The sequence below is a fragment of the Rana temporaria genome, chromosome 2 (assembly GCF_905171775.1).
Source record: "Rana temporaria chromosome 2, aRanTem1.1, whole genome shotgun sequence".
NCBI classification, from domain to species: domain Eukaryota; kingdom Metazoa; phylum Chordata; class Amphibia; order Anura; family Ranidae; genus Rana; species Rana temporaria.
Window position 1 is genome coordinate 236769786 of NC_053490.1, and position 120940 is coordinate 236890725.

Below are 120940 nucleotides of genomic sequence, written 5' to 3' on the forward strand. Positions count from 1 at the left end.
TACTGCGGACTGCCATATAAGATCTGATGGCTATTGTTTGGCAGGGTATCTCCCTCCCCTCAAGGCTATTGCTCTGGGATGTCCCAGTAGGTAATGAATATTAGCCTAACTCTGTGTCCCATTATGTATGAAAAAGAAAATTGGGATTTTACTTACCTGTAAATCCTTTTCTTTGAGTACATCATGGGACACAGAGGTCCCTCCCCTCTTTGTTTGAGGATTCAGTGCTTGCTACAAAACTGATGTGCTTCCTGTATGGGTGGGGTTATATAGGGGATCACTTCCTATCTAAGACTGTCTACCAGTATGATGTATTCAAAGAAAAGGATTTTACAGGTAAGTATGACGAAAAAATTCTATTTGTTTCGCAAAAAATAAAAACCCCAATTGTCTTTCAAAGTGTGAAAGCGCTGAAAGCTGAATATTGGCCTGGGTAGGAAGGGGGTGTAAGTGCCTGGTATTGAAGTGGTTAAATTAAAAGTCAGCAGCTACAGTGTTTTGTAGCTGGTGAATTTTTATTTATAGGGAGGAGACTGGAGCTCCTCTTTAATGGTGATTGGCTTTTTACAGTATAATGAAGTATAGTTTTTGCTTCTTGAAGCGGAGGTCCCACTTAAAAAAAAGTTTGAGCTTGGTTATTACGCATTTATTACTTTACTACTGTTTGCATCAAATCGCATCTCATTTAAAGTCCCAACTTCTTTTCTTGTTCCAATTTCGGGGATGGAGGCATGTGCTGGTGCGGCAGTCTATATGCCTCATTCAAAGTCCCCAACCATTTCTATGTCATATTACAGGGATGGAGATGCGATTTTGATATTTTTTTTTTATATATATTTACCCTTATGCGTCTTTTCCAATGCCTCTCACTACCATACCATTCCTAGGTGGAGGCGGGGACACATACTCTGTCACCTGTCCTCTATCTACTCATTAGTATTTGTATGCCTCCTATTGAGGAAACTATATCAGTTTAGTTAGGACTACAGAAACGCAGAGAGCCGTGGAGTGGCCTGTAGCTTATCCATGCATTTGCAAATGTGTGCAACCAATCCTCTGCTTTTAACATACAGTTACACAGTTGAAGGTGGCTTGCTGTTTGGGTGGTAAGTTTGAGCTTGGTTATTACGCATTTATTACTTTACTACTGTTTGCATCAAATCGCATCTCATTTAAAGTCCCAACTTCTTTTCTTGTTCCAATTTCGGGGATGGAGGCATGTGCTGGTGCGGCAGTCTATATGCCTCATTCAAAGTCCCCAACCATTTCTATGTCATATTACAGGGATGGAGATGCGATTTTGATATTTTTTTTTTATATATATTTACCCTTATGCGTCTTTTCCAATGCCTCTCACTACCATACCATTCCTAGGTGGAGGCGGGGACACATACTCTGTCACCTGTCCTCTATCTACTCATTAGTATTTGTATGCCTCCTATTGAGGAAACTATATCAGTTTAGTTAGGACTACAGAAACGCAGAGAGCCGTGGAGTGGCCTGTAGCTTATCCATGCATTTGCAAATGTGTGCAACCAATCCTCTGCTTTTAACATACAGTTACACAGTTGAAGGTGGCTTGCTGTTTGGGTGGTAAGTTTGAGCTTGGTTATTACGCATTTATTACTTTACTACTGTTTGCATCAAATCGCATCTCATTTAAAGTCCCAACTTCTTTTCTTGTTCCAATTTCGGGGATGGAGGCATGTGCTGGTGCGGCAGTCTATATGCCTCATTCAAAGTCCCCAACCATTTCTATGTCACTTAAAAAAAATATATTAAAAGCCAGCAGCTACAAATACAGCAGCTGCTGACTTCAAATATATGGACACTTACCTGTCCATGGTGCCCGCGATGTCGGCAGCCGAAGCCGAGGAATCGCTCGGCTCTCGGCTGCCCCGCCGCCATCCTCGGTGAGGGAAATCAGGAAATTAAGCGTTGCGGCTTCAATTCCCGGTTCCCTACTGCGCATGTGCGAGCCGCGCTGAACGTTTTCACTGGTCTCTGCTGTGTTCTGGGAGCTGTGTGCCTCCCAGAAGACAGCGGGGGTACAGAGTAGGTGCCGGAAGTGGCGTAGATCATTGAGGGGATCTGTTCCAAGAAGTGGGAGCAAATGCCTGTATTAGACCGGTATCTGCTCCCCCTCTTAAAGGTGCCAAATGTAACACCGGAGGCGGGGGAGGGTTCCAAAAAGTAGAAGTTCCATTTTTGGGTGGAACTCCACTTTAATAAACCCTATAACATTTATTAGAGGTTCAGAGCTCACAAAATAAAAGGAAAGTGACGGATGCTGCTTTGTTCTGTGTAGAATGTAAAATAGTGACAGAGGATTTCAACAAATCATTGAGTCCCAAGCGTAAAATCAATGTTGCTAAAATGGATGATCCTAAAAAAGGAACTTGCCTCTCCTGCCACTTACTAACCCCTGCTGTTTAGAAGTTACTGTCAACTAAAGACTGTGACATGTTATCTGTTAGTGTGTGATTCTTGGTCACCCACTACTCTTGGTGGTTCAGTCCATTGAATCCTACATCAGCACTGTCCGGGAATGATGTAGGGGTTGGTAGCAGGACCCACTATGCGCAATAGGACACTAGGAAATCTACATTCCTGGAAGTGGTGGTTTTTCAGGGGTCTTCAGGAAATGGTTCTTTTTTATACAACAGTGATCAGTGGAGAGGATTGCTGGAGTGTATGTTGTCTTTGAAGCGGAACCTTTTATAGAGACTTTATTTTAGCAGCAGAGTGGATTTATTTGGGCCAAGGCCTATGAACAATTGTCTGTTATCTTCACCAATGGAGGTTCGTACATTTACCTAACTGTTCCTTAATGTAATACTGCAGTACTTTCTGTTGGAAAGTAGGGGGCAGAGTTGACACTTGTAATATGGTTAGTTGGTTTGAGAAACATATAATACAATGATCCGTTAATTCCCACCCGGGAAACCAACTGAAAAGCTTTACTAAACTGCTAAATTATAAAACAATACATTTAATGTCAGCATCCTGTCATAATCTTTCTGTACTTTTAAAAATGTTGCATGTTTTATGTTGGCATCAGCTGAAGTACCACACCTTGATCGCTGCTGCTTCTAAACTGCCAGGAATTTAAAGGGTTCTTTTTTTTATTCTTTAATTTAGACACGTGACATCTGGAAAAGTGTAACCATGCATACAGAATTGTATCCAGCAATCCAAGGCCGATGATCAACATCCACAACTTTACAAAAAGTATGTTAACCACTTGACCACTGGGCACTTAAACACCCTTAAAGTGGAGCTCCGGCCACAATATCACTTTTTAAATATAAATACCCCTGTAATACACAAGCTTAATGTATTCTAGTAAAGTTGGTCTGTAAACTAAGGTCCATTTTGTTAGGTTGTTACAGCATTTAGATTATATAATTAGATTATATAGTTTATAAAATAGAAATTGACTGGGGCCATCTTAAGTGTGGGCATCATGAAGCCAGACTGTATGACTTCCTGGATTTCAGCCTTGCAGATCTTGCACATGCTCAGTGCTGCACAAGCAATGTAATAGGTTTCAGTCAGGTTTCCATAGCAACGGGAGTGTCAGAGGAAGTTGCCGCCTCTTATCCATGCAAACCTCTCCTCCCTCCAGAAACCAGCAAATATACTAAATAATTTGTTTCTATGCAGATATATCTACAAAACAAGATTTTATATATATATATATATATATATATATATATATATATATATATATATATATATATATATATATATATATATATTTTATATATATATATAATCTCTTGTTATATATGTATCTTGTGGTGTGTGTATACATACTAAACATGTGCGCCGGAAATAAATTCATTTTGTTTAGTTTCGCATTAGCCGTTATTTCGTATTTCGTGCCCGAAACTCAATTTGTTAGATTCGTTCACTTTTCATAAAAAAATTACCAACATTCGTTATGATGAATTTAAAAAGCTGGGTGCTTAAAAAGGACTAATAGTATCTGCTGTGCTCATTATGAGGGGTTCCCACCATCCGTGTGCTGTGCTAAGTTCCTGGGTTTGTACACCTGCTGTGCTCATTATGAGGGGTTCTCACCATCCCTGTGCTGTGCTCATTATGAGGGGTTTTCACCATCCCTGTGCTGTGCTCATTATGAGGGGTTCTCACCATCCCTGTGCTGTGCTCATGAGGGGTTCTCACCATCCCTGTGCTGATGAGGGGTTCCCACCATCCCTGTGCTGTGCTCATTATGAGGGGTTCCCGCCATCCCTGTGCCGAGTTCCTGGGGCTGTACCCCTGCTGTGCTCATTATGAGGGGTTCCCACCATCCCTGTGCTGTGCTGACTTCCTGGGGCTGTAGGGATGGTGGGAACCCCCTCATAATGAGCACAGCAGAAGTACAAATCCAGGAAGTCAGCACAGGGACGGTGGGAACCCCTCATGAAGGGTTCCCACCATCCCTGTTCTGTGCTGAATTCCTGGGTTTGTACTTCTGCTGTGCTCATTATGAGGGGTTCCCACCATCCCTGTGCTGTGCTGACTTCCTCCTGCTTCCTCCTTCCCCCATCACAGCACATTGCCACCATAACATCGCGCATCGCCCCAGCACACCGCATCGGCCCCAGCACACCGCAGCGGCCCAAGCACACCGCATCGATCCCAAGACACCGCATCGGCCCCAGCACACCGCATCGGCCCCAGCACACTGCATCGGTCCCCCGCCAAATCGCATAGCCCCCAGCACATTGCATCGCTCCCACCAAATCGCATCACACCCAGCAGCTCATGGATGTGTTTTACGGGCACAGTGAGGCAGCGTTGGGCACAGTGGATGCATTTGATGGCCCAAGTTGAGACAGTGTTATATGGCCCAAGTGTGACAGTGTTTGATGGCACAGTGGAGCAGCCGTTTGATGGCACGGTGGCAGTGTATATAAAGGCAAGCTACGCTCTCCCACCAACCCCTCCCCCCCGCCGAGTACATAATTAGTGCGGTGGGCGGGGCTGTTTACCATCTCTCCACCTGACCTGCCCGCTTGAGATTTTCAACTGCGGCGATACTTCAGCCCAGCATAGCTTGGCAGCGCTGGATGACGCGGCGAGGCAAGAACAGTGAGTTTTTTTGTTTTTTTTAAACATGCCAAATATATTGAAGGGGGCAGTATTAAATAGAATCATATAAAGTTGATAAAGAGGGTGGAACTCCGCTTTAATAACCAGACCAATTTTCAGCTTTCGGTGCTCTCACAATTTGAATGACAATTACTCAGTCATACAACATTGTACCCAAATTAAATTTTTGTCTTTTTTTTTCACACAAATAGAGCTTTCTTTTGCTGGTATTTAATCACCGTTGTGTTTTTTTTTTTTACGCTATAAGAGGAAAAATAATTTTTCTTTGTTTCTGTTATAAAATTTAGCAAATTAGTATTTTTTCTTCATAAATTTTGGCCAAAATTTATACTGCTACATATCTTTTGTAAAAATAAGTACAAATTGGTGGATATTATTTGATCTTTGTGAAAGTTAAAGAGTCCACAAGCTATGGTGCCAATATCTGAAAATTGATCACACCTGAAGTACTGACGGCTTATCTCAATTCTTGAGACCCTAACATGCCAGAAAAGTACAAATACCCCCCAAATGACCCCTTTTTGGAAAGACGACATTCCAAGGTATTTAGAAAGAGGCATTGTGAGTTTTTTGAAGTTGTCATTTTTTTCCCACAGTTCTTTGCAAAATCAAGGATTTTTTTATTTTTTATTTTCACCAAATTTTCATATTAGCAAGTTTTTTCTCAAACACAGCATATGCATACCACAAATTACACCCCAAAACACATTCTGCTATTCCTCCTGAGTATGGCGATACCACATATGTGAGACTTTTACACAGCGTGGCCACATACAGAGGCCCAACATGCAGGGAGCACCTTCAGGCGTTCTGGAGCACCCAGGCCAATTCTGACATTTCTCTACTACATGTAAAAATCATAATTTATTTGCTAGAAAATTACATAGAACCCCAAAACATTATATATGTTTTTTTAGCAAAGACCTTAGAGAATACAATGGCGGTCATTGCAACTTTTTGTCTCGCACTGTATTTGCGCAGCAATGTTTCTAACGTGTTTTTAAAAAAAAACAGTTTTGTGCTTAACCGCTTAAGCCCCAGACCATTTTGCAGCTAAATGCCCAGGCCAGGTTTTGCGATTCGGGACTGCGTCGCTTTAACAGACAATTGCGCGGTCATGCGACGTGGCTCCCAAACAAAATTGGCGTCCTTTTTTCCCCACAAATAGAGCTTTCTTTTGGTGGTATTTGATCACCTCTGCGGTTTTTAGTTTTTGCGCTATAAACAAAAATAGAGCGACAATTTTGAAAAAAATTCAATATTTTTTACTTTTTGCTATAATAAAAAACCCCCAAAAACATATATAAAACATTTTTTTTTTCCTCAGTTTAGGCCGATACGTATTCTTTTACCTATTTTTGGTAAAAAAAAATCGCAATAAGCGTTTATCGATTGGTTTGCGCAAGATTTATAGTGTTTACAAAATAGGGGATAGTTTTATTGCATTTTTATTATTTTTTTTTTTTTTACTACTATTGGCGGCGATCAGCGATTTTTTTCGTGACTGCGACATTATGGCGGACACTTCGGACAATTCTGACACATTTTTGGGACCATTGTCATTTTCACAGCAAAAAATGCATTTAAATTGCATTGTTTGTTGTGAAAATGACAGTTGCAGTTTGGGAGTTAACCACAGGGGGCGCTGTAGGAGTTAAGGATCACTGTGTGTGTGTTTACAACTGTAGGGGGGTGTGGCTGTAGGATGGACGTCATCGATCGAGTCTCCCTATATAAGGGATCACTCGATCGATGCGCCGCCACAGTGAAGCACGGGGAAGCCGTGTTTACATACGGCTCTCCCCGTTCTTCAGCTCCGGGGAGCGATCGCGACGGAGCGGCTATAAACGAATAGCCGCGCCGTCGTCCCGGATCGCTCCCCGAGGGGACCCGACCGCCGCACGCAGCGGAGGGGGTCCCGATCGGACCCCCCACCCGCTAGAAGGCAAGGGCGTATATATACGCCCTTCTGCCTGTCCGTGCCATTGTGCGGACGTATATAGGCGTGCAGCGGTCGTTAAGTGGTTAAAGAAAAAAAACAAATCCGTAAAGTTAGCCCAATGTTTTTGCATAATGTGAAAGATGAAGTGACGTCTAGTAAATAGATACCTAACATGTCACCCTTCAAAATTGCACACGCTCGTGGAATGGCGCCAAACTTCACTACTTAAAAATCCCCATAGGCGATGCTTTAAATATTTTTACTGGTTATATGTTTTTAGTTACAGAGGAGGTCTAGGGCGAAAATGATTGCTCTCGCTCTAACGTTCGCAGCGATACCTCACATGTGTGTCTTGAACACCGTTTTCATATGTGGGAGGGACTTACGTGTGCGTTCGCTTTTGGATGCGGGGACAGGGGCGCTTTAAAAAAAAGATATATTTTATTGTTCACTTTACTTTACTTTATTTTAGTTTGACACGTTTTTATGCAAAATATTAATTTTGATTACTTTTATTCCTACTATAAGGAATGTAAACATCCCTTGTAATAGGAATATGGCATGACAGGTCCTCTTTATAGTGAGATATGGGGTCAATAAGACCCCATATCTCACCTCTAGGCTGGGAAACCTAAAAAAATCAATCCTGGCTTCGATCGTAGCGTTGAGTCGGTAGAAGCAGGGGGGGGGGGGTATTGCAGGGTATTGCGGGGTATTGCAGAGTATTGCAGAGTATTGCGGGGTATTGCAGAGTATTGCAGGGATTGCACAGTATGGGGCAGGGATGGCTGGATCTGTGACTACATTTGTCACAGATCCAGCCCACAGCACTGCTGCTGCATCTGCTCTCTCCCCTCTCCTCTCACACTGTACCGTTCGGTACAGAGAGGGGAGGGAGGAATCGGCGTCATCACATGACGCCGGTTTGTTTACAAGTGATCGCTCCGTCATTGGACGAAGCGATCACATGGTAAACCGCCGCTATCAGGACCCGGCGGGCACGGACACTCCTGTGTAAACACCCCAGGGGGCGCGCGGGACCACGACTCTGGGAGGACGTTAACGGCCTCCCAGGAGTTAAGCAACCGCCCTGTAGACGTACTTTGTCTATAGGGCGGTTGTCAAGTGGTTAATAACTACCAATGGTTTAATCATGACCATCTTGCTTGGGAGATCCCGAATAATGGGCTGTGCATGCCCAGGAACAAAACAGACAACAGAAAGTCATTTTAGCCAAAATGGGGAATAATAAAGAGGGGTGTGGGGTTTGGAAATGGAATATTAGGCTAAGTTAGGGAGGTTCAGGAGGTCAAACACAAGCAGGAAAAGGGGGTAGGATAAATATGACTACTGCACTAAAATTGGGGACATTCCCTACCCTCCACCCTCCCAGCTTGGGAAAAAGTTTTTTAAACGGTATACAGTAGGTTATTTGTGAATAATCTGTTCATCTCCAAACTATTCCTAGTAGAGTGTTTCAGTAGTTCATCCCCAGAAAGTACTCAGGACCTGTTGAATCCTTTTGATGAGCAGGGATAGGGCACCGTACCACTGTGTTAACATTTGATAGCCTTGCTCTTGAAATCTGTTAGCTATGGCTGACCTCTTGGCTAATGTGATGGCCTGCTGGATTTGGCTTCATGTAAATGAAGAAGTTCGGATTTCCACTTCGGTATGTAAGAGGGAATATAGTTTTCAGGCTGTATAGTGTTTGGGGGTTCTGAGTAATTTTCTAACAAAAAAATTATGATTTATGCATGTAGGAGAGAAGTGCCAAAATAGGTCCGGTATGGAAGTGGTTAAAGGGGTTGTAAAGGTAAAAAAAATTCCCCTAAATAGCTTCCTTTACCTTAGTGCAGTCCTCCTTCACTTACCTCATCCTTCCATTTTGCTTTTAAATGTCCTTATTTCTTCTGAGAAATCCTCACTTCCTGTTCTTCTGTCTGTAACTCCACACAGTAATGCAAGGCTTTTCCCTGGTGTGGAGTGCCGTCTTCGCCCCCTCCCTTGAGGGGGGAGGGGGCGAGCAGGAGAGTCAGGACGCGCACTAGCACACAGTTCCTTTCTCTATCTGCAGCGTAGTGAGCGTCCTGACTCTCCTGCTCTCCCCCTTTAAGGGAGGTGGCGAGCACGACACTCCACACCAGGGTGAAAGCCTTGCATTACTGTGTGGAGTTACAGACAGAAGAACAGGAAGTGAGGATTTCTCAGAAGAAATAAGGACATTTAAAAGCAAAATCGAAGGATGAGGTAAGTGAAGGAGGACTAAAAAGTAATATATACAAACGTATATATGATCACTGCGCTGCTCAATAAAGTGATAAATAGCAGCCAACACCACAAAAATAGATCAATTTTGTAAAGTAAAAACAGAGAAAATAAAGTGTAGCGCTAAAAAGAAAAAAAACATGTGAATGAGTCTTTAAAAAGTGGTACAATGAAAAACCTTTTTTCATTAAATACTGTCAAGTATTAATTATAGAATTGTGCTATGTGCACCTTTATTTCTTTTTTCCCATTCTGCACAATTTGAAACCTCTGTATATTTTAACATCATTGCATGGGAGCATTTATTGGTACCACTCAATTGGTCTCTGTGAATTCGCTTCATATCCAGTATTATACATAAGGATGTTCTAGGAGGCCCATTGGTTTTTCATCATTGGAGTTCGTTTGGATCCTTGTTATTACTCAAGCTTGATTGACCTGATAGGTATACACTTATTTGGGTCCCTCTGGTAAGCCTCATAATTATCATCAATTGGTGGCGGATCGTCTATTAATCACTGTGTATCACATAAGTCACTATTATCTGATGAATTGGAGTTTGTCACGGACTTAGATTCACTCACCTTATTGTTCACCTAAACATTTTTGGTATCATTGTACCACTTTTTAAAGACTCATTCACAGGGTTTTTTTCTTTTTAGCGCTACACTTTATTTTCTCTCAAGTGAAGGAGGACTGCACTAAGGTAAAGGAAGCTATTTAGGGGAATTTTTTTTTTACCTTTACAACCCCTTTAATCCATCATCCGAAAATGGAAAGCGTATGGCACAACTGAAAACCTACCAAGACATGGCCATCCACCTAAACTGACAGGCCGGGCAAGGAGAGCATTAATCAGAGAAGCTGCCAAGAGGCCCATGGTAACTCTGGAGGAGTTGCTGAGATCCACAACTCAGGTGAGAGAATCTGTCTACAGGACAATTATTAGTCGTGCACTCCAGAAATCTGACCATTATGGAAAAGTGGCAAGAAGAAAGCCATTATTGGAAGAAAGTCATAAGACGCCCCGTTTGCAAGAAGCCATGTGGGGGATTGATTGTAACATGACAAAATGTGGAATATTTCAAGGGGTATGAATACTTTTTCAAGGCACTGTAGCATATCTCTCAATGCTGAAGGCTGGCTGTTTCTTGGCAGAAGTATGCAATGTAACCTGTAGGAGGTTTCTCTAAGAGCATGTTGCATATAGCTTGGATTGTAGGTCTGCGGTCCAACCCTGTCATGGATTCCCTTCAATTGCAGTTGTTCCAGCGCCTGTTTCTAGCATCTTCTGTATGAAGGTATAGGGCTGTAAAGCTTTGTCGTACTGTTTATTGAAAGGTTTCTGGGGCTAAATTGCAGACATCCATTGTGTTGCTCGCTGTCTCTATATCTCTTACTTTGGTTTTCACCTTTGCTGTTTGGTAGAGCTGTGAGATTCTGGCAAAAACGAGAATCGCAATTTTTTTGCTTAGAATAAAGATCACGATTCTCGCTGCGTAACATCATAACTCATTGAAGAGTATTTTTTTTCCAAAAAAATGCATTTGAAAGACCGCTGCGCAAATACAGTGTCACATAACTTGCAGGAAAGTAGAAAGATGGAGGAGCAGGGGAAGGTTCAGGCTAGTACAGATCACTGGGGAAAACTTCCAAGTTCCAAAAAGTCACTCACCACTTCCTCTCGAGTGGGTATTGCCCACCAGGATAGGCCCCTCTCACCTGGCCTAGCAGCAGGAATGAAGCACGAACAATGATCAGTCAGTGTCTGCCACAGTCTGGTTGCAAGCTTCAGTGAACGATTCCGGAATCCTCTGCCACAAGATTTGGTACCCAGATATCCAGCCTTACAGTATTAGAGCCTTTAAGCCAACCCGGCACACTATAAGGTTTTCGTAGACTATGGTGCATCCAATAAGGTTACCAGGCCTCTCCCAAAGTACCAGCCTTCTGATAGGTCCTTTCCGGGACAGGTCCTCCCCTAGTTTCCTCCATTGAGTGGCTTCCTCCCGCAGGACAGACAGCACAGGATCACCTTCCGAGCGTAGGCCCCAGTCAGGACGACTGGGCCTACCTGGCAGGAACGCAGCCTCTGGCCAACATGGCCCAGAGACCAAAAATCATGCAGCACATACCTCGAGCCAGGAAAAGGGACCCCAAAACATGGCAACTGCCCCTTAAATATTCTTCCCCAGCATGCCCAGCGGGGAGACCACTCCCACTGGGCTGTTCCCGGAGCAAGACACCCAATACACCCTGGCCTGCTTGAGTTCCAACATTGGCCTATGGTGTTAGCCTCCTTCATGCATTGTAAATGCATTGCGTACCCCCAAAGAAATAAAACGGGACTAACCCGGGCAGGTATTTACAACAGCCTAATTTCCCCCACAGTATTCCTACTTTGTCATCCATCTCTCACCCAGTCATCACCCATGATTGCCATGAGACCTATAGGCATTGGAGCAACCTCATTTGAACAAGTTCTTTGGGATTCAGTCCCAGTGTATCAAGCCATGAGGCGCATAATTTGTCAGAAAATTATGATTTTTAACATGTACTGTCTGTGAAAAATTTCAAAATTGCCCCAGATGGCAAGTGGTTATTTCATTTTTTGATATTCAAAGCAATCTCTCTCGCATATCCATGTCTCCATGTTTTATTGTGTTGAGAAATCACTTTGAAAAACACCCCTTTAGCATTTCTAGCCACGACCATCTTGAGTAAGAGCAGATGATTCATGTAGCATTTACTTCCTGGAATCCATCTGCCCTTGGCTCAGGAATGCAGGCAGGGGGGTGTCCTTCGCTGAGAAAGCCCCTTCTCCCCTTCTCCAGATGAAAGAAAAAAACGCCCATGAAGACTCTTGGGATGTATGACATCATTTTGGCATACGCCAGAAACCAGGAAGCAACTGAAGAAATAATAAAAAAAAAATGTTTAAAGCAAGTAAATATAATATACATTCTTATTGATTTACTAAAGCTGTCCACATTTTTTTATTTATTTTTTTCGTTTAGCCAATGGGCTGCTGGGAAAAAAAACAATCATATTTTTCCATCCACACAAGCAGACAATCCCACTGGGATTTTTTATTCTGATGGCAGGGATTTTCCATTGTCAGAAAACATTGATCAGAGGCTGCAGGTGGCTGTTTGAGAAAAAAAAAATCCAAAAAGCCATTTGACAAAAATTGAACTAAGAAACTAGTTCTGTCAAACCGACACGGCCACACATAACAGACATGGCCACACATTGATCGAAATTCGCCCTGCAGAACTGGCCAAATTTTGATCCGTTTAGGTCTTGCAGCATAAGGATTTAAAAAAGTTAATGCTGATTAAGCGAGTAACGTTACACTTTAGGCTTGTTTCACACTGGTACCGGCTGCGGATCGCGCAAGAACGCTGTACGTCCCTGTACTCCGTTTCAGGGACGTATCAGGGCCAAATCTTTGCCTGAATTCAGCCCTAAAACGGAGCCAAAGACGCAAAGCTTTTCTGTGCGGTGCACTCCGCAGCCGCCCCGGAGATATGTGAACCGGCTCTATAGAGAGCCAGTCGCATTCTCCTGCTATGAAAATTGGATTCAGAGAAAACCACATCCAATTCGAAAAGGTGAGAAGCCAGCCTTAAAGTGATATTAAAGGTTCTGTTTTTTGCTTTTTAATAATAAACATGCTTACCTGCTCTGTGCAATGGAGCAGCCCTGATCCCCCTTTTCTGGGGTCCCCCACGTGCGCTCCTGGCTCCTCCCCCTTGACCACTGTTGCCTATAGTAAGTTGCTTGCTATGGGTCCACTGGTGCATGCTCACTCCCGAGCCTGAAACTATGCGTCTATATGACACATAGGGCCGTGGCTTCGCCCCACCCCACACAGACTGCATGAACATAAAAACCTTTGGTTTTACCAACCACTTTAAGCTACTGGACAAGCATGAATGCCAAGCTGCAATTTTAAGAAGAATTATTCAAGAAGAGTACCCTGCATATTTATTTTAGGCTTCCTATAGGGAGAAGTCAGTGGCTCATGTATGCATGTACCTTGTAATAACTGATGATATTATTTCTATTATCGGTTTAAAGGGGTTGTAAAGGTAAAAAAAAAAAAAATCCCCTAAATAGCTTCCTTTACCTTAGTGCAGTCCTCCTTCACTTACCTCATCCGTTGATTTTGCTTTTAAATGTCCTTATTTCTTCTGAGAAATCCTCACTTTCTGTTCTTCTGTCTGTAACTAAACACAGCAATGCAACACTTTCTCCCTGGTGTGGAGAAAGCCTCTTGAGGGGGGGGGGGGGCGAGCAGGAGTGTCAGGACACCCACTAACACACAGCTTCTTTCTCTATCTGCAAAGTAGAGAGCGTCCTGACCCTTCTGCTTGCCCCCTCAAGAGGCTTTCTCCACACCAGGAAGAAAGCCTCCCATTACTGTGGTGAGTTACAGACAGAAGAAGTGAGGATTTCTCAGAATAAATAAGGACATTTAAAAGCAAAATGGAAGGATGAGGTAAGTGGAGGACTGCACTAAGGTAAAGGAAGCTATTCAGGGAAAAATAATTTACCTTTACAACCCCTTTAATTTGCATTGATTGGAGGATATGTCAGCGGTATCTTCAGATAATAGATGTGAGTCACTAGGTACTACAACTAGACAAACCTGTTTAACAACTTGAGTGTTTGACAGACTTCAGACGCACAAAAGTTCTACTAAGGTAAGAGATAAGAATTCGTAAATATTCCTAATTTGAGAAAGAATGGGGTGCAAGGTGTGACCTAGAGGGAGCTAAGAAGTCTATTAATCAGTCTTTTTAAGTTTTTGTTAACTTTTCAAAGACTATTGGACATGCAACTAACTAGATAGCGTAGCATACTCGCTGGGTTTGTCAGTAACCAAGGTTAATGTTACAATGAACAAGTAAAACAAGTAAAATACTGCCAACATTTCTAACCATTATATGCATTATATATGTCCTAGCACAGAGCAGTGAAAGCTTCCCACGCTAGGGAGCCATCTGCTAGTGAGAAAAAAAAATTATCCAGAACTGCTCATTTGACCACTTCTCTCTGATCAGGAACAGCAGCATGAGTTTAAAAAGTAAAAGTGTATTATGGCAGCCATACACTAGATGAAAAACCATTTGAAAATCTGACATTTTGTTTGTTTATCGTCCAGTTAATGGTCACAGATCGAAAATGGGTTGTAATGTTTTTAAGCCGAAAAATCAAAGGAAAAGTTTGGAAAACTTCGGCCGAACGGGCGATAAAATAAAAGGTTAATGTGTTTCTCGCCCGAACAGTTTGCATTTTATCGATCAAAATTTGTTGATTACATGATGGCAAAATCGTTTGCTCTCACGAGCATGTGTTTGTTTTTTCGGAAACTCGTTCAAACGATTTTTCGACAGGTGTATGGCTAGCATTAGTCTGCTCTACAATGCCTTTGTATCACTTGCCAAAAACTGCCAAAAACTAGCTTCAACTATTGCATAATGTAATATAAAAGCATTATTTTTTTAAGGTTTTAGAAAAGAGCAAATTCAGTATTTCAACATACTATAAGATTAGTGGTATATTTCTGTTTGGTGTATTTTTGGTGTATGTATCTTTCGCGATTTGAAAGCGCTGATGTGTGAATGACAAATCGCGGAACTCGTATTTGACTTTTGACATTTAAAATCGTGGTGCGGGTCTGCCGCGATTGTCGCGCAATTATTCGCGGGAAGCATGTTGCCCAAAAAAGTTCAGGAGCTACTTTTGGGCAACATGCTTCCTGCGATGTGGGTTGCCACGAATCATCGCGCAACAATCGCACCGCGATTTTAGCTGTTATTCAAATGCGTGCAGAATCGTGGGAAATCTGCCCGTGATTCAAAACACTGAAGTGTTAATGCAGCCTCATACTCTGAATGATCTAAGGTTAATTGTGATGTGTCCCAAGGTTCAGTGTTGGAACCCTTATCTTTTAATATATTTATAAATACTGTATATAGAGTTTGGGAATAAAAGTACCATTTCAGTGTATGTAGATAATTTTTTTATTATTATTTTGCTGCAAATTCAAATAGGAAACAGTACACAATATAATAATATAAAAATGAACAAACATTAACTATCACCATAGTAAATCACTTTTCCCCCCTAATGACCATGCCATTTTTTGCGATACTGCATTGCGTCGATTTAACTGACAATTGTGCAACGTTGTACCCAAAACAAAATGTATGTCCTTTCTTCCCCACAAATAGAGCTTTATTTTGGTGGTATTTGATCACCTCTACAGTTTTAATTTGTTTTTAATCACTAGGAACAGCAGAACTCTCTCTACTCCCTGGTCAGAATGGGGATCTGACTGTTTACATTGACAGATCCCCTTTATGGCTCTCTGAGGAGCCGCCGGCCACACGCATCAGCTCAGGCGCCATGTCGGGGCGAGACCTTATTGCTCTTAAAGCGGCCGATGGCAATTTGCGCAGCTGTGCCAACCTGCTGCAGTATAACGGTGGCAAGCAGTGAGCTCGCAAAAATATTGTTTAGTTTAGGTATTCACACACACACACATATATATATATATATATATATATATATATATATATATATATATATATATATATATATATATATATATGCACTGATGGGCATTGATAGTTGGCACACTGATGACTGGCACTGATAGGTGGCACTGACTGATGGCTGGCAGTGGTACTGGCTGGATGGGCACTAATAGATGTCACTGATGAGCACTGATTGATGGCTGGCACTTATGGGCATGAGAGGATTTACTTCTCTATGCTGCCTCTGCGACGTTCATCTTGGTACACCCTGCACTCGGCCTCAATAAAGCAGCAGTGGACATCTTGTTACACCCAGCTCGAACTACATGGGCTGGGTATAACAAGACATCCGCTGCTGGCATACTGTGTCCGAATGCAGGGTGTACCAAGATGGGTGTCGGGATTTTCAAGCACTGACGGTGTAACGGCAACACGGAGCGTCACTTCCGTTACCGAATGTGACGGCTCCGGTCGCCGCTGGATGATGTGGCTGCACCCTGCAAGCTTACCCGCCTGAGGATTAGCTCTACGCTCCGCTCTCTGCTTGCTGACTCTGCCCGCTGACTTCTTGCTGAACATCGCCTCTCTCCCATCCCAGGTATCGGCAAAGGCATCGGGAGCATTTGTGCGAGTACAAGCACTCACGCACATGCTCGGTATCGGGACAACCCTAACATTTTATATATATATATATATATATATATAATATCTCTGGATATAGATATATATCTTAAATGTGCTTATAACATACATTATAATCTACATAAAGCACAAACTTTTCTCTTTTTCCTTCCCTTTCTCCTGAATAAAAAAGATAGGTGGGAAGGAATAACGGGAGGGGAAAAAGAATAAAAAAATAAATACCCTGCAACAAGCAAATAAAGAATAACAAGCGCCATATTTAGTTGGCAACCAGCATTCAAAATACTGATCCATTAGGGATAGAAACTCTTTCCTAAATGCACAAAATATAACTGGGTACTAACACTTCTAGGTAATAACACCAGGCAGTGGCAGCTGGTGGTCAATAATTTGATTCACTAGCGACAATCTATTCGCACCATTTTGCTGAAAGCTATTTTCCTAAAAAAAAAAAAAAAAAAAGGACAAATAATGCTGATAACACTTGACTATTGGTGGCAAAGTCACCTGTGCTTCTCTTCTTCAGGACTAGACTATAGCTTGTGCTGCTGGGTCTGTACATAGCACCTTTCTCATTATCAATTATACCCCAACAAGTGATTGAAACCCTGGGTCTAGTAAGGTTTGGGGGATCTCATTTGTAGCTTTATATTTATATTGTCATGGTGAGACAAATTTATATTTAGAACAAATGCCCTACCCATATGATTAATGCTAGTAGCGTTCCAAGGATTGTAGGAATGTTAGTGGTTAACAAAAAACGCCTCTTGGTTTGAATTGTCATAGTTGGTTTCAGTTTTGTTCTTGTGTAATATGAAAGGAGCAGCAACTATAGTAATGAATGTTTAATTATCAGCTGTTACTATGTACTCTACTAAATGAAAGGGTTACTTATGTATTTGTATCTTGACAACAAGTGTGGAGTACACATATCTTTGTCTAGAACCGGTAAACAAGTTTCCTTTTACAAGGTTCCCCCACTACTGCAGAACCCAAAATGCCTGCTCAAGGGCTATGCATGCTGCCTCTATCCATAAAAGCACTTCAGCCTAGTGCAGGGGTCTCCAAACTATGGCCCTCCAGTTGTTCAGGACCTACAATCCCCATCATGCTTAGTCATATCTGTGAATGTCAGAGTTTTACAATGCCTCGTGGGACGTGTAGTTCTGCAACAGCTGGAGGGTCATAATTTGGAGATCCCTGGCCTAGTGTTTCAGATTGTCCACTTACCACTTAGGTACTAAAGAAACCTAGGAGAATGTGTCTCTTCAAATTCACAAGTTCCGTTTTTTTTTTTAATAGCTCCAGCAATGAATCCAGGTGGCAAGATAAAGCAAGAAAGGTACAAATAAATGTAATTGTGGTGCATGCTGTGACACAGAGAGCTGGGTGTTGAAATGAAATTGACAAAGTGGTGGGGCCCTGAAATGTTTGTGTTACTCTCCACTTTGCCAGCATCTTCTGCACTACACTGAGGGTTTAGGAGTGTTTGTTTCCTGCACACTCATTTTTCTGCTGTAAAAAGTTATACGCCAGGCGGACCAGGCTTTCGCCACCCAGCTCTATGTGTCTTTGCTTCTTGCTTATGAGTAACCACTTCCTATGCCTAAGCTGTTTACTGCAGACTGTCATATTATTCCTTCTGTCTCCTATAAGCATACTTTGCCTGCTGAGCCTAATGCCCTGTACACACGATCGGTTTGTCTGATGAAAACGGTCCGATGGAGCGTTTTCATCGGACGAACCGATTGTGTGTGGGCCCCATCGTTTTTTTATCCATCGGTGAAAAAACTTAGAACCTGTTTTAAAATTTTCTGATGTTTAAAAAAAAACGATAGAAATAAATGATCGTCTGTGGGCAAGTCCATCGGTTAAAAATCCACGCATGCTGAGAATCAAGTCAACGCATGCTCGGAAGCATTGAACTTAATTTTTCTCAGCACGTCGTTGTGTTTTACATCACCGCGTTCTGACACAAACAGATTTTTAACTGATGGTGTGTAGGCAAGACTGATGAAAGTCAGCTTCATCGGATATCTGACGAAAAAATCCATTGGTCCGTTTTCATCGAATGAACCGATCGTGTGTACAGGGCATAAAGGAAATAAGCTGTTTCTGTGGAGTTTAAGCAACGTTTGGAGGATTCTTTTTTGAGGATTTGATCTGTCTCAATTATCTGCTTTGCATGACTTCCTGGTAATACAGGGGTCTATGCCAGAAGGTGAGAGTACCTAGAGAGACTTTTGGTGGAGGGATTGTCACTTTTTGTTGTGGATCTTCAACACTGGTGGATCAACTTTATGGACTTGTTCACTTGCTACATGCTTAATTTATATTTAATAATATCTTAAATATTATTTGTAAAATTTTATTTGCACATCACCTGATTTATGGACTTCACTTGCTACATGCTTAAAATAATATTATCATGATTTTGCACGTAATTTTTTTTATTTTATTAAGGTTTAAATTTATGCCCTGCACGTTTTCCTGTATAACATATATGCGGTGCACTGAAGTGCAGTAGCCCGAAAATTCCACATTGATGGGAATGACAAGGAATAAAAACACCTGACCAAGGTCATAAAAAATAAAAAGATAAAAACTGCCAACACACAAACCTACTCTGCCTTGTCTAGTGATCCAAATACCCAATACAAAGGTATTGTTGATTCTGTTTTCAATAATTGACATAAACAGGGCTGGATTCACTGGTAAAATATGATGGATATTAGTCGTATGCAAAAGTTTAGGAACCCCTGACAATTTCCATGATTATCATTTATAAATATTTGGGTGTTTGGATCAGCAATTTCATTTTGATCTATCAAATAACTGAAGGATACAGTAATATTTCAGTAGTGAAATGAGGTTTATTGGATTAGCAGAAAATGCGCAAATGTGCATCAAAACAAAATTAGACAGGTGCATAAATTTGGGCACCCCAACAGAAAAATCACATCAATATTTTTAGTAGAGCAGAAATAACGAATAACAGCCTCTAGACGCTTCCTATAGCCTGTAATGAGTGTCTGGATTCTGGATGAATGTATTTTGGACCATTCCTCCTTACAAAACATCTCCAGTTCAGTTAGGTTTGATGGTTGCCGAGCATGGACAGCCCACTTCAAATCACCCCACAGATGTTCAATGATATTCAGGTCTGGGGACTGAGATGGTCATTCCAGAACATTGTACTTGTTCCTCAGCATAAATGCCAGAGTAGATTTTGAGTCGTGTTTTGGGTCGTTGTCTTGTTGAAATATCCAGCCCCGGCGTAACTTCAACTTTGTGACTGATTCCTCAACATTATTCTCAAGAATCTGCTGATATTGAGTGGAATCCATGTGACCCTCAACTTAAACCAGATTCCCAGTACCGGCACTGGCCACACAGCCCCACAGCATAATGGAACCTCCACCAAATTTTACTGTGCGTAGCAAGTGTTTATCTTGGAATGCAGTGTTCTTTTGCCGCCATGCATAACGCCCCTTGTTATGACCAAATAACTCAATCTTTGTTTCATCAGTCCACAGCACCATATTCCATAATGAATCTGGCTTGTCCAAATGTGCGTTTTTATGCCTCAAGCAACTCCGTTTGTGGCGTGTGTGCAGAAAAGGCTTCTTTCGTATCACTCTCCCATACAGCTTCTCCCTGTGCAAAGTGCGCTGAATTGTTGAAGGATGCACAGTGACACCATCAGCATCAAGTTGGTGTTGTAGGTCTTTGGAGGTGGTCCGTGGGCTGTTTTTGACCATTCTCACCATCCTTCGCCTTTGCCTCTCCAATATTTTATGTGGCCTGCCACTTCTGGCCTTAACAAGAACTGTGCCTGTGGTCTTCCATTTCCTCACTATGTTCCTCACAGTGGATACTGACAGCTTATATCTCTGCGATAACTTTTTGTAGCCTTCCCCTAAACCATAATGTAGAACAATCTTTGTTTTCAGGTCATTTGAGAGTTGTTTTGAGGCCCCCATGTTGCCACTCTACATAGGAGAGCCAACGAGAACAACAACTTGCAATTGACCACCTTAAATACCTTTTCTCATGATTGGATGCACCCGTCTATGAAGTTCAAGGCTTAATGAGCTCACCAAACCAATTGCGTGTTCCAATTAATCAGGGCTAAGTAGTTACAGGTATTCAAACTAGGGTTGTCCCTAGGGTTGCCACCGGTACAGGATTCCCCCGGACAGTACGGGTTTTGAATCCTGTGTATGGGAATCAGTCCGCCTGAGCCCCGGACACAGTGCTGAGAAGTTTCCTATTATTACTGTGTAATGGGGTTCCCCTGCAGGTGTCTCCCTCCCTGCACTGCCCGACGCTCTGGCAGAGTATCTAGTGCTGTGAGGGGGGAGAGACGCACCAGTGCCTTCTTCATGCAGACACAGCCTCTGGCTCTTCAAGCCAAGAATGTGACCTGTCTGGACAGCGGGAGGAAGAAACACAGAGCCTGCTGTGCAAGATAAGGGGATACCGACAGCTGGGTGAGTGCAGAGCTGAGGGTCTTTACTTTTCTGCAGTTCGAGTTCAGTGCACAGGCTCTCTCCAGTGTGGGACTTGTCATGCTGCTCTTTCCAGGGACATGGCTGACGATTGGAGATCACACAGTGACACCGTCCACTGCCCCACTGACACCGTCCACTGCCCCACTGACACCGTCCACTGCCCCACTGACACCGTCCACTGCCCCACAGACACCATCCACTGCCCCACTGACGGCGTCCACTGCCCCACTGACAGCGTCCACTGCCCCACTGACAGCGTCCACTGCCCCACTGACAGCGTCCACTGCCCCACTGACAGCGTCCACTGCCCCACTGACAGCGTCCACTGCCCCACTGACAGCGTCCACTGCCCCACTGACAGCGTCCACTGCCCCACTGACACCGTCCTCTGTCCTACTGACAGCGTCCAGGCGTCCACTGCCCCACTGATTGACAGTGTTTACTTTTAAGGTAGGCTAGGTTCATATTTTAACTGACATTTATTTTATAAATCTAATCATATTTTATGGGCACACCATGCCCCTTTAAGTCCACCCCCCTCTCCACTGTTAACACAATTTGGCCACAGCCACTGTTCACTGCAGCGCGCTATGCGCGCCTCCTTACTACTCTCCTAGGGTAACTCAAACGTGTCCTAAGTCTCTTACAATCCTATAGCATGTACTACAAAAAAATTGCTGTGCGCCGCTAAAGTGTTCGGGTTTGGCTTGACGAAAAGGTGGCAACTCTAGTTGTCCCGATACCACTTTTTTGAGACTGAGTACAAGTACCGATACTTTTTTTCAAGTACTCGCCGATACCGAATACCGATTCTTTTTTTTTTAATGTCATGTGACAGGGGCAGTATTTATTTATTTATTTTTTTTTAAAAAAAAATCTTTTTGGGGGGGAGTGGATTGTCAGTGTTTTTTTTGTTTTATATTTATTGCAATTTTTTTTAATTAGCCCTGTTGGGGGTCCTTGGAGAGATATCAGAGGTCTTAACAGACCTCTGACATCTCCCCTTTAAGACAGAGAAAGGGACTAAGGACACATATTCCCCAGTCCCTTTCTCAGCAGCCTCAGCTGAAATGAATAGAGAAGCTTCTGTCCATTTATAAACTGAAGCATCGTAAACACAGGTTACAATGCTCAGTTATGTGAATGGACAGAGTCAGTGATCACTGACTCTGTTCTATCTGAAAAGGTATGAGCCGGGTTTAGTGGCTCCTACCTCCACTCTCCATCCTGAAAGATTGAGGGGGGAGAGCGGGACGGGGGGGAAAAGTCAGCACGGGGCACAGGGGACAAGGCGGCACGGGGGACAAGGCGGCACAGAGCACCGGGGACAAGGCAGCGCGGAGCACGGGGACAAGGTGGCACGGGGGACAAGGCAGCACAGGGGACAAGGCGGCACGGAGCACGGGGACAAGGTAGCACGGAGCACGACAAGGTTGCATGGAGCACGGGGGACAAAGGCAGCACGGAGCACGGGGGACAAGGTAGCACAGAGCACGACAAGGTTGCATGGAGCACGGGGGACAAGGCAGCACAGGGGACAAGGTGGCATGGAGCACGGGGACAAGGTAGCACGGAGCACGACAAGGTTGCATGGAGCACGGGGGACAAAAGCAGCACAGAGCACGGGGGGATGAAGGCAGCGCGGGGGGAGAAGACAGCACGGAGAAGACTTGCAACTCCCCTGCCGCACTGATCGCCCAGGTATCAGGTGAAGTATCGGAGCATTTCCCCCGAGTACAAGTACTCGGGAAAATGCTCTGTATCGGTACCGATACTAGTATCGGTATCGGGACATCCCTAATTCAAACTAACAAAATGACAAGGGTGCCCAAATTTATGCACCTGTCTAATTTCGTTTTGATGCATATTGTACATTTTCTGTTAATCCAATAAACCTCAAGTACCGATACTTTTTTTCAAGTACTCGCCGATACCGAATACCGATCCTTTTTTTTTTTTTTATGTCATGTGACAGTGGCAGTATTTTTTTTAAAAAAAATTTACAATTTTTTTTTCTTTTTTTTGGGGGGGGGGGGGGGGAGTGGATTGTCGGTGTGTTTTTTTTTATATTTATTGCAATTTTTTTTAATTAGCCCTGTTGGGGGTCCTTGGAGAGATATCAGAGGTCTTAACAGACCTCTGACATCTCCCCTTTAAGACAGAGAAAGGGACTAAGGACACAGATTCCCCAGTCCCTTTCTCAGCCGCCTCAGCTGAAATGAATAGAGAAGCTTCTCTCCATTTATAAACTGAAGCATCGTAAACACAGGTTACGATGCTCAGTTATGTGAATGGACAGAGTCAGTGATCACTGACTCTGTTCATTCTGAAAAGGTAAGAGCCGGGTTTAGTGGCTCCTACCTCCACTCTCTCCATCCTGACAGATTGAGGGGGGAGAGCGGGACGGGGGGGGGGAGAAGTCAGCACGGAGCACAGGGGACTAGGCGGCACGGGGGACAAGGCAGCGCGGGGACAAGGCGGCACGGGGGACAAAGCAGCACGGGGGACACGGGGGCACGGAGCACGGGGACAAGGTAGCACGGAGCACGACAAGGTTGCATGGAGCACGGGGGACAAAGGCAGCACGAAGCACGGGGACAAGGTAGCACGGAGCACGACAAGGTTGCATGGAGCACGGGGGACAAGGCAGTGTGGAGCACGGGGACAAGGCGGCACGGGGGACAAGGCGGCACGGAGCACGGGGACAAGGTAGCACGGAGCACGACAAGGTTGCATGGAGCACGGGGGACTAAGGCAGCACGGGGGACGAAGACAGCACGGAGAAGACTTGCAACTCCCCTGCCGCACTGACCGCCCAGGTATCGGGTGAAGTATCGGAGCATTTCCCCCGAGTACAAGTACTCGGGAAAATGCTCTGTATCGGTACCGATACTAGTATCGGTATCAGGACATCCCTAATTCAAACCAACAAAATGACAAGGGTGCCCAAATTTATGCACCTGTCTAATTTCGTTTTGATGCATATTGCACATTTTCTGTTAATCCAATAAACCTCATTTCACTACTGAAATATTACTGTGACCTTCAGTTATTTGGTTGATCAAAATGAAATTGCTGATTCAAACACCCAAATATTTATAAATAATATTCTTGGAAATTGTCAGGGGTTCCTAAACTTTTGCATAGGACTGTATTTGGCCATCAGGATTAATTACCACTCAAGGGGCAAAACCCTTTAAGTTTCTTTTGTCAAAAGCCTTCACCCCGCCTGTCAGTTTTTATGTACACTGAGCCACAGCTTTATGCACAGCTTAACTCATATATTTTTGGCACTGCTCTATGCTGTGATGACTTGACCTCCATGCGCTTTTGTGGGAGTGGCGCCCATGCTGGGCAGCCAATCAAGCATCTGAAGTGTCCAATCCCAATAGGCCAAGAGTTCAGACACTGCACTGCTGGAGGGGATTGCTTACTGCATAATATCATATTATGGCATAAAGGTCTTTGAGAGCAAAATTATAAAAATATATATGTGGATTGTAAACCTTATTTTTTAAATGTATTTAAAAAAATATGTTATTATTACTTGCTAGCGGTGGCTTACCTCCTCTTCTTCTGGAGTCTCTCGTGGCTCTGTCCACTTCTCATTTCCAAGTGCCCCCTCAGCAAACTGTGTGGTGAGGTAGCACCCTTGAGGGTATGCTCCCAAGGTGGACTATGTGCATCCATAGACAGACACAACATGGCTTGGCCCTCTCCCCCACAGGACTTAGCTGACAGCAGCAGGAGCTAATGCCTCCCTCTGCTCTCAGTGAAGCCTATGAACCCAGAAAAAGAGAGCAGACTCAGGTAAGTTTAACACTAAATCCACTGACCACTGGCCATAACACTTTTATATTGTTTTATTTTCTTGTGATCACACGCTAGCCGCTGCCTGAATTAATGGTGTTGTGATAGCGCGGTTTTTTGGTGTACATAACACTGAAGCCTCGTACACATGTACGGGATTCTCCGGCGGTAAAAAGTCCACCGGGAAAACCGAGAACCTGCTCTGTAACTTTTTCCCCTACACACGACCGGGTTTCCCAACAGGAAAACTGCCATGAGAGCATTGGTCGGGAATCCCGGCCATGTGTATGCGCCACCGCAGTGTTTCCCATAGGAAAACTGCCATGTTAAAAACCGCCGGGAATCCGGTGGGAAAAAAGAGAGCTGGTTCTCTTTTTTTTTTTTCGGCAGTTTTCCTGTCGGGAAAACTGCGATGGAGCATACACATGGCCGGTTTTCTCGGCCAAAAGCTCTCATGGCAGTTTTCCAAACTATACCCTACCACTAGGCTTACATTTTCAGCTAGAATACTTCTCTTGCTGAATACTCAAAGTTCCTTGCTGAAAAGTAACAGCAGAAAAACAAACATCTTCTCAAATTGTAGTCATCTTTATTGCGGTAGATTACACAACTTCCCACCCAAAAAATAAACATTTGTTTAAAAGTACCTCCCTTAAATATGTATTTAAACTCTTGGTTAAATTCATATCTAATCATATAAAATCTGATTGCCTCTCGGGGGATCAGGAAGGAATTTTTTCCCCTGCTGTAGCAAATTGGAGCATGATCTGCTGAGGTTTTTCGCCCTCCTCTGGATAAACTGCGGGTATAGGATTGGGTATATGGGATTGTATGATATATATTTTATTTATTTTTATGGTTGAACTTGATGGACTTGTGTCTTTTCTAGCTCTTCACTTCTTGCCCTCATAGGAGCCACAAATAGCAAAGTGGCCTGTTCATTACACACTCCTGAAGCCTGTATGGCTCATTCAGACAGGGGCTGAAACCCTTCCTCCATGCTGAGCCTGTTTTCGCTGCATCTGCATCATTGGAGGAGAGCAGGTTGAGTTCTCAGCACAGTTGGAAAACTGACCATGTTTGGCTCTCCTGCCCAGTGTGGTCAGTTTTTAATAGCAAAGCAGCGGGACTTGCAGGAACACCAGGGATTTCACACAAAGGAAGCAATACAAAGAGAACAGGATACTTTCTCATAAAAGTACAACAGGCACATATCAGGAATATGAAATGTTGGTGGCGGCCAGTGGTAATTTTTTTCGGGGGGGAGGGGGCGGCAAACAGTAACACCATCCCCTCACTCCCCCCCACCAGTCGGTCAGGTCTGGGGCACTTACCCCATCTATGGTGGGCAGCGCTTCTCCTGGGCTTCACCAGTGGCTTCCCCTGCTCGGCAGAGGCTGTAGATTCCCTTTCCCCTGCTCTCCACAAGCATTGTGGCGGCTTCCGTTTCTTCCCTCCTCGACGGCCAATTGAGTCTCTTCTTTTTTCGGCCAATCAGTTGACCGATTGGCCAAATTGAGGATCAGTGTTTCAATAGCGAATATTCATTCGCTGTTGTAACACCTGGGTGGGCATGCTCTGCGCCACAAGCCCACCCTATTTTGAAACCTATTAGAGGCTCTGGCTCTAATCAGGTGCTTAAAAAAAAGACACCCCCGCCACTGTAATTCATGCGCCCGGTGTCTTGAAAGGGGCCGGACACATGAATAGGGGGTGGCGGCTGTGGATAGAGGGGGCTGTGCCCCTAATGGACAGGACTCCACTGTATTCTATAACTTGTTGCCTAAAATTTCACTGCTGAAAATGCAAGTTGCCTGGCTGTCATGTGACTCTCAAGGCTGCAATAATGTGGTAAGCTTGAAATAAATATGCAGCAAGTGATAATTTTTTGTTTGGGGGTAACAGTTGCTGTAAATGTTGAAGCCAAGTCAACCAGCATGTTGAGAAGGAGAGGAGAGAGGTCAGTAATGTCTCCAAATGGCTTCCATATTTCTCTTGTGACAGGCTTTTGTGCATCTATACATTTATTTTTCCTTTGTCCGTTACAATAAATTGATACTTTTATTTTTTGAGTTTTATTTTGTCTCCCTATAGTTCTTTAATAATATAGTGTGCCAGATTTGTACAGAAACACTTGTGTATAAATATATATCACCTATATCTTATTTAATGCAAGGCATATTCTGGTCGTCTTTACGTTGGGGAATAATGCACTGCTGCCACAGTGATTTTACAGAGCACAGAGTAATTCCTGTGGAATTTTTAGAGAGCCGTACACACTGTGACACATCTGACTGAACTGTGATTTATCAAAGTCCAAAGATCTTTAAGTCAAGCAAACATGTAAAACTTTTGACAACTAGGAGAGCATAAAAAGGTTGGGATGGTGCTACGATTTAAGGATGCAATCGCTCTGTTTTATAGCTTCAAACCCTAAACAGCGTAAATATTTCCTTTTATTGTTTCTTTACCAATGCTTGAGTGAAAGCCGATTGTTATGTTAAAAGTTATTGTAATTAGAGGGACGGTACAATCTTTTATATTTTTATTATTTACAAGTAAAAGAGCTTAACTTTAGGAAATAAGTTGATCAAAATGTGTTATAATTGTTTCTTCTGTGTATAGTCTGTAATTAAATATGCACATCAGGTCATCCATATTTGCTCACCATAAACACAGGCTCTGCTTTGTACAGTAATTGTGTTGTAGTTACATAGTTAACAGTAGTAGTTGGTAGGGTTGAATAAACACACCAGTCCATTTAGTTAAACCTGTCTTTGTGTGTGCACACATCACTACCATTTTTCACAGAAACACAAGTTTTTTGGTTTTATCTACACTCCCTATTGACACCACCATCCTTGCCAGCATGTGTAGCCCTTTATGCAGTTTAACAACTTGAAGGGGTTGTAAAGGTAATTTTTGTCCCTAAATCGCTTCCTTTTCCTTAGTGCAGTCCTCCTTCACTTACCTCATCCTTCGATTTTGCTTTTAAATGCCCTTCTTTCTTCTGAGAAATCCTCACTTCCTGTTCTTCTGTCTGTAAATACACACAGTAATGCAAGGCTTCCTCCCTGGTATAGATAAAGCCTCTTGAGGGGGGAGGGGGCGGCGAGCAGGCAAGTCAGGACACTCTCTCTACTTTGCAGATAGAGAAAGGAGCTGTGTGTTAGTGGGCGTCCTAAACAAAAAACACTTTTTTTGCTTAAAAAAAATAAGACAACAGTGAAGTTAGCCAATTTTTTTTATTGAAAGATAATGTTACGCCAAGTAAATTGATACCCAACAGGTCACGCTCATGGAATGGCGACAAACTTTTACCCTTAAAAATCTCCATAGACAAGGTTTAACATTTTCCACAGGTTGCATGTTTAAAGTTAGAGAAGGTCTAATGCTAGAATTATTGCTCTCGCTCTAACAATCGTGGCAATATCTCACATGTGCAGTTTAAACACTGTTTTCATATGCGGGCGTGACTTAAAGCGGGAGTTCACCCTAAAAACATTAAACATTTAACATTAGATTCATGCTCATTTTGTCAAGGGGAATCGGGTAGTTTTTTTAAAACGAAGCAGTACTTACCGTTTTAGAGAGCGATCTTCTCCGCCGCTTCCGGGTATGGTCTTCGGGACTGGGCGTTCCTATTTGATTGACAGTCTTCCAACAGGCTTCCGAGGGTCGCATCTATCGCGTCACGAGTAGCCGAAAGAAGCGGCTCTATACGGCGCCTACGCACCGGCGTTCGGCTACTTTCGGAAAATCGGGACGTGATGGATGCGACCGTCGGAAGCCTGTCGGAAGACTGTCAATCAAATAGGAACGCCCAGTCCCACAGCCCATACCCGGAAGCGGCGGAGAAGATGTATCTCTAAAACGGTAAGTACGGCTTCGATTTTAAAAATACTACCCGATTCCCCTTGACAAAATGAGCATGAATCTAATGTTAAAAATTTTCATCTCCGGGTGAACCTCCACTTTAAGTATGCATTCACTTCTGCACGCTAGCTCGGCGGGATGTGGTACTTTTTTTTTTTTACACTGTCCTTTTAAAAAAAAAAATGGGGTTACTTTTATTACTATTACAAGGAATGTAAACATCCCTTGTAATAGAAAAAAAGCATGACAGGACCTCTTAAATGTGAGATCTGGTCAAAAAGACCTCAGATCTAACATTTACACTAAAGTGCAATAAAAAAAATTAAATGTCATTTTACATTTTTTTTTGCAAACAAATATTTTTACCCTTTAAGACCACTGGGCAGAAGTGAGGGTTGATATTGCTTCCGCCATCCAATAGTGTGGAGCAGAGTTGGAGCCATCTTTACCTCACTCAGCTCCATGCCTGTCAGGGAACAGGACCCAATCGTCTCCGCCGCTACCAATGGCTCCGGTAAGCGGCGGAGATGACCGGAATGCGGCGGGAGGTGGTAGGGCCCCCTCTCCCACCCCCTTTTTGTAAACGTATTATGCGATGAGTCTTCCCTATTTTTAAACCCCACACATACACAGAGTGGAGAGCATCAAGCGAGTCCAGGCTGAGAAGGACTGGGAAGCTATTAGTTAGGAGGTTGCTGGAGTGATCCATCGAGGAGGTTGGGTTACATACAGAAGGAAACCACATATCTGTTCACCTCATGCGATAAATGATCTCTTATAACTTGGAGATCATTGGGATCTGGTAAGCGGCCAGTGCCGCCCCCTCTCTCCTGCACCCACTCACTCACTCAACAATACATAGATTCATGCATTGCATGAATCTATGTATTGTCGTCGCTGCTTCCCACTATTCAGGTGGCCGGCCCCCTGTTGAGCACCAGCCATCTGAATAACAGCGGTGGGTGGGTTTTGGAAGTGTCTATCAGAACCAGCGACTCTGATAGGCTTCCCGATTACAGCCTGTGTGCTCTAATCGGCTTCCAAATGGTTACCCAGAGGGCGCACAGGGATTTGCGTTCCCTGGTTAACACTGACAGCTTCTCGGCCAATCAAGTTCACCGGATCTGGTTACCGGTCACCTAATTGACTGAAGTGACATTGATGGTGGGAGAAAACATTGGAGGGAGCGTGGAGGAGGATGGCTGGCCAGAGAAAGGTAAGTGCCGGGCGGGGGGGGGGGGCAAACTGGCGATATTTTCGGGCAATCTAGCGGCATTTTACGGGGCAAACTGCCGGCAATTGATGGGCACAGTTGCGACAATTGATGGGCACAGTGGCGACAATTGATGGCTTCCTGTGTGATTCAGTCTGGAGAAACAGCTGAAGGTTTTCTCTCTTCCTGCAAGACAGAAGCACCCCTCCCTGAGCTGAGTGATCTTTTACCAGGGTTGGCAGGCTGATGCACACGCTTCTTTGACCTTCTTAAAACCAAGGTCCACCTTGTTCGGTAAGAGTCAGTAATTTCACATCTTTTGGCTGAGAATAAGATTCAAGCTTCTTCAGATTATGTACAGAGTATTGAAGCGATCGGTGAACTGATCCCTGGAAGTGTCCTGCTGTTAACGTTTTCCTAATACTGTTGGGACTTTACACTATATATTGTTTGCACTACCTCTGGGTAGTTAACACTTGGTTCACTCAACTACACTGTGTTTCCTATAATATTTGTGTGCATTAATAATTTGTTTGTGTGCATTGATACACTGGATTTTTTTCACTAAAGTGAAAATATTTTTTTACATATTTATATGCACTAGTTTTTTATTTTTTTATTTTTTCTGCATCTATTGCAATTTTACATTTTGGGTTGCTTATTTTCTGTTTGTATGAAAATATTCTTTCACTGGAGGTGGTTCACTTGATATTATTATAGAAAGATTTGAACATGGATTGAAATGAAAACAGCAGGATGCCTTTTATGTATATTTTTTTATATATAAAAAATATATAATTTTGTTTGATAAACTTTTATTTTTTGATGAATAATATTTTTTTTATGAATAATTTTCTGATGAACTTGGTTTCATATCATGTTATTATGTTTGTTTAATCACATGGTGGTAATTGTTGTGCCTGTTCACAATACTTCACTTTATTGATTCATACGAGATAGCGCATATCTTTTATATTTTGAGCACCGTATCTTCACCTCCTTATATTCAAGGAGTAGTAAAAGTGCAGCAGTCTTGCCTATATTTAGCGCAAGTAATTGTCACAGATACCGAACACTGGTATCCTGTGAAACAGGCAAAACTGGAAATGTGTGGACTTGCACAGAGAACACCAGGCACAAATATGATATATATATATATATATATATATATATACTGCGGCAGGTTGACAAGTGCAGGCACAATCATGCACATATATGTCTTGTGTCTTCGTCAGGTTTAGGAGCACGCTGTACCCCAACACCCCCCCCCTTCCACCGCGGATCTCGGTACTCGATCACATGATCACAATGTCAACAAAGCTGTTATGATTGAATTCATTCGGCTGTGTTGCCAATGCTGTGATTGGCCCACGGCTATCACATGGTACCGGGGTGAATCAAAGCACCCTGTACACTGTGATAGTCAATCACAGATCACTAGTGATCACAGCTGTCATGAATGACTAACCCAAAAAAGTTGCTGTTACAATGACCTTCATTGTAACAACAAACAAAATGTAAAAAATAAAAAAAAATCACCCCTGATCACCTCCCCCAGAGTAGTACAGTGTTACTATGATGACAGGATGGAAAACAAATTAACCGGTTCACGACCAGCTCACGCAGATATAGTGCGGCAGAATGGCTCTCTTTTTTTGGCCATCAGAGGGTGCGGGCAAGCCCGCTGCACGGTGGGGAACCCAATGCGTGTGTCCCGATCGCTGCTTTTTTTTTACCAAAAATATGTAGAAGAATACACATCAACCGAAACTGATGAAGAAATTTGTTTAAAAAAAATTAAACATTGGGGACATTTATTATAGCAAAATATAAAAAATTTGGGGGCACTGATGTTGTACGCAAAGCCCTGGTTTGCAGTCTCCACTCAAATTTATCCCAAAAGTGTTCTATCGGGTTGAGGTCAGGACTCTGTGAAGGTCAGTCAAGTTCCCCCACCCCAAACTCGCTCATCCCTGTCTTTATGGCCCTTGCTTTGTGCATTGGTCCAAATTATTTGGTGGAGGGGGGAATATGGTGTGGAGTTGTTTTTCAGGGGTTGGGTTTGGCCCCTTAGTTCCAGTGAAGGGAACTCTGAAGGCATCAGCATACCAAGACAATTGCCCAATTTCATGCTCCCAACTTTGTGGGAACAGTTTGGGGGTGGCCCCTTCCGGTACCAACATGACTGCACACCAGTGCACAAAGCAAGGTCCATAAAGACATGGATGAGCGAGTTTGGGGTGGAGGAACTTGACTGGCCTGCACAGTGGTGATCAAATACCACTAAAAGAAAGCTCTATTTTTGGGTACAGTGTAGCATGACCGCACAATTGTCATTCAAAGTGCGACAGAGGTAAAAGCGGAAAATTGTCCTGGGCGGGAAGGAGCGAAAGTGCCTGGTATTGAAGTGGTTAATGGCCCTTACAAGCCTCTAAAATAACCCATTCCGTTAAAACCTCAGACGATGCACTATTTGATGCGAAAACGCGTCGGGGGACTCCACCACTGCCACTTTGTACATTTGAAAGCGCTGATCACCCTTTATAATGCAAGTGTTTTTTACCTACATTACTACATTTTACCTACATTAAATATTGGTACCTTTCAGTATTACGCTATGTGCCTTTCTCTTATTCTCTTACATCTCTACATATTGGTTTAAATGTTGGCCCATATTGGGTACCCCTGGAAGCGAACTTTTTCCTGATTCGATCCCTGGCTTCCTCTCAGATTGACGTGCAAGATGTCTCCGTGAGAATTGCAGCCGATGATCCAGGCCTGAGAGTGGTTTATACCCTGCTTTACTGACCCTCTGGGCATATGTCCATTAGGGTACAGTATCTCTGGTAAGCCTTCCTTTCAATGATCGGTGGTGGATTTCTTTACTGCACTTCATTCCGAGGCATTGGGACTATTATCACCAATTTTCATCACATTGGACATTTTTTTCACATATATTTATTGTTTGTTTTGCATTCTGTTAAAACAGGAATGAAAGGCAAAATGTTTGTGTGTGTCAGCAGTACAAGGTTTTTCCCAGTGATTAGCTGTGCAGGGGGAGTGTCAGCAAATGTCTTTGAAGGACAGGCTTCTAGCACAGCCAGAAAACTGACCATGCTGGGAAAAGTGGGCTTTCATGCCTAGTGTGGTCAGTTTTTAATGGGAAAGCAGGGGGACTGGCAGGATCACTACGTATTTCATGCAAAGGAAGCAATACAAAGAGAACAGGATACTGTCTAACATACGTACATGGTACAATGGACACATATCAGGAATATGAAATGTTGGGGTAACATATTCTTTAATGCATTTACAGAAATGTGAGAGAGCAAGTATAGAAATGTGCAAACCGCATAAAAAATAACTTGGAATAAAGTAAACACGGCAATGTAACAGTAACTTAAAACTTGCTCACTGACATAAATTTTAATTTTGCTTTAAATTCTATTTGCTCTTTGTAGCTTCATATTATTTTGGTTTTCTTTTAGGTCAATCTTTTTGTTATGAATAAATGGAGGTGTGGCCTCACCTACAATGAAACTTTTAATATTGCTTCAAATTTTCAGGCTTTTCTTATTTGTTCATGGTGAGTATGATTAAATATAAACCTTTTTTTTTATGATGGTATAAAAAAAAAGTGTGCTCAAAGCATCATTACATCATTACTACGAAGAAGTCTTGGGTGACCACATTCTTCTCAGTATGGTTTCCCTAAGGTTGGCACACAAAAAAAAGAAGCTGAAAATGTGAAGGTACACTGTGCTGACAATTCAGGGGGTTAAAGAAGCAAAGGACAATTTATCTGAATCCTTTTCAAGAAGATTGCTGAGGGATGGCACCAGCTTCTCAGAGCGTAAATAGTAGCAACTGTCCAAGGTTTTTGTCCAATTGTTCCTCCACCTGATGAGCAAGGAACTATGATGCCCCATACACACGACCGATTTTCTCGTCGGAAAAAGTCAGATGAGAGCTTTTGGCCGGGAATCCCGACCGTGTGTATGCTCCATCTGACTTTTTCCTACAGGAAAACTGGCAGTAAAAAAAAGAGAGCAGGATCTCTTTTTTCCCGTTGGGAAAAATCCTAGCGGGAAAACCGGTCTGTGTGCAATTTCAACGCGCAGAAAAACGTGCATGCTCAGAATCAAGTCGACGCATGCTCGGAAGCATTGAACTTAATTTTTCTCGGCTCGTCGTAGTGTTGTACGTCACCGCGTTTTGTGACTGTCAAGCTTGAGTGGAAATCCTGTCGGGAAAACCATTGTTTTAGTTCTGAGATTTGTCCCTCCTTTAACCTATGATTGGACAGTAAAATGGGAAGACGCAGACTTCTGAGTTTGTTCCTGTCAAATTTTTTTTTTTTTTTTGTGAGCTGGAGCTCAAAAACGCAGCGGTAGCGTTTTTGAGCGGTTTCGCGCGTTTTTGAGCGTTTTTTAATGTCTGGCGTTTTTACAGCTCTATTGCTGCAGCCACCGAACGCCCTGGTCCCGCGTTTTTTTTACAGCTCAAAAACGCCTATGCCATTTGCAGCTCAAAAACGCCTATGTGTATGCCATAGAATAACATGGACAGGCGTTTTTAAGCTGTAAAAAACGCTCAGAAAAGTGGCTGTAAAAACGCCAGTGGAAATGAAGCCTTATAGTTGCCTGAAGTTTTAGAACACAGAGGAGCCTAAAGTAGAACTAAAAAGCAAAACTTTTTTCTCCATTTTAGATAGAGAAAGGGAGGACCATATCCCCTGTCAGGTTTTTTTCCCTGCCATCTGTGCCCCATTGCAGAGATTTTCCATCACTCGGCAGGAAAAGAAACAGCATTTTTCCAGACGGGATTGCTCTCAAGCCTGCCTTGCATACACAGCTCACGCCAAATACCGCCCGTCCAAAGCGCGGTAACGTACACCACGTACAACGGGACTATAAAGGGGAAGTTCCGTTCAAACCATTCAGCCCTTTGGGCTGCTTTTGCTGATCCTCGTGTTAGTAAAAGTTTGGTGAGAGACGATTTGAGCTTTTCAGTTTTCGTGCTTTTCAGTCCGTTACAGCGTGACAAATGTGCTATCTCCATTACGAACGCTAGTTTTACCAGAACGAGCGCTCCCGCTCGCTCTGCATACACACGACCTGTTTTCCTGACGGGAAAAAGTCCACCGGGTATCCCGGCGGGAAAAAAGAAAACATGTTCTCTTTTTTCCCAACGGGATTCCAGGCGGTTTTCCTGTCAGGAAAACTGCGATGGAGCATACACACGGCCGGTTTTCCCGGCCAAAAGCTGTCATGGCAGTTTTCCCGACGGGAAAAACGGTTGTGTGTACGAGGCATTAGTGAAAGGAAATCCCTGCAAATTAAGGGAATTCCTTATCTAGTGTCCCCATTGGAAGATTTTCCCTATATTACTTTTCTGGGGACAACACAACATTTGGGATTTTCTTTTACTTTTGCTTTCAATGATAACGGTAAACAATACAAATAGAGAGGGTGAATCTCCTTCCGCATGCGTTCTAATCCCTCTCCACTCACTGCCTTTAAATGTACAGGCACTCCGAGGTGCAGCTGGGTGTGGACAGTAGGCTCTGCTTGCTACATTGCAATGTTATGCTAAGGTTTTGTTTTACTGCTTCTATGTATAATGCAATCCTCTGCATCAGCGGACTCATATCAAACAGTGTATTACTTGTGTGGCTGTTAGCTTATCTCAACATTTGCTGAAAGAGAAGATAACAGCTGAGATTTAACCTTTAGACTTGACTTTTTGTGGTGCATGAAAAATTAAGCACTAGTCACATTTGAAAGGTTGACAGAGTTTATTTAAAGTGGTTGTAAACCTCAGACATGAAATATGAACAAAGTATATCCCTCTATAGTGTCTCATTTAAGAGCCCTAAGTGTTATCTGTGTCTGCTGCCTCCTTCCTCTGCTATCAGCATGAGTCTCTCCTTACAAGTTTTCCTGACACCAAGAGAAAAATGATAACGGGGAGGGCCCTCTAGAAGATTAGCAGCCTCGACCCTATTCCAGAGTGTTCTGTGTGTAGGGGAGTGTGACCCTTCCCTCCAATCAGCTCTGAGAGCTTTCCTTACAGAGTGTAACATCAGCTCTCCGCCCCCTTTTTCCTGAACTCTTATACCTCGTTCACACAATCTGAATTTTCGATGGAAAATGTATGACGGAATTTTTTCATGGAATATTCCGACCGTGTGTATACCCCATTGGACTCCGACGGAGTTAGAAAGAGAATATGTTCTCTTTTTTTCCGATGGAAAATATTTCTATCGGAAATTCCGTTCGTCTGTATGGAACTCCGACGGAGAAAAAAAACATGCATGCTTGGAAACAATTCGACGCATGCTCGGAAGCATTGAACTTAATTTTTCTAGGCTTGTCGTAGTGTTGTACGTCACCGCGTTTTTGACGGTTGGAATTTGGTGTGTCCGTGTGTATGCAAGATAGCTTGAATGGAATACGGAGTTTTATCCGACGGAAACTCTGATCGTGTGTACAGGGCATTAGACAAGCAATAAAATTCAGCACTTTGAACAGATGTGGAGAAAAAAGGGCTGCAGATGGACAGGTACAACTTATGACAGTCAGACAAGCTTCATAAATTCTGGCCTTTTAATGGCTGTAGAGAAGAGAAAAAAAGGTACAATTTATGTAGGAGGATTTGTTTCATCTCTGCGTATCACCTGAGGATAGTTACTTCATGGGGCATATATAAGGGTATGCTTATTTTTGCATCGTTACATGGATCAAGTTTGGACTAATATAAGTATGTATGTGCCATACCTGTGGGATCCCCATGGATGCTGTAAGTCACTGTAAATAGGCACCCCTAAAGCATTAGAAACTCCAGACAGCCTCACTCCAGTTGACACCTTTTTGTACAAAAATCTTATAGGGAGAAATGCTGTTTGTGTTTCACGCTCTACTAGCAATTAAGCATAACACAGCGATTGCCGCTGGCCTCCAGATCCTGTCCTGTGTGCTTAATGAACACAAGAGGTCCCGGGCACCATTCACGAAAAATACTTTGTTTTCTCTCAATTAATGCAAAGTGTTCTCTGATTAGTCAAGTCGGAGAAGTGGTTAAAAGAAATTGGGATAAAGATAAGGACTTTGTAGGCACACGCATATATTTAATTAAAAAAAAATTCATTGGATAAAGTTAAAACCATTGTATACAAAACACATTAAAAACCATAAAACACCTCTAATACATATACCACATATAACGAGCGCAAAGATTTGAAGCACGTAGAATTATATAAATCCAATGGTTGGATACGTGGAGAGGTTGAGTCGTATTCGGAGTTCGCTCAAAGAGAATCGCTCTACATGTTGCGTGCGATGATGCGCTTCTTCAGGAGATTGTGTATATAGTTGAAAAGTTTATTTAAAAAAAAAAAAAAATGTAGAGATGGAGAAGTGGGCTGGTGATGAACTGATCTCCGCTTCATCCAAGCAGGGAACACTTTGCATTCATTAGGAGAATGCAAAATGACCTCTGATTGGCACCCATGCTGAGCAAATGACCGAAATCGTGTGTTCACTAAGTTGCAGGGAAAGCACTCTGCACGGGACCTGCAAGCCAGTGACAATTACTGTAAGTGCTGCCTACTGCAGTGATCTACAGCTTCCATGGTTATCGGTAAGGTATAGCACATGGACCAATTTAACTATGCAAAAATAGCTATAGCCAGAATTAGATTTTAAGCCAGATTGGCACGCTGTATATTTCAGAAAGTAAAGCAGTTGTAGTACATGATTGAATGAGCCATTAGACTTCCTTTGGTGTGCAAGCCTGCTCTCAACTCTTTCAGGCACTTCTCCTGCAGATATTCACCGCCGATGCTCCAATCTAGATTAACTCCTCCTAGATATATCATCCAGTCGGGCAGTGCAGACTTCTCTGGCCCCAAATTCAGGCCTTCTTTCTCCAAGCATGTGCTCCCCACAAGCAGCAGGTCTGTGAGGTTAGGCTGGCTATACACAATTAAAATTTCTTGCTGAACTGCCTAAGATTCGAACCGTTAATGGGCAGGTTGAATGTACCAAGTTGATCAATCGATCAACTTGGATACAACCAGCCTGCCAAATTAACTTCTGATTATTGCAAGCAGCTGCTATAGCCGCTAACGATAATCACTGTTTTCCCCAATGGGAAGCAGGATATTTATATCCTTACCCAGCATGCACCACTGACAATAAACCTCCAAGTGGTTGGTCAGGGAGATATACATATTCATTACTCAGGCTACTTGGCTCCTCAACAGCAGGCAAAAGCAAACAATAATACTCAGCTTTGGGGCAGAAAGTAGAACTATCAATTTCGGCCTTGACTGACTACAGCTTAGCAGCAATTAGAGTGGGACACTCCTGCTTAGGGCAGAGACTATCTCTATATATATTATACACTGCTCAAAAAAATAAAGGAACACTTTGAAAACATTTTAGATCTCAACGGGCAAAAATCTCATGCTGGATATCTATACTGATATGGACTGGGTAATGTGTTAGGAATGAAAGGATGGCACATCATTTGATGGAAATGAAAATTATCCACCTACAGAGGGCTGAATTCAAAGACACCACGAAAATCAAAGGCAAAAATGTATGCAGCAAGCTAGTCCATTTTGCTGAAATTTCATTGCAACAACTCAAAATGGCAAATAATATGGTGTAAATTATTGCGCTGCTAAGTATGCATGTATCAAGCTGCTATACACAGCTACTGAAAAACAAGAAGCAAAAAACAAAATGTGGACAAAAAAGTGTAGCGCTCTTATACAAGAAAAGGTATGACAATAAAATCAAAACCATGCGTGGTCAATATGCAACAATGTGAAATGCACATGTATATGAAGACACAAATGTCATAACCATACATATAAATGTCCAAAATGAACCGAGTGATGAGTGAATAACACAAAGTTCAAAATTGAAGAGTGAGATAAAATCTTCCAAAGATAAATGAGTGAATATAAGTGAATTTCCAAATGAAGAAATATCCCGTCACCAGTGTGAATGCAGGCTTACCGAAACGTGTGGACTCTGCGAAATGTATATTTCCAGAGTCGATCAGGATTGGTATGAACTGGAAACCACGGTGTGGAGTTGCTTCAGGAAGGGGTCAGCGAATGATCTTAATACAATAACCTAGGGAGAACTGGAAGGTCTCTCGCTCAGGGAATGCAGGAGATGGTCATCCGTGTTTAAAGGTCACATGTAAACGTGGAAAAGAAAAGAGGGGACGCCATAGTGTAATACCGTCAGAAAATCAATTTAAGTTTAATTAAAGGTTGCACTTACATGTCAGATGAGAATAAAGCGCACTTCAATATAATGATGGCAACATTGGAGTCATCCCTGACGCGTTTCGTGTAAATACACGTTGTCAAAAGGGTATCCCTCTCATGTGGCCAACAGACAAATTTATAGTGAGCCCCCAAAAACATACAACTCACCATCTGGGAGGAGTCACTCAGAACTGGAACACTTCCGGGTGAAAATCGGATCTGAACAGAATGTGAGCTTAGAATGACATTCTGAACGTGCAATTAGCACTTAGGTAGCGAAAAAACAACAATAAAAGAAAAGTATCAGAACGTATGTGATGAAGAAGCGCTTAGAACAAGCGCTTCCTGGATGTGGCAAGATGGCGGCGGGGCGTGCGCTCCAAGCCTCGTCTTGACACAGTGTTCTGATAGGATGTTAGAAACGAGGAGGCGCTCCGAACGGGCGCTTCCTGGTTACAGCAAAATAGCGCCGGAGCGTGCGCTCCAAGCCTCGTTCTGACTGCGTGTTCTGAACAGGATGTTCCGCAGCACATAACGGCAAGCCGAGAGAGACTGGGATCGTCAGAAAGGGGGGCGGATCAAAATGCAAATGTATGCGGTTCACCCCTCACTGTGGTGACCGCTGTGCGTTTCATATAGACCAGATGTAATAACTCTAGACTGATCTGCATAATGCAACACAATAAATATAAAAGAATATAAATGTAGTGGCAAGCAGAGTGGCCGAGTAATTCTTTGATAGCTGAAGCTCCAAATAATTGTTGGAAGTGTGACTCCAAAACGCATCATGAAGCCGAGCTGCATTAATAAACAAAGGGTCAATAATGGAATAACCTAAAAAGGAAATTCTGAATGGGGATTCTAAAAACATGAATAAAAATGATGTATATTAAAAAATCATATGAATGACATGTATGTAAAACCTGGCCTTTATTATTAAAAAAGACAGTGACAGAAATCAACTGTCATAAATGTTGCAGAGTGTGGAATCTATGGGTAATGAAAGACCCCAGAAGGAATTCTGCGAACTGCGAAAATGTTTAAAAATCGGATTATGTCTGAAAAACGATGCTGAGTGAGTCGTCCAGATGGTGAATTGGAAATACAGACAGAACATACATTAACAGATGAAATAATCCAACATATTGGCTATACATTTAACAATGAATGTAAACATTGTTAAAAAATGTCAAGTGAATGAGCAATGTCTTGAATGACAAAAAAAAAAAAAAAAATTGATTGTACACAAAGTTCCTCCGAAATGAAAACCTGACAGTTCATGCCTTATCAATGAATGAATTAATATCCCAGTTCATATATCCAAAATGTTTCTAATTGAGAAACGCCTCTTGTCTTAGCACCTCCTCTCCACGGAGGTATGTACCGGTCTATAATTGTAAATTGTGTACCAGAAGGGTTTCTATCATGACACTGTCTAAAGTGGCGAGGAACCGTGTGGTTCGTATCTCCACTTTTGATAAAAGCAATATGTTCGCCCACACGTATCGAGTAAGTACGAATCGTGCGGCCGACATATTGCTTGCCGCATGTACAAGTAATGAGATAAACAATGTAATTTGTTTCGCAAGTGCAAAAATGCTTGATCTCATACTGTTTGTTGGTCACAGTGGATGCAAAGTGTGTAATTTTACATCCCTTTAATGAATTGTGTAGGCACACCTTACATTTCCTGCATGGAAAAAAAACAATAAGATCCTGAAAGAAAGAAATCTTTGATGGAGGGTTGATGATATTGGGGCGCAATCCGACTCTGTAACGAGGGTACACCCCTAAAGACCAGTTTGGCTCGTTCCGGGAGTACAGGTCTAAGGACACTATCATTCCTGAGGATGTCCCAATGTTTGTCTATGATGTTCTTCACCTGTCTATGTTGGGTGGAATAGGATGTGATCATGGCATATTTAAAACTATCATCCTGTACCCGTTTGGGTTTAGCCACAACAAGAGATGATCTGTCCAATGAGAGAACTCTCTAACTCCAGATCGAGTGCATCACTTGAGTAGCCTTTATCGACAAACCTCTGTTTAAGCATCGTGGCCTGGCGTAAATAGGACTCTGCGTCAGTACAGTTCCTACGTAGTCTTAGAAACTGGCTACGAGGAACCGACTGAAGCCATGAACTGTGATGGCAACTGCCAATGGGAATGAAACCATTCCTATCAGTTGGTTTGAAATAAGTCTGGAAGCTGAACTTGCGATCAACAAGCCCAATCTCCAGATCCAAAAAGTTAATTTTGGTGAAACTATACTCAAAAGATAATGAGATGCCTCTATCATTCTGGTTGAGAGTCTTAAAGAACGACTCTAACGATTCTGGGCTGCCATTCCATAGGAGGAGGATGTCATCTATATATCTGGCCCACAGGACCAAGGACGGATTGTCCTGTGCAAAGATGACATCCTCCTCCCACTTGGCCATGAACAAGTTCGCTAAACTAGGTGCGAACTTGGCCCCCATGGCTACTCCTCGTTGTTGGAGGTAATACTCCTACTCCTGATTGAACCAAAAATAATTTCGTTTGGTTGCGAACTCCAACAACTCTAAGATGTACTCGCATTGAAATGAGGCAAGAGTAGGTTCACGGTCAAGAAAATGCTTAACAGCAGCAATACCCAGATGATGAGGAATGCAGGTGTAGAGGGAAGCCACATCTGCCGTGGCCAATAGGTAGTCCCCCTCTACAGTTGTTTTTTCTAGTAGACGTATGGTGTCACCAGTATCTTTCAAGTAAGATGGGTTTTTTTGAACAAGTGGTTGTAAATAATGATCGATATAACGGCCTATGCGGGACGTGACCGAGTCGATGCCGCTCACAATTGGCCGACCGGGGGGAGCGGTGGGATCAGACAACTCAAAATGGTCCTCAGTAGTTTGTATGGCCCCCAAGTGCTTGTATGCATGCGTGACAACATCAGGGCATGCTCCTAATGAGACGACGGATGGTGTCCTGGGGTATTTCCTCCCAGATCTGGACCAGAGCATCACTGAGCTCCTGAACAGACTGAGGTGCAACCTGGCGGCACCGGATGGACCGAAACATAATGTCCCAGAGGTGTTCTTTTGGATTTAGGTCAGATGAGCATAGGGGTCATTCAATGGTATCAAGTTCTCCATCCTCCAGGAACTGGCTGCATGCTCTCGCCACATGAGGCCTGGCACTGTCGTGCACCAGGAGGAACCCAGGACCCACTGCACCAGCGTAGGGTCTGACAATGGGTCCAAGGATTTCATCTGATACCTAATGGCAGACAGGGTGCCATTGTGTAGCCTGTAGAGGTCTGTGCGTCCCTCCATGGATATGCCTCCCCAGACCATCACTGACCCACCACCAAACCGGTCATGCTGAACGATGTTACAGGCAGCATAAAATTCTCTGCGGCTTCTCCAGACCCTTTCATGTCTGTCACATATGCTCAGGGTGAACCTGCTCTCATCTGTGAAACGCATGGGGCACCAGTGGCGGATCTGCCAATTCTGGTGTTCAATGGAAAATGCCAATCGAGCTCCACAGTGTCCGGCAGTGACCACAGAGCACACTAGAGGATGTCGGGCCCTCAGGCCACCCCCATGAAGTATGTTTCTGATTGTTTGGTCAGAGACATTCACACTAGTGGCCTGCTGGAGGTCATTTTGTAGAGCTCTGGCAGTGCTCATCCTGTTCCTCCTTGCACAAATGAGCAGATACCGGTCCTGCTGATGGGTTAAGGACCTTCTACGGCCCTGTCCAGCTCTCCTAGAGTAACTGCCTGTCTCCTGGAATCTCCTCCATGCTCCTCCAAAAAAAATAAACCTAAAGTACAGTATACAAATAAATATTCTACTTCTCTAATATCTAAGATACATATTACAAAAAAATAATTATATTTTGAATTATTCTTTGTTTGACAGGTACCATTGACGTTGTAGGTGAATTAAATGGAGTTGTTATTTTACCTTGTTCCTTTACTCCTGGAAAAGATGAAGTAATTCACTGGACTATTAATGAAAATCAGAATGTGCATAGATATTATTATGGCAAAGACGTATTAAAAGATCAAGTCAAAAGCTATGCAGGACGAACCTCACTGTTCTTAGATCAAATCAAGAATGGAAATGCCTCACTCCAGCTAAAGAAGCTACAGAAAAGTGATGAAAAGAAATACTCCTGTTATGTGTCGACAATGGAAAATAAACTCTCCAAAGTGATACTAGAAGTGCTACTAAAAGTTAAAGGTATGGATCAGAATTTGAAGTGGACAGTGTTGAAAATTGCTGTTAGTGTGTTTGTGTAATTGTAATGCTATGCATCCATTTTCAGAAACAACTATAATACAAACACTACTTAAATCAGACAACAAATAAAGCTTTTTCAGCTTATTTTATCTACATATAAAACAGTCAAAATTACTTAAAGGCCTCTTGCACACTGCAGCTTGAAAAAGCTCAGTACAGCTTATTTTTTTTACTGAGCTAAAATACAGCCCATTTATTGGAATGTGCATATGCACACAGGCGCATAAACAAGCAAATTCGCACAGATTTGTCCATTGACAGTCAATGCGAGAACAAGATACTGTGCATGTGCGCAAACGCATATGCGCGAAAATACCACAGCGGGGAAAAAAGAAAACATGTTCTCTTTTTTTCCCTGCAGTTTTCCTGTTGGGCTCTCATGGCAGTTTTCCTGCCGGGAAAACCGGTCGTGTGTACGAGGCATAAGACTAACTTATTCTAGTTAGGGCTGTGGTATTTAGACTTGTATAAGTGTATAAGGAATAGACAACCCCAAAGCCATCTGCCTTTGCAATATGACCCCTCAAGAACTTAGCCAGTTAACAATTATATTCTCTTGGTATAAGATAAAACCACGCTTGTGTACTTATATGGCCTTCTTAACCATGATTTGGAGGCTTTAAATGCATTAGTGAGCCCTGTTATTAATAAGGAAATATGTAATATGCAATTTCCCTATTAATCTGCAACCACGTCAATACAGGGCATTTTCACCCGCTTCCTGCCCAGGCCAATTTTTCTTTTCAGTGCTGTCGAACTTTGAATGACAATTGCCCAATAATGCAACAATGTACCCAAATAGAACTTTCTTTTGGTGGCATTTGATCACCGGTGTTTTTTTTTTTGCGCTAAACAAAAGAAGAGTAACAAGTTTGAAAAAAACACAATATTTTTTACTTTTTGCTATGATAAATATCCCATTTTTAAAAAACAAAAACAAATTTTTTTCCTCAGTTTAGGGCAATATGTATTGTTCTACATATTTTTGGTAAAAAAAATCGCAATAAGCGCAAAAATTATAGCATCTACAAAATAGGGGATAGATTTATGGCATATTTTTTTACTAGTAATGGCAGCTATCTGCGATTTTTATTGCGACTGTGACATTGCGGCGGATACATCGGACACTTTTGACACTATTTTGGGACTATTTTGTGTTCTTCTGTACTGGGAACATCCTCTGACAGGACGTGGATCTGTGTGTTTACACACACAGATCCACGTCCTTGGCTGTGTTACCGGCAATCGCGGGTGCCCGGTGGACATCGCAGTCACCAGGCACGCACAACGGCTCCCTAGACGGCAGGGAAGTGTCATATGTAGGGTGATCACGTGTCCCGAATTGCTTACCTATAGGTAAAATTCATGCATTGGAGTTTACACCCACTTTAAATGTCATCAATAAATAAGTGCTTGCAGTTGTGGGACGACAGAGAATTGAGGCAGACAGGCATTATTAGGCTGCAAAACGTAGATTGCCTGCTTGGCTGCAGAACAGACCCCAAAAAAATTAACATTTTTACACACAGATTGGACCCTTATTGATTGCTTTAATCAATGCTTTTTCTAGAGCAGCAGCTTCGTCCCTCCTTACACAGTTATTACATTCTGATTTCAGCATGCCTGGTTCATTGTAAGCAATATGTTTTAGACTCACTGGGGGGGGGGATTTCATAAAGAACAGACACTCTTTAGAATGACACCTCTGGTGTTTGCAACAGATTCTTGTACCTTCTGAGAACAGGTAATTGTATCTGTCCTACACGGTGGCAGCAGTGAGGTCATAGTGGCCATACCGTATACTCCATCCTCAGTGCAGCCCAGCATGAATAAACATCCTCCTTGGCCACTGCACCTATCACACAGATAAGCAAATGGCTAAAGAATTTGGGGTGGGGGGAATCTGATGGGGGATTGATAGTTTAGTTCCCCATCAGGTTCACCTTGCTGTTGAATGACAGCTTACAGAAGTGGGGGGATTCCATAGTCCCGTAAATCAAAAGCAAGTTGGACCTAGTGGGGAACTAGTCTCCTGGCTGTCAGTTGAATGGGGTCAGGGATAGACAGCTTCCCAGTACAGCCATAACCACTTTGAGTACCTCTTTATGCCAGCTCAGAGTTGGTAATAATTACCGCCAGTTTCCTTATTTGCAAGCTGGCGATAATTCTTTAAGCACCTTTTGCTGCCATAGTGACAGGTTCTTAAGCAGAACTAAACCCTCCTATCCTTTACAGCTGAGGAATTTGCCACCATAGCTTTTGTTTGATCTTCATTTGCCATGATTCTGCACTAATTGTGTGTTGTTCAGTATGTTAGGACCAATAACTTGTTCAGCCACTAATCACGGTATTACACAACTATTCCTTTGCCAAGTCAACACTACTACTGTTCAATTCTCCCGGCACATATAAATGGCACATATTCATGCACATAATCAAGTTTTAGAGATTTGCAATTCATCGTTTTCTATGAAATTTTGGAAATATTCTAATTAACGAAAACCTGTTTAACTAATTCTTCTGAAATTCAAAAATCCAAAAATAAAATTAGAAAATTCGGAAATTTGAAGACCAGAGATTCAAAGATACGGAAATTCGAATATTCAAAAATTAAAAAATCCGAAAATGAGGACGAAATTTAGAAAACCCCAAAATTAGAAAATCTGAAATAATAACTATTACTAACCATTAAATTATAGGTATTGGAATTTCCTTTCAAACTTGTCTTTTAGTGAACGTAATGAATACTAATTTATCCGAAGTTACGAATTATCCGATATAAAGAATGCTGCATCTAATCGAATGGAACGTAACTAATAAATAATAATAATAACTTTTTATTATTATTTATTATTATTAATTTGTTACGTTCCATTTGTTTAGATGCGGCATTCGTATATTTAGCTGTTTGCATGAAGTTCAGCTTTAAAATCATCTGAAAGTCTTGCCCATCAAAATGCAGATTTTTCAAGCTAAGAGCGAGTCAAGCACAATAGGATTGTGGAGCTATTAGCATTTATTTTAACATGAGTTATTCTCTTTACAGCTGCAGTTTGGGGTGAGATACATAAAAATGTCACCATACCATGTTCCTTTAATCCGGGGGAGGAGGTTGTCATTCACTGGTGGATCACAAGTGATGCATCTCGAATAGTGCACAAGTACTATCGAGGTCAGGACAGATTGGAGGAACAGGAAAAAAGCTACAAAGGACGAACTTCATTGATCCTAAGTGAACTGACAAATGGAAATGCTTCCCTTCAAATAAGAGAGTTGCAAGATGGTGATGAAAACACGTATTCCTGCTATGTAGGAACAAATAAAGGAAAAAATGAAGAAAGCGTGAAATTAAATGTTGCAGGTAAGAAATACTGAACTTCAATCAGAATAAGTATCGGAGGTGTGTATTACAGCTCAGTATTACTATTACCCTATGTGATACAAACTGGAGATGAGCTCAGATGTCCTCCAAACTTGCTCTTTTTTTTTTAACTCCAATGAGCTGTATGTCATTTCTGCCCCACAGCTCGTTCCTTTGTTTACATGAGCTACTTGGTAAAAATGACATGGCCCACAACTCACTGGAGTAAAAAAGAGCACGAGTTTGGCTAGAGATGAGTTTGAAGGACACCCAAGCTCATGTCTAATACACATGCACACCTAGTAAAAGTGGCCTTACATATACCCAGTGAAGTGACTTGCCTCAGGTGATACACAGAGATTAAACCGATTCTCCTACTGTACATACAAGTTGTATCTGTCCATCTGCAGTCTTCTCATCTCCACATCTATTAAAATTGTTGAATTCAATTTTTAAACTTGTTTGAGAGTTCAGAAAAATGGGGGCAGAGAACTGCAATTTCACTCCGCAGAGCTCAGTGAGAACTTTGAGAGTTGATTGATTGGAGGGAAGAGAAACACTCCCTTCACACAGCACACACAAACAGAGCTGAGGCTGTCAATAAAGTCAGGAAAATGTGTCAGAAGTGAATAAAGCAGCAGACAAAATACACTGTACCCAAACAAAATTTATGTCTTTTTTTTTACACAAACAGAGCTTTCTTTTGGTGGTATTTGATCACCTCTGCGGTTTTTATTTTTTGAGCTATAAACAAAAAAGTGTGACAATTTTGAAAAAAAAAAACAATGGGCCAGATTCACATAGAATCCGGCTGCGCTGCGGCGGCGTCGTAACGTATTCCATTTATGTTAGACCGCCGCAAGTTTACAGCGTAAGTGCTTGATTCACAAAGCACTTACCTGTAAACTTGCGGCGGCGTATCGTAAATCCGCACGGCGCAAACCCGCCTAATTCAAATGGGGCGGGCACCATTTAAATTAGGCGCGTTCCCACACCGAACGTACTGCGCATGCTCCGTCCCTAAAATTACCCGATGTGCATTGCGCTAAATGACGTCGCAAGGACGTCATTGGTTTTGACGTTAACGTAAATGGCGTCCAGCGCCATTCACGGACGACTTACGCAAACGACGTGAATTTTCAAATTTCGACGCGGGAACGACGGCCATACTTAACATTGGCTAGACCACCTTAGCCTTACGCCGCGTATCTCGACGGAAACAACGTAAATTTAGAGCGACGGGCAAAGCGTACGTTCGTGAATCGGCGTAACTAGTCATTTGCATATTCTACGTCCACCGCAATGGAATCGCCACCTAGCGGCCGGCCTAGAATTTCAGCCAAAGATCCGACGGTCAATTACACCTGTCGGATCTTTGTGAGAACTATGCGTAACCTGATTCTATGAATCAGGCGCATAGTTACGACGGGCGGATCTCAGAGATACGCCGACGTATCAGGAGATACGCCGTCGTATCTCTTTTGTGAATCTGGCCCAATATTTTTTACTTTGTGCCATAATACATATCCCCAAAAAATCTGTTTTTCATCAGTTTTAGACCAATATATATTCTTATACATGTTTTTGGTAAAAAAAAATCACAATAAGCGTATACTGATTTGCGCAAAAGTTATTGCTTCTACAAACTATGGGAAAGATTTATGGACTTTCTTTATGCTTTTACTGATAATGGAGGCAATTTGCAGAACCTGCAGTTTGTGCATCACTATACAACATGAGGGCAGATAGTACAGTTACAATACAATTCAATACAGGAGGAATCAGAGGACCCTGCTCATTATAGCTCATTAGAGCTTACAATCTAAAAGGAAGGGTCAAGTGATACAAGAGGTAATAACTATTGGGGATGAGCTGATGGAGAAAATAACAGTGCAGTTGTTAGGTGGAGACAGAATAGGCTTCTGTTTTTAGGGATTGCCTAAAAGTGGAGTATGAGATAGACAGATTGTGGTAGGGATTTGCAACGGATGGGAGAGGTTTAGGAGAAGTCCTGGAGATAAGCATGGGAGGAGGGGACAAAGGAACTAAAGAGCAAGAGGTCTTGGAAGGAACAAAGAGGTTGATATATTGAAATATACCAGATGTTCCTATATATGAAAATTCTATGTTTAAAAGTATACAGGGTTCTCTCCCACACATTGTTTGGGTCTTGTATATGCTTAGTAATATATAACAAAATAATAATAAAAAAATATCTTAAAGAAGTATTGGAAACAGATAAATCTAGATCTAGGGATATATTCCATGTAATGATGTCACTGCTAATTCATCATGAGTTCATCTACAATGTGTTTTACAGACTTTGGACATGCAATCGAATATACACTAGACCACAATGTGCCAAATCTGAAGTGCTATGCAAGTCGTGCCTATCTTGCTGATACTGTCACTATAGAATGGTATGAGGAGAACCACAAAATACAGGAAAACAACAGCAACCCTGGTTTATGTTCTTCCTGTAATCTAACAAAAAAAACTAACTCCTACAAATGCATTATAAGACATTCTGTGGTGGAAAACACCTGGACCGGCATGTGGCAAACAAATGGTATGTATTGCCAATATAGTGCTGAATTTGAGGACGGGTCAGTTATAGGAGTTAAAACAAAAAGATAGTCTGAATTAAAAACCATACAGTAGCTGCTAGAAAAAAAGGCAATATACTAAAACCTTTTAGTGACAAAGAAACATAATATACAGCGCTATACATTGTCCAATCACAAGTGAGTTAAGAAATAATTATAAATAAATATGAATAAAGTGCAGTTCAACAGTTAGAAATGTCCTCATATGGTTTCACACTGATTACCAATGAGAATAAGGGGACAATATATTGTGTCTTCCAGTGACCCAAAATGTTAAAAAAAATTATGAAATTAGTCTAAAGTGTAATAAACAAAATACATTTCATAAAGAATTTGGATACTCTACTTATGTTCCAGCCAGCTGGATTCAAGACTCACCAGAGATCCTGGCGGCTCAAATAAGTGCAGCAAACATGCATATACAGTGCCAATCCCAGAAAGGCTGGTGTCTCCACTCGTAAGTGCTAGATTCCAAAGATATTAAACTCCAGGTGCATCCAAAGGAAAAAATTGATATAGTGTGATATCGTATAAATAAATGATGACAATCAGACCCTTGTGCGTTAGATATCACTCCGTGTGAGAAAACGTGCACACCAAGCACCGACCTCCACCCACATGCAGTGTGCACTGACCGCTGTATATGCTGCCAGATAATGTGCAGCAATATAGGTAATGTGAATGGTAACTGCAGGCATCGCAGGCATCGATCTGGGGGTCACTCTGAATATATATTGCTTCCTCCCAGGGGTAATACCCCATTTGCAGTTCAAACACCATAGGCCAGGGGTGTCAAACTCAATTTCATCGCGGGCCACATCAGCATTATGATTGCCCTCAAAAGGGCCAATTGTATCAGTAAGATTAGATGTCCAGCGCATCCCCTCCCCTTACATTAGATGTCAATCGCCACCTCACCATCAGAAGTTGAGTCCCCCACTCTCACTTACATCACAGTGCACCCCCCTTTCTTTATGCTGAGGCTGGGAAGAAGCTGGATGCATTGCTTGAAAGCAGAAAGAAAGGGATTGGAGGAGGACCAGAGCTCTTCATCAGCTGCAGGAGAGCTGCGAGGGCCACATGAAATGGCTTGGAGGGCCGGATTCGGCACCTGTGCCATAGGCAATAAAACAAAAAAGTGCCATATAATACAGCATTTAGTGTAAACCATAACATGAGTACATATGTACAACTATGGGTATAGAATTGAGTATATGGGATTGTATGATATATATTTTTTTTTTATGGTTGAACTAGATGGACTTGTGTCTTTTTTCATCCTGACTAACTATGTAAAATCCTAACAAACCAGGTTAAAAACAAGCCGCCAAAACACTTCACATTAAACACATCACATGCCGCCACCCAGGCCTCTGTCGTGACGGCATGATGTTTTGCTACAAGCTCCCTACGCGTTTTGAGGCCCCTAAGGACGCACTTTCGTGCAAAACGCATAGGGGGAGCTTGTAGTGTGACATCATGCTGCCACGATGGAGGTCTGGGTGGTGGCTTGGATGTAAGTGTTCTGTCAGGTTGAGTTCAGGTAAGAGGGGACCAAGCATTAGGGATAACACTGGTAGAATTTTGTTCCAAAAAACTATCGTATTCAAAACATTTGTTTTATTTTTAAATAGTTAATGGGGTCAAATTCTATAGACTAAAGGCTCAGGATGGAAACGCTTTATTGTTTCTTATCTGAACAAACAACATTCTAACTCTTAATGCAGTTCTCGGTCAGGAAAAAACATTTGTGTTTTATTTGTATACAATAAAGGAACGGAAATCGAACATTTAAATTCTATGGCAATCAAAATAAAATTCATTGCAGTCCAACAAAAATTCTTTCAATGATAGCCATAGCAGGTGCTCTGTTGAATGAACTGCCATTCAAAAATCAAATAGTGTACAGCCAGATATAGGTTAAACGATTTAAAACAAACCTAAAGTGTATCTAAAGCCAAAACTTCAAATTTCTTTGGTTTCTAATGTGTAAAATATTCTGTACAGGACTGTCCAAATATCCCAGCCTCCTGCTGGCTTGCTTATTGCTCTTTCAACGTGTTTGCTTGAGATCAAATTGTAAGCATGACTTTCAATAAGAGTTTTTGGCAAAATGCTTCAAGTTTGTACATATATAAAGAAAATCTGAACATGAAATTAATAGGCCAAATACAGGGGGTGCGAACAACTCCTACTTACGAACGGGACGTATCTGCCGTTCTGCACATGCACGGCCATTTTCTGCAAACATCGGAAAACTACGTATCTCCCGTTCTGCTCGGCCATTCGACGGAACATCGGAAAACAACGTAATTGCCGTTCTGCGCATGCAGTTTGCGACTTACGAACAAACCTAAAGTCCCTAACTTGTTCGTAAGTCGGGGGACCCACTGTACTGCTTATATACAGCATAATTTAATATTTGCCATTAATATTTTGTCCAGCAATCAAAAAGGGCTAAAGTAATTAAAAGTGGACATACTGTAAATTATTTGGGATAAGTGTGTTGTAGTTGTGACCTACTGAATAATAATTTTTTGTAAAATGTTGATATTTTTGGATTCAGTGGGCATTCTTTGTTACCCATATCAAGTTTTTTTTATTGATGTTTTGTTTATTCTCAGCAACCGAACAGAACAATGTTGAATGCTCATGCAGGTATTGTAAAACTGTGAATGCTGAAATGTCAGCTAGGTTGTATTTAAGAAAAAATACAACAGAGGTCCCTGTGGCATCAGTGAATAATTCCTTACTTGTAATTGCGGAAGATTATAGAAGCAAAGTACAAACATTGGAAAAATGCAGGCTGTGCTTAATAAATCTCACTGCTAATGATAATGGAGACTATATTTGTGAGATCAGGACTTTAGATGGATATTTTATATCTTTGACCTCTGTTAATATCACAAATGCAAACGGTAAGGATGGATTTTACTTTTTATTTTATTTTTGAAAGAACTACATAAATGTATATTAACCATATGCACTATATTGCCAAAAATATTGTGACACCTGCCTTTACACGAACATGAACTTTAATGACATCCTAGTCTTAGTCCGTAGGGTTTAATATTGAGTTGGGCCCACCCTTTGCAGCTATAACAGCTTCAACTCCTCTGGGAAGGCTGTCCACAAGGTTTAGGAGTGTGTCTATGGGAATGTTTGATCATTCTTCCTGAAGCGCATTTGTGAGGTCAGGCACTGATGATGGATAAGTAGGCCTGGCTCACAGTCTCCTTTCCTTTCTAATTCATCACAAAGGTGTTCTATCGGGTTGAGGTTAGGACTCTGTGCAGGCCAGTCAAGTTCATTCACCCCACACTCGCTCATCCACACTATATTGCAGAATTGAATATCCACTCTGTTTAGCATGGATGGTTGAACCTACTAAATAAAACTGTACATGTATGGCCAACTTTAAGACTAACTAGTGCAGGCGAGGGAAAACTCGGCCCTCCAGCTGTTTTGAAACTACAAGTCCCATGAGACATTGCAAGACCCTGACAATCACAGGCATGACTCCTAGAGGCAGAGGCATGATGGGATTTGCAGTTTCACCACAGCTGGAGGGTCAAGATTGCCCACCCCTGAACTAGTACATATGGGCCTAATACCGGGTGACATCGGCCGGTTCAATAGAAACCGGCTGACATTCGTGTGTATGGCAGCTGGTCCAACAGAAGCAGAAAGGTGAGGTGGGGGGGGGGGCAGAACTTTTTCCACATTTTGTTATGTTACAGCCTTATTCCAAAATGGAATACATTCATTATTTTCCCCAAAATCCTTTAAACAATAACCATAATTACTACGTGAAAGAAGTTTGTTTGAAATCTTTGCAAATGTATTAAAAATAAATAAATCCCATGTACATAAGTAGTAGAAATGCCTATAAACGACCCTGTGTACATGTACTGATAAGATAACATAGAGGAGAGTTCAGGGGCAGCTGAAAAAAATGCCCACCTGCTCCTAAACGTCAATTTACCAGCATCGGTATACATGAGGCCTTAGCTGTTGTCAACAGGGGACCCCACTGAGAGCTGAATAAGTCATCGGTTGTTAAGGACCCAGGCCACCCCCTCCTTAACAGATAATTGCTGGGTTTTTTTTTTGTTTGTTTTTTACATTCCAGCTGACAGCTGAAAGAACTGAGCTTGAAAGTATCGGTTTCAGATACCGGTGCATCGGCACCGATACCGGTATTGGTATCGGTGCAACCATACTATGAACTGGAGGTAATTATTTTTGAATTTGGGACACTTTGTAAAAGTGGCGCAATTAAGAACTACCTAAATCTGCCACACGCATCAGTTAAGCAGTTGAAACGAGCGCCAGGGATTTTTTTAGTCTGGCACTGGTCATTTTAAACAGCAATACCACCAGAAAAGTGTCCTTAGAACTTTTCCACATTCCCCCATTTGTCTTTCGGAAAACACAGTGAAAAGCAGTATAGGTATTTTTCAGGCCTCCGACCATTTTCCAAATATTGTTTCTATATCACTGGCATGTAAATATTAGTATTGAAGGTCTGTATGGGAATGTACTAATAACGAGTGGAGTATTAAAAATATCATGAGGATTGTTTCTATGTCTTTATAGTGAACTGGTCTTGCCATCAAAGTTTTTGTATTTTATATAAGGTGTACATTACATATACATACAACTTTCATTTGCTCTTTCTTACAGAAAACCACCAAAGGAATCGTTGGATGGTATTGACGGTATTGCTGTCTTTGCTTTGTTTTGTATTGTTTCTTGTTTTTGGGAAACGAAAATCACTTTCAAGCAGGGGCGTGCAGTCAGGGGAGGCAGGAACAGAAGAGCTATGAGCATAAAAAAATAAAAAACGATCGACTTGAAGGGTAATTTTTAAATAAAAAAAAAAGACTGTAATATCACTTTAAGTCGACAACTCGGTGGACTCAAACGTTGAAAATCTTTATTAGCTACATAAGTACATTCAGTAAAACAATGCTAACGCATTTTGGCCATTGTGGCCTTACTCATAGCATAATAAAACACAAAATGATCACAACTTTTATGGGTTCCAGCATCTACTGCCCAACCAATTAAAGAGGCGGAACCCAATAATTAAAATCATTAGTGAAATCACCAAAAGGAAAGCACTTAACCAATGATGGTAAATCTATATAAATTCCAAAAATATATCTGGGAGAGGGGGAGGCATGCACCACATTCTACTACAGCGAGTGGATACACACCTTGAACACCAGTTCACTTTCCGGTCTGAACCATAGATGGACTTATTTTTGAAATAATATTCTGTTAGGACAATGATGTGTATTATTGTATCTATTTAAATATAATTATTGGGTTCCGTCTCCTTTATTGGTTAGGCAGTAGATGCTGGAACCCATAAAAGTTGTGATCATTTTGAGTAAGGTCACACCAGCCGAAATGCATTATATTCATTTTACTGGATGTACAGTACTTATGTAGCCAATAAAGATTTTCAACTTATTAAAGTCTTTTTTTTTTTTTTAAATAAAATTGGCAAACATGTTATACTTACCTGCTCTGTGCAGTGGTGTTGCCAACTTATAATATACAGTAAGTCTGATGTAATTCTCAGGAATTTTTGTTGCACAGTGTGGTTTTTAGTTATATCACAGAGCCCGTTCAGTCTCTGAAAAGATCCTGACCATATGGTTGGGATCTGCCCAGAAGCATAGACCGGCAGCTGGCTCAGCTTCTCAGTGATCCGTCAGCTGCTCCCACCCCCTCCACAGCCCAATGCTCCAGTGAGCGCTGGAGGGGCAGAGCAAGAGAGCCAGTTAATGACAGCCCTCACCTCTCTGCTCACTGAAGGCTGAGAACAGAGTGATCAGCAATCAGAAGTGGTGAGGTAATCGATGCTGCATCCACCTAGGTAAGTATAAAAAAAAAATCTTGAAACCCATACCATTCTTTTAAATCATTTTTTGCTTCTGCTCTGCTTCTCAAGAGCTCACTGAAGCACTGGGTTGTGCATGGGGCAGGAGCGGATAGCTTAGATCGGCGGCTGGCTGACTCAGCTGAGTGACGTCAGCCGACAGCAAACTTTAGCCGGCTGAGAACAGATCACAGGAATACAGAACAAAGTGCATTCCTATGAATGATCCATGGGAGAAGTAGGGCTAAAATAGCTTTGACCATACTTTTACTTGAATTTCAATTACACATTTACAACACATCTACTTCGTAAACTCGGTCCACTCAAGGGCCATTTTTTTGCACACATGTTGAAGGACCAGCGCACTACTATATATGTCCTATTTTTGAAGAGGGATATCTCGGTAACGGCAGCAGCTGCTGCCACAATCGAGATATCCATCTCTTCAGGCGCCGGTCCTTTAAACTATAATGGTGGTCTGCGCGGTGGATTCGCCGCAAGATCACCGTTAAGGGAGGCGGGAGAGGGCCCCCCCACTTACCGGAGCCGTCGGCAGCAGCGGAGGCGATCGGGTCCTGTCTCCTGCTTGGCTGGGATACGAGTGAGGGCAAGATGGCCCCCATCCGTCTCCATAGCATAGCAGGGCGGAAGCAACGTCAAAACGTCACTTCTGCCCATGCTTCTTAAAGGCATATTTTCCTGTTGTAATTTTTTCAAATGACAATTTATTTTTTCATTTTTTTTATTTCATTTTAGTCTAAATATGAGATCTGAGGTGCTTTTTTCTATTACAAGGGATGTTTACATTCCTTGTAATAGGAATAAAAGTGACCCATTTTATTTATTTATTTTTAAAACAGTGTAAAAATTATTAAAAGAAATTAAAATAAATAAGAAAACAAAATAATTTTTTTTAAAGCGCCCCGTCTCGACGAGCTTGCACGCAGAAGCGAACGCATACATGAGTAGTGCCTGCATATGAAAACGGTGTTCAAACCGCACAAGTGAGGTATCGCCGTGATCGTTAGAGCGAGAGCAATAATTCTAGCACTAGACCTCCTCTGTAACTCAAAAGATGCAACCTATAGAATTTTTTAAACATCGCCTATGGAGATTTTTAAGTGTAAAAGTTTGACGCCATTCCACGAGCGGGCGCAATTTTGAAGCATGACATGTTGGGTATCATTTTACTCGGCGTAACATTATATTCACAATATAAAAAAAAATTGGGCTAACTTTACGTTTTTTTTTATTAAAAAAAAGTGAATTTTTTCCAAAAAAAAGTGTTAAAATTATGTGCGCCCGTGATATTGCCAAAAAACTATGGTACCCAAAGTTCTCCATAGGTGACCCCTTAAAAGCACATGGTGTGACACAGAAGATTTATTTAAATTGCATGATTCTGTTTGATACTAAAATCACTGCACACTTTGGAAACGGATTGAGAAAATTGCATTTTGTTTACAAAACTTTTTTGACTTGTAAGTTATGTTATACTGTATGTTGCACGTGTATTTTTAAAGCTGTATTATTTTCTTAATAAATAGTTTATTTTAACACACATCACTGAATTATGAATTTATTTGTCATATATATATATTTATTTTAGTGTGTGATGCATCCATTTTTTTTTCATTAAAGGTATACTAAACAAAGAAGTGTAATTTGCCATAATTCATCTATATCATGTCACTATATTTTGTTTTTAAACCCTCTAAGTACCGCATTCCTGCAGTGCTGTTGTGTGGTCACGTGATCTTTCATTGTTTTTTGGCATCTGCAAGGAAATATCATTGGGAGGGGCTTCTATTACTCTGCTGATGTAAGCCTGGTTCAGTGAGAGTCTGTGTCTGCACAGCCCTGATTTTTTTTTTTTTAGTCATGTGACTAAATCACTAAACAGTTTGAAAAGAACAATTTAAATTAGATTATAAATATCAAATAACTATTTTACAGCTCCCAATATATCTTTACTGAAGATCAAATGTGTATTTTTTGTGCATTAATATGGTGTAGGCGGAGTCAAAGATGATTGACACTAGCTTTCATTGCTCAGACGGCATCTGCATCCAAGGCTCTTTTTTTTTACTTTACATGTATTAACAATTACAGTTGATATATTTAACCACTTAAGGAACTGCCCCACGTACATGTACTGCAGCAGGGCGGCCTTAAGCGCATAATCACATACCTTTCGGCATCCTCTTTGGCTCTGGGGTGCTCGCTGCCGAAGCCGTGCTCCTCCTGTGATTGGAGACAGCGGGAGCCAATTAGTGGGTTCGGTGGCCGCCGGCTACTCGTGATTGTTCAGAGGAGAGACAGAACGTCAGTCTGCCTATGTAAACAAGGCAGACCGCTGTTCTGTAAGAAAGGAATAGAGAGATCTTGTGTTCCTGCTAATCTGGAACACAGGTTTCTCTCTTCCTCCAAATAAACCATCCCCCACACAGTTAAAAATCACTCCCTAGGAGCACACTTAACCATTTGATCGTCCCTGATGTTAACCCCTTCCCTGCCAGTGTCATTTATACAGTGCATTTTTTTTAAGCACTGATCAAGGTATTGGTGTCACTGGTCCCTCCCCAGAAAAGTGTCACTTGGTGTCAGATTTGTCTGCCACAATGTCGCAGTCCCACTTAAAATTGCTGATCACCGCCATTACTAGTAAAAAATAATAAAAAGTCCATAAAAATATCTCATAGTTTGTAGACACTATAACTTCTGCACAAACCAATCAATATACGCTAATTGGGATTTTTTTATTTTTTTTTAACTAAGAATATATAGCAGAATACATATTGGCTTAAATTGATGAAGAAATTAGATTTAAAAATATTTTTTTATTGGATATGTTTTATAGCAGAAAGTACAAAAAAATTATGTTTTCAAAATTGTCGGTCTTTTTTTGTTTATAGCGCAAAAAATTAAAACCACAGAGGTGATCAAATACCACCAAATAAAAGCTCTATTTGTGGGAAAAAAAAGGACATACCTTTTGTTTGTACAGAGCTGCACGTCTGTGCAATTGTCAGTTAAAGCAATGCAGTGCCGTATCGCAAAAAATAGCCTGGTCATTAAGGGGGTAAAACCTTCCAGGGCTTTAGTGGTTAGTACTGTTAATAATATTAACCACTTGCCGTCCAGGCTTTTTCTGGTACCTTTTTGTTTACAAGTTTAACTTTATCTTTTTCAATTTCAAAAGTTGAAATACAAAAAAGCACCTCTTGGGCATACCCAAGCTAAACATAATACATAGAATCATGAATCAAACAGTGTATCTTAAATAGTAATTAAAAAGTATACAACTTTACCTAATGAACTAACATTTTTATAATTAGTTGTCTTTATTCTATCTAAATTGGAAATTCAATGTTTGTACTCTCAAGCCTCGTACACACGATCGGTCCATCCGATGAAAACGGTTAACCCATGAAGCTGACTGATGGTCAGTCGTTAAAAAAACGATCGTGTCAGAACGCGGTGACGTAAAACACAACGATGTGCTGAAAAAAATTAAGTTCAATGCTTCCAAGCATGCGTCGACTTGATTCTGAGCATGCGTGGATTTTTAACCGATGGTTGTGCCTACTAACGATAGTTTTTTTTCTATCGGTTAAATTTAAAACAAGTTGGCTTTTTTAAACCCATGAATAAATAACCGATGGCGCCCACACACGATCGGTTTAACCGATCGTGTGTACGCGGCCTAAGGGTGCATGCCTCAATAGGTTTGTATCATTTGTGGGGATGCACAGCAGAACCCCCTTTGGTCTACCATCTCTATTCCCCTTCCTTTACCTCCCTTCTTCCTCTTCCCACACCAAGCCTCCCCTTCCTCTCCAAGAGAGAAAGAAACAAGGATGAGAAAACGTTTTCCCTTCTTCTCTCTTCCTCCTCCCTTCCCAGTCTCCTCTTTCATATTGCATGTACTAAAATGCAATTTTTCCCAGAGCTGCTGTACCTAGATAGATCAGTGGTCAACCAGTATCCAATATTTTGTCGATAAGGTAAAATTGGTCCATTGCAACCATATTTTACGGAAGCACGCTTCTTGCTTATTTAGCAATGCCGTAAGTTCCTTCATTCTCATGATTTTGTTTACTGCTCTAATCCATTGACCTATAGTAGGAGAGATGGAAAGATATTGTGCAAACAGTGAAAAAACAATGAAGAAATAGTAAGTGATGAATATACATGAGCATCGTGGGAAATGTAGTTCCAAAACATCTGGGGTGCCAAGGTTCGCCATCACTGCCCTAGGAAGTCTTTTGACCCTAATCTTGACACTAACCTTCATCAAACTGTGATCTAGCCATTTGATCTTTATTTTTTTTTTAACAAAACTTTTTTTCTTGTTAGCAATCTTCTCTGGCAAGATTTTTTTTTCTCCATTAAAGAGGAGAAATAACTCAAGAGCAGGCTGCACAGTGAGTGATCACAGTAATAGCCAACCACAGCAATTATGCAATTGAGAACCCGCTCTTCTAGGTTCTGATCTTTAGTATGAGACCCAGAGCTGTCAGTAACAACTCAGCCTTCGTGCACATATGTGATAATGCCAAGTGGGAGGGGGTTGAAGAGGCACCACGATCCTGATTAGGGGATTCTGGTATAACTGGAGACAACTATCTGATATACTCGTTTTAGACAGATTCACCCCTTTTAAAGCAACAGTCAGTAATGCTCATATTCATTCTTGTATGTCTGTATAAAGCCAATAATAATTTATTAAACATATGAAAGATATTTATTAACATACAATCAAAACAACAAAGTTTACAAAATTTAAATAAATATATGCCAAATCATACAAAAAAAAAATCAAACCTGTTAAAAATAAAAAAGAAGACAATCAGGCACAAGTGTTCTGTAGTTTAATAGTCTCCTATAGATGAGTCTGGAATGTTGGTGGCATGCATGTCTCTGGTCATGTTTGATTTCTCTTTCAGTTTGGACTGAAGCAGAGTATGTTCTACTACACCAATCCTGATATCCATCTGTACAACCTCTTGTTTTAGCTTGTTTAATCCTTGCTTCATCTTCACCAGTGGACCTGAAATACAAATAACAACCTGCATTCAGGAGTATGTAAAGAACCAAAAGTCAAAATATACACGCAGACAAAAGTGCTATGAATTGCCGGATGCATTGACAAAGCACAATAATGTACAGACTGGACTTCCACAACTTCAATGTACTAGCAATAGTTGAACTTGGCAAACATGGTGCATGAATGACTGTCTGGTGCCAATTTGGTAACTGGCCATACATGTACCCATATAATCATTTAATAATGATCACTTTAAAGACATTTTCTGCCTTTAAAGGCGTTGTAAAGCTTTGTGTTTTTTCACCTTAAAACACCTTGCAATCTCCGGGCCCCCCAGCCCCCCCGTTTTATTTACCTGAATCCCGAATTTCCGTGGGAGCGATCCCGCGATGATTTCCCCCAGCTTGAGGTGGCTCTTCATTGGATAATTGACAACAGCACAGCCATTGGCTCCCGCTGCTGTCAATCAAATAAATGACGTGTCGGGGGCAGGGCCGAGTGATACACTATGGCCGCCACTGTTTCACACGGGAGCGCACCCGCAAGCTAACCCATTTGGGAGAGCGCTTCCCAGAAGGGGGTTAGCTCATGCGGGGAGGAGCCGAGAAAGCTGCCGGGGGACCCCAGAAGACGAGGATCGGGGCCACTCTGTGCAAAACGAACTGCACAGTGGAGGCAAGTATGGTATGTTTGTTATTTAAAAAATAAATAAAAAAAATAAACCTTTACAAACCCTTTAATGTATGTTATATCATTCCTCCCTCCACTCCTTATCAATATGCTGACATTTTTAAACAAAACCTTTCCATTTTCATTACATAACTTATTTTAGACCCAGTGGTGTCTCTATGCAATGCAGGCAGATCATGGCTGGTGGAAGGAGCCAGCAATGTGCTGTAACACAAAAGTTTAATCAAGGAATAAATACTAAGGGGCAGATTCACAAAGATCTGCACCCGCGCAGCATATCTGAGATACGCTACGCCGCCGTAACTTACCTGGCTTTGGTTTGAATCCTAAAAGAATTTGCGCCATAAGTTACGGCGGCGTAGTGTATCTCTCGCGGCGTAAGGGCGCGAAAATCAAATGCGGCGAATAGGGGTCGTGTTTCATTTAAATGAAAGCACGTCCCCGCACCGAACGAATTGCGCATGCGCCGTCCCTAAATTTCCCGCCGTGCATTGTGCTAAATGACGTCTCAAGGGCGTCATTGGTTTTGACGTGGACGTAACTTACGTCCAGCCCCATTCACGGACGACTTACGCAAACGAAATAAAAAAAATAAAAATTTGACGCGGGAACGACGGCCATACTTAACATTGCATACGCCACCAAATAGCAGCTTTAACTATACGCCGAAAAAAGCCGAACGTAAAAGAATGCGGCGGCCGCTCGTACGTTCGTGGATCGTCAGAAATAGCCAATTTGCATACTCGACGCAGAATACGACGGGAACGCCACCCAGCGGACGCCGAAGAATTGCATCTAAGATCCGAAGACGTACACCCGTCGGATCTAACCCAGATGCTGTCGTATCTTGTTTTGAGGATTCAAAACAAAGATACGACGCGGGAAATTTGAAATTACGCCGGTGCATCAGTAGATACGCCGGCGTACTTCCTTTGTGGATCTGCCCCTAACTGTTTAATAGCTATATCAATAAATTATCATATCCACTGAAAAGATCATGGTGGAAACACCAATCTAATGTGAGCAAATTCACCTTTTTCGTGGGCTGAATTATCATTTCAAGCAAAAGATTATATAACAAAATCAAATCTATGATACATGGTTTGATTCTGTGTATAACGTTACCAAAGTACTTACCACCATCAGTGATACTACTTCCTTTTTCTTCTATTTCCTGCTTAACTTTTTCTAGCTCTTCAGTAACCTAAAAAGAAACACATCTTTTGTCAGATGAGTGGTCATAAAAAGGTGAGCTTTTATAAGAGTCTTTTATGACCACTCTTAAGTCTAGTACACACAGGCCGAATGTGTATTCCACATCAGCCGGCTCAATAGAAACCCCCCGACATTCAGCCCGTGTGTACTGGAGTCGGGCCAGCTTCAGTCGATGGGGAAGGACCGAAAAAAGTTTTGCCAATCGAATCCTGTTCAGCACTCTCAGCCATTGGCTGAGAGCACTGATCTGAGTTTTCAGGTGGTGAGGAGGGGAGCCATCCTCCTGTTTGGAACACAATAGAACTGCGGGGGAAATTGCTGTACAGTGGATCCTCTTGAGCCGTCAGTTTTTTTTCCTTCAGTCCTGCTGGGTTCAACAAAAAAAAAAAAACTACTAGTGTGTACGAGGCTTTCGGTTTAAGGCCCATACACACAATCGGATATGCTGACAAAAATTGTCTGATGGACGTGTTTTGTCGAATTGGTCTGATCGTGTGTATAAGGCTTTAGGGTCATAACTATCCAGTAAGATTCTTTGCGTACACCGTGTGTAGTGCAGCACAATGTCTGAACCAAATATTCCCTTCACTGCGCAAGAATGTATCACTCTGTATTGCCTTGTGTGTATGCATTACATTTGTATTTTATCTGTATGTGATCACTGCATATATATTCTGATTATTTGTTTTCACACTTGTGTATTTTCCCAATTTATATTTTTGTTATTTGTATTGATTTGGATCATACTAGGTGACATTTTCTAAATTTTACACCAAGTTAGAGAAGCACACAGTTCTAATATTTATATATCTTGTATCAGGATATAGTGTAGGCTGCTGATTTTAGACTTCTCTGAACCAGAGTGTGGATTTTTCCGATATTGTTTACATCCTATACAGCATGATCAACAAGTACAGGCATACCCCACTTTTAAGTACACAATGGGGTTTATTTACTAAAGCTGGAAAGCGCAAAAACAGGCTCACTTCTTCATAGAAACCAATGAGCTTCTAACTCCAGCTTGTTCAATTAAGCCTGGTAATAAAACTCGGAAGCTCATTGGTTTCTATGCAGAAGTGAGCCTGTTTTTGCGCTTTCCAGCTTTAGTAAATAAACCCCATTGTGTACTTAAAAGTGGGATATGCCTGTATACAGGGATTTCTGGGGATACTGTAATAAAACATCCTGGAAATGTACATTGAGTAGTGAGACAAGTACATGGGAATGTACAACTGCAGCCAATAGCCCTCATATTGTGTTTCTGGTACTATTATCATTACAACCCTCCTATTTTACCCGTCATTCAGCTCAATACACAATTTTAGTCTAAAATAGAAAGTAATGCTCAACCAATATCATGAGCCTGTAGCCGAACCCAAGTGTACCTGAAACATCACCCTGCAGTGTTTGTTGTTAGTCTTGTACACAGAGAAACACGAGACAAGACCTTGTTCTCTTGCCCTGTATACACTAGGGTAGGATACCTTGCTACACATAAGGAAATGTTGCATGGAGGTGTAGCTTTCTAGGTGCAAAAGCTGCATAAAATACGTCCCGCTTTAACTGATATTATATGGGTCAGGGATGGTGCTCCACTGCCATAGCCCAACCAACCTCAGATATAAAAGTGTGAGAAGACTACAATGGCCATTGTGTATGACAACGTGTTATCTGAAAAAGGGTGGAGCCTCCCACATTCTACCTGCTTCTGACTGCAAGTCTTCCAAAAATAGGTATTTAATCCCACAAACTGCAAATACTAGCAATGGAAATGTTTAAGGACTTTCCAGTATATCAATTGGAGTTCTTCAAGAGTCAAACAGACAGACATATAAATTTAATTATGAAAAGGTACGGGAGTTTTTGAATGGCTGTAAATTACATTAAGGTAAAAATATAATATTCCAGTGCTTTACCTCCGACAGAATTCGCGTCTTCTCTGTTACTTTTGTTGTTAATTGCTGATGTTGTTCTTTTAGCTAAAAATAAAAAAAAAACATGAAAAAGCAAAAAACACATTTAGGCCGGGTTCACACCTTTTTGTGCATTTTCAGTTTTGCAGAAACACACTGCAGTCCATTTAACATGGTTTCCTATGGGTCATGTTCACATCTGTGCATTTTATGGAAAAGGCCAAGAACTTTTTCCTGGTTTTTGGTTTCATAGACTTCAATGAATCAAAAATGTGTATTGAAAAAACACAAAATGCACCTGGAAAATGCAAACTGAAACCTTCATAGGGGTGAACAGGCCCTTAAGGTCTGCCCTTAAACTTGGTGCACTGCGCTATTTCCTAATGAAATGCCCTTGAACTAATATAATTAATTGACTTCAAAAGTAAAATTACTACTTTGTGTAAAATATGCTTCATCCACTTACTAGCAATTTACTGACCCCTACCGCTTCCTGAAAAAAAAAAATATTTGGGACTGTGCCCAGAAGAAGCACATTTCAGCACTAGCATTCCAGTCCAGGAATACAGTTAGAAAAACAGGAGCACGTTAACTGTAGCAAAAAGGGAAGTAGTTGCCCTGAATGACCAATGATAATTTACCCAAACAATAAAACCAGATTTTCTGTTACAAACAAAGGAGAAGTTATAGTCAAAAGCTCTTTTGGTCACATAACTCAAATTCCAAAAAAAGTTAGGATGCTGTGTAAAATCTACATGTCAGCAACACGTCTCAAAAAAGTTAGGGCAGGGCGAGAAAAATCCGGCAACTAATTAGTTTAATTATGATTAGGTTAACATGATTGGATAAAAAAAGAGCATCTTAGGCCTCATTCACACCTATGCATTTTTAGTGCATTTTGCAGATCTACACTACAGTCCAATTTAACATGGTTTCCTATGGAACACGTTCTGTAGTGCAAATCTGCAAAAAGCACAAAAAATGCCATAGGTGTGAATCAGGCCTTAAGCCCCATACACACTAGCAGTTTTCCTGCAAGTTTTTCTCTTCAGGTTTACCAAAACCATGTAGTGCAAGGGCCTGCCTGATTGCATACGAATTGAAACTCTAATGCCGCGTACACACCATCACTTTATGTGATGGAAAAAAAACAAAAATTTTTTTCACGAACGCATGCGCCGTTCGTGAAAAAAGTCAATCATGTCGGGTCACAAGTTATTTACATAAAACACGCCCCCCTGTTCCAAATTTGAGTTAGGCGGGCTTACGCTGGCCTATTTACGCTACGCCGCCACAACTTACGGAGCAAGTGCTTTGAGAATACAGCACTTGCCCGTCTAAGTTGCGGAGGCGTAACGTAAATAGGATACGCCGAACTACGATAATCTGGCCCAGAGTGTTTCAGACGTAAAGATGGGCAGAAGCTCACTAATTGGTGAAAAGCTGTGTCTAAAAATTGTCGAATAATTTCAAAATAGTGTTCAATATAGAATTGCAAAGACACTAAATATATCATCATCTACAGTACATAATATCAAAAGATTCTGGGAATCTGGAGAAATCCCTGTGCGCAAGGGGCAAGGCCAAAACACAATATTACCATCAAGGTTTAATCGGTAAAAAAAGTTTTGAGTTTGCTGCTTTTTTAGGGTTCTTTTGGTATGCGCATTTTTTCACTTCTTACAAAACACAATATTGGATGCCTGTGATCTCCGGGCCTTCAGACAGCACTGCATTAAAAACAGACACGATTCTGTGATGGACATCACTGCATGGGCCCAGGAATACTTCTAAAATCACTTTGGGATAAAATATAATAAACTCAAAGCTCACCTCACTTAGCTGGGCTTGTGCTGCTCGATACTCTTGAACCAGAGGATCCAGCTGGCTGTTAATATATTTCTCACGACTTGCCACTTTCTCCAAGGTTTTGCTCACCTCATTGTGAAGCTTGTCCAGATAACCCTGACAATATAAAAAAAATTGACGTCATTTACTGTAAAAAGCATAAGATGTTACAATTAAAGGGTCACTAAAGGAAAAAAACTTTTGCTGAAATGACTGTTTACAGGGTATAGAGACATAAAAGTTAACTGATTCCTTTTAAAAATGATTAAAAATAGATTAAATCCAATCATATAATGTACCTCTAGTTTCACTTTCGCTTTTAAACTGGTTTCATGTTTCTGTGAAGTAAAGAGACCCACAGAACAAAAACAAACAAATCCAGGGCAGTGTTTTGTTTTTAAAATTAATCTGATTGGTTCTGTTAAGTTTTAGACACACAGTAATGACAGCTTAGACCACAGTGAAAATCTCCCAGTACTGTGGTTATAAGGAGCCAGACAACCAGGAAGTGTGGAGATCACAGCAGTTTTACAGCAACTTCAAAGCAAAAACGAACAATGAGGACATGAAACCAGTACTGCAGTAAGGTAAAGGAAGCTATTTAGCTAAAAAAAAAAAAAAAAATCCTTTAGTGATCCTTTAACATTGCTACAATATGTTTTCATAAACAAATATGCATAAAAAAAACATTATCCTAATGGAAATATTCTTATCAATATGAAATACTGTTATTAATGCAAGCTACCTTGCCTCTAAATGCCAGTTTACCAGTTTCTACATTTAACACAATACCAAAAATATGAATATATGTATACTTGTGAAAGTTCCACTAAATTTACTTTAACCACTTAAGACTTTATGCAGCGAAATGCCCAGGCCAGGTTTTGCCATTCGGCACTGCGTCGCTTTAACAGACAATTGCGCGGTCGTGCGACGTTGCTCCCAAACAAAATTGACGTCCTTTTTTCCCCACAAATAGAGCTTTCTTTTGGTGGTATTTGATCACCTCTGTGGTTTTTATTTTTTGCGCTATAAACAAAAATAGAGCGACAATTTAAAAAAAAAAATGCTATATTTTTTACTTTTTGCTATAATAAATTTCCCCCAAAAAACATATATAAATTTATTTTTTTCCTCAGTTTAGGCCGATACGTATTCTTCTACCTATTTTTGGTAAAAAAAGAAAATCGCAATAAGCACTTATCGATTGGTTTGCGCAAAATTTATAGCGTTTACAAAATAGGGGATAGTTTTATTATTTTTTTTTTTTTTTTTACTACTAATGGCGACGATCAGCGATTTTTTTCGTGACTGCGACATTATGGCGGACACTTCGGACAATTTTGACACATTTTTGGGACCATTGTCATTTTCACAGCAAAAAATGCCTTTCAATTGCATTGTTTATTGTGAAAATGACAGTTGCAGTTTGGGAGTTAACCACAGGGGGCGCTGAAGGAGTTAGGGTTCACCTAGTGTGTGTTTACAACTGTAGGGGGGTGTGGCTGTAGGACTGACGTCATCGATCGAGTCTCCCTATAAAAGGGATCACTCGATCGATGCAGCCCCAACAGTGAAGCACGGGGAAGCCGTGTTTACATGCGGCTCTCCCCGTTCTTCAGCTCCGGGGAGCGATCGCGAGGGGGCGGCTAGAAAAGAATAGCCGCGCCCTCGTCCCGGATCGCTCCCCACGGGTTTCCGACCGCCGCATGTACCGGGGGGGGGTCCCGATTGGACCCCCGACCCCGGGAAAGGCAGGGACGTACATGTACACCCATATGCCTGTACGTGCCATTCTGTGGACGTACATATACATGCGACGGGCGTTAACTGGTTAAAGGTAAACAATGAGGGTTATTTACAAAAGGCAAATCCACAAAGTGTACTTGAAATTGCACCGAAAGTGCACTTGGAAATGCAGTCACTGTAGATCCGAGGGGGACATGCAAGGAAAAAAACAAACAAAAAAAAATGCATTTTAGCTTGCACATGATTGAATAATAAAATCAGCAGAGCTTCCCCTCATTTCAGATCTACCCCTCAGATCTACAGTGACTGTACTTCCAAGTGCAATTTCAAATGCACTTTGCACTTGTAGTGCAAAGTGGATTGGCCTTCCGTAAATAACCCCCAATTTAAAAATACATGCTTACAGAATCTATAATTTACTTTCCCTTTCTTAAGGCATTTTACATAGTAGGAAAAAGGTGAAAATGCTTCAATTGGAATTTATGGCCAGGCTCTGCTAAACTTAGATGATGTGTCAACCTCAGCATACAATGAAATAGGTAAAGGATCTTTTACCTGATAACCCATTACTTAGAAAGTAGAACTAGAATCCTTTATAGCAGTAATGGCAAACACAAAATTGTAGGGCTGCAACTAACGATTATTTTCATTATCGATTAGTTGGCCGATTGTTTAGATTAGGCCCCTTTCACACTGCTGTGACTTGACGCGATTTTGCCGCAATTTCAGGGAATGCCTGTGTAAACTTGAGGTCTATGGACCTCAACTCGCATCAAAGTTGTACCAAAGTAGTACAGGAACTACTTTGAAATTGTGTGACTTGAAGTCGCATTGATATGAATGGTACTCATTGAAAATCAAGGGGTACGACTTGTCATGCCACTTTGCAGTCGCAGGACAAGTCGCACAAGTGTGAAAGGGGCCTAAATCAGATAAAAAAAAAAAAAAAAAAACTGTTCTTCCTAATTATAAACAAACAGTAATACATTTTCAGGAAACTAAAAAAAAAAAGTCACAACCTTAAAAATAGGTATCAGCAATTGATATCGGGGAGAACTTGAGGAAAAGTATTAGTACTCGTACTTCCCCTTCTGGGGTGCCCCGTTGGAAGCTTGCTGCTCCTCCTGTCTTCAGAGTGCCCCTATAGCAGTGATGGCGAGCCTTGGCACCCCAGATGTTTTGGAACTACATTTCCCATGATGCTCCACTACACTGCAGAGTGCATGAGCATGATGGGAAATGTAGTTCCAAAACATCTGGGGTGCCAAGGCTCGCCATCACTGCCCTATAGCAAGCCACAAATTATAATATAGAGCTCCCCTATAGCAAGGTAAAAAAAAAAAACTTCTGTCTTTAAAATCACTTCCTTCTCCGTGGCAGGACTACATGTCCCATGAGGCATATCTCCTGAGGCCTCGTACACACGACCGAACATGTCTGCTGAAACTGGTCCGCGGACCAGTTTCCGCGGACATGTCCGACGGTGTGTAGGGCCTACCGGACCGGATTCCTGGGCTAGCTGACAGGTTTCCAGCCGACACATAGTTTCTTAGCATGCTAAGAAACTTGTCCGCTGGATCCATGTCCGTCGGACATGTCCGATGGTCAGTATGACTCATCGGACATGTCCGCTGGTTATGACGTATAACCAGCGGCCCGAAATCCCACGCATGCGTCAAATTGATTCGACGCATGCGTGGAAGCATTGAACTTCTGCGTCAGAGAACGTTGGTGTCGTATATGTCACCTCGTTCTCTGTCTGCGGGGATTTTGGTCTGATGGTGTGTACACACATCAGACCAAAACCTCCCAGCAGACATGTCCGATGAAAACGGTCCGCGGACCGTTTTCATCGGACATGTCTGGCCGTGTGTACAAGGCCTTACACATTCACAAGCTCCCAGGCACCTACTGACATGAACGGTGTACTGATCTGTATGCGTGCTGCACTGTGTATACTGACATGTATGTGAGTTGCACTGTATTTTCTGACATGTAAACAAATAATGCATTCTGTATGCAGTTCAACTAATCGGATGACTAACTAATCGATTATGAAAATAGTTGACAACTCGATTATGTTGATTCGTTTTTCAGCCCTACAAAACTGTACACAAGAGCCCGCTCTTCAAAATCACTGTGAAGTGACTTTGAAGAATGACAATTCGGGGCATTTTGGGTGGAATGCTAATGTGATCCTTTACCTTGTGCATGTAGTGGGGAAAGGGTCACTAAACTTCCTCTCTTTCAGCAGCAGGAAGTAACAAAAAAAATACCTGGTACTTCTGGGACCCTTCTCCCATGTAACAGTATTGGTTAATCATCCAGCATTGTCACATGGGGGCAGAAACATAGTCCTCATCAGCCCTGTGTAAACTCTAAAGCCCTGTACACTCGACCGTTTTTCATGACGAGAAAAATGCAATTTTTTAAGTTGGTCGTGTGTAGGCTCCAGAGCATTTTCTGCGACGAGAAAAATGGCCATTAAAAATTTAGAACCTGCTCTATTTTTTCTCATCGTTTTTCACGTCGTGAAAAACGGTCATGTGTATGCTTTAACGACGGGGAAAAAAAAAGTGCATGCTCAGAAGCAAGTTATGAGGAGGAAATTAGCATAATCAGCCCAAAGGGTGTTGCCATTCCAATGGAACTTCCCCTTTATGGTGCCGTCGTACGTGTTGTACGTCACCGCGCTTTGCTCAAGCATTTTTTATCACGATCGTGTGTATGCCAGGCAGGCTTGAGAGGAATCTCGTCGAGAATTTTTTTTTTTTTTTCCCATGACATGAATAACGGTTGTGTGCACGCGGCATGAGAAGTTGGTTTGGAGAATACGTAGGGCTTTTCTTCGACTCATGGAAGCTGCAGGGTTTCCTTAGATATACACCGGACACCGATATATGGCAGTAGGCTTTATTAGCTGGCTTTTCTGTTTATTGTAGTTTATTATTTCTAAAACTTTATATCACACAGTTTTACTAACCTTTAACGCTACTTCAGATAATAAAATCAAGTAATGATCAATGCAGTTTACTTTACTTACTGCTTGATGGAACATAATTTGATGAGCTGCATTATAATGAGTCTTAAAGCCTAAGTGCAGCCAAAATTAAAAACAGAAAAATCAGCACAAATGGCATAACTTACAGTCATTAGGATATGTCCCTTGTGCTGATTCCTCTCCTTTTAGTACAGTAATCCCCTTCCCAGCAATCTTCCAATGCAGCGGGGGGTTAATGCAACTAAGGGGCTGTCACAGGAACTCACCAAGAGAGCCCGACTATGTCCCCGGAGGGGATAAATGAAACCTTTGTAACCAAAGGTGCAGATGTAGAAACCAGACGTCTACTGTCAGTTGCCCCTACACAACAGCTGCTTTTATTATTAGGCTTAGGATACCTTTGTTTCCTTTAAGGACGTTTCGATTCCATCTTTGTGTTGGTGCATTTGATCAACATGTATCCTCCAATCCTAAAAAATAAACAAAATCTCTTTCTTATTACAAGGTGGAATACATTATGTTTGATACATAAATGACTGTACTTCTTACTGCTAAAGCTTGCGATGTCATAGTCACCACCTTAATATAAACTGAAAAACAAACTAAAAATGTTATAAAAACCCAAACATTGTACTGTACAATTTAATTTAAAAGGACTGTTTTTTTTTTTGGATGGTCTACTGTAGACCATCCAAAAAAAAAAACAGTCCTTTTAAATTACAGAGCATAATGTGCAGTAAAATGCATTAATCCACAGCAGAAATAAATCAGCTTCCATTATCAGCCTAATTCCTAATGTTAGCAGGGCTCAAGTCCTGCGGGAACGCATGGGAACGGAGTTCCTGCACTTTTTTTACAGCAGGAACTCAGTTCCCTTTGCAGGACTAGAGCAGCCGAGCCGCCTGAGCCAATCCTTCACTAAGCGGCGATGCCCAGCTCGAGTCACTGTCAGGGGCAGGCAAACCTTAGTAATCCTTTATGTTACTGGCCGCTTCCTGTATATGGATTCATCAGGTAGTGTGCGGGTATTCCATCACTTCCTCGATGCCGCAATGTCTCCTGGGAGCTTTTGTCATTGTTCCCAGGAGACATTGCGGAGGTCTGCCGCAAGTTATCGTGGGATTTAGAAAGAACTGTACTAAGGTACAGTGGATCGAAAAAATAAATGCGGTTTAGAAATTATGCAAATGAGCGTATCTTTTTTTTTTTTTTTTGGTGGGGGAGTGGATCTTGGGTGGGCGTTCCCACACTTTTTTCCCCAGGACTTGAACCCTGAATGTTAGGCTGCTCACACATACATGGATCAGTTTTTTTGAACAGCTAATCAAAAAAAAAAAATGGGTTCCCCTGTTCACAAAAGCGAGATTGATGGTGGAATCCTCCCCATTGTGCTATTATATTCTGACGGTGGGGAGTCTTCGGCTGTCAGAATACACTGAGCAATGCTGCAGCGCCAATCAAACAAAGATTTTCCAACAAGCCCATTCGTGAGTAGTTGGTCATTAGATTGATTCTCAAGAACAGGAACAGCCATGCATTGAAATTTGTCTCGTTCTTGCTGAACCGAACACATTTTGATTAATCTATGGCCAACTTTAATGATATGTGTATTACAGGTGACAAGAACAACTCACCTTATTATCAGTTCTCACGGTGACCTTCAGCTGTGAAAGTACTCGTTCCACTTCCAGGTACCACTCTGCAGCATCCGTTTTAGATTCCAAAATCTCCTCTGGTTTAGATGTTTCTCCAACATTCTAAAGAATTGAAATAAAAAAAAAAATCATGGATTTATTTACAGCAGGTAGACACTCTCTCTAATACTTTATGCAGTTAAAGAAACAAATAATAAAATATCTTCAACTTTTATCCAGCTTTCACTTCTTAGCTGCAAAACTTATTGGCTTTAGCAATGTTGTCCAATTATGTGCCGAGAGAAATCTGGAGGCAGTCTTTCTTCTGAAAATGCTAGTTGCCTAGCTGTCACATTGATCTGCTCAGTGCAATGCTTTCCAAGTCACTGACTCAAAACAAAAAATGCAGATGTTCGGACACCTCACTAGTTTGAAGCCAGCGACTCAGGGAGCAATGACCCAGCAGATAAGCATTTCAGTCATACAACTAGCTTTTTTAAAAGGATATTAGAAACAGGAACGTATAGCATAGCTTTCCTTTAACCACTTAACGCCCGCCGCACGACTATTTACGTCCGCAAAATGGCACGGACAGGCAGATGGGCGTATATATACGTCCTTACCTTTCCCGCCGCACGACTATTTACGTCCGCAAAATGGCACGGACAGGCAGATGGGCGTATATATACGTCCTTACCTTTCCGCGGGTCGGGGGTATGATCGGGACCCCCCCCCCCCCCCGCTGCGTGCGGCTTACCTCGGGGAGCGATCCGGGACGACGGCGCGGCTATTCGTTTATAGCCGCTCCGTCGCGATCGCTCCCCGGAGCTGAAGAACAGGGAGAGCCGTATGTAAACACGGCTTCCCCGTGCTTCACTGTGGCGGCTGCATCGAACGTGTCATCCCTTTTATAGGGAGACACAATCGATGATGTCATTCCTAAAGCCACACCTCCCTACAGTTGTAAACACACACTAGGTGAAACATAACTCCTTCAGCGCCCCCTGTCATTAACTCCCAAACTGCAACTGTCATTTCCACAATAAAGAATGCATTTTACATGCATTTTTTGCTGTGAAAGTGACAATGGTCCCAAAAATGTGTCAAAATTGTGCGAAGTGTCCGCCATAATGTCGCCGTCACGAAAAAAAAAAAAATCGCTGATCGCCGCCATTAGTAAAAAAAAAAAAAAAAATTATAAAAATGCAATAAAACTATCCCCTATTTTGTAAACGCTATAAATTTTGCGCAAACCAACAGATAAACGCTTATTGCGATTTTTTTTACCAAAAATATGTAGAAGAATACGTATCGGCCTAAACTGAGGAAAAAAAATGTTTTTATATATTTTTGGGGGATATTTATTATAGCAAAAAGTAAAAAATATTGAAATTTTTTCAAAATTGTCGCTCTTCTATTTTTGTTTACAGCACAAAAAATTAAAATCGCAGAGGCAATCAAATACCACCAAAAGAAAGCTCTATTTGTGGAAAGAAAAGGACACAAATTTTGTTTCGGTACAATATTGCATGACCGTGCAATTACCAGTTAACCAGTTCCCGACCCCCGCATGTACATATACGTCCACAATATGGCACGTACAGGCACATGGGCGTACACGTACGTCCTTGCCTATTAGCGGGTGGGGGGTCCGATCGGGACCCCCCCCGCTACATGCGGAGGTCGGGTCCGCTCGGGGAGCGATCCGGGACCACGGCGCGGCTATTTGTTTATAGCCGCTCCGTCGCGATCGCTCCCCGGAGCTGAAGAACGGGGAGAGCCGTATGTAAACACGGCTTCCCCGTGCTTCACTATGGCGGCGCATCGATCGCGTCATTCCCTTTATAGGGAAGACACGATCGATGACGTCATTCCTACAGCCACACCCCCCTACAGTTGTAAACACATACTAGGTGCACCCTAACTCCTACAGCGCCCCCTGTGGTTAACTCCCAAACTGCAACTGTCATTTTCACAATAAAGAATGCAATTTAAATGCATTTTTTGCTGTGAAAATGACAATGGTCCCAAAAATTTGTCAAAATTGTCCGAAGTGTCCGCCATAATGTCGCAGTCACGAAAAAAATTGCTGATCGCCGCCATTAGTAGTAAAAAAAATTATAAAAATGCAATAAAACTATCCCCTATTTTGTAAACACTATAAATTTTGCGCAAACCAATCGATAAACGCTTATTGCGATTTTTTTTACTAAAAATAGGTAGAAGAATACGTATCGGCCTAAACTGAGGAAAAAAAATGTTTTTATATATGTTTTTGGGGGATATTTATTACAGCAAAAAGTAAAAAATATTGCATTTTTTTCAAAATTGTCGCTCTATTTTTGTTTATAGCGCAAAAACTAAAAACCGCAGATGTGATCAAATACCACCAAAAGAAAGCTCTATTTGTGGGGGGAAAAAGGACGCCAATTTTGTTTGGAAGCCACGTCGCACGACCGCGCAATTGTCTGTTAAAGCGACGCAGTCCCGAACTGTAAAAACACCTTGGGTCTTTAGGCTGCATATTGGTCCGGGGCTTAACTGGTTAAAGCAGCACAGTGCCAAATTGTAAAAACAACTCTGGGCATTTAGCTGCATATTGGTCCGGGGCTTAAGTGGTTAAAGAAAACCACATCTTGATAATAGTTTCTAATATAAAAATAGATAAGATCGCTACACTGAACCCATTAATGATTTTACAGCAATTTCAAGATGGGAGTGTGTTGCTATATCGATTTACTCATTTTCTAATAACTAGAAATTCAGGGGGAATTGGTCCACCAACATCACTGAACTATCATGACCAATTCTCATACTGAAGCTTTTTTTTTTTTTTTTTTTAAACCTAGTATTTTTTCCTGAATTTGTACTGCACTTACCGTATATTATGTGGTCAGTTGCTAACAACACAGAACTTGTGTACTTGCCTTTTTATTACTTTGTGCTTTCAGAATGTTTAAATCTACCAAGTGCTCCTCGTCATTGTCAGATTCTTCTTCCTGGAAAAAAGAAATAACAGATTACATACTTGGATTCGAAAAAATACGAAGAGTTATGCAATATGTGCAAATATAAATTGAAGCCTGACACATTGTTATTACGCAGGATTTATATAGCACAGTACCTATAGGGAAACCTTATTATAGGCACAACTTCCACAGAGAGGTTTACAACCTCTTTAGTACAGTAGGGATCAGAGGGCCCTGCTTGTTAGAGCTTACAATCTAAGAAGGATGGGAAGCACATTTCCAGGACTGACTGACTTACACAGCCTGGTTTCCGAGACTCTGATGGGACTAAGGTAGTCCACATCCGAACAGGCTGGCCTGTCTGAGCCAAGCAAGTACCAGCCTGTATGTAAATAGACAGAAAGTCCAGTCTAGTGACTGAAGGAGCCAGTTCAGCAGGGAGGCCGAGACTGGGGCAGTTCTGTACTAAGCACAAATAGACAGAGCTGCGTGACAAAATAGTCAGGAGGCTGGAATACATTTGTGTTTGCTGTTATGCTAAACAGAGTTGTGTTACTTAGTAGCCTAATACCGTACACACAATCGGAATTTCCGACAAGAAAAGTTTGATGTGAGCTTTTGGTCTGTAGGCCCCATCAGACTTTTTCTGTCGGAATTTCCGACAGCAAAAATTTGAGAGCTGGTTCTCAAATTTTCCGACCGGAAAAGTTCTTGTCGGAAATTCCAATCATCTGTATGCAATTCCGACACACGAAAAACCATGCATGCTCGGAATCATTAAACTTGTGGAGGTTCACCCAAAAAATACATTTTTAACATTACATTCAGCCGAGTTGTCCTAATGACAATTGGCTGTTTTTTTTTTCGTACATACCGTATTTCACCGCCGCTTCCGGGTATGTCTTCTGCGGGACTGGGCGTTCCTATCTGATTGACAGGCTTCCGACCGTCGCATACAGCGCATCACGAGTTGCCGAAAGAGGCCGAACGTCGGTGCGGCTCTATACGACGCCTGCGCACCGACGTTCGGCTTCTTTCGGCAACTCGTGACGCGTAGTATGCGACGGTCGGAAGCCTGTCAATCAGATAGGAACGCCCAGTCCCGCAGAAGACATACCCGGAAGCGGCGGTGAAAATAAGGTATGTACGAAAAAAAAAAAAAAAACAGCCGATTGTCATTAGGACAACTCGGCTGAATGTAATGTTAAAAATGTATTTTTTGGGTGAACCTCCACTTTAATTTTTCTCGGCTCGTCATCGTGTTGTACGTCACCGCATTCTTGACGGTCGGAATTTTGTGTGACCGTGTGTATGCAACACAAGTTTGAGCCAAAATTCAGTCGAAAAAAAGCCACGCTGTTCTTGTTAGAATTTCCGATCGCGTGTAAGCGGCATTAGTCTTTGGGAAACTCTCCATTTGAAATGAAATCTCACAAAACACACACTGGTAAGAATACAACAAGCAAGATGGATTCAACTTCCAACATATTTGGTTGCACAGGGCAAATATTGATGATATGAAGAGCCACATTTGGAGGACATCAGATCTCCACCAATGCCTGTGTTCATTAGCAAGCAGTAAAGAGTGTTCCAGGTCCTCCTTTGGAATCAAAATGTGAATATAAACTAGATTTGGTGATCTGCCCTCCCCAGATGATGAATGTCAAAAGGAAGGTCTGGGCCTAACAGCTCAAACACTGATAATAAGACCTAGATTTTCCACTGAAGAAGAACAGGAAATCCAGATTTGTAGCAACCAAGATGAGAGCATTAGTTAAGTGACTATCTCTTTATAAATATTTCCCTAAGTATTATTACTTTTCATGTTTCCCATGAAGGGCAAATTCAAACATTAGATTGTGTAAAAGGTAGCATAAAGAATAAAAAGACATTAACACACAGTAGCTAGTAACATCAATATGCATCACTGGAAGGCTCCAGCCAACCTGTAAATCAGGATTAAAAGCATATATGACGGTCGGTAGAACATAGCAACCAGTTAAAGATTTGAGCATTATTTAGTTCATAAACCTCAAAATATGGAATGATGAATGCCAATGGCTACGGTTTCACTCAAAGGGAGTCTCAAGGTAAGGAACATCTGCTGTGCTTTCTCTTAGAGCTCTAAGAATCCTTGGTCATGTTAAAAATGGTCATTTGTAAAATAAAGACAGTATACAGTTGTGCTCAACATGTGGCATACCCAACATTTTGCCATTGACATTGGAAATATGGGATTGATTTTGTGTCCCTGCAAAGTAGGGAATAAAATACATCTCTTCCCCTAAGTAAAAGCAGCACACACACACACACACACACGTCATAAAAACACTGGCTAGGCCCGGTTAACCCTTGGATCGCCCTAGATGTTTAACTCCTTCCCAGACAGTGTCATTAGTACAGTGACAGTGCATATTTTTAGCATTGATCACTGTATTAGTGTCACTCGTCCCCCAAAGTGTCAGTTAGTGTCTGATTGTCCACTGCAATATCACAGTCTCGCTATAAGTCGCTAATAGCCATCATTCCTAATATATATCTTATATATCCCTAAATATATCCCATAGTTTGTAGACGTGACACCGTTCACGTAAACCAATCAATATACGCTTATTGTTTTTTTTTTTTTTACCAAAGACATGTAGAAGAATACCCATTGGCCTAAATTTTTGAAGAAACTCGATTTTTTACACTTTTCTATTATAGCAGAAAGAAATATTGTTTTTTTTTTTTTCCCACAATTGTCAGTCTTTTTTTTGTTTATAGTGCAACAAAAAAAAGCAGTGGTGATCAAATACCACCAAAAGTAAGGGGGGGGGGGGGGGGGGGGGACACACATTTTATTTGCATACAGCATTGCAAGGCCGCACAATTGTCAGTTAAAATAACACAGTGCCGTATCGCAAAAGATAGCCTGGACATGAAGGGGGGGGGGGGTAAATCTTCTGGAGATCAAGTGGTTAAAAACAGAAAAACAATAAAAAATAATATTGACCCAAAACTACCGGTATTACAGTTTATCTTTAAGAAGGGTTCTATTCGGACCTACGCGCTAAGAGTTACATTTAATATATGTAGTTCTTCTAATAGTCTTCACAATTGTGGCATGAGTTCAGCTTAACCAATTCTGAGTGGAAACCCCTTTTTCTGAAGATACCTATTAGATTCATAATACTCACAACAATTTCATCTTCAAATTTATTTAATGTCAACTCTGCATCATCCTCCACTATAACTTCTTCATCCAACTCCTCTGAAGGGTATACAGGCCTGAAATGGAAAAGGTATAATAATACAAAAAAAAAAAAAACAGAATACAAAGGGTACCACAGCAGTTAGGCTGGGTTCACACCACTGCGAATTGGATGCAGGTTCCTCTCATCCAATTTGCAATAGCAGGAAATTATGACCAGCTCTCTATGGAGACGGTTCACATATCTCTGCAGCAGGTCGAGTGCGAATTTGCACAGGAGCCCTGTGCGTCTTTTGGTCCATTTCAGATCTGAATTCAGCCCAAAATTGGGGCTGAAATCGGACCTGAAACGATGAACCAGGATTCACAGGACCCCTGCTGGGAGACAAATGCGGGGATGGTGTGACCCCAGCCTAAAACATATTAAAAAAAAGGGGGGGGGGGGAGGGCAAAAGTAATTCAATTTTTCTTTCTAGACCCTAAACATGGGTATTAACCTGTAGAATTCATAAAAAAAAGCTAAGTTATTTAAAGCATACCATAATACTCCCAGTAGACTAAAGCATGCCTACTAATATTCGTAATGAGAATTCCATTGAGTATTATGGAGCATACAATACTGTATGTTTGCAGGTCAAGTGACAAAAGCAGTTTAATGCAAAGTATAACTGCATATTGTGAAGTAACAAGGCCATTTGTCAGCACCCAGATAAGTTATTGTGTCTTAGCTTTCCTTTTTCCTCTTTGTCATTTAAAGGGGTTGTAAAGGTTTGTTTATTTTCTAAATAGGTTCCTTTAAGCTAGTGCATTGTTGGTTCACTTACCTTTTCCTTCAATTTCCCTTCTAAATGTTTTTTTTCTTTGTCTGAATTTCTCACTTCCTGTTCCTCCTCAGTAAGCTGTTCTGACTGACTTTCCACCACTTGGATGATGGTGGAAAGCTTACTGAGGAGAAACAGGACGTGAGAAATTCAAACAAAGAAAAAAAACATTTAGAAGGGTAATAGAAGGAAAGGGTAAGTGAACCAACAATGCACGAGCTTAAAGGAACCAATTTAGAAAATAAAAGATGAACCTTTACAACCCCTTTAAGTAAAAAAGTAATTTTCAGTGCAAAACAAAGAAATATGCCATTATTGTCATGAATAGGGCTAACCACAGGGGTTGATTTTACTAAGACTGGAGAGTGCAAAATCTGGTGCAGCTCTGCATAGAGACCAATAAGCTTCCAGGTTTTATTGTCAAAGCTTAATTGAACCAGCTTAAGTTAGAAGGTGATTGGCTACCATGCAGAGCTGCACCAGATTTTTCTGTATAGCAGAAGTACAGATTAGAAATAAATATGTGGGATGTGGATGGAGAAATCTCTCCTGTCGGCTATTTTAGTGCTGTGGCTGTTGGAATATTTGAACAGTGAGAGCAGCTTACAGGATGCAGTCACTGTTCGGCTGACAATCTTAAACCTGACTACATCGTTTTTTCAATCAACTTTTGTGGAGCCAACTGGGACACCCACAACTAGAATTTTGGCCGATTCAACAGGAAATTCAAGCCATGTACAACCAGCTTAAAGGCAACAAAAATGTGGTGGCCACAAAGAATACATGAAGAATGCAATTAAAGGGTTATTTGCACCTATAAACATTTGTTTACCTACGATACCAGCTGTGCACAGTATCAGACGGTCTCCCAGGGGCATACCCACACGACACACTATTCAATATTTCCTCTCGGTACACTCTATCCAATCGCTCTACTGAATAACCCATTGACAGATAGGAGTTCCTTATTAGTGGTTCTCCTACCTTTGGATCTCTACAGCGTTTTCTATGTGATGTCGTACATGATGCCCATATGCCCCTGGTTGAGCCTTTAATTCCTACATGAAGAGAATTAGTCATCTGTGGTTTACTATGCTGCAACCCCGTTGGAACATTCTCTTACCAGTGTGGATTTCTTTTGAAATATTTATAACATTTTCACATCGTATTTCACAGCATCTCTCACCTTTTCCAGGTAAAGTTTGTATGTTTTAAAACTTCTTCTGTTAGGAAATCGAGCACATAACACACTTGTTCTCCGTAGCCTGCCTTTAGTTTGGAAGGAGGGAAGTCAGCTGTGCCACCCTGAGAGACCAGACGGGAAATAATTATAGTCCAAGCATTTCCAGTTTAGTGGTTACATTTAACTTTTTATATGTCTTGGCAGCAAAAGCTACCAGGTCTGCCCATTATAGCAGGGTCTTAGTATTCCAATGCATTTTATATTTTTCATTAGGGATGAGCCGAACACCCCCCCCCAGTTCGGTTCACAGCAGAACATGCGAACAGGCAAAAGATTAGTCCGAGTTAAAGTCTATGGGATATGAACATGAAAAATTTAAAGTGCTAATTTTAAAGGCTAATATGCAAGTTATTGCCATAAAAAGTGTTTGGGGACCTGGGTCCTGCCCCAGGGGATATGTATCAATGCAAAAAAAAGTTTTAAAAACTGAAGTTTTTTCAGGAGCAGTGATTTTAATAATGCTTAAAGTGAAACAATAAAATTATATTCCTTTAAATTTCATACCTAGGGGGTGTCTATCATATGCCTGTAAAGTAGCGCTTGTTTCCTATGTTTATAACAGTCCCTGCACAAAATGACATTTCTAAAAGGAAAAAAAGTCATTTAAAACAACTACTCTTGGCTAAAATGAATTGTCGGGTCCCGGCAATACAGAGAAAAGTAATTGAAAAAAAAAAATGCGTGGGGGTCCCCATAAATTCCATTACCAGACCCTTCAGGTCTGGTATGGATATTAAGGGGAACCCTGCGCCAAATTTTAAAATAAAAATGGCAAGGGGTGCCCGGTGGTTGTGGGGCTTATCGGATTTTGTGGAAGCCCCCTTTAACAAAGGGGACCTCCAGATTCCGCCCCCCCCCCCCCATGTGAATCGGTAAGGCAAAAGGTAATTGATGGCGAACAGCCAATGTTCGACTCAAAGATAAAGCTCCTCTCTATTTTTCATTACATAAATGCATTCTGCTGCATGAGAGGAGTAAGAAATAATGGCAGCGGGAAATAGAGATCAGCATGGAATCCCTGAGAAACATAATGAACAAAGCCACTGGATGAATCTACCCCAAGCTCCAGTTTTAGGCAGGCTGACCTTTCAGTCCATTCTCATATGGTGAATCCTTTAAAATGCAACTTACAAATGACCGTAGCTCAGTGAGGATTTTGGAAACCGTAGCATTGGGGTCATCGTATTCTTGTGGCTGTTCAAAACGATGTCCAGCTTTGTTTATCAGCCAAGCTGCAAGTGTGCAAAACATAAAGAACTGCTCCCCGGAGTTTGTAGGCAAGGCAAAATACAATCTGTGGAAGGAAACACACACGCATTACAGAAGGCAAAACATTATTTCTTAAAGTGATTTTAACCACTTAACCCCCAGACTATATTGCTGGTCAAAGACCAGAGTACTTTTTGCAAAACGGCACTGCGTCGCTTTAACTGACAATTGCGCGGTCGTGCGACGTGGTTCCCAAACAAAATTGGCGTCCTTTTTTCCCCACAAGTAGAGCTTTCTTTTGGTGGTATTTGATCACCTCTGCGGTTTTTAGTTTTTGCGCTATAAACAAAAATAGAGCGACAATTTTGAAAAAAATGAATATTTTTTACTTTTTGCTATAATAAATATCCCCCAAAAATATATAAAAAAACATTTTTTTTCCCTCAGTTTAGGCCGATACATATTCTTCTACATATTTTTCGTAAAAAAAAAAAAAAAATCGCAATAAGCGTTTATCGATTGGTTTGCGCAAAAGTTATAGCGTTTACAAAATAGGGGGTATTTTTATGGCATTTTTATTAATATTTTTTTTTAATAGTAATGGCGGCGATCAGCGATTTTTTTTCGGTACTGCGACATTATGGCGGACACTTTGGACACATTTTTGGGACCATTGGCATTTTTATAGCGATCAGTGCTATAAAAATGCATTGGATTACTATAAAAATGCCACTGGCAGTGAAGGGGTTAACACTAGGGGGCGGGATAGGAGTTAAGTATGTCCCTGGGTGTGTTCTAACTGTGGGGGGGGAGGGCGGACTCACTAGGGGAAATCACTGATCTTCTGTTCATACATTGTATGAACAGAGGATCAGGCATTTCCCCCCCTGACAGGACCGGGAGCTGTATGTTTACACACACAGCTCCCCGCTCTGTAACGAGCGATCGCGGTCCCCACACGGGAGTCGGGGGCGAGCGGGGGGCACGCGCGCGCCCCTAGTTCCCTGCGAGAGAGCCGACGTAGAGCTACGGGCTCTCGCGCAGGAGAGCCAACCTGCCGCCGTAGAATGACGGCGGCAGGTCGGCAAGTAGTTAAAGGCTATTTTTTTTATTCATAACATAATAGTAGTAGCTGTTTATTTTGAACATGTAAAAAATATAAACATAAAAGAAGAAATTGCAAAGTAATCATACAGAAATAGAAACAAAAAACAACCATAAGCCCTGGTTAACACTGGTGCGTTTTGACATGCGATATGGATCGAGCTGGGTAGGCTTAGCCCTCAGTTTCTTTAATATAAATACACTTAACATATTCTAGTTGTACAATGAGTACACGAGGTTCAGTAACCTACAAGTCTTACTGACCTGGAAATTGGCCTCATGTTATGCTTTTTTAGAACTTCATCTTCATAGTTGAGTAGCCTCAATTTATCCAGCAGGTCTTCCATGAGAACAAAAACCTGGAAGGCAGCCCCAGGGCCGCGGTCCTCGTCTTCCATTCTTCTGCTGTCTTCTGCCATTGTAGGTCTGAGATAGGTGGCTTTTACTAGTGTTCACAGTCCCCTTGCTATCTTCTTCTCTGAAATGAGGTTTTATCCATTACACCTATATCCCTAAGTTTGGCAGTGAAAGGCTTTTATGATATTCTGTTAATACTCCAAGATATAGGACAGAGGTGTCAAACACAAGGCACGGGGGCCAAATCCGGCCCTCCAGGCCATTTCATGTGGCCCTTGCACCTCTCCTCCAGCCCTCCTCTGGTCCTCTTCCAGACCCCTACTTTCTGCTTTCAAGCAATGTATCCAGCTTCTTCCCAGCAGCAGCATAAGGAAAGGGTGCACTGTGATGTAAGGGAGAGTGGGGGACTCAACTTCTGATGGTGGGGTGGCTCCTGACATCTAATGTAAAGGGGAGGAGATGCGCTGGACATCTAATCTTACAGATACAACCGGCCCTTTTGAGGGCAATCATAATGCTGATGCGGCCCACCATGAAATTGAGTTTGACACCCCTGATATAGGATATTAATGTATATAACATAGTGGGTTTTGGTCAAGTAATTGAAATGTTCATAATTTGATTTTACTAAAAAATAAACATATTGTTTTAACATTTTTTACTCCAAAACATTATGCATAAAAAAAAGACAATATATGAAACTTTTCAGTAAATATAGGAAAAGTGTACATTGGCACCTAGAAGCATGGATTACTAATACGGGCAGGATGCCAAGCGAATGGCAGATCTTCAAAAGCAACATATACGAGGCAGCCACAAACTTTGTGTAATTAAATCGGCTGCTACCACAGTAATTAAAGCGGGGGTTCACCCTAAAAACGATTTTCTAACATTACATCCAGCTCACTCTCTACATTCACAGTATGCCGTTTTTTTTTTGCTGTACATATCTCGTACAGCTATTTTCTTCCCCGGCTTCCGGGTCGGGACTCCCGCGGGAGTGGGTGTTCCTATCCAGCAGGTGATTGACGTGATGACAAAAACGACCTCCCGCCGTCGCATAAGGAGCGTCACGATTTGCCTAAAGAAGCCGAACGGCGAGTCGGCGCTATACGGCACCTGCGCACCGGCTTCTTTCGGCAACTCGTGACGCTCCTTATGCGACGGGGGGAGGTCGTTTTTGTCATCACGTCAATCACCTGCTGGATAGGAACGCCCACTCCCGCGGGAGTCCCGACCCGGAAGCCGGGGAAGAAAATAGCTGTACGAGGTATGTACAGCAAAAAAACAAAAAAAACTAACGGCATACTGTGAATGTAGAGAGTGAGCTGGATGTTATGTTAGAAAATCGTTTTTAGGGTGAACCCCCGCTTTAAACAAAAGCTTTCGGAATAGTGCAAAAAAAATAATAATAAATAAAAGCGCACGGAAATGCATTTGGTGTGAATTAGCACTATGAGAAATGCGTGGGCTGCCATTGCTGACCTGATTCCAAAAATGGCAATGGCAATGGCTGAATGTCGTAGGTACTTTCTTGCTTTAGTACGCATGCCGCGTACACACGACCGTTTTTCGGGTTCTAAAAAAAATGAGGTTTTTTTTTTTAACGTCATTAAAAACTATAGTGTGTGGGCTTCAGAGCATTTTTCGGGTTCTGAAAAACAGCCCAAAATTTTTTCAAACATGATCTATTTTTTCACGACGTGTTTAACGTTGTCGTTTTTTCGGGTTGTAAAAAATGGTCGTGTGTGGGCTTTAAAGACGTGGAAAACCTGCGCATGCTCAGAAGCAAGTTATGAGACGGGAGCACTCGTTCTGGTAAAACTACCGTTCGTAATAGAGTAAGCACATTCATCACGCTGCAACAGACAGAAAAGCGCAAATCGTCTTTTACTAACACGGAATCAGCTAAAGCAGCCCAAGGGTGGCGCCATCCGCATGGAACTTCCCTTTTATAGTGCCATTGTACGTGTTGTACGTCACCGCGCTTTGCTAGAGCATTTTTTTTTCACAATCGTGTGTAGGCAAGGCCGATTTAATGATCAAGTTGGAAAAAACTTTGTTTTTTTCTAGAGCCCGAAAAATGATCGTGTGTACGCGGCATAAGAGCTGCTGATCAGATATAAACAGATCTGGAAATCTGACTTCACTTGCTGTATGCTTGTTTCAGTTCATTGGCACACAGCGTAGTCAGCAATGCCCACCATACATTTCTCTCATGACAAGTTTTCCACTTAAAGTAGAACTATAGGCAAAACTTTTTTTTCTCGTTTTAGATAGAGTAAAGCTGGATACACACTATACAATTTTCTTTACATTTTTTTCATTAGATTTACCAAAACCATCTAATAGGAGTATCAATTTGTATGCAATCAGACAGGCCCTTACACTACATCATTTGGGCAAATCTAAAGCCTCACACACACGATCTGACTTTTCTGTGGATTTTTGTCTGAAGTGGCATTGGCCATGAACTTGGTACGCATACACACAGCAGAACATGTTCAGCCAACATTCACCAAATCACGTGTTTTTTCAGCTCTTTACCGCCACCCTTTGGGCAACTTCTGCTAATGTTTATGAATGAATGAATTAAAACTTATAAAGCGCAGCACATGCGAACTTAATCGCCTCTGGGCGTTTAGCATTGGTTCTGAGTAGGGTTGTCCCGATACTAGTATCGGTATCGGGACCGATTCCGAGTATTTGCGGGAGTACTCGTACTCCCGCAAATACTCCCGATACCGAAATAGAATACCCCCCCCCCCCGCCGCATCCCCGCTTGGATAATACGGGCGGGGAACATTACAGCATTCATTTGAATAGCTGTAGTCTTTCCCGCCACGCCGCGTATAGACACTCCCCCTTGCTCGGGTGAACTGTCCAATCTCGAGCAAGGGGGAGTGTCTATACGCAGCGTGGCGCAAATCATTACAGCTATTCAAAGCTGTAATGTTCCCCGCCCGTATTAACCAGTCGGCGGCAGCGGGGATGCGGCGCGATGCAGGTAAGGGGGACATGGCTGCATATGGGGAGACATTGCTGCATATGGGGGACATGGCTGGATATGGGGAGACATTGCTGCATATGGGGGAGACATGGCTGCATACGGGGGAGACATGGCTGCATACGGGGGACATGGCTGGAGGATATGGGGAGACATTGCTGCATATGGGGGACATGGCTGCATATGGGTGGGGGACATGGCTGCATATGGGGGGGGGGGGGACATGGCTGCATATGGGGGGGGGACATGGCTGCATATGGGGGGGGGGACATGGCTGCATATGGGGGGGGGGGGACATGGCTGCATATGGGGGGGGACATGGCTGCATATGGGGGGGGACATGGCTGCATATGGGGGGGGGGACATGGCTGCATATGGGGGGGGGGGGACATGGCTGCATATGGGGGGGGACATGGCTGCATATGGGGGGGGGACACATGGCTGCATATGGGGGGGGGACACATGGCTGCATATGGGGGGGGGGCACATGGCTGCATATGGGGGGGGACACATGGCTGCATATGGGGGGGGGACACATGGCTGCATATGGGGGGGGACACATGGCTGCATATGGGGGGGGACACATGGCTGCATATGGGGGGAGACATGGCTGCATATGGGGGGAGACATGGCTGCATATGGGGGGAGACATGGCTGCATATGGGGGGAGACATGGCTGCATCTGTGGGGGGACATGGCTGCATCTGTGGGGGGACATGGCTGCATCTGTGGGGGGGACATGGCTGCATCTGTGGGGAGACATGGCTGCATCTGTGGGGAGACATGGCTGCATCTGTGGGGGGGACATGGCTGCATCTGTGGGGGGGACATGGCTGCATCTGTGGGGGGACATGGCTGCATCTGTGGGGGGACATGGCTGCATTTGGGGACACATTTAAAAAAAAAGTATCGGTATTTGGTATCGGCGAGAACTTGAAAAAAAAGTATCGGTACTTGTACTCGGTCCTAAAAAAGTGGTATCGGGACAACCCTATTTCTGAGCATGCGTGTTTGTACTTTGGATTTTAGTCCGATGGACTTGTGTACACACGATCGGATTATCCGACTTAACACATTTGTTGTCCAAAAGTCAGATCGTTTGTATGGGCCTTAGAGGAAACCGGACAACAACAGTTGTATAGAGTGTATGGTGTCTAAAGCCTCGTACACATGATAAGATTTTCGGAAGTTTTTTTGTTGCATGGTAGTCTCCTCTTAAACGTGAAGAGGTTACTCACGATACGGAAAATCTCATATGACAGAATACAACTTTAGAAGTGACGTAATGGGTTGACTAGTTTTGTATGTATGATGCCGCGTACACACGACCGTTTTTCATGACGAGAAAAATGCCATTTTATAAATTGGTCATTAAAAACGATCGTGTGTAGGCTCCAGAGCATTTTTCTTGACGAGAAAAATGGCCATTGAAAATGTGTACAGGCCTTAAGGGAGGGTTATAACCTGTCGGATATTTTCACCATCCATGTCCCATTGTGGAGATTCGCCTTCACTTCCTGCATCATAGCCAATCAGGAAGAGAGAGGATATCCCTGAAAATTAAGGGAATTCTTTGGGCTTTTAAACAATGCTCAATAGGTACTAAGTTGCCCAAAGTGTGCCAAGAAAATATCCCCCACACTATTACACCACCAGCCTGAACCATTGATACACGGCAGGATGGATCCATGCTTTCATGTTGTTTACACCAAATTCTGACCCTACTATCTAAATGTTGCAGCTGAAATTGAGACTCATGAGACCAGGCAATGTTTTCCAATCTTCTGTTGTCCAATTTTGGTGAGCCTGTGCGACTTGTAGCCTCCATTTCCTGTTCTTAGCTGACAGGAGTGGCACCCGGTGTGGTCTTCTGCTGCTGTAGTCCATCTGCTGCAAGTTTAGATGCGTTGTGCATTCAGAGATGGTATTCTGCATACCTTGGTTGTAACGAGTGGCTATTTGAGTTACTGTTGCCTTTCTATCATCTCAAACCAGTCTACCCATTCTCCTCTGACATCAACAAGGCATTTTTGCTTACACAACTGCTGCTCACTGGATATTTTCTCTTTTTCTGACCATTCCCTGTTAACTAGGGTTGTCCCGATACTGATACTAGTATCGGTATCGGGACCGATTCCGAGTATTTGCGGGAGTACTTGTACTCCCGCAAATACCCCCGATACCCAAATAGAATACTTGCCCCCCCCCGCCGCCACGCTGCATCCCCGCCGCTTGGGTAATACGGGCGGGGAACATTACAGCTTTCATTTGAATAGCTGTAGTGTTTCCCGCCGCGCCGCGTATAGACACTCCCCCTTGCTCGGGTGAACTGTCCAATCCCGAGCAAGGGGGAGTGTCTATACGCAGCGCGGCGCGAAAGACTGCAGCTATTCAAATGAAAGCTGTAATGTTCCCCGCCCGTATTAACCAAGCGGCGCGGCACGGCAGCATGTAGGTAAGGGGGACATGGCCGCATATGGGGGGGGGGGACATGGCCGCATATGGGGGGGGGGGGGACATGGCCGCATATGGGGGGGGGGACATGGCCGCATATGGGGGGGGGGACATGGCCGCATATGGGGGGGGGGACATGGCCGCATATGGGGGGGGACATGGCCGCATATGGGGGGGGGGACATGGCCGCATATGGGGGGGGGGGACATGGCCGCATATGGGGGGGGGGGACATGGCCGCATATGGGGGGGGGGGACATGGCCGCATATGGGGGGGGGGGACATGGCCGCATATGGGGGGGGGGACATGGCCGCATATGGGGGGGGGACATGGCCGCATATGGGGGGGGGGACATGGCCGCATATGGGGGGGGGGACATGGCCGCATATGGGGGGGGGGACATGGCCGCATATGGGGGGGGGGGACATGGCCGCATATGGGGGGGGGACATGGCTGCATATGGGGGGGGGGGGGGACATGGCCGCATATGGGGGGGGGGGACATGGCTGCATATGGGGGGGGGGGGACATGGCTGCATATGGGGGGGGGGGGACATGGCTGCATATGGGGGGGACATGGCTGCATATGGGGGGGGGACATGGCTGCATATGGGGGGGGGGGGACATGGCTGCATATGGGGGGGGGGACATGGCTGCATATGGGGGGGGGGACATGGCTGCATATGGGGGGGGGGGGACATGGCTGCATATGGGGGGGGGGGGACATGGCTGCATATGGGGGGGGGGGGGACATGGCTGGATATGGGGGGGGGACATGGCTGCATATGGGGGGGGGGGACATGGCTGGATATGGGGGGGGGACATGGCTGGATATGGGGGGGGACATGGCTGGATATGAGGGGGGACATGGCTGCATCTGTGGGGGGACATGGCTGCATCTGTGGGGGGACATGGCTGCATCTGTGGGGGGGGACATGGCTGCATCTGTGGGGGGGGACATGGCTGCATTTGTGGGGGGGGGGGGACATGGCTGCATTTGGGGACACATTTAAAAAAAAGTATCGGTATTCGGTACTTGTACTCCGTCCTAAAAAAGTGGTATCGGGACAACCCTACTGTTAACCCTAGAGATGGTCGTGTATGAAAATCCCAGTAGATCAGCAGTTTTTGAAATATACTAGCCTGTCTGGCACCAACAACCATGCCACATTCAAAGTCACTTATAACCCTTTCTTCCTCATTCTGATGCTCCGTTTTAACTTCAGCAAGTCGTCTTTACCACGTCTAGATGCCTAAATGCATTGAGTTGCTGCCATGTGATTGGCTGATTAGCAGTTTGTGTTACCAAGCAATTGAACAGGTGTACCTAATAAAGTGGCTGGTGAGAGTTCATCTTATCCATGTTGTATCACAACGTGACTAAAGATGAGCTTCGCTGTGTTCGGAGTAGGATCTGAACCCATGTATGCGAGCCCACCAGGAAGCTGTCACCTGTACTGGGCCAATAACCTGTAGCTGGGGCATTTCTTGACAGAGATTATTGTCCCTTACATGTGACAACTCTTCCTGGTGGGCTCCTGCGCATGGTTTGGGATCCTAGTCCACACAAACTTAAAGTGATACTTAAGTCAAATCTTTTTTGCGTTTTAAAATAATGAACATGTTCGTATAACCCAGAGCTCGACAAATCCCGGTCGCCAGGTCGACTAGAAATAGGGTCCTGGCGACTTGGCTTGGAAGGGGGCTGGCGCCATCTGGTGGTGAGCCGTTGGTATTACAAGTTATTACCACCAGATGTGTAAGCTGGCGCCATCTGGTGGTGAGCCGTTGGTATTACAAGTTATTACCACCAGATGTGTAAGCTGGTGCCATCTGGTGGTGAGCCGTTGGTATTACAAGTTATTACCACCAGATGTGAGCTGGCGCCATCTGGTGGTGGCCGTTGGTATTACAAGTTAAGCATTACAAGTTAAACAGCAATTCTAATGTCATTTTTCACTATTTTCACTGCCATCTTCTTCCCTCTAATTAGAACTCCCCAAACATTATATATATTTTTTATCCTAACACCCTAGAAAATAAAATGGCGATCGTTGCAATACTTTCTGTCACGCCATATTTGCGCAGCGGTCTTGCAAGCGCACTTTTTTGGGAAAAAATTACACTTTTTTTAATTAAAAAATAAGACAACAGTAAAGTTATCCCCAATTTTTTTAATATTATGAAAGATAATGTTACGCCGAGTAAATTCATACCCAACATGTCACGCTTCAAAATTGCATCCGCTCGTGGAATGCCGACAAACTTTTACCCTTTAAAATCTCCATAGGCGGCGTTTAAAAAAATCTACAGGTTGCATGTTTTGAGTTACAGAGGAGGACTGGGGCTAGAATGATTGCTCTCGCTCTACCAATCGCGGCGATACCTCACATGTGTGGTTTGAACACCGTTTACATATGCGGGCGCTGCTCACGTATGTTTTCGCTTCTGCGCGCAAGCTCGACGGGGTGCGTTTTCTGGCTCCTAACTTTTTTAGCTGGCTCCTAGATTCCAAACAAATTTGTCAAACCCTGGTATAACCTATATACCTGCTCCGTTGCAGTTGGTTTTGCACAGAGCAGCCCAGATCCTCCTCTTCTCGGGTCCCACTTCGGTGCTCCTGGCCCCTCCCTCCTGTTACGTGCCACCACAGCAAGCAGCTTGCTATGGAGTCACCCGAGCTGCAGCTCTGCGTGTTCATTCCCCCTCTCTCTCTCATTGGCTCAGTGACTTTGATTGACAGTAGCGGGAGCCAATAGCAGTCCGCTGCTGTTTCAGCAAATCAGGAGGGAGAGTCCCTGGCAGCCGAATCTCTCCTGCAACAATGCTGGATAGAGATGCGCTAAGGAAAGTATTAGGCTGCATTCACACCTCCGCGACAAGTAACGCCGCGTACGCGGCGTATTTTGCCGCGAATAGTGTAACTTTTTTTTTTTTTACAAATCCTTCCCATTGCTTTGTATGGCCGAACACCAATGCTGCCTGAAAAAAAGGGTCCGGGACTTTTTTTCAGGCGGCAGGCGTACGGCGTCTATCAGATGTGAACCATCTCATAGACAGCAATGGGAATTTTCCCCTCCAGCAGCACGAGCGTCGGGCGTTTGTCGCGGAGGTGTGAATGGGGCCTTAGAGGGCTGGGGGGAGCGTGCAGAAGTTTTTTTTTATTTTAATGCAGGGGTTGACAATTTTGCTTGGAATCTAGGAGCCAGCTAAAAAAGTTAGGAGCCAGAAAACGCGCCCGCCCCGACGAGCTTGCGCGCAGAAGCGAACACATACGTGAGCAACGCCCGCATATGTAAACGGTGTTCAAACCACACATGTGAGGTATCCCCGCGATTGGTAGAGCGAGAGCAATAATTCTAGCTCCTCTGTAACTCAAAAAATGCAACCTGTAGATGTTTTTAAACGTCGCCTATGAAGATTTTAAAGGGTAAAAGTTTGTCGGCATTCCACGAGCGGACGCAATTTTGAAGCGTGACATGTTGGGTATGAATTTACTCGGCGTAACATTATCTTTCATGATATTAAAAAAAATGGGGATAACTTTACTGTTGTCTTATTTTTTAATTAAAAAAAGTGTAATTTTTTCCCAAAAAAGTGCGTTTGTAAGACCGCTGCGCAAATACAGCATGACAGAAAGTATTGCAACGATCGTCATTTTATTCTCTAGGGTGTTAGGATAAAAAATATATATAATGTTTGGGGAGTTCTAATTAGAGGGAAGAAGATGGCAGTGAAAATAGTGAAAAATGACATTAGAATTGCTGTTTAACTTGTAATGCTTAACTTGTAATACCAACGGCCACCACCAGATGGCGCCAGCTTACACATCTGCTGGTAATAACTTGTAATTTTTTTTTTTTTTGCCCCCCTTCCAAGCCAAGTCGCCAGGACCCTATTTCTAGTCGCCATGGCGACCTGGCACCCGGGATTTGTCGAGCCCTGTTTTAATGCATAGAATGCATTAAGATAAAATGCCTTCTGGCTTTAGAACCAATTCAAATTTATCCCCAAGGCTACATTCACACTGACGATTAACCACTTAACATGTATATGTACGTCGGTTTTTTAAAGATGGATATATTGATAACGGCGGTCTCCGTGGCGGATTCGCAGCGAGATCGCCGTTATTGTCGGCGGGAGAGGGCCCCCCCCTCCTGCCGCTCTCCGCCGCATACCGGAGCCGTCGGTAGCGGCGGAGGCGATCGGGTTCTTCAGCCTGCTGTGTGGGGATGCGAGTGAGGGCAAGATGGCCCCCACCCGTCCCCATAGCCTAGCAGGAAGGGAAGTGACGTCAAAACGCCAGGAAGTCAGCACGGCGTTGCGCTAATCACAGGCAGTGAGACATTTCTCAATCTCTGCAGCCGAGCATCGGGACAATGTCTCACTGCGCGCAATTAGCGCAGCGCTGACTTCCTGGCGGGCTCTGCACGTGGGCTGCGTGAACACGCCGGAGCCCTTAGTGAATGGGGTCAGTGGCCACACCTAGCCGCGTCATGAACTGCCACTACAATTTACACTGCCCTTAATTGCCGGTGTGAATGTAGCTTTATTGTGACCAGTTGGGAGTTGTTGTCGCTCCCCTATTAAACACTTGGTTGATCTCACTATGGTGCGTGTTAGGGGTGTATATTTCATGTCTGTGCTTAGATGTGTGCAGACTGGCATCTGTTGTGTAAGCAGTGGCGTTGCTAGGGGGGTGCGGGCCGCACCGGGTGACACCCAATAGAGGGGTGACACCATCCTGATTTAAAAAAAAAAAAAAAAAAAAAATTTTTTTTTTTTTTAGCTGACATGACCAGAGGTGCAGGTGGCTGTGTAATGTAAAAGGGGTGCAGTGGTGCAGGGTGTTGTGTAATGTAAAAGGGTCCAGAGGTGCAGGGGGCTATGAGATGTAAAGGGGGCCAGTGATGCAGGGTGCTGTGTAATGTAAAGGGGTCCAGAGGTGCAGGGTGCTGTGTAATGTAAAGGGGTGCAGAGGGCTGTGTAGTGTAAAAGGGTCCAGAGGTGCAGGGGGCTATGTGATGTAAAGGGGTGCAGAGGTGCAGGCGGCTGTGTAATGTAAAAGGGGTGCAGTGATGCAGGGTGCTGTGTAATGTAAAAGGGGTGCAGTGATGCAGGGTGCTGTGTAATGTAAAGGGGTCCAGTGATGCAGGGTGCTGTGTAATGTAAAAGGGGTGCAGTGATGCAGGGTGCTGTGTAATGTAAAAGGGGTCCAGTGATGCAGGGTGCTGTGTAATGTAAAAGGGGTGCAGTGATGCAGGGTGCTGTGTAATGTAAAGGGGTCCAGTGATGCAGGGTGCTGTGTAATGTAAAAGGGGTGCAGTGATGCAGGGTGCTGTGTAATGTAAAGGGGTCCAGAGGTGCAGGTGGCTGTGTAATGTAAAAGGGTCCAGAGGTGCAGGGTGCTGTGTAATGTAAAGGGGTCCAGAGGTGAAGGGGGCTGTGAGATGTAAAGGGGTCCAGTGATGCAGGGTACTGTGTAATTTTAAAGGGATCCAGTGATGCAGGGGGCTGTGTAATGTAAAGGGGTCCAGTGATGCAGGGGGCTGTGTAATGTAAAGGGGTCCAGAGGTGCAGGGTGCTGTGTAATGTAAAGGGGTCCAGAGGTGAAGGGGGCTGTGAGATGTAAAGGGGTCCAGTGATGCAGGGTACTGTGTAATTTTAAAGGGATCCAGTGATGCAGGGGGCTGTGTAATGTAAAGGGGTCCAGTGATGCAGGGGGCTGTGTAATGTAAAGGGGTCCAGTGATGCAGGGGGCTGTGTAATGTAAAGGGGTCCAGTGATGCAGGGGGCTGTGTAATGTAAAGGGGTCCAGTGATGCAGGGGGCTGTGTAATGTAAAGGGGTCCAGAGGTGCAGGGTGCTGTGTAATGTAAAGGGGTCCAGAGGTGAAGGGGGCTGTGAGATGTAAAGGGGTCCAGTGATGCAGGGTACTGTGTAATTTTAAAGGGATCCAGTGATGCAGGGGGCTGTGTAATGTAAAGGGGTCCAGTGATGCAGGGGGCTGTGTAATGTAAAGGGGTCCAGTGATGCAGGGGGCTGTGTAATGTAAAGGGGTCCAGTGATGCAGGGGGCTGTGTAATGTAAAGGGGTCCAGTGATGCAGGGGGCTGTGTAATGTAAAGGGGGCCAGAGGTGCAGTTGTGGAGAGGGGTACACAGTAGTAACAAAAAGATATTGAAGGATGCAGAGGTATGCAGGGGGCACAGTGGGGTGTTTTTTACATTTTAACGTGTGGGGGGGGGGGTGCCAGATATTGGATCCGCCCCGGGTGCCAAATGCTCTAGGTACGCCCCTGTGTGTAAGGATGGTACTTTGAATTGTCACAAAGCGTCACACTATGCCCTGCAGTGGCACTGATCTGTGCTGTGTGAAAATGCACACAACTGATCTCAATGCAAAGGACTCTCCTTAATTGTAAGCTCTGACAAGCAGGGCTCTCTGCTTCCTTCTGGATTCAGAATACTTTATTAATCCCAAAGGGAAATCATTGTATTACAACTGTCTGCCGTTGTGTTGTAAAGTGCTGGGCTAACAGTTGGCGCTATATGAATCATGTAAAATAATTTACACCTACTTTGTCTCTGAAGAGTGATCCGTGTTCAGATCACTCTTTAGAGAGCTTTTGACAGGTGGTGAGGAGTGATGTATTACCTCCTCGCTACTTGTTTTCTTGTTTCATTCCCTTAAAACCCCAGACAACCATCCACGTTGTTCAAATTTGACGGGCAATTGCAGCACAGCCTCATTCACGGGATATAATTCCAAAGCAAAGCCTTGCAGCCATTGCCTCTGCAGCAAAAAGGGGGCAGTAATTAAGCTGCTCAACCGGGGGATTTTACCCCCCCCCCCAATCAGAAGGGTAAGTGAGCTCCAAATGAGATAACGTGAAGAAGCCTTGGTACAATGTAGATACACAACAATTACAGCATCTCTGACAGGGTCTCATGTAGACTGAGCACAGGGAACATGGAGCCCAGGAGATGGAGATGACTCCAACATGACCGCACTGCTAGTCCCTACAGGTAGAAGGCGGGGGGAAAGGCTCACCTCGATCGCTCCGAGTCCGTACATCTCAAATCTCTCCCGTACTCTTTGCATCCGTCGCTTCTCTGTTCTCCTAGCAACGGAGCTCTGACATCACCACCATGCGACGTACAGGGCGTCACCCTCCGCGCCTGGGAGGGGGGAGAGGGCGGGGACTGTGCTGAGATGGGGTTCTGTAGAGAGAGACTGGGTGGTTCAACTGTTCTGTGCTACTAGTGAGCGTTATCATCATGGACGAAACAACTGCTAGTTCCTTCTACTGTACTGCAATGTGTCCCGAGTCTCGTTCACCACTACACAGTAATCACATACCTTCTACTGTCCCTGTTTTACGATCAGCTCCCTCATTACACCCCACATGTCCTTCTTCTAGGATTAGACCCCTCTGTCCCTCATTACACCCCACATGTCCTTCTTCTAGGATTAGACCCCTCTGTCCCTCATTACACCCCACATGTCCTTCTTTTAGGATCAGATCCCTCTGTCCCTCATTACACCCCACATGTCCTTCTAGGATCAGATCCCTCTGTCCCTCATTACACCCCACATGTCCTTCTAGGATCAGATCCCTCTGTCCCTCATTACACCCCACATGTCCTTCTAGGATCAGATCCCTCTGTCCCTCATTACACCCCACATGTCCTTCTTCTAGGATCAGATCCCTCTGTCCCTCATTACACCCCACATGTCCTTCTTCTAGGATTAGACCCCTCTGTCCCTCATTACACCCCACATGTCCTTCTTTTAGGATCAGATCCCTCTGTCCCTCATTACACCCCACATGTCCTTCTAGGATCAGATCCCTCTGTCCCTCATTACACCCCACATGTCCTTCTAGGATCAGATCCATCTGTCCCTCATTACACCCCACATGTCCTTCTTCTAGGATCAGATCCCTCTGTCCCTCATTACAACCCTAATGTCCTTATTTTAGGATCAGATTCCTCTGTCTCTCATTACACCCCAGATGTCCATATTTTAGGCTCAAGCGCCCCCCTTTAACCACATCAGTCCTGGAAGGTTTTACCCCCTTCCTGACCACGCAATTTTTTTTCTATACAGCACTGCGCTGCTTTAACTGACAATTGTGCAGTCATGCAATGCTGGTCCCAAATAAAATTGATGCCCTTTTTTCCCACAAATAGAGCTTTTTTTTGGTGGTATTTGGTCACCTCTGCGGTTTTAAACTTTTTGTGCTATAAAAAATAGCAACCATTTTGAATAAAAAACAATATTACTTACTTTCTGCTATAAAACATTCCCAATAACATTTTTGTAAAAATCGAATTTCTTCATCAGTTTAGGTCAATAGGTATTCTGCTACATATTTTTGATAAAAAAATCCCAATAAGCGTATATTGATTGGATTGCGCAAAAGTTATCGCGTCTACAAATTATGGGATAGATTTATGGCATTTTTATTTTTTATACTAGTAATGGCAGGGATTTTTAGCAGGACTGCAACATTCTGGCAGACAAATCTGACCCTAAGTGGCACTTTTTGGGGACCAGTGACACCAATACAGCAATCAGTGCTAAAAAATGCGCTGATCCCTGGATAAATGACCCTGGCAGGGAAGGGGTTAACACCAGGGGCGATCTAAGGGTTAAGGGTGTCCTAGCGAGTGATTTGTAACCGTAGGCGTGGGGGGAGTGTTACACTGGAGGAAAACAGAGATCGTGTTTCTCTCTTTTCCTCACTGACAGATCAGCGATATACCTTTTTTACATCGGCACACCACTGCTCCATGTCTCCTGTGAACAGTCGGTGGGTCACGGCGCCCGCCGGGCTCATTGATTGGCTCCTGCTGTGTAGTGTTGCTCACGAATATTCGCATTGCGAATATTCGACTCGAATATAGCATATTCGAGAAATCGCGCTATATTTCGAAATTCGCGGTGAATATTCGCAATTCCGAATATTCGATTTTTTACAATTTTTTTTTTGAATCAGATCACATCCTAGATATCTCCATCGACGTCTAAAAGCATTGCTGGTATCATTAGAGACCCTGGGCCGAGTAGCTGAAGCGTTCATTGAATTTTCCAGAAAGATCGCAATGCGATTATTCGGCAAACGCAATATCGCGCGATTATTTTCCTCGCCCCGATCTTCCGCATCAGAGCGATTTTTACAGTTTCATTTTTAAAACAGATCACATCCTAGTGATCTCCATAGACGTCTGAAAGCATTGCTGGTATGATTAGAGCCATTGGGCCGAGTAGCTGAAGCGATCATTTTATATTGCCGAATAATCGCAATGCGAATATTCGGCAATAGGAATATTGCGCGATTATTTGCTCCGCCCTTTTGCATCAGAGCCAATCAGAGTTCTCCTTCCACACTCGTCACAGGTTAGCAACCAATAGGAACCTGCCTGCATGGACATTATATAAGCTCACTCCCAGCACCATTTCATTGCAGATTCAGAAGCTTGCTATAGAGTGTGGAGGCTGTTTCTGTGTTCCTGGTTTCCTGGTTTCCTGTGTCTTTGTTCTTGATTGATTTAGATCATCACCAGCATTGCTATTTAGTGATTCCAGTGGATCTTTTCCAGTATATCAACTGCTTTTTTCAAAGCAATAGACCCAAGAGCTTTTTTCAAAGCTACGTTTTGTGCTGTTTTGTGCTGTTTTTTTCATTTGTGTTACTGTTTGATCCTGCAATCCTCCCTGTTCAGTTATATTTGCAAGAGATTTCAGAACACATATTGATCTGAGCTTTATAAAAGAGCTTTTCTAAAAGCTAAGTTTTGTTCATCTTGTGTTACTGTCAGATCTTGCAGGTTCACTGTTCAGTGATATTTGATAGGCATCTCAGTTCAAATTTTGTTTAGTTTTCCCTAAAGAGCTTTTATAAAAGCTAAGTTTTGTGTTCAGTTTAGTTAAATTTTGTGTAGTAAGTGTACACACTGTTAGTGTACATTTATTTCATCTAGCTTAGCTTAGTGTGTGTTTAGTGTCTGTGTTTTGTGTTTAAAAAAAAAAAAAAAAAAAAAAGTTAGTGTTTGTTTAGTGCTTTTTTTTTTTTTCTTTAATTTTGTAGTCCTTGTCTGGTGTACTACTTTTCTTATAGTTTAGTAGCTGTCTGTGTACGTCTTTGTCTGCGTGCCTGTCTTGTAAAAAAAACACAAAAACACATTTTGTTCACATTTTCCCCCCCAATAAAGTTTAACCCCCCCACACACATATCAGCAATTATGAGCGGCATCCGTGGCCGTGGCAGTAGGGGTAGGGGAGTTACTCCCAGTGCTGGATCGCTGCCAGCACGGGGTACCTCTCGTGCCCCTACTAGTGGTAGAGGATCGGGTGCAAGGGGAGTACGCCTGATCCGGGAGTTCTTCCCATCGGGCAGCCGCCCGATATTGCCATCTCAGGCTCAAGTAGTGGTGGACTACATGGGGCACAGCAGTGCCACTGAGTCGTCGGTCCCGACTCACAGTAGTACCACCATTACACCGTTGCCTGTACTACCCCCCCCCAGCCCCCAAGAGTCCAGCATCTTACTGTTCGACAGCGACAGTGATAGGGATCTCTTGGGGGAGGCCATGCATCAGGCAGACCTCCAGCTCTGTCCTGATGGTCAGGACCTTTTTGAAGGGATGGATGAGGAGGATGGGATACCTGCTGGCAGTATCCCAGAGACATCCCTTCAAACTGGTGCTGCTGTTTTGGTGCAGGAAACAGCAGCACCTAGTCAGACCCAGGCGTGGGTGAGGGGACAGCGGAGCCAGGCTAGAGGCTCCATGTCACGTGGTTCCCTCAGACCAACACATCTCAGCCCTTGGTCTGACATCTCTGGGGGCGAAGAGGGTGACCCATCATGGTTGCCATCTGACGCGTCGGCTCACTACGTCAGTGACGACGGGGAAGGTAGGCACCCTGGTGAAACGGTGCGCCAGGTCACCACCAGGGAGACCATCGTCAGGGTCTCCACTGGTGATGGCAGCAGGAGGTGTCAGGAGGAGGAGCAGCAGCAGCAGCAGCAGCAGCAGGCAGCTCCACCTGTGCGCACCGAATCCCAGCAGGTGCAAGTAAGCGTCACCCCATCTGACAGGAGGGCGGTGCTGAAGTCACCTGTCTGGAATTTCTTTACCCTGGTGGCAGACAACCCTACCGTGGCCATCTGCCGGATTTGTAAAGTGAGGGTGAAGAGAGGGAAGTGTTTGGCTCGGGTGGGTACCACAGCCCTGAACCAGCACCTCAGGATAAACCACTGGGCGTTGTATGAGGAGATGAAGCGTGGTGGTGGTAGCAGCGCCACCACCACAAGTGAGCAGGGTACAGCAGCCCCTGCCACATCTTCATCTGTTTCCAGCAGGTCATGCCCCCCCGCTCCCTCTAGTAGAGGTACTGGTACCGGCAGCCAGACCTCTACTTCCACAGCACCCTCCACGTCTGTGTCCCGCACTGCCGTCCGGCGCCAGGCGTCGATTTCAGACGCCTTTGACCGCACCACTCCCTTCCCCCCTGGAGACCGACGTGTGCGTTCCCTCAATGGGCTCCTGGCAAGGGTTATTGCCCAACATCTGCTGCCCTTCAACATAGTTGACAGCAACCCCTTCAGGCAGATGTTGGAGCAGGCCCAACCCCAATGGCGTGTCCCCAGCCGCCATTTCTTTGCCAGGACTGGTGTCCCTGCCCTACACCAGCACATTGTTCAGAATGTAACCCTGTCGCTGGATCACGCTGTCAGCGACAGGGTTCATCTGACAATGGATGGCTGGACCAGCAGGCATGGGCAGGGACGCTACATCAGCTTCACGGCCCATTGGGTTTCCCTCCGAGGCGTCGGTGAGGGATCGTCGGCAACCGATCTTGTGGTGCCGCCCCGGGGTGTCCAGGGGAGAACTGCTGGTCTCCCTCAAGCCACTGTCTCCGCAGCTGCTGAGCCTCCCAGCAAGCGCCCCCGTAGCTACTCAAGTGTGGGGCACGTGCGCTGTCAGGCCGTGCTCCAGCTTGTTAGTTTAGGGGACCGGAGACACACTGCAGAAGAAGTGCTGAAAGCACTTCAAGCTCAGGTCCAGAAGTGGCTGACACCCCGAAGGCTCCAGCCAGGTATGGTTGTCTGCGATAACGGCAGCAACCTACTCGCCGCCCTCCATGCTGGCAGTCTGACGCACGTGCCCTGTCTGGCACATGTCCTCAACCTGGTGGTGCAGAAGTTCCTGCGCACTTATCCAGGGTTGAGTGACATTGTGGCAAAGGCGCGTAGGATTGCCAGCCACTTCAGGCGCTCCCCAACCGCTACCGCGTCCCTGTCCAAATTGCAGCGGAAGTACAATCTGCCCCTTCACAGGCTGATTGTGGACAGTGTGACGCGGTGGAACTCCACCCTCCACATGCTGAAGAGGTTGTGGGAGCAGCAAAGGGCGGTGAGGGAGTACCTGATGGAACTAGGCACTCAGAGGGCTTCACCACAACTCCCTTTCATCGCCTGTGCGCAGTGGGGGCAGATAAACCAGGTCTGCCAAGTGTTGTCCTCCTTCGAGCAGGCGACCAAGATGGTCAGCAGTGAGCAAATTGGCCTCAATAGCGTGCTGCCAATACTGTTCATGCTGGAGAGGACACTAGATCGCCTGCTCGAGGCTGGGGAGAGTGCCTTGGTGGAGCAGGAGGAGTCAGCAATGCTCCACCGAGACCAGGGCCAGGACCAGGAGGAGGAGGAGGAGGAGGAGGAGGATGATGATGAAGAGGAGGAGGAGGTGGTTGCTGGTGTCGTCCCGGAGTCAGGGCCTGGTCAGGAGGGAGAGCCGGTGTTGGGGGCACCGATAGTCCGGGGGTTGGGCATGTCTGAGTTTGACCAGCAGCGCCTCAGGGAAGAAGAGCCGCACCTCATTAACCTGGCCAGCATTGAGGAGTCACAGCGGGCTGTGCTCTTCCCCATGGCTGCCCACATGCTCAGATGCCTCAGGAGGGACCCCCGGGTTAAGACCATCAAGACGAGGGATGATTTCTGGATGGCCACCCTTTTGGATCCCAGGTGCAAGGGGAAACTGGAGCAGTTCATCCCAGCCAGCCGGAGGCAGCACCGGATGGAGGAACTGCAGGCAGCCATTGTCAGACGGTTGGAGCAGGCAACTCCCCGGCCTCCAGTTGTCCCCCCTCATCTCACCCAGCAGGTGGCTGCACCCAGCTGCAGCCGAGCAGGGGACCTAATGGAAGAGATGAGGATGTTCTTCCAAACCGAGCGACCCAGTACCACCACCAGCAGCAGCAGCAGCAGTCACCACCAGCGGCTGGCCCACATGGTGGCAGACTACATGGCGTCCGTCGGTGCTTCTGACAGTATGAGCACCGACGACCCCATGGAGTACTGGGTTGCCAGATTGGACACCTGCCGCGAGCTCGCTCAGTATGCGCTGGAGTTATTGTCTTGCCCTCCCTCCAGCGTACTATCTGAGCGGACATTCAGCGCGGCAGGTGGGGTGGTCACGGACAAGAGGACCCGTCTGTCCACAGAGTCCGTGGACAGACTCACATTCATAAAGATGAATGAGTCCTGGATCGGCGGTGACTTTCTGGCACCCGTCGTCGGTTCAGGGCGCTGAAGGGTCCCTTGCCATGCATTCCCTGATGAAGCCCCGGACCTGATGTATTTACAGTGCTGAATATAACTATTTCAACATCAGAGAAAATCAATGTTAATATTTGGTACAGTAGGCTTTCTTTGCAATTACAGCGGTCAAAAATTTCTTGTAGTTTTACACCAGCTTTGCACACACTGGAGGAGGGATTTTGGCCCACTCCTCCACACAGATCTTCTCTACATCAGTCATGTTTCTGGGCTATCGCTGAGAAACACGGAGTTTGAGCTCCCTCCAAAGATTCTCTATTGGGTTTAGGTCTGGAGACTGGCTAGGCCACGCCAGAACCTTGATATGCTCCTTACAGAGCCAATCCTTGGTTATCCTGGCTGTGTGCTTTGGGTCATTCTCATGTTGGAAGACCCAGCCTCGACCCATCTTCAAAGCTCTAACTCAGGGAAGGAGGTTGTTGCCCAAAATCTTGCAATACATGGCCCCGGTCATCCTCTCCTTAATACAGTGCAGTCACCCTGTCCCATGTGCAGAAAAACACCACCAAAGCATGATGCTACCACCCCCATGCTTCACATTAGGGATGGCGTTCTTGGCATGGTACTCATCATTATTCTTCCTCCGAACACGGTTAGTGAAATTATGATCAAAAAATTATATTATAGTCTCATCTGACCACATGATTTTCTCCCATGACTCCTTTGGATCAGTCAAGACAATTATGTCAGCAGTTATTTCACACCCTATATACTCTTATTAAGACTGCTGTACATCATGGCAACTCCTGCCCATGTGATATGACTCTGTATCAACTACTACTGTTAATACTACTACTGCTGCTTCTGCTGCTGCTGCTGCCCAGTCAAGACACCTATGTCAGCAGTTATTTGACACTCTATATACTCCTATTCCTACTGCTGTTCATCATGGCACCTCCTGCCCATGTGATATGACTCTGTATCAACTACTACTGTTAATACTACTGCTGCTTCTGCTGCTGCTGCCCAGTCAAGACACCTATGTCAGCAGTTATTTGACACTCTATATACTCCTATTCCTACTGCTGTTCATGATGGCACCTCCTGCCCATGTGATATGACTCTGTATCAACTACTACTGTTAATACTACTGCTGCTGCTTCTGCTGCTGCTGCTGCCCAGTCAAGACACCTATGTCAGCAGTTATTTGACACTCTATATACTCCTATTCCTACTGCTGTTCATGATGGCACCTCCTGCCCATGTGATATGACTCTGTATCAACTACTACTGTTAATACTACTGCTGCTTCTGCTGCTGCTGCCCAGTCAAGACACCTATGTCAGCAGTTATTTGACACTCTATATACTCCTATTCCTACTGCTGTTCATGATGGCACCTCCTGCCCATGTGATATGACTCTGTATCAACTACTACTGTTAATACTACTGCTGCTGCTTCTGCTGCTGCTGCTGCCCAGTCAAGACACCTATGTCAGCAGTTATTTGACACTCTATATACTCCTATTCCTACTGCTGTTCATGATGGCACCTCCTGCCCATGTGATATGACTCTGTATCAACTACTACTGTTAATACTACTGCTGCTTCTGCTGCTGCTGCCCAGTCAAGACACCTATGTCAGCAGTTATTTGACACTCTATATACTTCTATTCCTACTGCTGTTCATGATGGCACCTCCTGCCCATGTGATATGACTCTGTATCAACTACTACTGTTAATACTACTGCTGCTGCTTCTGCTGCTGCTGCTGCCCAGTCAAGACACCTATGTCAGCAGTTATTTGACACTCTATATACTCCTATTCCTACTGCTGTTCATGATGGCACCTCCTGCCCATGTGATATGACTCTGTATCAACTACTACTGTTAATACTACTACTGCTGCTTCTGCTGCCCAGTCAAGACACCTATGTCAGCAGTTATTTCACACCCTATATACTCTTATTAAGACTGCTGTTCATCATGGCACCTCTTGCCCGAGTGATTTGACACTGTATTGTCAATGTCTACTACTACTATTACAGCTCAGTCAAGACACCTGTGTCCCAATTTTTTGGTACACTATTGACTACTATGACCACTACTGATGCTGTAAAGTATTCCCCAAGTGTTTTTATGCTATGTATTACTATTACCACTACTGCTTGTAAATCATGCCTGTGTGATACTTAGTGGGAATGCTTTAATAAGCATTCCTAGTATGGATACCCGTAAATGTATTAATCTTAATTAGTGTGAATGCTTTAATAAACATTTCCAGTATTGATATCCGTAAATTTAGTAATCTTATTATTCCTTAAGTTTTTTGGTTCTGCGTAACTTCGGCATACTTTCAACTATTGAGACCATTCAACTGTAAAAATGTTCGTCTCGTTCAGCTAATGATGGGACTTCTTCAAGTTTTTTTCTACTTTTTACACTTTTATAAATTTTAAGCTTTTAGACCCTTTTATTAAACATTGAAGTCAATGAGAACATCCTTTTCCCCTTTGAATTCACATGCCATGCCAAAAGTTTCAGCTACTTCATACTTTCACTTACAGACACTGAAAAAACTTTAAAGCGGTCACAAAATATTTAGCTATCCGGCTATGACTTTTCAAATCGTTATCGTTTACAATTTTTTGGTGAAAACGCAATTTACGTTTTGCGAATTTTTCACAAAAATGCAATAGGTTATAATGTAATCCTATGGAGGGGATTTAGAGTCTGTCAGGTGACCTTAACATTGGAGATCTTTGTAATTAAAAATATCTTTACAAAAAGGGGAAACAAATTGGTCTCACGCCCACAAGATCTACTTTTCATACACAATTTTTAGATCAAAACGTAGCTATGCTTGTCTGGTTTATGGCAATGTGACCAATTCTGCGATACGTATTTTAGTTTTAATTATTGGAGCAACAGCCAGAAATTATGTCTCATAGACTCTCATGTGAAATTATCTAAAAAATGTTGCTGCAGAACTCACAAAGACGCTCTTTTCTAAATCGCAGAAATGGCCACATTTTTAAGTTTATCTACATAAATTTCATATCGATGCGTTTACAAGGGCCGTGTATTTCAAACGGTGTAGTCGTTGTATCAATTGCATGTACGTTTGAGGATTTATTAAGCTTTGTTTGGAGGCTTAAATCATGTATTAGATCTGTGAATTAAAAGCGTTTGTAATGTTATTTCTTTCCATAAATAACTTTCCTGACCTCAGTGCAATATTCCTCCTCACTGACCTGGGGGGGAGGGGAAACCTATTGAGGGGGGAGGGGCGACCAGGAAGTCAGCATACTCTATACTTTGCAGATAGAGAAAGAAGCTGTGTGTCCTAAAGATAGTGTAGTGGTTATGGTGAATGTCTTTGGCAAGGGGCTCACCAATTAAGCATTCCCACTCGCATTTTCCTCAGGAAATGCATTGTCTAGTTATATTATATTTTAATACTCCTGCTGCTGCCTCCATGCTGAGTAAAGCTTCATGACCTTTCTGGCACAGCGGATCCACCAACAGCCTCCGCTACAAGCTACCAGACCGGACTACCAGACCGGATCTAAACAGCAAGTGTAACTATAACAATGAACCTTATGTTAAACCCTGTTTTGCGGCATTTATACTGCAACCATTGGGCTGACTGCAAGAGCTCATCTGCATTCTCTCTCTTTCTTGCTCTCCCTCTCTCTCTCTTTGTATATATATATATATATATATTGTTGCTTTTGTTATGTTCATTTTTCAACAGTTTATTTTGTGTTCGTCGTGTCTGTGTCGTGTGCTTTAGTTTGTCCTAGGTTAATGTTAAATAAAATAATAGTATAAAATGTTTTTGCTTATTATGAAGTTAAATGTGTTGATGTTGATTTGTTTGATGTGAAGTTAGATGTGTTGAAAAACCTACAACTCTATCTCAAAAAGAAATGAAACATTTCCAAAAAATAAGTTTTTTTAATACAAAAATAAATTTAAATATAGCTCTCAATCCGTTTTTGAATGCGGTGCATTTCCGCAATCTGACCCGATAGCTGCTGCTCTAGCAGAGCATTTTGTTGGTTGAGGTAGCTCATCTTACGCTGGTTCTGAAGGATCTTCTGGTGCGTCTTTTCAATGAGTATATTTTGCCTCTTCAGATCTCTTGATGCTTTTAGGATATAATAAAAAAACATTTGGATTTCAAATAACGTTACCAAATAAATAAATATTTTTTTTTGCTTATTAATCAATCATTATCATGTGTATACACTTGTTATGTGTCTAACACATCCCGGGAGTGCAGAATTATTAGGCAAATGAGTATTTGGACCACATCATCCTCTTTATGCATGTTGTCTTACTCCAAGCTGTATAGGCTCGAAAGCCTACTACAGATTAGGCATATTAGGTAATGTACATCTCTGTAATGAGAAGGTGTGTGGTCTAATGACATCAACACTCTATATCAGGTGTGCATAATTATTAGTCAATTTCCTTTTCTTTGGCAAAATTGACCAAAAGAAGGATTTGACAGACTCTGAAAAGTCCAAAATAGAGAGATATCTAGCAGAGGGATGCAGCACTCTTAAAGTTGCAAAGCTTCTGAAGCGTGATCATCAAACAAAAGAAGCGTGTGGAAAAACAAAGGTGCAAAATAACTGCCCATGAACTGAGAAAAGTTAAGCGTGCAGCTGCCAAGATGCCACTTGCCACAAGATTGGCCATATTTCAGAGCTGCAACATCACTGGGGTGCCCAAAAGCACAAGGTGTGCAATACCCAGAGACATGGCCAAGGTAAGAAAGGCTGAAAGACGATGACCACTGAACAAGACACACAAGCTGCAACGTCAAGACTGTGCCAATAAATATCTCAAGAAAGATTTTTCTAAGGTTTTATGGACTGCTGAAATGAGAGTGAGTCTTGATGGGCCAGATGGAAGAGCCCGTGGCTGGATTGGTAAAGGGCAGGGAGCTCCAGTCCGACTCAGACGCCAGCAAGGTGGTGGTGGAGTACTGGTTTGGGCTGGTATCATCAAAGATGAGCTTGTGGGGCCTTTTCGGATTGAGGATGGAGTCAAGCTCAACTCCCAGTCCTACTGCCAGATTATGGAAGAGACCTTCTTCAAGCAGTGGTACAGGAAAAAGTCACCATCCTTCAAGAAAAACATGATTTTCATGCAGGACAATGCTCCATCACACGTGTCAAAGTACTCCACAGCGTGGCTGGCAAGAAAGGGTATTAAATAAAAAAAAGTAATGACATGGCCTCCTTGTTCACCTGATCTGAACCCCATTGAGAACCTGTGGTCCATCATCAAATGTGGGATTTACAAGGAGGGAAAACAGTACACCTCTCTGAACAGTGTCTGGCAGGCTGTTGTTGCTGCTGCACGCAATGTTGATGGTGAACAGATCAAAACACTGACAGAATCCATGGATGTCAGGCTTTTGAGTGTCCTTGCAAAGAAAGGTGGCTATATTGGTCACTGATTTGTTTTTGTTTTGTTTTTAAATGTCAGAAATGTGTATTTGTGAATGTTGAGATGTTATATTGGTTTCACTGTTAAAAATAAATCATTGAAATGGCTATCTATTTATTTTTTGGTTAAGTTGCCTAATAATTCTGCACAGTAATAGTAGTCACCTGCACACACAGATATCCCCCGAAAATAACTAACACTAAAAACAAACTAAAAACTACTTCCAAAAAAATTCAGCTTTGATATTAATGAGTTTTTGGGGTTCATTGAGAACATGGTTGTTGTTCAATAATAAAATGAATCCTCAAAAAATACAACTTGCCTAATAATTATGCACTACCTGTATACTTCTAGCATCAATACCATATTATGGTTATACAATCTGACAGGTGCGCTTTATATGTTGTCCATTTTTATATCTACATTTTGTTGTTGAAATGTTATTAATCATTGTGCACATATTTACCTTCCTGAATGAGGCTCACAGGACCGCTCTCTTCCTCCTGCTCTTCTGCTTGAGAAGTTGGGGTGGTGGGGGGGGGAAGCTCCTCAGCTTGCTCCTCAACAGGAGCTGGGGTTGGGGAGTGGGAGGGCCCTGGCTGCTCCTCCTCATCCATGTCCTCCTCTGCCGCATCCTCCTCTGCCGCATCCTCCTCCTCCTCCTCATCGGCCTGGCGCCTTCTGCGCTTGGCGCGGACAACTGGCATTGGAGCTCCTATAATAACACAATGTTCATATATTATAAAAATGTTTTCTAATGACGTATGCAAATTCTGTGTACTGTGCTGTATTGTATATGAATACAAATTGATTTATATAGACAGTTAACCAATGGGACAATGTTATATTAAAGGGTCTTGTGGGCACTACAGGGGACTGAGCGTGAGCTGGGATGCAACCATGTTAAAATGAGCTGTTTTTGTCTCCTTTGTTTTGTTCAGACCATCTCATGTTAAAAAAAGGGCCTGATGGAGCACACGGGATTACTATAACAACCCCACTCCTAACACAGGAATTTAGTGGTAATCTATATATATAAAACTCAACGTGTGTGTGTGCATAAATGTATGTATGTATGTATGTATGTATGTATGTTCCAGCATCACGTACAAACGGCTAAAGATATTTATATGAAACTTGGCACACAGGTTACTTATATGTCAGCCACAAACATAGGATAGGTGGTTTAAACCTTACCCACCCCCACTTGCCATGGTCGGGGTTTTTCTTTAAAGTCCCATGCAAAGCAATGGGAAAATTATGTTCCCACATAACTTCTGTGTTCCTGTCTGCTGCCCCATGTCTTTTTTCAACAGTACTATGAATACCTTGGCCGGTGGTGATATATGTTAGCACAACATGGCATCTTGGTTAACAACATCTGACCTTACATGAATTACATATGACCTTACATAACTGTCACCAAAGGAGCTGCGGTGGCTCCACGCGATTGCCACTGCACTGACAACTGATTCACCTCTGCAGCTAGGGGTTCGGATCCCGCTCTCGGCTACCTGTGAATTGAGTTTGGTGGTCTCAGCCCCGCCACTGGTGGGTGTGCTATGCGAGGTTGGGTTGGGAGGACCCCCTCACACCCGCCATTGCCAACCGGGGCATGGAGAAAGGTGGCAGATTGCCTCTGGGGGAGGCCTCCCAACTCCTGCAGGCCGGCTCCTCTCTCTTTCGAGTTCACGCACAAAATACACTTTTTTAAAAAAAAACATAACTGTCAACAATAACTTACCTGGATGATATTTAGCCCGAAGACGTCTGACATTACCCATTTGGCGCCTCTTGAGGTCAGACCACTTCTTAACAATGGCCTTGTGGTCATGTTGGCCGCCAAAGTCAGCGATTAGGGCGCTGACCACAGCCCTTTTCTGTGGCTGCCGCCGCAGGTCATCATATCCTGTTTCCAGGAACTTCTGCAAGATGAAGAACAAAGTATATTGTAATACTTCTGTTGACAGCCTTATGGATATATGACGTAAATGTATGCTATTCAACAATTGGAAGCATTCTCGCCTTATTAATCAATGACAGGGGTAACATGAAAGATTTTATATCCTGCCATTTCGGTCGCCACCTTTTTTGCATAAATATAGCAGCCATTATCATTTGCATAATTATGAATATATTATTAACAACACAGGATACACGTATAGGGGAGATATGCGTTGCTAACTCTTTTCCCTGTCAGGAGCCTAACGCCCCGGGGGGTCAGAGACGGGACCTTTTTCGGAGGACCACTGACGTATGTACCAGTCGCAGTTTTTTGTGATGTCACTCTTTAGGTGTGTGCACATTTTTCACTGCATCCGGGTGGAGTTTTTGGGTTGTGTTTTGCACGCCACAGGCTTTTCAACAGGAAAAAAACAGCTGGAGGCAGAATGGTTGCAAAACACTACGTGTTTGTTACTTAACTCTGGGTTTCAAGACCAGTCCACCTCCAGCTGTTGCAAAACTACTACTCCCATCAGCCACGGTCTGTCAGTGCATGCTAAGAATTTTACTTTTGCTGCATTTAGGGTGCCACAGTTTAGAGACCCGTGCATAAAGGCCTGAAAAATGGGGGCCTGCAGAACTTACAATACTAGAAGTGCCAGCATTCCCAGGCATGCTGGAAGTTGTAGTTCTGCAACATCTAAAGGGCAATATGTATTCGAACGTCCTTGGGCCTTGAGGACACTGAAGTCAGGACGTTCGCATACGTCCTATGTCCAAAAAAAATTTAAATTCATTATGCTAAATAACAAGGAAAAGTGCCAATATACACATTTGCCAACCAGGGTGTCTGCAGCTGTCCAGGCATGCTGGGACTTGTAGTTTTGTAAAAGCAGGAGACACATTTTTTGTGAAATACTAATATATGATCATATATACTAACTTTTAAACTAGACTTAAATGCTGGGCTGGGCTGGGACTTGTAGTTTTGTAAAAGCAGGAGACACATTTTTGGTTAAATACTAATATCTGATCATATATACTAACTTTTAAACTAGACTTAAATGCAGTTGAAGATGATGAAATAACAGTGGTCAAAATACTTACACAAATCAGCAACTTTTCCTCAGACTTAGTGAAATTGCTTCCAACCATGTTGCTGTGTGATTGCGCTGCGATCATAAGTTGGAAACTGGCAAGGCTCCAGGAAATGGTCGCGTGTTGTTCGCGTGTTGATTGCGCTGCTTGGACCGAGATGGGTCCATATGGCTTCGGCTGTATGGACCACAGTAACTCTTTTCCCTGTCAGGAGCCTAGGAGCCTAACGCCCCGGGGGGTCAGAGACGGGACCTTTTCGGAGGACCACTGACGTATGCAACCGTCGCAGTTTTTTGTGATGTCACTCTTTAGGTGTGTGCAAATTTTTCCTTGCACCGGGTGGAGTTTTTGGGTTGTGTTTTGCACGCCACAGGCTTTTCAACAGAAAATAACCAGCTGGAGGCAGAATGGTTGCAAAACACTACGGGTTTGTTACCTAACTCTGGGTTTCAAGACCAGTCCACCTCCAGCTGTTGCAAAACTACTACTCCCATCAGCCACGGTCTTTCAGTGCATGCTAAGAATTTTACTTTTGCTGCATCTAGGGTGCCACAGTTTAGAGACCCGTGCATAAAGGCCTGAAAAATGTGGGCCTGCAGAACTTACAATACTAGAAGTGCCAGCATTCCCAGGCATGCTGGAAGTTGTAGTTCTGCAACATCTAAAGGGCAATATGTATTCGAACGTCCTTGGGCCTTGAGGACACTGAAGTCAGGACGTTCGCATACGTCCTATGTCCAAAAAAATTTTAAATTCATTATGCTAAATAACAAGGAAAAGTGCCTAAATACACATTTGCCAACCAGGGTGTCTGCAGCTGTCCAGGCATGCTGGGACTTGTAGTTTTGTAAAAGCAGGAGACACATTTTTGGTTAAATACTAATATCTGATCATATATACTAACTTTTAAACTAGACTTAAATGCAGTTGAAGATGATGAAATAACAGTGGTCAAAATACTTACACAAATCAGCAACTTTTCCTCAGACTTTGAGAAATTGCTTCCCACCATGTTGCTGTAATATTGGGAAACTGGCAAGGCTCCAGGAAATGGTCGCGTGTTGTTCGCGCAATTGCGCATGCGCGATCGAAAAATCGCAATCGCAATATGTATTTTGGTTAAAATATCATACATATTCGATTTCAGAGTGCTGCTACAGCAGTTTTCGAAATATCTGCAATAAATTTCGCATTCGCATGTTGCGATATTTCGATAAAATATCAGGAATATTCTGAGCCAATCAGAGCGCTCCTCCAGCATATCTCGAAATTGCGCAATAAATATCGCATTCGCATGTTGCGATATTTCGATAAAATATCACGAATATTCTGAGCCAATCAGAGCGCTCCTCCAGCATATCTCGAAATTGCGCAATAAATATCGCATTCGCATGTTGCGATATTTCGATAAAATATCACGAATATTCTGAGCCAATCAGAGCGCTCCTCCAGCATATCTCGAAATTGCGCAATAAATATCGCATTCGCATGTTGCGATATTTCGATAAAATATCACGAATATTCTAAGCCAATCAGAGCGCTCCTACCGCAGTTATTAAAAAATCGCAATTATTTTCGCATTCGCAATAGCGAAAAATCGCATTCAATTAATTTCGATAAAATATCACGAATATTCGAATTTAGCGAATATATCTCGAATATTCGAATATATATTCGAGATATATCGCGAAATCGAATATGGCATATTCTGCTCAACACTACTGCTGTGTCGAATCACAACAGGAGCGGCGTTCCGGCGACGGGCATGTGCCCCCTACACCATGTGCACAAAATCATGTACAGGTACGTGATTTTGCGAATCTGGACCGCCATGCTGCTGTAAATGTACGGTGGGCGGTCCGGAAGCAGTTAAAGCAAAACTAAACCCATTAATTTAACAGTTTCAAAAAACAGTTACATTGCCGGCATGCTTTGAATGCTAACTGTTACATTTACTTGTGCTTGTACCTGAACTGTCAAATTATGAAATGGCTAGTGTCATAACTGATCACATGTGCAGCACAATGTCAGAGTTGGGTATCAAACAAAGGCTAAGATGGCAACATCCTAGTCTGAAAAGAATAGGAGGGTATAGTTCTACTTTAAAGTGGAACTTTAGCCAGAAAATTAAGTCTTGCTAGATCATTTCAGGCTGGTCCCTTTTGCAGATTTAGCCAATTATAAAACTTTTAAAAATAAGTGCCTATAGTATAATGTGTAAAATCCACCATTACACTGTCTCATCCTGCTCTGCACATGCTCAGTTGCTCTTTTTTTTTTCCAGCACTGTGCTGAATTTGTAGAGGACAGCAATAGGGATGAGCCCAACACCCCCCCCGGTTCGGTTCGCATCCAGAACATGCGAACGGACTGAAAGTTTACGCAAACTTTCATACACCGGTAAAGTCTATGGGACTTGAACGTGAGAATCAAAAGTGCGAATTTTAAAGCCTAATATGCAAGGTATTGTCCTAAAAAGGGTTTGGGGACCCGGGTCCTGCCCCAGGGGACATGGATCAATGCAAAAAAAAATTTAAAAAACTGCAGTTTTTTCGGGAGCAGTGATTTTAACCACTTAAGACCCGGACCAAAATGCAGCTAAAGGACCTTGCCCCTTTTTGCGATTCGGCATTGCGTTGCTTCAACTGACAATTGCTCGGTCGTGCAAAGTGGCTCCCAAACAAAATTGGCGTCCTTTTTTTCCCACAAATAGAGCTTTCTTTTGGTGGTATTTGATCACCTCTGCGGTTTTTATTTTTTGCGCTATAAACAAAAATAGAACGACAATTTTGAAAAAAACTCAATATTTTTAACTTTTTGCTATAATAAATATCCCCCAAAAATATATATAAAAAAAAATGTTTTCCTCAGTTTAGGCCGATACGTATTCTTCTACCTATTTTTGGTAAAAAAAATCGCAATAAGCGTTTATCGGTTGGTTTGCGCACAATTTATAGCGTTTACAAAATAGGGGATAGTTTTATTGCATTTTTATAATTTTTTTTTTTTTTTTACTACTAATGGCGGCGATCAGCGATTTTTTTTGTGACTGTGACATTATGGCGGACACTTCGGACAATTTTGACACATTTTTGGGACCATTATAATTTTCACAGCAAAAAATGCATTTAAAATGCATTGTTTATTGTGAAAATGACAGTTGCAGTTTGGGAGTTAAAGGATCACTAAAGTAATTTTTTTTTTAGCTAAATAGCTTCCTCTACCTTACTGCAGTACTGGTTTCATGTCCTTGTTGTTCATTTTTGCTTTGAAGTAGCTGAAATTCTGCTGTGATCTCCACACTTCCTGGTTGCCTGTTTCCTTATAACCATCGTACTGGGAGCTTTTCACTGTGGTCTAAGCTGTCATTACTGTGTGTCTAAAACTTCCCAGAACCAATCAGATTCATTTTAAAAACAAAACACTGCCCTGGATTTGTTTGTTTTTGTTCTGTGTGTCTCTCCAGTTCACAGGAACATGAAACCAGTTTAAAAACAAAAGTGAAACTGCAGGCACATTATATGATTGAATTTAATCTATTTTTAATAATTTTTAAAAGGAATCAGTTAACTTTTATGTCTCTATACCCTGTAAACAGTCATTTCAGCAAAAAAAATGTTTTCCTTTAGTGACCCTTTAACCACAAGGGGGCGCTGATGGGGTTATGTGTTCCCTGAAGTGTGTTTACAACTGTAGGGGTGTGTGGCTGTAGGAGTGACATCATCGATTGTGTCCCCCTATAAAAGGGATGACACGATCGATGCAGCCGCCACAGTGAAGCACTGTTCTCCCCGTTCTTCAGCTCCGGTGACCAATCGCGGGTCTCCAACGGCGATCGGGTCCGCTGGTCCCGGACACGGAGCTTCGGACCGGGTCGCGGGAGCGTGCCTGCGACCCACGGCTGGATACTAGTACAGGACGTACATGTGCCCAGCCGTGCCATTCTGCCGACGCATATGTGCAGGAGGTGGTCCTTAAGTGGTTAATGATGCTTAAAGTGAAAAAATAAATGGAAATATTCCTTTAAATATCGTGGCTGGGGGGGTGCCTATAGCATGCCTGTAAAGTGGCGCGTGTTTCCCATGTTTATAACTGTCCCTGCACAAAATGAAATTTCTACAGGAATAAAAGTAATTTAAAACTGCTTGCGGCTTTAATGTAATGTCTGGTCCCGGCAATATGGATGAAAATCATTAAGAAAAATGGCATGGGTATCCCCCAGCCCATTACCAGCCCATTTGGGCCTGACATGGATATTAAGGGGAACCCTGCACCCAAATTAAAAAAAGGAAAGGCGTGGGGCCCCCAGGCCCTATATACTCTGAACAGCCGTATACAAGCGGTGCAAATAAGACAGGGACTGTAGGTTTGTTCTTAAGTAGAATCTGTTTGTAATTTGGGACAGGTACATTTTTTAAGTGTAGCTCCAGCCCAAAAATCTATGTTTAAGCTTTTTGGAAAACATAGGGACGGGTTATCACCCCTGTAACATTTGTCTGTGCACCTGTTTAGAAGATTTCACCTCACTTTCTGTCCCAATGACAATTGGATTTAGAAAATTTGAGATTTTTTAGGGAAACAAGGATTGGTGATAAAGCATAAGTGGAGAGGAGACACCTTTTTCCCATATTAACTCTTAGGCCCCATACTCACGAGCAAACATGTCTGCTGAAACTGGCCCGCAGGCCAGTTTCAGCAGACATGTTTGGTCGTGTGTGGGCGCGAGCGGGCCGAATTCCAGCAAACATTTGCCCGCCGGGCCTTTTCCCAGCAGACAAATATTCCTGGACTTGTTTTAAAACAGCCCGCTGGAATTCTGCCCGCTCGGACATGTACGGTCGTCAGTACAGACCTACCGTACATGTCCAGGCGCCCGCCGTCCCTCGCATGCGTCGAATGACTTCGACGCATGCGTGGAAGCATTTTAAAGGCGGGCCGCCCACGTCGCCGCGTCATTGTCGCGGCGACACCGCGTCATCGACGCGGCGACACCGCGGACACGCCCCGCGTATTGTTTACGCGCGGACTTCTGTACGATGGTGTGTACAACCATCGTACAGAAGCCCTCTGGCAGACATGTATGGTGAAAACGGTCCGACGGACCGCTTTCACCATACATGTTTGGTCGTGAGTACCCGGCCTTACAGGACAGAATTTCCCTTCCTAGAGGTAGATTTCCTCTGACTTCCTGTTGCCTTCTGCAAGGCCTCCCGAAGGTTTTTCATCCTCTGCTCCCTCTGCGACGGCTGGATAAGGTCCGCAACCTCACCCTTGTAACGAGGATCGAGGAGGGTTGCCAGCCAGTAATGATCCCTCTCCTTGATACTACGAATCCGAGGATCTTTTCACAGGCTTTGCAGTATCAGGGAGGCCATGCAGCGTAGGTTTGCTGAGGCATTCGATCCGGAGTCTTCTGGGTCACTAAGGACGACATGATCTATGATCCGCAGCCACCTCCTCCCAGCCACATACAAGTCCATGGGTTTCTGGGGACTGTAAATGATCCCTTGAAGAGTGCTGCTGATGCTGAGTGCTAGGCTCCACCTCCATGCTGACACAATCCTCCTCCTCCTCCCTGTCCTTTTTCTGTGTGATCGGCGGGCCCGCAGGAGCACTGTCTGGATAAAGGGGGCCTTGAGAGGTAAGGAAGTCTTCCTCCTTCTCCCTCTGTTCTGCCTCAAGTGCCATGTCCATTACTCCATGCAGCGTGTGCTCCAACAGGTGGACAAGAGGGACAGTATCACTGATGCATATCACTGCTCACCATCCTCGTGGCCTTCAAAAATGGTGACAGGACAGTGCATGCATCCCTGATCATGACCCACTGGCGTGGCGAAAAAAACAAGCTACCCTGACCCTGTCCTGGTGCCATAGTCGCACAGGTACTCATTGATGGCCCTCTGCTGCGTGTGCAGCCGCTGCAGCATGGCCAACGTTGAGTTCCATCTGGTGGGCATGTCATAGATTAGGAGGTTCATGGACAGGTTAAATTCCTTTTGGAGGTCAGCCAGCCGAGCACTGGAATTATATGATTGGCGGAAATGCACACAGACTTTCCTGGCCTGCCTCAGGAGATCCTGTAAGCCTGGGTACCTGCCCAAGAACCGCTGCACCACCAAGTTAAGGACGTGAGCCAAACAGGGCACATGGGTCTGGTGTCCCTGTCGGAGGGTGGAGAGGAGGTTGGTGCCATTGTCGCAAACCACCATTCCTGGCAGAAGCTGGCGTGGCGTCCAGGGTCCAAAGCTGCTCACTGTGCCCAGTATACAGTACACTGACTTAATATACTGCAGCTAGCTGAATCAACTGCCTGCCTGTAGTATTATGAGGAAGAGAACAACAGGACTTGTCTGCAGTGAGTTTTAGCTACACACTGTGCCCAGTATACAGTACACTGACTTAATATACTGCAGCTAGCTGAATCAACTGCCTGCCTGTAGTATTATTGGGAAGAGAATAACAGGAACGCTCTGCAGTGAGTTTTAGCTTCACACTGTGCCCGGTATACAGTACACTGACTTAATATACTGCAGCTAGCTGAATCAACTGCCTGCCTGTAGTATTATTAGGAAGAGAATAACAGGAATGCTCCGCAGTGAGTTTTAGCTGCACACTGTGCCCAGTATACAGTGCACTGACTTAATATACTGCATCTAGCTGAATCAATTGCCTGCCTGTAGTATTATTAGGAAGAGAATAACAGGAACGCTCTGCAGTGAGATCTAGCTAAACTGTATACAGTATATATATATATATACAGTATATACACAAAGCGTGCAATGTGTGTATATATATAATATATATATATATATATATAATATATATATATATATACACAATATACTGGAATACTGGATCTAACTAGCTGAATCCACTGTCTGCTCAATCTAGCTAACTGACATAAAACGACAATCTCTCGCTGAACGCCGCCGGAAACACACAACACAAGGCCGACGCGCTGGTGGCCTTATATAGTGTGGGACATGTACCTAATCCCCTGAGCCATGATTGGCCAAAGGCACCCTGCCTTTGGCCAATTATGGCTCTCTGTGCTGACGGCGCTGTGATTGGCCAAAGCGTGCGGATCATAGTGCATGCTTGGCCAATCATCAGCCAGCAATGCACTGCGATGACGCAGTGCATTATGGGCCGTGACGCGCAACTCGAATTTGGCGCAAATGGCCCATAAAGTTTCGATCTTCGTCGATGTTCGAGTCAAACTCATGTTCGACTCGAACTCAAAGCTCATCCCTATTCAGAAATTACTATTCTTTGTTCTCCATTGGTTCCATCCTAAGTACAATAACAAGAACCTGTTTCCCATAATTTTTAAGATGTATTGTAATGTTTTACACAATTTGTATTCATAAAGATTTGTTAACTTTTCCACTACCTAGAAATACTATTCATTCACTTGACACTATAATGACCCAGTACAGTTAAAGTCCCATTTTGAGGGTTTTTCTTTATACAAAATCCTATAGTAACACTACAAATGCATTTCTATATAAAAAAAGCTGTGTAAGTGTGTTTTAGCCCAATAAAGATTTCAGACGATGTCTTGAAAATTATAACCCTAGAGTTATAATTTTGATTGTATTAGACGTAAAGTAATATTCGTAAAGGTAAACAGGGGAGTTTATATTTAACGTGTACCTCATAGAAACAGTCTAAGCTGAGATGACATAACACTTCTGGGAATTATTGGAAAGTAACCATGCCCCAACTCTGTGAAAAAACACCAACATAATTGCTTACTCTTCTAACAATACAACTTTCATTGGGGATCAGATGTCTCTTAAATGGGACCTGAACTCAAAAATTAAGATTCCCTATGCTCAGGGGCGTACCTAGAGCATTTGGCACCCGGGGCGGATCCAATATCTAGCACCCCCCTACGTTAAAATGTAAAAACACCCCACTGTGCCCCCTGCATACCTCTGCATCCTTCAATATCTTTTTGTTACTACTGTGTACCCCTCTCCACAACTGCACCTCTGGACCCCTTTACATTACACAGCCCCCTGCATCACTGGACCCCTTTACATTACACAGCCCCCTGCATCACTGGACCCCTTTACATTACACAGCCCCCTGCATCACTGGACCCCTTTACATTACACACCCCCCTGCATCACTGGACCCCTTTACATTACACAGCACCCTGCATCACTGGACCCCTTTACATTACACAGCCCCCTGCATCACTGGACTCCTTTACATTACACAGCCCCCTGCATCACTGGACCCCTTTACATTACACAGCACCCTGCATCACTGGACCCCTTTACATTACACAGCCCCCTGCATCACTGGACCCCTTTACATTACACAGCCCCCTGCATCACTGGACCCCTTTACATTACACAGCCCCCTGCATCACTGGATCCCTTTAAAATTACACAGTACCCTGCATCACTGGACCCCTTTAAAATTACACAGCACCCTGTATCACTGGACCCCTTTACATCTCACAGCACCCTTCACCTCTGGACCCTTTTACATTACACAGCCCCCTGCACCACTGGACCCCTTTACATTACACAGCCGCCTGCACCTCTGCACCCCTTTACATCACACAGCCCCCTGCACCTCTGGACCCTTTTACACTACACAGCCCTCTGCACCCCTTTACATTACACAGCACCCTGCACCTCTGGACCATTTTACATTACACAGCACCCTGCATCACTGCACCCCTTTTACATTACACAGCCGCCTGCACCTCTGCACCCCTTTACATCACATAGCCCCCTGCACCTCTGGACCCTTTCACACTACACAGCCCTCTGCACCCCTTTACATTACACAGCACCCTGCACCTCTGGACCCTTTTACATTACAAAGCCACCTGCACCTCTGGACCCCTTTACATTACAAAGCCACCTGCACCTCTGGACCCCTTTACATTACACAGCACCCTGCATCACTGCACCCCTTTTACATTACACAGCACCCTGCATCACTGGACCCCTTTACATTACACAGCACCCTGCATCACTGCACCCCTTTTACATTACACAGCCGCCTGCACCTCTGCACCCCTTTACATCAGATAGCCCCCTGCACCTCTGGACCCTTTTACACTACACAGCCCTCTGCACCCCTTTACATTACACAGCACCCTGCACCTCTGGACCCTTTTACATTACAAAGCCACCTGCATCACTGGCCCCCTTTACATCTCATAGCCCCCTGCACCTCTGGACCCTTTTACATTACACAACACCCTGCATCACTGCACCCCTTTTACATTACACAGCACCCTGCATCACTGGACCCCTTTACATTACAGAGCACCCTGCATCACTGCACCCCTATTACATTACACAGCCGCCTGCACCTCTGCACCCCTTTACATCAGATAGCCCCCTGCACCTCTGGACCCTTTTACACTACACAGCCCTCTGCACCCCTTTACATTACATAGCACCCTGCACCTCTGGACCCTTTTACATTACAAAGCCACCTGCATCACTGGCCCCCTTTACATCTCATAGCCCCCTGCACCTCTGGACCCTTTTACATTACACAACACCCTGCATCACTGCACCCCTTTTACATTACACATTACACAGCCACCTGCACCTCTGGTCATGTCAGCTAAAAAAAAAAAAAAAAAAAAAAAAAATTTTTTAAAATCGGGATGGTGTCACCCCTCTAGTGGGTGTCACCCGGTGCGGCCCGCACCCCCCGCACCCCCCTAGCAACGCCACTGCCTATGCTATAGGGAACATTTTGCAGCCAGGTGCTTGGTTAAGAATAGAAAGTGAGACACTGGCAGCAGCTGCTATCTGTAGTTTCTGCCCTGTGGTATTGAACTGGTTAATGGCTAGTTCAGCAAGAGAAGAGAGCTGCTGAACAGGAAGAGTTTAATAGACTGAGTCAGGCAGCGCTGCACTTTGGGAACTGTAGTCCGGGGGAAAGAATCTACTGTGTAATCAAGAGTTTTACCCTACATTCCCCAGAGAGGAGATTGCCTCGTGGAGGATAAAAAGTTGCGTTTAGCCAGGCTGTACAAGACACAGCTG

At 43.3% G+C, this 120940-nt stretch overlaps 2 protein-coding genes across 5 annotated transcripts; one reads left to right on the forward strand and one right to left on the reverse strand.

Moving 5' to 3' along the window:
* Positions 1-13975: 13975 nt before the first annotated feature.
* Positions 13976-54948, forward strand: HHLA2 (HERV-H LTR-associating 2). 4 transcript variants are annotated; one of them, XM_040336640.1, is made up of 8 exons: positions 13981-14043; positions 17827-17866; positions 33426-33523; positions 43138-43461; positions 46568-46882; positions 49203-49451; positions 52113-52406; positions 54175-54948. In XM_040336640.1, exons 3-8 carry the CDS (start codon positions 33472-33474, stop codon positions 54315-54317), a joined length of 1377 nt encoding a protein of 458 aa, XP_040192574.1. In that variant the 5' UTR covers positions 13981-14043; positions 17827-17866; positions 33426-33471; the 3' UTR covers positions 54318-54948. The 4 variants fall into 4 exon arrangements, with proteins under 4 accessions (XP_040192575.1, XP_040192574.1, XP_040192578.1 ...); XM_040336641.1 differs by lacking the exon at positions 17827-17866 and having other exon boundaries at positions 13976-14043; XM_040336644.1 differs by lacking the exons at positions 13981-14043; positions 17827-17866 and adding an exon at positions 26686-27290.
* A 5134-nt stretch (positions 54949-60082) lies between these two features.
* On the reverse strand, positions 60083-95996 carry IFT57 (intraflagellar transport 57). Its single transcript, XM_040336645.1, has 12 exons — positions 95889-95996; positions 83285-83498; positions 81839-82001; positions 80651-80769; positions 78630-78720; positions 75409-75480; positions 72482-72604; positions 71246-71317; positions 66083-66214; positions 64253-64315; positions 62259-62325; positions 60083-60434 (listed from the first exon to the last, which is right to left on the reverse strand). Exons 2-12 carry the CDS (start codon positions 83437-83439, stop codon positions 60256-60258), a joined length of 1236 nt encoding a protein of 411 aa, XP_040192579.1. The 5' UTR covers positions 83440-83498; positions 95889-95996; the 3' UTR covers positions 60083-60255.
* Between the last annotated feature and the right edge of the window lie 24944 nt (positions 95997-120940).

Bases quoted from the DNA above. Each gene is read 5' to 3' on its own strand.
- HHLA2 (XM_040336641.1), top strand. From the start codon at position 33,472: ATGAAACTTTTAATATTGCTTCAAATTTTCAGGCTTTTCTTATTTGTT. The intron at 43,462-46,567 runs GTATGGATCAGA...TTCTCTTTACAG, and splicing joins AGTGCTACTAAAAGTTAAAG to CTGCAGTTTGGGGTGAGATA. The intron at 46,883-49,202 runs GTAAGAAATACT...TGTGTTTTACAG, and splicing joins CGTGAAATTAAATGTTGCAG to ACTTTGGACATGCAATCGAA.
- IFT57 (XM_040336645.1), bottom strand. From the start codon at position 83,439: ATGGCAGAAGACAGCAGAAGAATGGAAGACGAGGACCGCGGCCCTGGG. The intron at 71,318-72,481 runs GTGAGTTGTTCT...TTTATTTTTTAG, and splicing joins CCGTGAGAACTGATAATAAG to GATTGGAGGATACATGTTGA. The intron at 62,326-64,252 runs GTAAAGCACTGG...GTTTCTTTTTAG, and splicing joins AGACGCGAATTCTGTCGGAG to GTTACTGAAGAGCTAGAAAA.